Source organism: Gobio gobio (genome assembly GCF_949357685.1).
Source record: "Gobio gobio genome assembly, chromosome: 7".
NCBI lineage: Eukaryota > Metazoa > Chordata > Actinopteri > Cypriniformes > Gobionidae > Gobio > Gobio gobio.
The window spans coordinates 6,501,877-6,625,501 of NC_137103.1; the positions used below are offsets into that span (position 1 = coordinate 6,501,877).

Genomic DNA, 123,625 nt, shown 5'->3' on the forward strand with positions numbered 1-123,625 from the left:
TGTATTAAACACTATTTCTGAAGCTAGAGCCCCCGCGACCAGGCGGCTCTATTCAGGCAAATGGTTAGTCTTTTCGGACTGATGTAAAGCACGAAGCTTGACCCCACATAATTGTGAAGTGTCAGAAGTGCTCACTTTTTTACAAGAGCTACTGGACGCGGGTCGTTCCCCCTCCACGCCCAAAGTTTATGTGGCTGCTATAGCAGCGTATCACATTCAAGTGAACGGACTGTCACTGGGAAAGAACGATCTTATCGTGCGCTTCCTCAAAGGGGCTAGAAGGCTTCACCCACCTTGCCCCCCTTCAGCCCCTATATGGGACCTGTCCACGGTCCTGGATGCTATGAAAGGCTCAACATTCGAGCCTCTGCATTCGGTGAGCTTAAAGCTCCTATCAGTCAAGACCGCTTTTCTGCTAGCGATCGCATCAGTTAAGCGAGTGGATGATCTGCACACGCTCTCAGTGAGCGCCTCGTCTTGAATTTGGGCCAAACGACTCTAAAGTTGTCCTCAAACCAAGACATGGATATGTACCTAAGGTGCTTTCAACTCCATTCAGAGCACAGGTCATTTCACTTTCAGCACTCTCATCATCATTAGATGAAGCTTGAATCATTAGATGAAACATCATGAAGCTTTGAAGCGTTATGAATCACTGAGCCGAATGATGATTCGGATCGCGTATCGAACCGCCAAACTGCTGAAATTTGGCGATTCAAACCGCTGAATCGACTCAGTGATTCATAACGCTTCGAAGCTTCATGATGCTTTGTTTTGAAATCGTCAATACTATGTAAGTCGTTATTTAGGGGTTTTTTGCGCACAAAAACTATTGTCGCCAATTCATAAAGTTATTTTAGAACCACTGTAGTGAGATGGACTTTGTAACGACGTCTTTAGTACCTTTTAAGGGTCTTGAGAGTGAACGGTGCCATTGAGCCAATGGAGGACTTTCAGAGCGATCGGATTTCAACTAAAATATCTTAATTTCTGTTCCGAAGATGAACGGAGGTCTGACGGGTGTCGAACGACATGAGGGTAAGTAATTAATGACAGAATTTTCATTTTTGGGTGAACTAACCCTTTAAGGCCCGACAGTCTGGTCTGTGTTAAGTATTTGTATAAGTCATAAGCACATTCCTTATATGACTCGAATTGTCTGGTCATTCAATATTCTTTGGCCAGACAATGTCTGGTCTATACATATACATATATATATATATATATATATATATATATATATACAGTCAGATCCATAAATATTGGGACATCGACACAATTCTAATCTTTTTGGCTCTATACACCACCACAATGGATTTGAAAAGAAACAAACAAGATGTGCTTTAACGGCAGACTTTTAGCTTTAATTTGAGCTTATTTACATCCAAATCAGGTGAACGGTGTAGGAATTACAACAGTTTGTATATGTGCCTCCCACTTTTTAAGGGACCAAAAGTAATGGGACAGATTAACAATCATAAATCAAACTTTCACTTTTTAATACTTGGTTGCAAATCCTTTGCAGTCAATTACAGCCTGAAGTCTGGAACGCATAGACATCACCAGACGCTGGGTTTCATCCCTGGTGATGCTCTGCCAGGCCTCTACTGCAACTGTCTTCAGTTCCTGCTTGTTCTTGGGGCATTTTCCCTTCAGTCTTGTCTTCAGCAAGTGAAATGCATGCTTAATTGGATTCAGGTCAGGTGATTGACTTGGCCATTGCATAACATTCCACTTCTTTCCCTTAAAAAACTCTTTGGTTGCTTTCGCAGTATGCTTCGGGTCATTGTCCATCTGCACTGTGAAGCGCCTTCCAATTGGTTCTGAAGCATTTGGCTGAATATGAGCAGATAATATTGCCCGAAACACTTCAGAATTCATCCTGCTGCTTTTGTCAGCAGTCACATCATCAATAAATACAAGAGAACCAGTTCCATTGGCAGCCATACATGCCCGCGCCATGACATTACCACCACCATGCTTCACTGATGAAGTGGTATGCTTTGGATCATGAGCAGTTCCTTTCCTTCTCCATACTCTTCTCTTCCCATCACTCTGGTACAAGTTGATCTTGGTCTCATCGGCCCATAGGATGTTGTTCCAGAACTGTGAAGGCTTTTTTAGATGCCGTTTGGCAAACTCTAATCTGGCCTTCCTGTTTTTGAGGCTCACCAATGGTTTACATCTTGTGGTGAACCCTCTGTATTCACTCTGGTGAAGTCTTCTCTTGATTGTTGACTTTGACACACATACACCTACCTCCTGGAGAGTGTTCTTGATCTGGTCAACTGTTGTGAAGGGTGTTTTCTTCACCAGGGAAAGAATTCTTCGGTTATCCACCACAGGTGTTTTCCGTGGTCTTCCGGGTCTTTTGGTGTTGCTGAGCTCACCGGTGTGTTCTTTCTTTTTAAGGATGTTCCAAACAGTTGATTTGGCCACACCTAAAGTTTTTCCTGTCTCTCTGATGGGTTTGTTTTGTTTTTTCAGCCTAATGATGGCTTGCTTCACTGATAGTGACAGCTCTTTGGATTTCATATTGAGAGTTGACAGCAACAGTTTCCAAATGCAAATAGCACACTTGAAATGAACTCTGAACCTTTTATCTGCTACTTGTAAATGGGATAATGAGGGAATAACACACACCTGGCCATGGAAGAGCTGAGCAGCCAATTGTCCCATTACTTTTGGTCCCTTAAAAAGTGGGAGGCACATATACAAACTATTGTAATTCCTACACCGTTCACCTGATTTGGATGTAAATACCCTCAAATTAAAGCTAAAAGTCTGCAGTTAAAGCACATCTTGTTCGTTCAATTTCAAATACATTGTGGTGGTGTATAGAGCCAAAAAGGTTAGAATTGTGTCGATTTCCCAATATTTATGGACCTGACAGTATATATATATATATATATATATACTACACGTATCTTTGCGTGTTATTCTCATTAAATGGCCCGACTCAGGTCTGGCTCATATTGAGGACTTCTATGAATATCATATTTACGGGCCCACTTAGGTCAACCTGGGTATGGTGTCTCCAGGCTTTCAGAGCCGTTAAGCAAGCACGGCGTTTTGCATTGGTCCCCCATAGCGTTTAGCAAATGCAATACGAGAGTACTCTCGAAAGGGAACGCTTCGGTTACTAACGTAACCTCGGTTCCCTGAGAAGAGGGAACGAGTATTGCGTTTGCTTGCCGTGCTTCGCTTGCTCAGGGAGTCGCTTCAGTCGATTAACCTGACGAGACAGGGTCTTTTATACCCTTGGCTATGCAAATTCTGCTGCCCCTTGTGGCGGGAATATTAGAGGCCCCTGATTGGTCCTTCCCGCCCAGCGGGCTCGCCATAGGTTCCTGCAGTTGCAGCGGCACAGCCAATCAGCACGCAGCTGCTTCCTGCTGACAGCTGTGCAGCTGCACTGCGTTTTACATGGTATTTTTAGGATAAGAAATTCCGCCTTCGCCACGGAGGTGAAGTGAATGCCTCTGAACTTGTGGGGACGCGGGGCGAACTGAATCGCATAGCCGAGTCTGATGGTAAGGATGAGCTAGCGAGGCAGGCTGGGGAGCGCTAGCGTGCAAGCGGGACCAACGACACCACCGGGACCCACCCCGAGAAACCAATCATCCGGCCTAGAAGGCTCGGGACGTGGTGGAGGGTTCCACTCAAGCCCGACCTTTTCGGCAGCCCGGGAAAGCATAGCCGTCAACTCCGGGTCCGACTCGACCGTTGCCATCTGATCGTCTGCTGGAGCCCCGAAAGTCACCGCTGGACGCCCATGGGAGGGGCCAGCGGCTTCTTCCGGAAGCTCTACCGGTTGCGGCGCTTGTGAGGGATCAGGGCGGCGGGTTTGCCTTGAACATAATCCTTTAGGTCACCCCAGCCATCCGTCGAAGTAGGTCTATTCTGCGGTGCAGGAATAGCAAGAGATCGAGGTATGGGGAGGGGGACTCCGCCTTCCCGAAGGTAGGTGAGTTTTGACCTAAGCGCCGATATAGTCATGTTCCCGCAGTGGGAACATGAACTATCCAAAACGCTGCTTCAGCGTGCAGGATGCCCAGACATGTGATGTAGCGATTGTGACCGTCAGCAGGCGATAGGGAACGGCCGCATCCAGAAACGCAAGGGTAGAATGAAAAAGAAAAAAGACGCAGTGTCACACCCGTGTACTCTTTTGTGAGGAAACACTCTTTTTTTGTGCTGAAGCACCCAGGGACAACCGCGGCATATTCCGCGGGTGTATTCCTGAAAGCAAGTTTAACTTACCGTCACACATACCCAGAACTCTCAATTAATTAACCCAGTCCTTGCTTAATCAGGGTGGACTGGTTACAAAAACACAACCAGGGGTAAGTTCATGTAATGTTCACAGTGAAAACACAAAGATATTCTTAACAGAGTGACAAAACCACGAGTCTCTGTGGGAACGGACACAAAAAGCGGCACACTCTTCCTTAGTGTCCATTTCCATAGTGACTCATGGATTCGTTTTTGTGTTTTCAATGTGAACATATTTTGGGTTTACTGAACTTGCTCCCAGTCACGTTTGTGGAACTGGCATACCAGAGTTAAAGGGTAACTTCAGTGATTTAGCATTAGGCTTTGTATCAGTAGAAACCCCATAGTATATTCAAATGATGGTACTTTGCCCCCTCATATCCCCCTGAGAAAAGAGAATTATGCATTTTATTTCTGGAAAAAAATTCTCCAATGACGCAAATATCGTCATTTTGCGTCATCTGAGGATTTTTTGGCCAGAGGCTAAAGACTACAGCCACTAGATGGAGCTGTTCCGCATGTTATGAACCCGCCCATAGGAAGAGATCTAATGCACAGAATGTAGACACAGACGGCCGCACGGACAATCATAATAACGGAGCGGTGCAGAGCAAAGTGAGTGTTTCAACTTTTCAATGAATTCCTGTGATAGTTTAGCTTCCATATGCGATCAGAAAACTTGCCAGACTGGCGCTTAACGTTACCTCAGTTCTGCTCAGCTCTTCGTGATGAATGAAATCTGACTCCGGCTGCATCTGTTTCATGACTTTCGTTCAGCTCACTCACACTTTATTTAAAAGACACGTTCAGTTTTTAATTGTAGTGTTTATTCTCTAACTGAACGAAATGATTGTTTTACTATGAAGATCAAACAACGGTGTACGGAGTGGCCTCGTAGGGCAGCGAAGCAAGTGCAGTTGTTGTCTTTCATCCACATGAGACAAAAATAAATTTTCTGTCTTTTCTCAGTCTAGAAGGCACCAAATTCAAAAATAATTTCACATTTCTACTGCATAAATGACCCAGTTTAAATACAAAGCTAAATGCTAAATCACTGAAGTAACCCTTTAATTAACCGAGTGACCTATCGAAGAGAGAATGTAAAATAATGTTGTTTTGTAAAACAATTAGGGCTGCAACTAACAATTATTTTGATAATCCATTAGTTGGCTGATTATTTTTCAGATTAATCAGATAAAAAGCCCATTTTTCTTTTTTTCTTGATTTGACAAAACACACTATTCCACATCCTTTCCAACACTGTCCTTCAAACATGTGCCAATGGAATGCTATAAAAACATTCAGTGAATATGCTATACATGCAGTTGCTATACTTAGTTAAAAAGGCAAAAGGACAGTTTAAATCTCTATATTAAAATGAAGATAATAAAGGAAAACACAAAATCAGTGTTAACAGATTAGGGGATGTTCTGCTGGAAAACACATTCAATCTTACTTTAATCTTACAATCTTACTTTACATAAAATATTTAAATAAAAGAATGCAGAATTATTTGAAAGGGTGTTTTTTATTATTGTATAAAATATACAAGTAAATCTACTGAGGGTTCAGTGTACAATATTTTGAAAAAAATTATCTTGTTAATGATTTTAGTTAAAGGGTAACTAAACCCTAAACCAACTTTTTTTAGTTAATGATCTGTAATACTGGGGCTTTATTAAAGGGGTGGTAAACCACGATTTCACTATTCTAACTTTAGCTAACGTGTAATGTTGCTGCTTGAGCATAAAAAACATCTGCAAAGTTACAACGTTCAAAGTTTAAAGCAAAGGGAGATATTTGGTTTTAAAGAAATCAGTTTCTAAGGACTACAGCAAACGGCCGCTAGGGACTACTACACATTCACCCAGGTTTTGCTGACATCACCAGGCCAATATTTACATAAACCCCTCCTCCGAGAATATGAAATAAGGGGGGGTGAGGCCATTTTGTATCGCGGCGCTGTTGTGGTATAGTAGGCTGGAGTGTTGTTGCCGCGATGCCAAGGAAACGCTGTTATTTTCATCCGGATTGCAGGTCTGGGGTACTTGCTCTGTTCAGCCTTCATTGGGACAGGGGTGCGTTGCAGAGCGTTTAACATACAGCATGTTATATGCACGTGTGTTTGAGTCAGCGGGGAATCAGGCGCGCGCAGGGCTCCCTGCATCCACCGTCTTCGCGATTTCAATGCCAGATTTGCACAACGTCAGCTGCGTGAAAAAAAACACTGCCGGTGCGTGGATGCACGACGCGCGCTGCACATTTCACGGAGGACAACACAAACTTCCACAAACTTCGCGAGTTCAATACAGGATATGCACAACGGCTTGTCCTGAAAACTGGATTTACAAACAGAAGCTGTTTACGGGCCACAACCTGTAAGTCTGATTTATTTTTCATCGATGTGTTTTCCTGTAATAGGTTAATTGTACGTTGTAGCAAGGAAGTAAACAGATGACAACGCTGTTCTGCAAACCAGTCTGTTAAATGCTCATTCATACTTAACGTTATCCGACGAACACCTAACGTTACAAACACTAACGTTAAAATCTCAACAGCGAACCTGGCATTAGTGTAAATGATTCTTTGATTAGAGCTTTTATGTATTGTTTATCTACAGGCTTGCTAAACATGCTTCTGTGTGTGATTTGGCTAACTTACTAGTTAAAGCCAGTGCTTAGTGTTTGTTTTGGGTTAGTTCTTGCGACAGATATTTGGCTATAATCGTTCTAAAAATACAAAAGTTACAGTGCCATTCAGTAGCGATCATTATAGATCCGCAGTCTTTACTCTTGAGGACTGAGCAGGTTCTGCTCGATCATCTTCACTCAAATGTTCTGGGTCTGATTCGGGCTCAGATTGGTGTGGTTTTATTGACGCCGTTGTTTCTAACACTGACCAAAGCACAGACTCCGGTAAGGGGCGTGACGTTTCCGACATACGTGCACTAGGCGTTTAGCGAATCACAACACACTGGGCCAGCTAACCAATCTGAGCCCATCGCGTATTTTTGAGGGACTGGCTTCATACAACCCGGAAAGCATCAGACCGTTTTACAAGGAGGGACAGAGCAGTGTAGAATAAAGGTCAAATATATGAAAAATAAGGCAATTTTTTTTAAAACGAAGCATGAACACATGTTACAGTGCACCCCACAAACACAGTCAAGCCTTCAAAAGAATGTGTTTTACCACCCCTTTAATGCTGTTCATTGATTCGAGTAAATGTTTTGACATTTGAGTATAAAGTGTTTTAATTCTATAAAATATGGTGTAAAACCGCCAAAGTGCTGCCCTCTTAAGGTTGAACGGTGGCTACTGCAGTTGAGTTTTCCTATTGGACGTTGTGGGTCATCGTGACGTATGATGGTACCTCCAACGGCTCACTATCCGCGCCCCTGACACGAGCTCACCACGCCCTCAGAAATGTTTCCCCCAATCACACGATGAGAACGGCTTCACTCCAGTATGAACTGTCATATTACATGAAGTGGAAACATTATGAATGAAACTCACTTGACACTTGCTTTAACATTGTATTGAAGAAAATACGGTTAAATAATGCAGTTGTCAGTACACGTCAGGCTTTTCTTGCGATATTATTGCCGCCCGTCATGTGTACAGATAATTTTCATACATGAGACGCGCTTTCAAACCCTGACACGCAAGCGGTTGCCACGGACGCAGATAGATTAGGTCGGTTCTCTTGCGCGGCTGCTTCACTAGCATCGTCTGCATCGGGAGTTAACGCAGTTTGAGCAGCGGCTCGCATTGATAAGGCTCTGGGTTTGTGTCTGTTACAGACAATCCACCCTCCTCCACTTCAGGTGAAGGTAGGAGAATGACCGCTCTGTTGCAAAGCTGGCGTTACTCCAGTCATTCTCCATCTCTGCGCCTCGCGAGTCAGACAGCTGTCAATCAATCCGTTACTGCGGGTCTCAGCTGCACGCCCTCCACTCAGCCCCGCCCTCGGTTCATCCCCTCTGTGTCCGCCGGGCTCTGCCCACTTTTCCAGCATTTTTTGAAAATTGCCAGTGGGTGGAGTTAAGCTCTGAGCAGGGGTTTAGTTACCCTTTAAAAGAAAACACTGCAAATTAAGTTTCTGTTTGGCAGACGTTTCAGCAGAGAATTAAGAAATATTTAAAAGATTTTGCTGTACATCGACTAACAAATAGATTTAAAGAACTTCAGTCCAAAAAAAAAAAAACTGAGCAACACTCGACAAACAGCTTTTGAGATTTGTTTTCACAGTTATTTAAAGTCTATGGGAAAATTGATTGCAGCACATTTGATATTTTAATTTTAAGTCTGCAATATGGCCATCAATGGCTATCAAAACCTCTTCCTGTAGTTCCTGGCTGAGATCAACATTAGGTTGTTGGACATTAACAGCAGGGATCTGGTCGATCATTTCAGCTGGGAAGTTGTTAATGCCATGGTGTGCCAGAAGTGCCTCTGAATTGTGCTCCGTGAATGGATCATCACCTGTTAATACACATGCTATTTAACCCCATGTTGGTCAGCATGCCATCAGTCCAGATCTGAGAAGGTGTTTGGTTGTTTTCCATTCTTAAATGGTGATGATTCCAGGCTTCATGAAACCGGCTCAATCTACTTTTGAAATTCAGGTAAATACACAAGATGAAGAAAAAGCTTGTGGATGCCATTAGCAAGATCTAGGGTGTCATTGTCCTCAAAGCTGTAGAATTAACTGTAGAAACTGCAAAACATCCCTCCAAAGGCGCTCAATCCTGTGTACAGACTCCTCTATGATGTGGCTTCTGTGCTCTACACCACAATGCCACTTATGTGTTTTCTCCACCATGATCTGACTGCACTCTAGATGAAAGTCCATAAACACATGTGGCCTTTCACAGCTGTGTGAGCACTGTGGCAGCTCTGTTTGTATTACAGTTCAAGTACGTTATCAGGCGAGAGTATCCATCTATAGCTTCATGAATGTTGAAGACTCATCTGGAAAAAAAACAAAAACAAAAAAACCTTTTACAGCTCTAGCATTACGCTATTATTCACTAAAAATCAATAAGCAGAAATTAAAATGATTGGTGATTATTTTATTGTAACCTAGTCTATGCCATTATTTTACAAATTCATACTTTCATATTCTTAATGAATAGTACCATCCATCCATCCACCTGCAGGAGGGAGCATAAGGGGCCGGTGCTTTGTGAATCGGGCAGCAGTCGACGGCGAGGCCCCCAACGACCCGATCTCTGGAATGAATAGTACATTTAACTAAACTATCTGATCAGTCAAAACAGACATTACAATTTTTTCATGGAAGTGTATCCATATCATTTGTCTATTTAGATTTGTTCTACTGGTTTTCACAATTATTTATATTTTTGAAGTTGAAGTAGTGGACATGGAGGGTTCAGCTAAACAGGTCAATCTAGGTCAGTCACACCAGAAAATTTGTGTTTAACTAACAAGTTATTCCATTGTTTTAGGAGACAGCATACCTTCAATTCTTCTTAAATTCAGTAAAGTCAAATCAAGGCCATTCAGATGTGCGCTTCCTAAGACTCCGTGTCCATGTGCTCTTTCTACATAACTGCATTTTCTGCAAGTTTGTTCAACAACCTCCAACATGTTGCAACTTAACTCTTTCTACTCTCTTCTTCCTTTTCCTGTGTCATCTCTCTTTTATATTATGTTGGTTCATTAATATTCAACATATAATTTTATACTGATTATTGAAATAATACTAGTATCTATTAAAGCTGCTGTCCGTAACTTTGTGTTCAAGATTTACAGAAATTATATAATGAGAATGTACAACATGAATCCATTTTCCAAACCGTGTTTTTGTCTTACTATGAATCATTATGGTACTCTTATAATAAGTGTTTATATTGGGTGGTGAATGGGTGTCCCTTATTTTGCCACACTGAAGGTGGCAACCCTACTTGTAACTAAAGAATGAGCTCTAGTAATTAATGGAATAGATACTAGTATCTAAAAAATAAGTACTTGTAGCATGAAAATAAATACTAGTATGTTTTAAGGATAGACATGTGCCGGTAAACGGTAATACGATATACCGCAATAATGAACATGCACAATATTGTTATCGTGGGCACTTCAAAATACCGTGAATAATTATTTATTACGAATTATTCAGATTTTTAGAATGCATTTTAAGAATACTTTACCCATCAACCGTTTAAAATGAACAACACGTCAAAGAGGATGCGCACTGATGTAAACAAAACCCAACGAGCCGAGCAGGGGCGCAACTACCCAGTGCCAGAGGGGTATGCAGCAACAATTTTGGCGCACATTAACATTATGATCTGATTCCAATAAAGAAATGAAAAGAAAGAAAAGAATCTGAATTTTTTTAACGATTCCAAGTAGGAACCGGTTCTCGATGCCCAACACTAGTAACAATGTTACTAGCAATGTTACCACCAAACAACCAAATAATAAAAATTATTTAATAATTGGCTGAATGAAGAAATATAGGCTAATGTTTTTCGCATTCCATTATTAGAGTCCTACTATATTTGTCACAGGGTGTTTTGGTGTTGGTTCATGTTCATTGTTCTTGGTTATGTTTTTAGTTTATCATGTTTGTTATGTTTGAGTATCATGTTCACAGTGTTGTCATGCACTTCCTGGGGCCTGTTTCAGAAAGGAGGCTAAGTGAAAACTCTGAGTATGTTAACCCTGAAATAAGGGAAACTCTGGGTTTTCTGTTTCAGAATGTGAGGTATGTCAAACCCGAGAAAGCAGGGTAAGCCAAGCCCGTTTCTAAAAGAGAGGTAACTTATACTCAGAGTCAGTTACCAGGGTCACTTACTCTGTGAACCTAACCTGGGGCCCGTTTCAATAAGGAGGTTCAACCAACTCTGAGTTCAAACCTGAACTCTGAGTTGACTTACTCTGAGATGGGAAACTCTGAGTTTTGGGTTTCAGAACAGCTGAATTGAGGTAGTTCAGTCAACTCTGAGTAGACTGACTCTGAGTTAAGCACATGCACTCCAACTATGAAAAGCCACGGTCAATGGAGCTCAGGAATTACGTTTCACCATACTTTGTATTATATTACTTTTGTATCATATTACAAAAATCAAGTTACCGCTGCTGTGAGAGTGTTTCTAATACAGTGTCTATGGGAGTGATGGTGAAAATTAACATCTCTCTCTTTCCATTTCCGTTATCAAACTCACTCTATTTTTTCCCTCTTTTTGAAAGTTGTTAAATCACTATTGTGGAGTTTTTCTTTTGCTATTTGAGCAAATGGGGACACAAAATATATATTTAATTTATTCTTTCATTCACCGCTATAAAAGTTAACCCTATGACGACTTCAGCTTCGGAAACCCAGAAATGTGAAAAGGCTCTATGCTCTTTCACATAATGAAATGTTCTCTGATCCCACCTGTTACATTTATTAATCAGGGTAATGACATTAACATTTGACTTCTACTCAGACCAGCCAAACTCCAGCACCACTGACAGATGAAGAGGAGATGGAGGAAGAATATTAACATCCAACAGGAAAAAGAATAAAGTATTTGTAGGAAATAAAGATGACCATAAAAATTGTAAATAAATGTATTTAACGGCTGTGGTGGTGGTTATGGCATATATCTCGTACTACCATCTGGCAGCATCCTTCCATTCCATACAGTAATCCTTTTTCAGAAAGTGTGATGATGGGAATATGAGTGTCATAAATGCATCCAACCACTGGAAATCCTAAAGGAAATTCTAATTATCAGGTTACTTCTAGAGGATTATCAAGTGAACGTCAGGATCCTGTATAAAAGGACATGCCATTTTTGTCAGTTTGACAGTGTCCTCATGATGAAAATATAAGCAATGAATGAATGAACCTCCACTGCAAAGAATGCTTTTCTCACTATGTATTTTTGTCAAGTGGCAGATAATTTAATTTGTTTTAAGTAAACTTCGCTTACTTTAGATTTACATTCAATTTATAATTTGTTGATATTTGTACTTGAAATACGACCAAAATACTCAGTAAAAAAAGCATTTGTGCAGTTTGAATGAATGAATAAACTATTTAAACACTGCTGGTGCTTTAAAAAGGGGAGGAGACTGAAAGAAACTCTGGGTTTACCAAATGAAACCTGCTCCAGACCAGGTTAGGTTCACAGAGTAAGTGACCCTGGTAACTGACTCTGAGTATAAGTTACCTCTCTTTTAGAAACGGGCTTGGCTTACCCTGCTTTCTCAGGTTTGACATACCTCACATTCTGAAACAGAAAACCCAGAGTTTCCCTTATTTCAGGGTTAACATACTCAGAGTTTTCACTTAGAGCCTGGAAAACCTGGAGCAGGTTTTCTTTGGTAAACCCAGAGTTTCTTTCAGTCTCCTCCCCTTTTTAAAGCGTCAGCGGTATTTAAATACTTAATTCATTCATTCAAACGCCACAAATGCTTTTCATACTGAGTATTTTGATCGTATTTCAAGTACAAATATCAAACAATTATACATTTAATCTAAATCTAAAGTAAGCAAAGTTTACTTAATACAAATTTAATTATCTGCCACTTGACAAAAATACATAGTGAGAAAAGCATTCTTTGCAGTGGAGGAACATTCATTCATTGCTTATATTTTCATCATAAGGACACTGTCAAACTGACAAAAATGGCATGTCCAGGATCCTGACATTCACTTGATAAACCTCTAGAAGTATCCTAATAATTAGAGTTTCCTTTAGGATTTCCAGTGGTTGGACGCATAGATAACACTCATATTCCCATCATCACACGTTCTGAAAACGGATTACTGTATGGGATGGAAGGATGCTGCCAGATGATACAGTCTAAAAAAAAAAAAGGTTCTATATGGCACCAAAAATGGTTCTTGGCTCGTAATCATAGGTGAACCTTTTTTAGTGCTATATTGCACCATTTTTGGTGCTTCAGTGGTTCTTCAGCGGTTCTTCAGATGTGCTATATAGCACCTTAGTCAAAGAACCGGTGAAGAACCACTGAAGAACCACCAAAGAACCACTGAAGTACCAAAACTGGTGCTATATAGCACTAAAAAAGGTTCCCCTATGATTACGAGCCAAGAACCATTTTTGGTGCCATATAGAACCTTTTTTTTTAGAGTGTAGTACGAGAAATATGTCATAACCACCACCACAGCTGTTAAATACATTTATTTACAATTTTTATGGTCATCTTTATTTCCTACAAATACTTAATGTCATTACCCTAATTAATAAATGTTACAGGTGGAGAACATTTCATTATGTGTAAAGAGCAGTCTGTGAAAAGGGTCTATGTGGGAAAAGCTGCTGCACATTGGACACAATGATATTTATTTAATATGTCAAATGTTTGTAAAGTCATTAAGCCAACACCCATGAACATTTAATGCTTAAAGCTTTACCTGATTGCATTAAGTTTCTATTTTTAAATTTTAGCTGCTGCCACAATCTTTTTTTGCCTTTTGGATACCATGAAAATTAAACTTAATTAAAATAATTAAGAATTGAACTTACGTATTGACCCGGAAGTATGCAAACATCTTTTTTCAGGGTGCTGTTGCCATGGTGAAACGTAATTCCTGAGCTTCGTTGCTTTTCATAAGGCTTGTTTGAGATGCGCCTCGCCTGCAGTTCAGCCGAGACTAGGCGACTGCAGTGAGGGGAGGAGTGAAAAAAGTGCAGGCAAGCCGGACAGTTCTATCTTCTCATAGTGGATCAGACACCTGCGAGATCAAAGACGGATATCGCGGGATTCACACTCGTGCGCTTTGTTGCTGATAAACTGGATGTAATTTAAGTTCTGTTACTTTTATATGAAAATAAATATTATGAACAAGACACCCAAAGTTGTTGTTATTTATTTCCATTCGAAAGACGTGTTTATCAATCATTTTTACTTTAATTAGGCCTACATACATGTATATATATATATATTTTTATAAATATGACAACAATCACATAACCCACAGAGAGATCGCCTTTGTTAGAGAGTTTGGGAATATTCACACATAAAAACATGATCTCAGAGTTTTAAAATCAAACATTTTAAAAAAAGAACCATACATCACGGTTGTTTAAACCAATAAGCATTAAGCTGTGTCGTCAGCAAGTCGTTTCCCATCATGCTTTTGATCAGCGCAGTCGGTGGAGAGCAACTGCGCTCGACTGCAGAATTCGACACATCCGCCTTTCGCTCGCGAGAGTTTTTTGACATACGTCAGCATGACATCTGAGCAAGGCGGACCGCCCTAGGACACTTTTCTAACCGGCATGCATCTCGCGCTGATCACCGGTGATCGGTTCTGCGCAGATTTTGCTCATCTCAAACAAGCCTATAGTTGGAGTGCATGTGATTAACTCAGAGTCAGTCTACTCAGAGTTGACTGAACTACCTCAATTCAGCTGTTCTGAAACCCAAAACTCAGAGTTTCCCATCTCAGAGTAAGTCAACTCAGAGTTCAGGTTTGAACTCAGAGTTGGTTGAACCTCCTTATTGAAACGGGCCCCAGGTTTTGTCATGTTTCATTGTCATGTGATTCCCATGCCCTCATGTGTTGTGTCCTGTCATTGGTTCATTGTCTCATCACTGTTCACAGGTGCCCCTTGTCTTGTCATTAGTCTGTGTGTTTTTAAGCCCTCATGTTTGTCATGTGTCTTGGTCGAGTATTGATGTTGTAACCTGCTGTTTAGGTGAGATTTATGCCAAGCCAAGTCTTTCTTTTGCCATGTCTTTGTTCCATGTTTTGATTTAAGATTCACATTGAATAAAACTGCACTTGGGTCTACAACTTGCCTCCAGTGGATAAACCGTTACAATATTACACTTTGTAAATAAATATATTATTTGAATTTACATGAAGTAACGGAAAAAAACACATAGGCTATACATCAGTCCTCCTCACTAGGCTAATTGTTAATGCACAGAGCTTACTGTAGTCACGTCAACTTCGAACATTGATGGGTTATTTTTTGTGTCAGCTTTTACTTTTGATGATGTAAGAATTGTACTTTACACAGCTGACCATACAATGGGTGATACACTAGTTCACAATGTTGATGTTGGGATGTTGAAGGATATATTTTACTATACCTCTTTACATAACAAAATTAGTTTTTAAGTAGAAAATAATATTTATTTTAATAACCCAACTAATGACTTGTCCGCACTTTCCGGTTGCACATGAGGGGGAAATACGTTGCTTTAAAATAAAAAGCAATTTTTATTTTACTATATCTCTTTACATAAATATTTGTTTCTACTTAAAAACTATAATTTCATTATTTTACTAACCCAACTAATGACATCTGCACTTTCCAATAGGTTGCAAGTGAAGGGGAAATACGTAGCTTTCTTCCACTTAAGAAGAGTTGTGCACTTTTAAGCAATTTTTATTTTACTAGATCTCTTTACATAAATATATTTTTTTCTACTTAACTATCGCAATCCATTACGGAGCTATTCAATTTTGATTTTGCATATTGTTTTTCGTGTTCATGTGACCACTTTACAATATTTCAGTAACATAATTTTTCTTCACCCCTTCATCATTTTGGCTTGGATTTTCGTTTGTTGGAAATATTAACTGAATTTAGAAATGCTTTTGAAATTAAAACCTTTGCGTTTAATAAACAATACATTTTTTAAATAAAGACGGTGCTTGGAGTGGGGTGCATGCAAAATAATCTGTTCCGGAATCCACGGCCTAATAGGCGACGAAAGGTAGACACATATGGTCATACAAATAAGAGTATTTTTCATTCTTGTTTTGTGTTGAATATCGTTACATTTAAAGGATTTGTGGTGGAAATATATATAACCCAACCCTGCCCACATCGCAAGCGGGAGAAGAAGTGACTTCGCAGGATATTGCGATACAAATGAAATGCGCTTGTTTAAGGTTTGAACGTTACACATCATTCACGCTCTATCGCTTACTGACCATCATATAGAAATATAATAGGCCTATATAGCCTATATCAGAGCAGTGAGTGAGCTCAATATTCCGCTCTGTGTCAACGTGCACCACAATTCCCTCTAAAATATGAATCGTTTTATTTAAAAGTAGTAATTTCAAGCTTTCTTTAGACTTGTTTGCGTGATAAGTAGCTATTCGTTTCAGTTTCAGAAAGATTCTTATTTTATTTATTTATTCTTATTACATTTTTATTTATTTTACAAAAGCACAAAGTTTTGTTGTTATTGTGAGTGTACACAAATAAAAGTAGACCATTTATGGTTTATAACTATGTCTTGCACTTATCTGTATATGGCAAAAATGACAGATTATTATGAGTTGTTTCCGCTGTGAGGAAAAAAACCCATCAGAACCACTGATCTATAATGATCTATATCAGATTACAGTGTATATGATAAGAACGCGCCAGCACCTTAGTCAGAGGGTTAAAGAAAACGTAGTTTCATAGGCTATGTTTACTCCATAATGTTATTTTTTTTATTTCTTCTATGTTAATTATGAAAACAGAATTAACTATGCAGACATGATTTTGACCACTTCATTCAGGGCCGGCCCTGACCAATTTGCTGCCCTAGGCAAGATTTTACTTGGTGCCCCTTGTATCAAGGTTTAGCACTACACGTTATCAGTCTAAGTTGTGGAAACACTCTTACTGTTTTATTTTTGTAATGCATTGATGTTTTATTTTTATTGTTGTTGTTGTTTTAAATGATGTCCAGTCCATTCTACCCCGTCATTATGTTCATGATATTATTATTTTTTATTTTTTAAAGGCTGATGATAGTAAAACTGTACAAAAATTGCACCTATGCCACATTACAGCCTAAACACAAAGAGCAAGAGTGCATCTAACATTCATGCACAAACTATTCATTGAGAACTAGCAAAAGTGTTTGTTTTCCAGTAGATGGCAGCAATCTTCCACTAAACTATGAGCATTCATGTTTTCACCAGGAATTCAACTGAGAAATTTTGATATTTAATGTGAATTTTACATAAAATGAATATTGACTGTATACACAATTATATTCACTGATTCATTACACTTCGAAGCTTCATGATGCCTTGTTTTGAAATCGGTCATCATGATATAAGTCGTTATTTAGGGTTTTTTTGCGCACAGAAACTAATTCTCATCGCTTCATAAAGTTATTTTAGAACCACTGTAGTGAGATGGACTTTGTAGCGACGTCTTTAGTGTCTTTTAAGGGTCTTGAGAGTGTAAAGTGCCATTGAGCCAATGGAGGCCTTTCAGAGCCATCAGATTTACACTAAAATATCTTAATTTGTGTCTGAAGATGAACGGAGGTCTGACGGGTGTCCAACTACATGAGGGGAAGTAATTAATGACATAATTTTCATTTTTGGGTGAACTAACCCTTTAATTCATGTCAGTTATCAAACATTTAGTAGTTGTCAGTTAATCCCCAGGAAACACGAGGACTATTAATTTCTCATAAAGCTTTTACAAAAGAGATTGAAAGGCTTTGATAAACAGAAAAAGGAAACAAACACCAATAATCCTAACAACTAATCTTGAGTCTCAAGTCTATAGGCTATATCATCTAATCATTGAAGTCACCAAAGATTTCTGATCATTTCAGTTTGAGCCTTATGCTGCGTTCACTCCAAACGGGAATAGAGTGTCAAAATCGCGTCTATCGCGTCTAGTTTGACGCGAGAACATTTTGAATCAATTTGCGCGTCCGTGGCGAATTGGACACGCGTAGAAATCGAGCGTTTGAAGCGAATAGTAGGCGCGTTCAAGGTGCTCCTGGAGAAATATGTCATAAAACACCACTCTGCCTCTTTTCATTTTCATTAAAAATATACATTAAACATTAATAGCCACACAAATGTGGTCCAGGCAACTCCTACATTATCTTCACTGCATGTATATTTAAATATCCAAAAAAAATAAAAGTTATGAAACTTTTCTTTGCCCTCAGTCAAAACGATTTGGCAGACAACAAATGATAGATTCATGAGAGCAAAGATCGGCCGTTAGATCCACACAAGACGAGCCACTACAGGCCATCAGAGCAGCGGCAGACGGCAGAAGAACTGGCGGAGGAAAGGCTGCTCTCGCTGGGGTTAATGAGCGCTGAGCGCCGCTGATCGCCTGGATCTCACAACTCCAAAAACACAAGACTATTTTTTTTAAATTAGGCGCTCTCTTTATAAATAAACCACAGATTTGAGCTTTAAACAACTACATTCTCACCTGAAAAAGTCTTAAAACTACATTTTGTGACACATTAACAGTAGTATTTTTAAATTATGCAGGGTTTCTCATCACGTCACTTTACCACGTGACAGCAGTGAGCAGGCTCCTGATTGGTTAACGCGGCGTGAATTGACGGCAAAGTTCCGATTTTTCAACTCAGGCGTCAGACGCGAATTCGCTTCAAACGCGTGAATGCACAAAAGCACCACTCGCGTGTATCGCGCAAGATGCTCAATTCGCGTCATTCATGCCGCGCGCAACGCGCCTTTCCATTGACTTAACATTGAAATCACTCGCACCAGACACTCTATTCGCATTTGGTGTGAACGTAGCATAACAGTTTAACAGCACATTTCAGATTGTTTTATGAATCAGTCACGATACACACCAATCAGGCATAACATTATGACCATTGTCCTAATATTGTGTTGGTCCCCCTTTTGATGCCAAAACAGCCCTGACCCGTCGAGGCATGGACTCCACTAGACCACTGAAGGTGTGCTGTGGTATCTGGCACCAAGATGTTAGCAGCAGATCCTTTAAGTCCTGTAAGTTGTGAGGTGGGGCCTCCATGGATCGGACTTGTTTGTTCAGCAACTAACTTGGCCTTCAGTTGTTTGGAGGCCAAGTCAACACCTCAAACTCGTTGTTGTGCTCCTCAAACCATTCCTGAAGCATTTGTGCTTTGTGGCGGCGCATTATCTGCTGAAAGAGCCACAGACACCAGGGAATACCGTTGGAAAGGCTGGACATGGTCTCAACAATGCCAACGTGTCAAAGTAACATCCCAGCAGAACATTGCCCAAAGCATCACTGCCTCCGCCGGCTCGCCTTCTTCCCATAGTGCACCTGTGCCATGTGTTCCCCAGGTAAGCCACACACACACGGCCATCCACGTGATGTAAAAGAACACGTGACATCAGACCAGGCCACCTTCTTCCATTGCTCCGTGGTCCAGTTCTGATGCTCACGGGCCACTGTTGGTGCTTTGGGCGGGGTCAGGGGTCAGCATGGGCACTGGTCAGCGGCTGTGCCGCCCCATACACAACAAACTGAGATGCTCTGTGTATACTGACACCTTTCTATCAGAACCAGCATTAACTTCTTGAGCAGTTTGAGCTCCAGTAGCTCGTCTGTTTGATCCACACGGGCCAGCCTTCACTCCCCACGTGCATCAATGAGCCTCGGCCGCCCATGACCCTGTGGCCGGTTCTCCACTGGTCCTCCATGACCCTGTGGCCGGTTCTCCACTGGTCCTCCATGACCCTGTGGCCGGTTCTCCACTGGTCCTCCATGAACCTGTGGCCGGTTCTCCACTGGTCCTCCATGACCCTGTGGCCGGTTCTCCACTGGTCCTCCATGACCCTGTGGCCGGTTCTCCACTGGTCCTCCATGACCCTGTGGCCGGTTCTCCACTGGTCCTCCATGACCCTGTGGCCGGTTCTCCACTGGTCCTCCATGAACCTGTGGCCGGTTCTCCACTGGTCCTCCATGACCCTGTGGCCGGTTCTCCACTGCTCCACTGGTCCTCCATGACCCTGTGGCCGGTTCTCCACTGGTCCTCCATGACCCTGTGGCCGGTTCTCCACTGCTCCACTGGTCCTCCATGACCCTGTGGCCGGTTCTCCACTGGTCCTCCATGACCCTGTGGCCGGTTCTCCACTGGTCCTCCATGACCCTGTGGCCGCTTCTCCACTGGTCCTCCATGACCCTGTGGCCGCTTCTCCACTGGTCCTCCATGACCCTGTGGCCGCTTCTCCACTGGTCCTCCATGACCCTGTGGCCGCTTCTCCACTGGTCCTCCATGACCCTGTGGCCGCTTCTCCACTGGTCCTCCATGACCCTGTGGCCGGTTCTCCACTGCTCCACTGGTCCTCCATGACCCTGTGGCCGGTTCTCCACTGGTCCTCCATGACCCTGTGGCCGGTTCTCCACTGGTCCTTCATGACCCTGTGGCCGGTTCTCCACTGGTCCTTCATGACCCTGTGGTCGGTTCTCCACTGGTCCTCCATGACCCTGTGGCCGGTTCTCCACTGGTCCTCCATGACCCTGTGGCCGGTTCTCCACTGGTCCTCCATGACCCTGTGGCCGGTTCTCCACTGGTCCTCCATGACCCTGTGGCCGGTTCTCCACTGGTCCTCCATGACCCTGTGGCCGGTTCTCCACTGGTCCTCCATGACCCTGTGGCCGGTTCTCCACTGGTCCTCCATGACCCTGTGGCCGGTTCTCCACTGGTCCTCCATGACCCTGTGGCCGGTTCTCCACTGGTCCTCCATGACCCTGTGGCCGGTTCTCCACTGGTCCTCCATGACCCTGTGGCCGGTTCTCCACTGGTCCTCCATGACCCTGTGGCCGGTTCTCCACTGGTCCTCCATGACCCTGTGGCCGGTTCTCCACTGGTCCTCCATGACCCTGTGGCCGGTTCTCCACTGGTCCTCCATGACCCTGTGGCCGGTTCTCCACTGGTCCTCCATGACCCTGTGGCCGGTTCTCCACTGGTCCTCCATGACCCTGTGGCCGGTTCTCCACTGGTCCTCCATGACCCTGTGGCCGGTTCTCCACTGGTCCTCCATGACCCTGTGGCCGGTTCTCCACTGGTCCTCCATGACCCTGTGGCCGGTTCTCCACTGGTCCTCCATGACCCTGTGGCCGGTTCTCCACTGGTCCTCCATGACCCTGTGGCCGGTTCTCCACTGGTCCTTCATGACCCTGTGGCCGGTTCTCCACTGGTCCTCCATGACCCTGTGGCCGGTTCTCCACTGGTCCTCCATGACCCTGTGGCCGGTTCTCCACTGGTCCTCCATGACCCTGTGGCCGGTTCTCCACTGGTCCTCCATGACCCTGTGGCCGCTTCTCCACTGGTCCTCCATGACCCTGTGGCCGCTTCTCCACTGCTCCACTGGTCCTCCATGACCCTGTGGCCGGTTCTCCACTGGTCCTCCATGACCCTGTGGCCGGTTCTCCACTGGTCCTTCATGACCCTGTGGCCGGTTCTCCACTGGTCCTTCATGACCCTGTGGTCGGTTCTCCACTGGTCCTCCATGACCCTGTGGCCGGTTCTCCACTGGTCCTCCATGACCCTGTGGCCGGTTCTCCACTGGTCCTCCATGACCCTGTGGCCGGTTCTCCACTGGTCCTCCATGACCCTGTGGCCGGTTCTCCACTGGTCCTCCATGACCCTGTGGCCGGTTCTCCACTGGTCCTCCATGACCCTGTGGCCGGTTCTCCACTGGTCCTCCATGACCCTGTGGCCGGTTCTCCACTGGTCCTCCATGACCCTGTGGCCGGTTCTCCACTGGTCCTCCATGACCCTGTGGCCGGTTCTCCACTGGTCCTCCATGACCCTGTGGCCGGTTCTCCACTGGTCCTCCATGACCCTGTGGCCGGTTCTCCACTGGTCCTCCATGACCCTGTGGCCGGTTCTCCACTGGTCCTCCATGACCCTGTGGCCGGTTCTCCACTGGTCCTCCATGACCCTGTGGCCGGTTCTCCACTGGTCCTCCATGACCCTGTGGCCGGTTCTCCACTGGTCCTCCATGACCCTGTGGCCGGTTCTCCACTGGTCCTCCATGACCCTGTGGCCGGTTCTCCACTGGTCCTCCATGACCCTGTGGCCGGTTCTCCACTGGTCCTCCATGACCCTGTGGCCGGTTCTCCACTGGTCCTCCATGACCCTGTGGCCGGTTCTCCACTGGTCCTCCATGACCCTGTGGCCGGTTCTCCACTGGTCCTCCATGACCCTGTGGCCGGTTCTCCACTGGTCCTCCATGACCCTGTGGCCGGTTCTCCACTGGTCCTCCATGACCCTGTGGCCGGTTCTCCACTGGTCCTTCATGACCCTGTGGCCGGTTCTCCACTGGTCCTCCATGACCCTGTGGCCGGTTCTCCACTGGTCCTCCATGACCCTGTGGCCGGTTCTCCACTGGTCCTCCATGACCCTGTGGCCGGTTCTCCACTGGTCCTCCATGACCCTGTGGCCGGTTCTCCACTGGTCCTTCATGACCCTGTGGCCGGTTCTCCACTGGTCCTCCATGACCCTGTGGCCGGTTCTCCACTGGTCCTCCATGACCCTGTGGCCGGTTCTCCACTGGTCCTCCATGACCCTGTGGCCGGTTCTCCACTGGTCCTTCATGACCCTGTGGCCGGTTCTCCACTGGTCCTTCATGACCCTGTGGCCGGTTCTCCACTGGTCCTCCATGACCCTGTGGCCGGTTCTCCACTGGTCCTCCATGACCCTGTGGCCGGTTCTCCACTGGTCCTTCATGACCCTGTGGCCGGTTCTCCACTGGTCCTTCCTTGGAGGACTTTTGATAGAGACTGACCACTGCAGGCCGGGAACACCCCACAAGAGCTGCAGTTCTGGAGATGCTCTGATCCAGTCGTCTAGCCGTCACAATCTGGCCTTTGTCAAACTCGCTCAAATCCTTACGCTTGCCCATTTTTCCTGCTTCTAACACATCAACTCTGAGGACAAAATGTTCACTTGCTGCCTAATATATCCCACCCACTAACAGGTGATGAAGAGATGATCAGTGTTATTCACTTCCCCAGTCATAATGTTATGCCTGATCGGTGTATATTTCACTATGTTGTAGCTGATGATGATTTACACTTACAGCCCTTGTGCATGCCATGTATATTTAATCTAAAACTCCAGACTGATCAACCATAGAGATGTTTATGAATCTAATACTCGACGTTGTTACAACTTTGTACTTACCAGATTCATAATCACTATCAGTCCTGCCTGCTTCACCGCTGTCCACAAACCCGAGTCCCCTGTCATTATTGTCCTGCTCTCTGCCGTCCCTTGCACCATCACTGTTCCAAAGGGCCTGGTTAACATCATCATCTTTAAAAAATTAATAAAAGAACAAAATTAAACGGCTAATACTGTACATATAGAGACAGGCAGAGGTGTCAGCTGCTTACTGAGTTAGGAAGGCTGTGCATTATCTGTGTACTTGTGTACCTCAGAGAAGAAATACATGCACGTTTTTATTTACATTTTTAAATGTGCTGTCAGAACACGATCATGACATGCATGGGATTTTTTATTTATTTGATACTTATATATATGGTCACCAGGCACTGTCATTAAATGGACAAGTGGAAGCAGCACATGTTTTTTTTTTTCCGTTTCTCCTTTTGTGTTCAGAAAATTTGGCAAATAATTCATAAATTGTCATTTTGAGTGAAATCTCCTTTTAAAAAGACAGAAAAACAAGTCGTGTAAGAATAAATAACCTTTGAGTGGACGAAAGCCATCGTTTGATGAATGTAATGCACCGTGTTTGACAGAGATATTCCTTTATTTTACGGTTTTTAAATCAACTGCTCAGAGGTTGCCACAAAATGTTGAATTATTGTCCCATCTGAACTTTAATTTTAGTGAACTGACACCCCTGACTGTACGGTCAAATTATGAATATAGACACAATCATAATCAGAGATGACAAACAAAATTGCCACACAAATGAGCTGTCAACCAGCGATACAAATAATAAATAATCTTAGACTTACTTGGCTCTTTTGTCGATGATGATTCAGGTGTGTTTGTCAAATTTTTTAGTGGTATGACATAATCCCCTAAACAACTCAAAAAAGATACATAGTATTTGTTGTATAAATGGGAAACTAAACGGCATATCACATTCATATCTTGATGGTTATGAGCATCTAGATATCTCACCTTTGTTTCTTCTTTGTTGAACATAACAAATGGCAACAACAGCCACGATTACCACAAAAACAGCAACGGCGACAGATATTGCACCTAGTAGAATGATATCCTGATATGACTGTGGTTCATCTAATTATATAAAAGGAACACAACAATAATCATAAGCTTCACCATGACCACTGTTCTTCAGCATTACTGTAATGAGCATGAAGTGGACCTGTTCCGCAGTCTCTCAGAGCGAAGCGGACGCTCTTCCGGCTCACTTCATTCTTCACAGTACAGGTGTAGACTGAATCAGACGTCTCCTCGCTGCTGATGAGAAGCTCTTGCCCAGACTGACGGGACGAACTCGATCCAGTCCATTCATACGAGACAGGAAACGGAGATGACACTGAGCAGAACAGCGTTCTTGACTCTGAACTGTTGTTCAGTTTACAGGTCACGTTCGGCTGCTGCACAGCATCTGAGGGAAACAGTGGAGGATGGATACGTGAATGAGAAATACTTTTACGACAAAACTCATCTCATGGCTATAGAAGCGTGTTTCTGCCACAAACCAAAAAATAATGTAAAAGATAATTGTGACTGAACTTATGTCTGACTTTATAGCTCACAATTCTGTCTTTATATCACGCAATTCTGAGAAAAAAACGTCAGAATTACTAGATAAAAAGTCGTAATTACCTTTTTTATTCCATGGTGGAAACAAGCTTCCATACATGGATGTTTGAAACATATACTTACAGATAGACTTGCCTAGTTTAATATATGAGGATATTGTATGATGATGGCTTAAAATTCACAAAAATGCATTAAAAATAGGGTAAACGTACCTATAAAGCTCAAGAACCCATTAAGCACACAACTATCTTTGAGCTCAGATTATAAAAATATATTTTTTTTATCATCCTACTTGATGTCTTAAGCAATTGATGTGTGTTTTACTATATACCTCCTGTAATTTCAAGCTAATCAGTCCATTGCACACTGAGATATGTGTATTCATGTGTTCACGCCATAGACTGTAATAAAATATGGACACAGTGTCCGTGACGTCACCCATAGGATTATGAAGAGCAGTTTTGAAGCGTAAAGTCGGGTCGAGCTGGCCGTCGCCATCTTAGCAGCGCGTCATCGCACGCCACTCCCGGATAATAGAAAATGGGCAAAGAGGCGGGACGTGGGCGGAGCTGAGGTGACGTGATGACTAACAGACAGCAGACAAACGGCAATCCACCTGTCAGTCAAAGTGGCCTCGCCCTTAATTATGCAGAACTTTAAGGCTTTATATAATGTAAACGATTGAGTCATAAAATAATTCACCTCCTTACAGTCGTCATGAAGGGCAAAATTAGCCGTAGAGACCAAAACCACAATGTGTCCCAGACTGTAAACATGTGTTCTTCTGCTGTAAAGTTGGCCATTTTAACATGAGCTCAATGAGATTCTGCTCAATCTGGAGTCTGTCTCTAGTGGCCAGTTCATGAACTGCAGTTTAACTCACTTCCGTATTGGCCTCAAGAGAAATTGTGGGAGGTGCCGCTTGGTTCATACTGTTTGGCGGCCATTTTGAAAGCTGTCTGAAAACGTTCATTAAAAGCATGGGGGTAATCCAGCCTCCGGAAAGCGTACCATCCATAGGGGCGGCCATCAGTGATGCGCGGGTTGATCCAAAATGAGCGGGTGCCCGCGGCCACCCGCGGTTACCCGCGGTTACGAGTCATCCAAAAATATTTTTAATGATATTCGGGTCACGGTCGGTCGGATCGTCAATAAATCCTTATTTACCTTTTGAATGTTGAGCGTTATTAACTTTTGAATAAATGCTGACGCGGGACAAAATGCCCGATTTCCCAAAACGTTGAACTGAGCAATGCCATTGTACCATTTTAATAGGCTACTTTTAAACGCATTTAAAGTCAGTTTTATGTATTTTCTGAGAGGGGGCGGGATTTTTGTTGGGAAAGTCGGGGGAGAGACGCACACTTCGATTAGACTGGATAAACACATGCAGCATCTTAATTGTTAAGAAAATTAAACGAAATAAATGAATAAATCAAGCCTGTATTAGGCTACATAACACTAGGCTATATCATACAGCATTCAGAAAAATAACAGTTTGCGCTCCTAAGGGCTTTCACACTTTTCCAAATGTTTTCCAAATGTGGGCTGATGAATTCTTCAAGCCGAGTCGAAACATAAACATCGCGTTCATCAATAATATGCATCTGGAGCTGAAATGGAAAATGATGGGCCGCCGCAAGAACTTCCTGCTCTCGCTGCTGCACCTCTGAGCGCACCACGTCAGGGCCTGAAACATTTTCTCAATGGCCCAATGAGCTACGATGAGCATTTACTACTTTTAAAAAATGCGGGTCAGGAAGCGGGTCGGGTACAATATTTTCTTCTTTTTTTTTTGCGGTCCGAGTTGCGGGCGGGTTAGTTGAAAACGTCGGTCGGGTGCGGGTTGTTTATACATTGACCCGCGCATCACTGGCGGCCATTGCTAACCAAGCCATCACCTGCTGTTAGCATCCCATTGACTCCCATTCATTTTGGCCTCACTTTGACAGCGAATAACTTTACATCTGAGGCGTTTAAAGACTCCATTTGTCCATTGTTTATTTCTAAACAAACACAACAGCGTATAAAAGGCTCCATTACCTTGTATCTGACACTATCGCCCCATAGAAGCCGTTTTTGTAAAACATAGGCTAACGATTGCGTCATAACCACGCGACTGTGTCGCGCTGTTGAGCAAATTAGCGTATAGACCCGAGGAGAAGCTCGCAGGCAATCTTTTACTGTCTATGAGGCAATCGGGGGGACGTGGAGGCATAAACGCAGATAGAGATGTTGCAGATCCTGCTTCATTCATCAAAAGTTGCTCCTGCTCACTCTCTCTGTCTCTACAAGATTCGGTGATTCAGATTTTATGTTGCACAACTACTAGAAGACTTACAACTGTCTGCCAGGCTGATCACGTTACATCTACATCCTTAAGCTCAGTCTGAGGCTGCAGGACATCAGCCATCAGGAAGTGAGTGCCTCTGTCCGACTTCAATTATCTCCGTTGAAGTCTATGGGGTCGCTGTGTCCATTTCTTTTACTGTCTATAGTTAAATGTGCATTTCTTAGATGTTTAAGCCTTTATTTCCGATAAGTATAACTTCTTACTGCAAAATTAAGAGATTAATGTTTAGACTTTTGCGTATTATAACCTGGAACCTGGATGTGGGAAATTATTAGTTAGATCTAAAAGATTTAGCAACATAGCGCAGATGCTACAGAACATTGTTAGCTTACTAGCTGTATAAGACTGTGTGCTACACTAATATATTACTTCACAGGCATTACTGGCTTGTACTTTTAAATTCATTATATTATAAATTTACAGTTTATTGATGTTCTGTGGTTTTATACTGCTGTAATTTTTAAAGACTTCATATTATTGTAAGGTGAGCTTAAAGGGTGCACTACTATGACAATCACAGCTTCAGTGTGATATCAATAAGAAAAAGTATAATTTCATAGATATTTTCAATAATAGCTGTTCATGTTAAAATATGTATGAACTTAATACATTACCTAGATTCTTTATTTAGCAAAATAGTCCCTTTAAATTTTATTTAATAATATTTATTAATTAAAAATGTTTACAATAAAGCTCAGTGTGCTCCTATAAGTTGTTTAAAGTAAACAAGAAGGGTACAAACAAACATGTCACCATTTAGCACAGCCAGACTTTTTGCATTTAATGATGTATATCTTAATTTAAATGCTTTTGTCATTTAAAATAAAATATATTTTTTTTTAGATATTAATATTTTATTTTACCATAACTTCTTGTACTCAAACCAATACCCTGTGCACTAAAATGTCTCAATGTAGATTTTGGAAAAGCTTAATATGTACGTTTACCCTATATTACAATTAAAAATGCATTATTCTGTAGCTTAATTCAACTTAAGTTACAGTGGTTTTCCCCCTGTGTCACATCCATTAGCAGTTTCCAGGACTTTTTAAATAAAGTAAAAATAAATGACAGGAAACAATTACTTCCTGGAAAGTCCATGTTCATACCATCACTTCAGACTGAATCATCCATTACATTCATCAACAGAATATGGCAGCGTCTCTGCTTGAAAAACCAGCATTGTTTGTACAGTAAGATGTGTTTTGTGTGCTGTTCTTGGTCACCCAAGCCAACATTAAATCAGTACTAACCAACAATACTGGTGTCTTCATTCATTCTCACTTACCAATAACTTGAACTTCTTTTCCAGAAAATCGCAGCTTTCCATTGATCTGTATTACAGACCTATAAATACCGCCGTCATTTCTGGTCATTTGACGGACCGTGAGCTGCCCAGTGGAGATGTCAATCTCTGATCTTCCTTTGAACAGACCATAGTCATGAAACTCAATCAGATCATGTTCAGCCACCTTGTTGCCATTGAACGTCCACAAAATGTCCTCAGCCTTTCCTTGAATGTTTGGATTTAAAGTGAGACTCGTCCCATTTTCGACATAGATGACAGACGTTACAGCATCTGATTAATATTTAGACAAGGGGTTAATAAGATGGTGTCCAATGTGAGAAAGTTGAGTTTTACAAAGAAAATTCCTATGTAAGATGTCCTAAATCAATTCTGCTACTTGAACGCTAACATTGTTACGTCCATTACAACAGCTTATTGAAAACAACCACAACTTTCAATATTATTTACAGCATATGATGCAAACCAACATGACAAGTAATAAACAAAATCACTTACTGAACATTGATAGAATTAAACAGGTGAAAAGATTTGACACTTCCCGAGGCGCTCTCATTGAGTTATTTTCGCTTTCATTCAGCTGTTTCTGGATCAGCTGTTCCAGGTAAACCTGTCCGTCAGGTGCTCGCGGGGCGTGCTGTGCGCTTCCAGTGCGCGGCGTTACTGTGCATTTGTACGAGATTTGACAAATATGAATGCGACAGTTTAGCCGGTTACTGTATTATTGTAAGCTGCCATACGGAGTGATGTTACGTCTGACACCGACGCTCCGAAGCTTGCTTCAAACTCGAACGGTCTTCGCAATGAATCACTAGGCTTGTTCGACTTCACCCAGCGATGCTCAGACCGATCGGCGGCTGACTTGAAGCACTGCATGCCGGTTAGAAATTATGTCCGACTTGAGGCAGCGCCGACGCCACGTGACAGTGACGTATGTCAACAAAGTGCCGCGAGAGCGATTCGAGAGCAGCCGCTAATACAGCCGGTGCAGTTTCTCCAAAGCAGCTGCTCGAGGCTGCAGGGGCTCTGATGACGACACAGCTGTTCTACGATTGGCCAGATTCTCCACATGACAGCGAGCACGTGTGTTTCGTGTTTATTTTAAAACCTTCAGCTCCACTAATGCGCACAAATCTGTTTTTTTATAACAGTAAAACCTCCTTTCATGTAGTCGCGATGTTATATTGTCATGTTTATCAAAATAGAACTGATTAAAGACATAGACCCCACTTCATTGATATAGTGTAGGCTTATATGTTGAACTTTATTCTTGTACAAACACACGCTGTATTAAGCAGTACATGAAGTATTACATGACAACAATGTCTCCGAAACATCTGTGTATTGCCAAATATTGCATTTATTTCACTTCAGCTGATAAAGTATGCAAACACAGCGCGAGCGTCACTGCGGGAAGCAGAAAGTGTCCGACTTCACGTCTCCGTTTGCAGCTCCTCCCCGCCTGCACGCGGCTACTCTCGCCGATCAGTTGCATCCAGCCGCAGCCGATGTCGAACACACTAACTGCTTCGGAGCTTGTATCATTACGTCACTAGTCACGTGAAAATAGGCTTGTTTGAGATGAGCAAAATCTGCGCAGAACCGATCACCGGTGATCAGCGCGAGATGCATGCCGGTTAGAAATGTGTCCTAGGGCGGTCCGCCTTGCTCAGATGTCATGCTGACGTATGTCAAAAAACTCTCGCGAGCGAAAGGCGGATGTGTCGGATTCTGCAGTCGAGCGCAGTTGCTCTCCACCGACTGCGCTGATCAAAAGCATGATGGGAAACGACTTGCTGACGACACAGCTTAATGCTTATTGGTTTAAACAACCGTGATGTATGATTCTTTTTTTAAAATGTTTGATTTTAAAACTCTGAGATCATGTTTTTATGTGTGAATATTCCCAAACTCTCTAGCAAAGGCGATCTCTCTGTGGGTTATGTGATTGTTGTCATATTTATAAATATATATATATATATATACATGTATGTAGGCCTAATTAAAGTAAAAATGATTGATAAACACGTCTTTCGAATGGAAATAAATAACAAAATCTTTGGGTGTCTTGTTCATAATATTTATTTTCATATAAAAGTAACAGAACTTAAATTACATCCAGTTTATCAGCAACAAAGCGCACGAGTGTGAATCCCGCGATATCCGTCTTGGATCTCGCAGGTGTCTGATCCACTACGAGAAGAGAGAACTGTCCGGCTTGCCTGCACTTTTTCCACTCCTCCCCTCACTGCAGCCGCCTAGTCTCGGCTGAACTGCAGGCGAGGCGAGGCGCATCTCAAACAAGCCTTATGACTCCTGTAGTGAACCACCTGACTGCTTTGACAGCCCAATCCAGTGTTGACAGGTTTGAAACCTGGCGGCTGAATTTCTTATAAAAGTGAAGCCAAACCATGGCAACACCGTGGGTTGTAGTAGTCGGCGTTATTGTTGAGGAGAGTGGATTGAGTTTATTTCAGTGTCACCCTCTGCCACATTGTTTTTATTTTATTTTATTATTATTAATTAGAGAACATATGATTATGAACATTGTTACATAAAAACATGCATCAAATACAGAAACTTCAAAAACCCTCTGCTACATTATACAAGTACAAAGCTAAACAAGATAAAGCTTTCACACATGATACTACCCTGCTAAAAAAAAACTATAGAAACCATTACAGGAATTTTATTGGATTAAATGGTTTTCATGGGAATTTTATTGGTTGTAATGGGAATTATAGTGGTATCTGTGGGTCTCTACTGATTTGTGTTGGGTTCTATTGGTGGTGGCATTAAATCCTAATGGAATATGTCCCAAACACACTACAAAAAATAATTCTGTAGTTTAGTAAAAGCCAATGGTTACTATTGGTATTTTAATAGAAACCATTAGAATTTCTGTGATGGTTTCCAACTTTTTTTAAGCTGTTCTGATCTTCTGTCCTTGTCTAAATAAATAATTACACACACACACACACACACACACACACACACACACACACACACACACACACACACACACACACACACACACACACACACACACACACACACATCATGCTTAATGTTTTATTATCAAGGTGAACACATTAAATTCATCAGTATCTGTAAAATGCACCTACATAAATGAGTTTAACAGCACTAACACTGCTTCAGCTTTGATCGCCTCGATAAACACGTAATAAACGGGGCGTTAACATATAACTTGCATTTTATGATTGTCAGCTTTGTTGCATTCCATTTACTTCACCAGGAGATGGTTCTGCAATTTCTATCTGAATGAAGCTTCGAGTAATGAACCATTTTCGACACAATTGTATCAGAAAGCAATAATGCTTCGAAACGCTTCATTTGGCCATCACTAGCCATACCTGTTATAACAATTCCTGAACACCATGAAAAGGTATGACACACCTTTAAATGGCTCTGTTTGTGCTCTCACTCAAGCTCCACCCCCTGGATACAGCAGCTGATACAGACAACCATTACAAAACGTCCTGTAGACAGACTTATGCTGCCTTCACGTGCTCTCCGAGTTATCGTAAATACGAGTTTCCTAGGTAAAAATGGCACATGAACGCCCTCACATTTTGCAACTTGAATGCAATGAGCTCGTAATCACTTCAGACGTCTGAGTAATAAACATGTCCCCTAGCACGTGAAGGCAGCTACACCAGACATTTTCCAAACATTCACGCCCGTTTCACACATACTCCGTCTGCAGTGCGGTGCGTGTTGCGTTGCGTATGCGGTGCAGGAGCAGCACGCGCTGTTGTGCTTTCATATATGCTGCGTTTGCAGCGCGCAACTGATCCGCGGTTGTACCACAAACACAGCATTTATTCATTATTATTTTCATTTCAAATCCAAAAGTTGTTACTGAACATGGCTTGTCAGAATTGCAATTCTCTTTGTTTACACTTTCATAGCTGTCACGTTTTAACGTAGTACATTTAAACAACGTTTTATTCAATTCATTACTTTATATTTATATAGCCTATATAACTTTATATAGCCTATAGCCTACTTTAGCTCACACAAGTGGCAAAACATTGAAATATAACTTATAGCCTATAAACATTTTAAATTAGAAACTTACAATAGAAACAGCCGACTCTCGTCTTCTCTTTCGTTTTTAAACCCTTTTAAAAGCAGGTCATAAAGACCTTTTTGTTTTTCCACCTCCAGGAACGTACGTGCTCTTCATTATTTCAATTTTTTTAACCTAAATGCCAGGTAAGGTGTCGTTTCCTTGCTTTACCCGAGAAAAAAAAGCCATGTGTTGACTTTGAAACAGAGTATATTTTAAATGACATACATCTGTGGTAAAATTACTAGATTTTCGTGTCAGTACATGTTTATTTTAAAGCGAACATTGTGCTGTCACTTTAATTCCGCAGTGCAGCACAGCAAAAAATAGACTCGGTACGGAAACGATCGCCGGACTGCTGCAGACGCAACGCACCTGGAACGGACTGACGGACAGCATCCGCGCGCAGTGTGAAAGCTGTAATCCGTTAACATGGGTACGGAAAAAAATACGCACCGCATACGCACTGCAGACGGAGTATGTGTGAAACGGGCGTCAGTCTGTTTAAACCCGCCTCGTTTCTTACAATCAACTGCAGACTTGTCAATCAACAGCTGATATATAGACCAAGTCCGCACATTTCATACAATTTTTGCTTCATTCAAATGTGCGTCGCAATATGGAAAAGATCTATTGCTCCTTCGGTTACATTACATGAACAAACATTCATAAACAGGAAAACAGCACGAACAATACAGCCAAAGTGACTTTGCAAATGTATTTAAATGTTGTGCAAATACCAGAGGTTTCCATAGTGATGCTGAACGTCTATGCCCTATGTTAGTCACAGTATCAAATATATTTGCATTTTGGGGGAATTTCTAGAATATGAACAGGCAATAATGACATTACAAAGGTGTGGTAGCAGATCAGACAAGTTATATTTCTAAATCAAATTCTTAAAAATGTCTTTGTGTACATTTTGAAGCAGAGTAAAAAAAAATAATTAAAAAAACAATTCACAAACCTAAAACTAATATTTTATTGCTTTAAACACATAGGCTACATGCCGAATATGTGTATGACATGATTTTGTGCATTTTAATGTGTTTAGACAAAAGCCTTTTCAAAGACATAGCCTATTGTAATAGACCTTAGTCAGGGCAGCACCATATTTAACATTTGACTGTTGGATTGTTCAACAAAAACATATTTACAAAATATTTTCAGTTGAGAAAAACCCTATAAAACAGTTTTGAGTAATGAAAATTACACATGATCTATACCTTCATAGAGTGCATGCCATTGTAAAGACTGTAAGCCTCTCTCTCTCACAGCCGTGTTTTCATCCTCATAAAATGATCTGCTATAGAAACAGTCAGTCACCTGAGACGCGCACTTAGTTCTGCACTTGCACACAGGCTTGTCGAGCCTGAAATATAAGCCTTTTTAACACTATTTGAACATAAGAAACAACATTTATGGGAGCCGGGGTGCCTGAGGACTGAGGCGGAGCTGCAGGTAAGGAGGAGCTCGACAGAGCTGAAGGGGTGGAGGAATGAGATACACCTGAAGGCCCGGAAGTCCACGGCAGAGGTAGAGCGATGATTGACCTGGAGTCTGGTGAAGCCGGAAGGACGACAGTCCCAGGTGGAGCCGAGCCGAGGGAGGGAGGAGCCGAGGTGGAGTAATGGGCTTGGAGGCCCAAGCCAGAGCCAGGGGATCATCACTCCAAGGCGTGCTGCAGACTGGGAGGCTTAAGGCTTTGCAGTCTTGTTAGGCAGAATCAATGGAGTAGGAGACGTCGAGGAGCTTAACGGAACCAGCAGAGCGGACACAGAGGAACTGGGCAGCTTACTTGGAGGAGGAGGGAATGGGAGGCTGGGTGGCACCATCAGCGATGATGAAGACTTGGAGCAGGAAGGGCCTCATCATCCTTCATTAGTACTCCCACTGACATGGTTGTATAAACCAGCCTGCACACCGGGTGAGACTGGACGGAAGGCTTTGGTTCCAGGATAAATGAGACTGAAGTCTCTGTTGGCTCTGGCACTAGGTGGGCATGAGCTCTGACTCTGGGTCTGCGGTGGGGGTGGGCTCGATGAAGGGCTGGACGGTCTCAGAAGTGTGGATGGGGTGAACTGCTGGCGCGATGAAATCCTCTTCCCACTAACCGATAGCATTGGGGGATCCACATTGACGAATTACCCAGTCCACATACTCGATACATGTCCTTTTTTGGTGGGCATTTAGTCCTGCCCGGAAAACACACAAAGGCTGTCAGTCAGATCTAATGAGATGGACCAGACCTATAAAGCTCTCTGTGTGCTCCTCAAGAGAGCGATACCCCTGTGAAAGGAGGAGGAGCTGTACCGCTGCTAGATCCATTCTATAATAAAGCGGCTGAGTGGAGGATGAAGATGTCAATGGATCTAAAATGCAGCATAATCTAAAAACGTGTAAACCAAAACAGGAAGGACACGCAACAGAGTGCACAAGCACTGACAACACCAGACGAAGAGCGACAGAGCTGAAGGCATTAAATACACTGAGAACTAATGAGGAACAGGTGTGAGTAATCAATGACCAAATCATTAACCATGACATAACTGGAACAAAAGAAACAGGAAACAATGATCTACAAATTAAAAGTCCATGAAAAAGAAACTGAAAACACACAAATTGTGACAGTAACAAAAGTTTGTGTAAGTCACAGGTCCGTATGATTAATACTGTAACTGGTGGACAGGTCACCGGGCAGAAGTCACCTTCGGCACAGGGTTAAGGGGGTGGATTTCAGCCCACAGACAGGCTTTCTTTTCCCTCTTGTGCTTCCTTTTCAACAACAATATTATGATTAATACAAGCAAACTAATCAGAGGAATAGTGATTGCCAGTGTTATTCCTAACCAGTCTATCGGTTTTACAGGATCACCTGAAAGAAACAAATCAAATGTTAGATTGTTGTTTTTTGGAAAAGATAAAGATTTGCTGTTTTGTATATACATTAGATTTATGGTTGAATGCTGTATGTTTTTTTCTTCTTCTTCTGAGTAACATAAAATGTCCCTTCTAAATGACATATGTCACTGAAACAGACTCTGGAAACATCCCTTTAGACAACCCAATCTCTCCACTTTTTTTATTTGGGTTTGCCACGGGGTCAATGTTTGGTTGGTTAGCATTGTGCAGACATTACCCCTAACCCTAAAGTCATAATGGTTGATAGGGATGCTGTTCCAGAAACATGTCTCACTTGAAGGGATGTGAGCAGGGTCATTTAGTGACTCAATCAAGTGCAAATGAGTAAACTGGATCAAATTGCTTAGTATAAAGACATGCTACTTTCTAGATAGTTACCTTCAGTGTGCACATGGACAGAGAGCTCTCCAGATTTATCTAAGGCAAATATCTTCCAGTTGTTAGCCGTTGGAAGCCACTCCTCTACCTGACAGTAGTATCGCCCCACATCAGTGGGGTTGATCTGTGGCACAGTCAGTTCGTAGTGTGTGGCAAGTGGTCGTCCAAACACCAGAGATTTATCGAGATTTATTGTGCTGTGTAAGGTACCGTCACGTTTGGCAGTGAATATAACGACTGGTGGTCCTTCCTCCTGAATCTTGAACCAGGTAACCTCAAAGGCAGATTCATCACTGGACTGTGAGTCAATGACACAGTCAACAGTGAACCCAGCCTCATGATTGGTGATGTTGAGCATTTTGTTCTCATTCTTAACATGCAGGTTAATTTCTGTTTAAATAAACATAAAAACAAAGATCAGACAGCAAGAATATTTTTGGTCTGAATGTCTTAATTTATTCAAATATATTGAAAAATAGTTACGTTTACTCACTATATTTCGGGTTGCCCGAATCTCATTATATCATAAGATTTAAAAAGGTCTCATTAAAAAGATATCTTGTATTGTAATTTCTTTTTTTAAAGCAGTAAAGTAGTTGTTACACTTTTGAAACCAACATAGATAAAAAAAAAAAACATTCCTAAGAACTTGACGCATGCATTTTAAACTAGACTTTTATTTGACCCAAGTAAAGAGTTTTTTTGGACCCTGAAACATAATCATTAAAAACTTATTTGTGTTAAAAATATTGCAGTTTAGTGAAAAGGCCATTGCAGTGAAGTAAATGTGTGTTTTTCTCACCTCTCTCTTTGACAACAAGCTCAGTGGAAACAGACATTTTCTTTAGGGAATACCAGTCACCGAGAGGATCCTGAAGCCACTCTTCCACCTCACAACGATACTGTCCACTGTCAGTTGTTCGGACCTGATGGACAGTCAGCTGGAAGGTCTGTTTCTGTATTACTTCCATGCGGATTCTCGGGTCCATCTCTAGTTCAGCTGCGGGGCCAAACTTGAGAACAGCATCTAGGTCCATAGTTAAGAGCATCTGGGACCCAATCATCCATGTTATCATGAAACGAGAGGTGTCTGTGGTTGTGGCCAGGACTGAGCATTCAATCTTAGCATCAGTGTTGACATTGGTTTCCAGACGAGACTTGAGTTTGGACAGGCTCATCTTGCTGACTGTTGGTCATTACAAAGTGAGGAGAAGAGAAAAAAACAAGATAAAATCAACAAACTGCTGAATCTACAGTTATCTGAATGCTTTCTAAAAACAGTGGGTAATATTTTTTCACAGCATGTGCAAAGAGAAAATCGGAATATGCTCTAAAGAAATAAAGGAAAGTGTTCAAAGTAATACAAGAGCTCCAGGAAAGGACATTTACAAATGCGTACAAATGCGTCTATTTTTAAATGAATTTCATTTAGTTTGCTTAATTCTGTTTAGTAGTAGTCTCTTAAATATGTATGTTGGCATTGTGTGTTTCACATTTGTTTTTGTGCTGCCTGAGCCGTGCTTTGATAGACCTGGGGCCTCATTTATAAACGTCGCGTACGCACAAAAGAAGGCGTACGCCGCTCTCTACGCAATAATTGGTATTTATAAAAAGCAAACTTGACGGGAAAATGTGCGGTCCATCACGCAAGCTCTGACCCAGGCGTACGCACAAAAACGGGTGAAATGAGAAATGGCGACACCATCGGCAGATGGAAGAAACACGTGAAAGTGTGTGAAACTGTAGACCGTTGTGTAAAAGAAATGGCAATACTGCCTCTCATAAATAACATGAAGACTTCACAAAGCAAGTCTTACAATTAACAGCCTACACGAGCACCCGTTTGATCGATCAGCAGTGTAAAACAAACGAAAATTACAAAAGGAATGCAAATTAACACAAATTTGAAAAAAGAAAAGTGAAATATGTTCTGCAATAATATTGCCATGTTATGCAATTCATCCTCATAAATAATATGGTAAACAGAACGAAATAATGTAGCCTACAAAACTGATATTCTTGTCAATGTGTCCGTCTGGCAGAGCAGATATAGATGCAATTAGATAGACAGATAGATAATTAGGAAGATAGATAGATAGATAGATAGATAGATAGATAGATAGATAGATAGATAGATAGATAGATAGATAGATAGATAGATAGATAGATAGATAGATAGATAGATAGATAGATAGATAGATAGATAGATAGATAGATAGATTGTCCGCTGGGGAAAGTTGTTTTCATAGTAAAAATGTATTCATCAGCTACGGAATCATATGCATATGCCTTTAGTTTGTTTTATTTTTGATAAAATAACGTATGACGTATGTCTCAACCATTCAGAAAACTGCAAGAAATTACATTTGCACTGAACTATTTCCCATTTCCACGTAGATAATAGGGATAGGGATTAATAGGGATTCCCCAATAATTGCCGCCAGTCCCTCATCAAGAGGGGTCAGCTCCAGTGTCCCCTTTCCCCCACCCGTGGCAGACACACTCTGGCGATGGAGCGCTAGACGCTTTTTTGCCTCGACTTTGATGTCCGACCATTTCTTTTTTATTTCGGCCATGGTCCGAGGTTGTGAGGCTACAGCATTTACGCCGTCTGCAACCTTTTGCCACTCAAGAGCCTTTTTGGCATTAGTAATGCCCACACTGTGCCCTCCAAACAAAATTGTTCTCCTCTTTTCCACCTCGCCAACGATAACTTCTACTTCACATTGAGTGAAGTTACGTTTTTTTTATTTCCTCTCTGTGTTTGCCATGATTTCGCAAATTATGAATATTAACTTGTGGGCGTTTCACGGACTATTTATGGGCAACTATGGGCGTGACATGAAGCCGCAAAAGCTGCGCTACATTTAGAATTGATTGTGATTTATTAAGGGAAAACTGCGTAGGATGTGCGTGCGCACGGTTTTATAAATCCGAATATTTCTGTGCGTACGCACATCCTGTTTCAACCGTACGCCACTTCTGACGCAAATCATACGCAAAGTTTTATAAATGAGGCCCCAGGTGTCTATATTGTTAATAATAGTAAAAAATGACCTACTCATTTTCTACTGTTTTACTGTACTTCTATTTAATAATAATAATAACAAATAGAAAAAAGAAGCATGAAACTCTTGATGGCGCAGGCTGATAGGTCCTTAATATGCGATCGCATCGTTATCTACAAAGCGCAGCTGGTTGGTTGCTTTGGCCTCAGGAGCCAATGAGCTGCGGCTTAACACTCAAACAAATACCGATAGTGTTGCTGTTAGCAGTCTGCAGCCCTCCACCATCCCCAGCTCCACCTCTACAGATCTGCTTCAGGGGTTATTTCATGTATGTTTAATGTGCAGCAGCAGCATGTCTGTGAATGTATTGACAGTAGCAAGTCCTGTAGTTGTTCTGAAGCAGCAGCAGCGTAGCAAATCTATTCAGCCAAGACCAAAAAACTTTGCCATATCCATTACCATGCCAAGCTCTCTGAGAGTAGTCAAAAACAAATCAAAACTCTCTGTCCCACTTCATATTAGGTGTCTGTAACTATATGCACTTTCAATGCAAAATTTAACATGTGATACATGTGCTTATCGTGTACATACTGTCACATGTATGCTCGGTTTCGTTTAGTTTCTGTGTCCCCGCTTGCCATAGTTCCCCAGTTGGTCTCATAAGTTCTTAATTAGTTAACACCTGTTCCGTTTTTACCTTTATCACTCTTTATTACCCTGTGTATATAAGCCCCTAGTTTCCTCATTTCTTTGTTTGGTCATGGTAAGATAACATTGTGTTCGCTATTCTCCTGAGATTTAGTTTGTGTATTGTAATAAATACTGTGTTTTTGCTCTTAATCCTTTGTTGTGTGTGTATTCTCAACACCCACACCTAACACGTACTTCTTGTTCTGCAAAGTTTTTGCTAGATTTGCATTTGCTGCTATTGTGGTTGGAGCCAACACTTTATTTTACCCAAATCATAGTAAATACTATGTTACATGTTGGCTACATGTTGTTCATTAATATTACTCAGTACTTATTTGTGTAATTACACAATAACAAGGGCACATTAAAAATAGGACCAGGTTGGAATATGGCTAGGGTCAGGGGAAGGGTTGAGGTTCAAGAATATAAAGACAAGAGTATGTCCAAACGTTTGACATAGAATATACTTAAATGGGTAATTCACAACTGGCAAAGTGGGCTTTCAATAAAACTCCAACTAGAAAGGCGAAAGAAAATTAAATCTGTGCTACCTGTCTAGAGAAAACCTGTTGTCAAGAGAAAAAGATCTGTTTTCTTCCCTTTTGCCAAATAGGTAGGAAAACATCGACACCCATAGTGCACTGAGCATATTGCAGTCCAAGGTCACTCCCAGTCCGCTCCTATTGGATAGACTTGACCTGAGTCAAATAACTCCTTGCTTTAGTAGGAAATACTGCTTAGCAAACTTTTAGTCAAAATGGTGTCGAAATTGTATTGTTCCCAGGTGCAAGTATTAAAAGAGTAAACGTTTAGCGGGAGAGAGTTTTTAGCGGTTTTCAGCGAAGGATCCAGCGCGTTGTAGAATCATAAATACAGAGGGACAAAGGAAAATCTGAAAAACCTCGGTGTAGTCACCATTTCAAACTGGATTTCACAGTGTTTTAGGCCAAACAGAGGGGAAAAACTGAAAGAAACTGATGTTCTGTCAGTTCCGCCCGAAGCAAAATGTTGTTGCATATAGAATAGAAAGCTGTAGCCATAATATTCCATTATACCGTTATGCTGTTTAAAGAGAACACCAGGGGTGTCCAGACCTCCTGGAGGGACACTGTCCTGCAGAGTTGACCTCTAATTTGCCTTAACACAACCGCATGGAAGTTTCTCGAATGCCTAGTAAGACCCCGACTAACTGGTTCAGGGGTGTTTGATTGAGGTTGGAGCTAAACTCTGCATGACAATGGCCCTCCAGGAGCAGGAAGTAGACACAGTCCTATACAATTTTCAGTGACAAACCAACTCTTGCATTAACTTGTTAATAACCCTCCGTCAATGTGACTGTCCGTGAAAAGTACATTCTGTAGTTTTCACAAAAGCACACATTACATGACATTGTAACAATACAAAGTGGCATGAAAATTGCCGAATGTACACTTTTATATATATATATATATATATATATATATAATATATATATATATATATATATATATATATATATATATATATATATATATATATATATATATATATATATATATATATATATATATATATTATTATTATTTTTTTTTTAATAAATAGCTGTATTTACCAGGTTTTTTCACAGTCACAGCCAACGGGTTGGAGTTCTTCCTGGCTTTCTGTACATTCTTTTGATAGGCATCAACTTGGCACTGGTACTGCCCTTCTTGTTGCTTGCTGGCTTGTGGCACTATGAGCAAAAGATTTGTGGCTGACGGCTGTGTCTGAATGGCTAGCTGATAGTTTCTCTGATCTGCTCCCCAGATGATTTCTCCAGTGTGGCGTATGGATAAAATATTCCTCTGTACAGTTGAATTGTGGGGCCGAAACATCCAGCGTACAGCCAAAGACACTTTAGGCCCTTTGACTGTACATAGTAATTCTACTGACGAATTTATAGGCACAGTTGCTGTACGACTTTTCAAGGTCACCGTCATTAGAGATTCTGAAAAGAAACGTCTTCAGTGATTATTCATTCTCTGGTATCATGCACTAGAAATATGAGCAAAGTAATGACAAAGATGTCTGCATATCTAGATTTTTTCTCTGTTCCTTACCAACAGAACGAACTGAAATGGCTTTTTGCTGAGTCTGGGTGTTGGCTTTCTTCATCTCGCCATTGCTCTGTACGGTCCATTCAGACACAATGCACCTGTACTCGCCGCTGTCAGATGTTGCAGATGCACCGATCTCCAGGGTAAAGTTTCCAGCTGGAGAATGGAGCGTTTGAACATGTCTGCTCTGATACTTTGTCCCAACATCTTTCATCACTCCCTCATTGGTCAGGCTAATGACATCACTGAAGGAATCGCCCGAGTCTTTCTTGTGTTGCCATGAGACTGATAAAGGCCCTTTGAATCCCGACACCGAGCAGGTGACCTGTAGTGCATCTCCCTCAGTCACCGCTTCCTTCATCTCCATGACCACCCTCAGGTCACTCTCTGACCAGACAGGCAAATAAACAGGCAATGTCAGTGTCTTGTGATGCTATAACATATTTAATTATAAATTGTATAATTGTTAATTATAAATTGTATTTTTTTCTTTACAAAAAGAATATGTAGAAAATTTGATCTTGGCAATGGCCTAAGCAACACAATAAAGTCCACTTGACTATAGAGGAGAAGCACTGTAGCATTAGTTACCTTTGGCCGTGATGCTCACAGTCTCTGGACTAGACAGTTGTTTCTGTATTTTTTTGAAGGTGCCATCATCATTCATGTTTTCCTGCCATACTTCACACTGGTATTGGCCCTGGTCTTCAGTCCTAGAAGAACGGATGGTCAGCAGGTAGTCCGTGAGACTGATTTTCACTGCTCTCATCTCCGCTTCATTCTCTCTCTCTTTGTAACTGTCAAACACGGTGAGCATCCCAGAAGATCCGATCTGAGCCACGTTCTTCTGGTTCTTCAGCCAAGTCACCGAAAATAAATGACCAGGAAGATTCTGTGCCTTCACACTGCAGTGGATGTCCAGTGCATCTCCCACCTGTAGTGACGCCTTTGAGGGCTTCATATAGACACTGAAAGAACCTGCATCAGGGGCCACTTCTGAAACACAGGAAATAGCATGAGATGCACAAGGTTCACTTACACAATTTTGTACTCACACAGTCATTACACCGGATCTGACCTATATCATATATATCAGTGGTTCTCAGCTGGTACATTTACATTTACATTTATGCATTTAGCAGACGCTTTTATCCAAAGCGACTTACAACTTGGGGGTACAATAAGCGATTGGTCGTGAAGAGTCGAGTGAGCGCAACAAGTGCCTGAAATACTTAGTCCGTGTACATTTATCAGTGTAGCACAGGCTAGAGTAGGGAGGGAAAGAGGAGTAGAAAGAGGAAAGGAAAGATTTTTTTTTTTAAGAGGTTAAGTGCTCATGGAAGTGATGAGTTTTTAGTTGACTTTTGAATGTTGTCAACGAATCAGCATTTCGGATGGCGGTGGGCAGATCATTCCACCAGCTGGGAACATTGAATGAAAATGTTCTGGAAAGGGATTTTTTGCCTCTCTGTGATGGTACCTCAAGCCTTCGCTCCTTGGCTGAACGAAGGCTTCTGGTGGGGGTGTGGAGTCGTAGAATCGAGTCAAAGTATGCAGGAGCTGAGCGCGTGGTGGCTCTGTAGGCAAGCGTCAGTGCCTTAAACTTGATGCGAGCAGCGAGTGGTAGCCAGTGCAGAGATGAAGAGTGGTGTGACGTGGGTCCTTTTGGGCTTGTTGAAGACCAGACGTGCCGCTGCATTCTGGATCATTCGAAGTGTTTGGATCGCACAAGAGGGGAGTCCAGCCAGAAGCGCATTGCAGTAGTCAAGTCTAGAAATAACCAGGGCCTGGACAAGAAGCTGTGTTGCGTGTTCTGTTAGGAACGGTCTGATCTTCCTGTTGTAGAGCGCAAACCTGCATGAGCGAGCTGTCTTAGCAATGTCTTCTCTGAAGGGCAACTGGTCATCAAATGTAACTAATGGTACAGTAGATTACAGGTCTATTCTGGGGGATCTACAGACAACAGGGAAAATCATCTGTCATTTGGTATAAGCTAATACGGGAAGGCTGTGTGACATGCCCTCATCCCCAAAAACCATGTACAAACTGCTCCATGTAACATAAATTGACCCAGAATACATTAAATACAGGTTCACCTAAAAACAGAAAGTGTTTTTTGTTTGTACTCTTAAATTATTGACAGCAGAGAGCATGAAACTTTTGAAATGTAAGAGACTTTTAGATAAATGTGAAAAAGTAGCAACATTTTAAGGGCATTTCTTTGTTAATTTTGTACTCTAAACTCTGTTGGGTCACTAGGTGTGAAGTCTGGGTCCTGAAGCAAAACTAGTTGAGAACCTCTGGTTTAAATAACAAAATATAAATCTTACCAATTTTTTTGACCTCCACATTACATGCTGTGCTGGTTTTGTGGGCAATCTGTGTCCAGGACCGGTCTGGGTCTTGGATCCACTCCATGGCTTTGCAGTAGATTTTCCCCTGGTCTGACAGCTGCACTTGAGACATCTTCAGTCTGTAGGTTGTGTCCTCCACCTTATCCATGCTGATAAGACCTGCGTGGTAGCGATCCTCAAATCCAGCTCCTGTCTTCACAGTCAGATCTTTGTCCAGAGTGATGATCGGTCGGGGGTTCTCATGCTCTTCACTGTGGATGAACCAGGTGACCGACAGATGGGTGTGCTGATAAGTCTGGCTGGAGACCTGGCACTCAAGCTGAAGAGGATCACCTTCAGACAAGCTCTGAGAGGAAGAGCCAAAGTATGATGCCACCAGGGTGTCCTCGATCACTGCGGATTTATTAGTAATATTAGTAACGAGTGGTCGACCAATATGTGTTTTTCAATAGCAATATCTCTAGAGAGTAACTGATGGCTGATAATAGTGATTTAAATAAATATATGTACAACTTCAGCTTATAGCTGATCATCTTCTGTTGGGATGAATGGAAAAGTCAATGGATGGATTTCTCTAGATATAGTTCTGCCAATGAAATGTCAATAATCTCAGGAAAAATCATCTGATTAATCACCAAAACACTCAAGATAAAGAAAATCTTACCGTTAAGTGTTACTCCCGCTTCATAACTTCCTAAATATTCGCCATCTGTGTTTGGGGTTTGGCAGAACACATCACCCGCATCTCCTTCCAGCAAAGTGTTGATCCTCAAGAGAACTGAAGATCCTGACAACCTCTCAATCTCAACATCTTTTTCACTTATTCTACTGGAGAATATCGCATAGGCAAAGTTTTGCCTTTTAGTACTAATCATATTTATTACCCTGTTTGGTGTCCTGAGAACAAATTCAAAATCCTGCTCAGATGGGCCTTTAAACCCAGTAACATTACAGAATATGGAGATGGGATATCCTTTCACTCTATACAGAGGACCTTCCTGGATCTGGACCAGACGCTGACCGCAGCACAGATCTGTGTGAAGAGATGCAACAGACAGGCAAACTGTTAAGAAGACTTGTTAAGTAGTATAAATGTTTAAAAAAAAAACTGAAATGTGGAGTGACATTAACTGTGACAAGATGGTCGTGTCTAGGCGCAGGCCCACCATCATTGTGGAACGGCTGGAGTTTGTTTATTAAGCATGCAGGGCAACCACCCAGTACAGCATTACAATAATCTATTAACATCCATCAAGTGTTAGATAGCATTCTAGGTTATTATGTGCAGAGATTTTTGGTCCAATAATTAAAAACTCTTTTTTTTTTTAGAATTAAGCAGTAGGAAATTACTAGTCATCCCATTTTTTTTATATCAGCTATGCATTCCGTTAATCTTGTGAATTGGTAAATTTCGTCAGGGTGTGAAGAAATATAGAGTTGAGCATCATCAGCATAACAATGAAAACTAACGCCATGCTTCCTAATGATATCTCCCAGTGGTAGCATGTACAGGGTGAAGAGCAGCGGTCCTAGCACTGAGCCCTGCGGTACTCCATACTGAACTTGTGATCGGTGTGACATCTCTTCATTTACTGCTACAAACTGATAACGGTCAGATAAGTTTAATGATGATTTAAACCATGCCAATACAATTCCACTAATACCTACATAATTTTTGAGTCGATAGTATCATGGTAAAGTGTCACTGAACAATAACAAATCAGAACATTTGCACTTATTATCTAGGGCATGAAGTCCAGATTAAAATGTAAAAATGTTTAAGTTTTAAAAATAATTTGTTTTATTAATGCCTTCAGATTTCTTCCTCACTGCTGAAGAGATTCTGTCAGTGATGGAACATTTTTCCGTTAACGCGACCTCTGGGCGGAAAGGCACAATAATTACCATGAACAGCTGGCTGACTTTTCTATTTGTTGACATGACATGGTCAGATTCAGATGGTAAATAGGGGAGAGCAGGACACACCGCTTTTTGACCTTCTCAGTGTGTGTAAATCCACTTGGTGTTCAGAGTATTTACTTTTTAATTGTAAATTAATTGTATAGGACAATTATGTGGTTTTGTTTCATTAATACAGTATATACTTTTTTTCTTGATTTACCCCAAAAGAATGGAAGTGAAATGTGACAACATGCCCCATAGGTGGAGTACATTATAACATGAGCATATGACAGATTAAAATGTCATCTGATACAATCAAAAATATGCAAGACAAACTAAAATATTATGTCAATTATAATACAATTATTAGCTTTTTCAAATATAATAATGACTTTTTTTAATCATTAAAATTAAAAATAAACACATTTTTGACAACAAACACACCGCAAAACACATCTATAGCCTACATTATAGATAAACATAATAATAGTTAATCATTTTTGAACGTTGACACTCAGTCTTTATTCACCTTTTTCTCATGGTAGAAATCTTAAAAGAATAGAATAGAATATCATAGATCTAATAGGGGCTCATTACGCAGTGTTACAACATGACCCACCGGCGCAAAATTACCATCAAAATCAACAGAAAATAGTTCAAACTTTGCTAAAGTGGTTGTTTTGAACAAGTATTAACTTAGACATGATTAAAAACATTATTTTAGCTGAAGTATTTGTCTTTTGCCCCCCTCGCCACCTCATATAGCTATTTATAAGATTTATAAACAAAATAAACCACTTTTATGATTTATTCTTTTGCTCCATCAATGTTACAAACACATTTGTCTGCAGTTTCTGTATACCGGTACACTATAAGTTGTGAAAAGCACACTCTAGAATCTACAAGTTTTAAACATAAACAAAACGGGAAAGAAATGGTCAACGATAGTGACCTAGCGCATGTCAACACAACAGCAGAAACTGTGGGGGTCACTCTGCCAGCTTGACTGAAACCAGTTCTGATGTTTCAGTGAGAGAGAGATCCGAGGGGGCGACACGGACCTCCCTCAGCGCTGATCTCACATTCGGCTCTGTTTGTTCATATCCTGCTCTGACTATGACTTTCCGTCATTTCCTGCTGTTTCTTGTCCTTTGGCAAAGACATGATGTCATTGATTGTGTTATCTGGATAAAACCCGTTTGGCCAAATCAATGAAAAGAGAGATTAATTTGCCGAGTGACTGGCGTCGCCGCGGGACGCGGATATTCGCAGGTAAAGCGAGCGCTCATGCGCACAGCTGACATACACACACCAAAAGCATCGATTCAGGCTTTATATTTGTACATTTGAATACAGAATGAGCTTGTGTTGAGTCTTACCTCCCTGCAGGAGTCCTGTGAGACACAGAAACAGCGGCAGGTGCCACAGTCGGCACCAAAAGCCCTCCATCCTTAATCTGAGCGATCCTTTCTCTTTCTCTCTCATCTCCTCAGGTGAACACAGGTGAGGTCCGGCTCTACAGGTGTGCTGCTGCAGAACTCAAACACACCCTCGGTTACTTCATACTGTACTATATTGACGATACAAATTCGGCAAACGCTCCCGATTATGTTGCGTTTGCGCTCCGCAGAAAGTCAAAAGTACACCGCGTTTCTGCAACGGTGAGCTGTGTAACTAATCACACACAGAGTAGCTGCTCTGTTGCGCACAGTGGCCAATCAGAGGAGTTTCAGTGGCTGGGAAAGGTGCGGTCTTGGCAGCCTAATCCAGTGAATAAAACTCGTTTCTCATGCCTCTGAGGACCGACGCCCAATTGTGCAAAGTGTCGGAAGTGACATGCTGGATTCACTCAGCACAGACAGAAATATGACACGTTTATAACTCATCATAGCAATGTAAAGGTAGACTAATAGATTCATAGATAAAATAAAGTTGTAGCAAAATATTTGTGAAATTCTATTCCAGTTATTGATTACTTATTGATGGAAAAATGTAGGCTAGTATTTTTTCATGTTATTACATTGTTTAGAGCCTAAGAAACAAATGGGATTTTTTTTGGAAAAATAATATTATATTAATGTTATCCTCATAAGTGGACACAGTTGTAAAAATATATAAATACATGTACAGGCAAAAACAATGGGATTTTTTTCCCGTTCACTGAAAAGAACTGATATGCCATTTTACTTTATGCAATATGTGGGTAAAATGGTCATACATGGGGTTTCCCCGTTCAATACAATGTGTCTATGCATATTCATGTGTTCTTGGATCAACATGTAATGAAAAGAAGTGTAATAATGGGATATCTAATTATTTCATAATAATATCTAATATTTCATATGAATATTGAAAGATAATTTCCTTCCCTATTCACTTGTTGTGACTCCTAAAATGTCTGATAATTAGTCAAATTTAAATGATAATTACAAAATACTTGAGTGCTAAATTTGACCAATCTGTCATTTTTAAAGAGCAAGCAGAAGTTGTTCCAAACATGTGGTATCTCTGAAAAGCCCTGAATGTGCTCTTTACAGGACACCCAGGCTCAAACTGTGACGTGTGGAGTCAGAGACATTCACTGAAATATGACAGTGACACCCATGAGGTTAAATGTCTCACGTGTGCACTGCTATGATGGAGCTGGTGCTTAGCCTACACTCTTAAAAATAACGCTTCTTTATTGCCATCGATGGTTACCTTTAACATCCATCTTTAGATCTTTAGAATGTTCTTCCCCTGTTCACTGAAAGGTTCTCGGGGAACCAGAAACGGTTCTTCTGTGGTGAAACCCCCTGTATGTTTATGATCTGAGCTTTACTGCACCCTCAGTGATCTGACTCTGGAGCCGGGCCTGAGGCAGGTTTCAACAAGTACACCAAAACCTGATGCTCTCTGACGCAACACACTGGGACATTTCACACGGAACGAACAAATCAGATCTTACTAATCATCGGTTACATTTTACAGATGTTATGACACCAATTTTGTTAGTTTCATTATCAAAAATTATAATACTTTTGGAACCACAGGTTGACATTCTTGCTTTTCATTTTTTTATTCCTAAGTAATTATATTATTTACAGACCAGACCAGTAATTTCAAGTTGTTCACATTTTGTTTTAAATGTAATATTAAGTCAATGAAAAACCATTTAAATAATAACCATTCACACTTTTTAAAGGATAGCTCACCCTAAATGAATAGTGTCTGACTTTCTTAACACAAAAGAAGGTATTGTGAAGAGTGTGTGTAGCATCACGTCTATAAGCATAAGATCAATCACATCTGGACATACACAACATAAAGAACAACGATTTATACAAGTTCCAGCCCTCTATTTTTAAAGGGAAAATCAGCCAAAAAGATTTCATATTTAGAATATTTTTAACTAAACAAAACAATCACAAACATTTTGATTTGTTAAATTTGTGAAAGAAAACGTAAAGGAAGTTTAAATAAATAAAAAAAAGCTTCATTCAAAGCAGAGCTGAGGACAAATGCTTCTGAATTACAGCATTACCACTCAATACAATATTTCTTAAAGCTGCACTATGTAACTTTTCCGTCCGCTAGAGGTCGCCGATTCCAAACAAAGGCGTAGTTTGATGATGGCACGTTTGAGCGCAGGGACATGTGGTCTTCAGCTCACAGCCGGTGGGAGAGAATTGGGCAGAAATCATGTTGATGTGATTATTAACGTTACTGTAGTGAAGCAGAGCAGGACCGAGTGTTGTGGAGCTGAGGAACCGCTGGAGCGATTGTTAATAAGATGAACGCAACACACGCCTCGCGAGCAGCGGGACTTTTATTATGCCACAGTTCACAGTCGCCACTTCCGCTCCTCCGCTCATGAGTGTGAGGTAATGCAGCTCTGCTGATCATATTAGACTCATCTGAGTGTGTTGATGGTGTGATGACGATGGCGTTCTCTCAGCGGCTGCTATGACACTTGTTCACACTGCAGTGAGAGTACAGCGTTTCTGCAGAATAAAACCGCAAACCGAGGGTAACGCGGATATGATGTCATCGACAGGCCACGCCCTCACACGTCCCGGTTCCTCGGTTAAAATAGCAATTTCTCACGATTTACAAATAGTTGGAAACATTTGGGATATTGTAAGTACTCGACTGAACACAATACATAACAATGGAAAGGCGCGTTGACGCACGTCTGGATGTCCTGCGGTGCGGAAGGCACGTTTCCGCCTCATTCGCGTGTTCAGTTCGCGCGAATGACGCAAATTGAGCGTCTTGCACGATACGCGGGTTTTGCGCGAGTGGTGCTTTTGTGCATTCACGCGTTTGAAGCGAATTCGCGTCTGACGCCCGAGTTGAAAAATTTTAACTTTGCCGTCAATTCGCGCCACGTTAACCAATCAGGAGCCTGCTTGATGCTGTCACGTGGTAAAGTGACGTGATGAGAAACCCTGCATAATTAAAAAATACTACTATTGTGTCACAAAATGAGATTTTAAGACTTTTTCCGGTGAGAATGTAGTAGTTTAAAGCTCAAATCTGTGGTTTATTTATAAAGAGAGCGTCTATTTAAAAAAAAATTGTCTTGTGTTTTTGGAGTTGTGAGATCCAGGCGATCACCGGGGCACTCAGCGCTCATTAACCCCGGCGAGAGCAGCCTTTCCTCGTCCAGTCCTTCTGCCGTCTGCCGCTGCTCTGATGGCTTGTAATTGTTCGTGTGGATCTAACGGGCGATATTTGGTGTCATGAATCTATAATTTGTTGTCTGCCAAATCGTTTTGACTGAGGGCAAAGAGAAGTTTCATAATTTATGTATACTTATGTTAACTATATTTTAGGATATGTAAATACACATGCAGTGAAGATAATGAAGGCGTTGCCTGGACCACATTTGTGTGGCTATTAATGTTTAATATATATTTTTAATGTAAATGAAAAGAGGCAGAGTGGTGTTTGGACGCGGTGGACGCGGACGTGGTGGACGCGGGAATGGATTCAAAAGGTTCACGCGTCAAACTAGACGCAATTTTGACGCTCGATTCGCGTTTGGTGTGAACGCAACATTCGGCAATGTATATACTGTATATATATTTCCTGTGTTTGGCAGTTTTTTTATTTAAGTGGCATATACAATATTTACAACCATTTAAAATATCTTTCCACTTTTCTCTGTCAATCACAGGCATACAGAGCATTTACTGGTCCTAAAAAAATATGTTTGCATGGCAAAAACTGCATTGATTACTCATAAAATGATATAAAAGGTTTGATCATCCTCTAAGGCACAGTTATTGATGAACATAATCTGACCAAACTAATGTCCAGGTCTCTGGACTGTTACTTCTCCTCTACACTGTGTTCAAGCACACGTTTACTCTCCGCTGAAGGGTGTGTTCATCATGTCCTTCATTATCTTTTATTATTCCTGACACTCCTTCAGTGTCTCCTTCTCACTTCTGCCTCCACGGGGCTGTAGTTCACCAGTGTTGTTCTGTTGATCTGTCACCGCTGATGAATCTCCACCTCCCTCAGTGCTGATCTCATTTCCTGCTCTGACTGTGATTTTCCTTCATTGCCTGTTGTTTCTTGTCCTCTGGCAAAGACATGTCTTTGTTTGTGTTGTCTGGATCGGAGTTATTTACACCACATTCTTGTGTTCATTTTTGACTCGTTTCTGGAGGATTTGTCTCCTCCGTGTCTTGTTCTGGCTCACTGCTCATGTCTCTCTGTCCACCATCTTCTTGTGGAGTTTGCGCTTCAGTTTCTCCTTCAACAACCTTTGCATGATCATCACTCAGGTTACAGCTTTGGTCTTTATCAGTCGTATCAGATTTCACTGCTTCATCTCGCTGAGACGCACTGTGTTTTGTACAGTCTGGATTGGCTTGTTCGTCGAAGTCTTGCTTTTCCACAGATTTCTCTGGGTCATGATCTTTTTCTTCTGGAATTTGTTCCTGGCCATCTTTCTGTTCCTGGTTTATTACAACCTTTTCTTCCTCTCTTTCTTCTTCTTTGTCTTGGTCTGTGTGATTACTTAGGTCAGTTTGATTGGAGGATGAGGCACTACTGTTTATAGGTTCCTTCTCCAGATTAGCTGGTAAATCTATAACAAAATTGATCAAGATAAGAAACCTCATTCAAAATATTTTGTTCAAATGACTAATGACAATATCAAACTTCTGAGTCTGAACTGGTACAGTTGAAGTCAGAAACGAACCCGCTGGAGCACTGGGAGCTTCCCCATCAAACGACTGATCCTTAGCTGGTCCTTGGCAAGGTTCAGCTAAAATGAGAATCAAAACAGATGTTTATTTCAGATTTTCCTGCAGGGGTTTATTTTTTTAGACAAACCCATCTTCTGTATTTTACCTGTGTTTGCTCTGACCATCCCATCATGGTTTTCCTCTTCACTTCTCTCATTCTCCTCCTCACCACCTGCATCTTCTGTTTTCTGTTTGTTCTCGTTCTGCTGCTCAGGTGATTGATCACCATCGTCACTTTGGCTCTTCTTCTCGTTTTCGTGCCCTTCTTCGTTTTCTTTATCCATGTTGTTTCTTTCTGTCACAGCAGATTGTGGACTCACAGTCTCTGTGTCTATGATTTCAAAATTGAACACAATATGAATTAGTAATTGTGGGTCCCAGTCTTCATAGTAGCAACTGAGGGTGTGAAGATTGAAATTTTATTGTTTAATGTTATTTTTATTTAGTATTATTATGTTTTACTATTTTTCATAATTATTTGTATAATGTACAATGTAAAGTCAGACTGTGTTGTACATGTGTCCCAAGGAAAGACATGGATGAGCTATATTTGTTACAGGAATGTGCATACTTATAGAACATGTTTCCACTGATGCATACAGTAGCATGCATCTGTTCCTGATGTATTGTCAACTGATTCTTTATAAGGAAAGTGGATTGTGCAACATATGTAAGCATGAAGTATACGCTCTATTTTAAACATGGGACGCATGTTTCTCTTCCTTCTAAGGAAGTCTCTTCCTAGTGAGATCCTCTGTTAAGTAGTATATAACATCCAAATTGAGTGTCCTGCCTCAGATGGGAGATGGACGATGAGAGATGAGATGGGAGACGGGAGAGAGAGACGGGAGACAGGACAAGGGATGATGAAGAAGGGAGAGGGGAGAGAAACGGAGGAATGGAGAAACATACAGCTGAGACAAATAACTTTTCAATGTCTCTACTATGTCTGACATATACAAATTATAAAAAGAGATCTCTTGGCAAATTACTGGTATCCGGTCCTGTAATTCAATCATAACGGGGACAAAAGCTGAATTTTCAGATCAACAGGGTGCTTTCAAACTGGCGGTGTAGTTCTGAACGGGGCACGGTTCACATGATAAATTGCTAATGTGAAAGCTGTCATGCGTTCACACCGCCGCCGGCGAGAGCGTCAAAGTGGCCGGAAGTCATTCATTCTCAATGGGAGCCCGGCGGCGAGCTCCGGCGAGAGCGGCGCGGCGCGTCTTGGACGATTTGGGCGTCAAGGAGAGTTGAAGTCAGGTCAACTTTATGGTAATGAGCTATGACGCGGTTCGGCGGCAGCCGGCGGCAACCAATGGGAATGTAGTAGTGCTCCGCTTGAGATGATTCTAGAGAACGCAGCGCTGTAAACTTCGGTTCCTACCACAATGATTTCATGAGGTTATATTATACGGTTATACCCTACTTGTGGTTAGTCTGCACAAACGCAGATCAACATGAGTGTTTGCTTTGCAGCCCCTTTAAATGCCGTTTCAAAAAAGACCAAGCATTCGATCTACGTCAGAGCGGCAGCGCGTCCACGAATCTTCTACAGCGTCGATGGCAGGGCGGCCAGAGCGAAGTTTGACGCTCTCGCCGGCGGCGGTGTGAACGCACAGTTAATCGTTGCACGCACAGATTCTGACCAACACTAATACAAAATCGCATTCACAATTATGTCTCTATTTGTACAAAATGCTGCACATTCATGTAATTTTGTATTTAGCACACACAAGTTGAAAGGAATTTGTTTGTGGATAATTGTGCATTAATCATTTTATTAGTAAAATCATCCCATATTCGTCCAGTGTTCAGGGAGAAGCGAGAGGCGATCGGACGGTCGGATGAATTTCTGGCATGTCAGTTCTTCTGGTCGGCCCTCGTGCAGGTATCGGACAGCTGAAGCGGATCTAGAACTGATTGCCCTGTTGGCGTGGTGAGGGGAAATAGGACAATCAGTCCGTAGCCCTGCTTCAGCTGTGCCTGTGCGATAAGCTCACGAGGGGCGGCCACAATTACATAATTCCAATTTAATCTTTAATGCAGCAAGAAAGAAAACGAAAGAAGAGTGAGATCTTTAAGTTCTGTAGACAACTATATCAAACTGCAGAAATTTAGCAAACTGCTGCGCCTCCAGTTCGTGTTGTAAAATGGATAATCTCTTCCAAACCATAGTGTGGCCTATCCAGCTCCTCTTTTATTAATTTAGCTATTTGATTATTAATTTAGCTATTTGATTATTAATTTACTTGTTTCACTTTCACACTTTGTTTATTTACTATTAAATACAGTATTAATATTAGATAAAATAAGATAGATATTTTCACCTTGCTTTTCCATTAATTCCTCCTATGTGTCTGCAGGTGCTTTAAAAGGAAAAGTCTATACTAAAATTCATTAAATAGTCTTGAATTTAAAATCAACGTGTTTTAACTGGAATGTAAAGATTTTGATCACATTTCCATTTTAACTTCATTTTGTAGTACATTTGTAATGTATAATTAGTCACATTTCCAAATATTTACTAACATCCTGTTGTTTTAGGTGCATTACAAGTGAATGCTGATAAAAAGGAGGCACCGGAGTGTATCTTTGCTGGGACGGTGCAAAAATGGCTCCGTTACGCCCCTGAAAGGCTTGGGGGCACTGGTCGTGGTGGAAACCCCTGAGTTTAGAGTATTTCATTCTTTCTTCTACCTTTTTTCTTTCAGTAGTACTGTCCCATTTCTGTCTTTATTGGCGAGTTTCCATTTGTATTTCCATTTTGCAGATGCAGGTGGTCATGTTTTTCACTTGTGTTATAAATTCTGATGTAATTGTTTTAAGTCAATGTGAGATTTCCTGTTGAAACTGTGGGGGCATAAATAAATACATTTGCATGTAAACTGAAGGATGTTGTTTACTTTAAGTGACTTTTTGATACAAAATCATATCAATTGTAGCCTAACATGAAAATTAACTGGCATATAATCCTGCTGTACATAAAGCAAGATTGATTTTATAGTGTTTCTATGTTGATTCAGTGTTAAATAAGAGATTTAATTAAAGTTGAATAAATACAGTTTTTATGGCCATCTTGATCTATTTTTCATCGTTGAAGTAACATTATTTCAAGGTGCAAACCTGATGAAAAATCAATGTTAAATATCAACATTGTTTCAATGATAATTTGATTAATGCATTAACATTGATTCAATGTTGATTCAGTGTTAAATAAGTGATTTAATTGTAGTTGAAAAAATATTGATTTTAAGCCCATCTTCATCTATTTTTCATCATTGAAATAACATTATTTCAGGGTGCAAACCTGACGACTAATCAATGTTAGATTTCAACATTGATTCAATGATATTTTAGTTGATGCATTAACATTGATTCAACGATGATTCAGTGTTGGTCTGCTATCTGGATTGGGTCACTTTTTTTCTGTTATACACTTATAAACTTGCATATATTGTTATGTATTGTGTTTTATGTTTCTCTCTCTAATCTCCAACTGCTGTGAGAAGCAACTTCAGAATAATGACTCTTTCTGCAGTCAAGGTCGGTTAGGAAGTTTAGAGAGTCAGATATGTTTCCAATTTAAAATATTTACACACGTCAAGTGGGCACAACTATTATGGGACGTCAATGAACAGGAATGTACTTATATGATAGAAGGAAGTAGGAGATCTTATGATAATCTGCTCATTTGTTTATCTAATTCATTTTGCCTGTCTTTGTTTGCTGAAAAATTAGATTTGTCTGAATAAATAATCTGTTTCGATTTTCAGAAATAAATTTGGCTTGATCATTTTACTATTGAGTGGCCTGACTTTAATCTGATGGGTGAATTTCCACCACAAAGTACATTTGTATTTAGCAAGACAATGATATCAGATGAATTATTCTGTAAAGTTTCCAGCAAGAATTTTCTGCCAGTTCCTGTTCTCTTTATTGTAAATCAATTGAGCCAGATTACAGAGAATCTCAATGGCTCTTGGAGCCCCTGTCCCATTTTTGAAACTCTATGCTGATTGGATTAGGACTGGTGACACTCTAGAGTCTGGGGTAGGTCTCTTTATCTGGATACCTCATTTGCATGCTTTGTTTAAGGATGTAACCCGTTTTCTTTGTCTCCCCTGCCCCCTAAAATCTATATAAACTACAATGAAGATATATCTTAAGTCTCCTGGTCGTCACATCTTAGTTTCCAACACTTGTCAAATCAATCTTTCCGGAAAAGTCAGCTCTAGCTGGTAAACACCTTGAACTCCCATTGGTCTGTTGCGATTATGTAATAGGTAGGTGTGCGCTTTTTGATTTTAAGCAATCTATTGCATAAAGTACTATATAAATAAATGTGACGTGACTTTACTAGAGTAAAGAGCTTGAATTGCAGAGCTTGTGCAAACATTTTTCGCCGCAAGAGGTCTCTTATTCAAAACAAAGACGTAGCTTGATGACGGCTTGATTTGGTGGAGCTACTTCCGCTTTTTCCGCTCATGTGTGTGTGTAACGCAGCGCTGTTTATCATATTACTCACATGAGTGTGTTAAAGTGATGTTATAATGCAACTCTGTGTGTTGGCTATGAGACACTTGTTCACACTGCAGTGAGAGAGATCATATTAGGCGGTAAAACATGGGACTCACGGTAACTCAACAACACCAGATTTACACAATACTAACTGTGTTGAGCTGGAAAACAATGATCAGTTTCAGTCCATCAATGACCCAAACAGTGTCTAATAAAACACATCAGATATTAAAGCGTCTTTGGGGTTTCCATGGTTTCTACAAAAATCTGGAAATTGAGGGTATTTCCTGGTTAAACGGTCCTGTCCTGGTTAAAAGTGCTTGGAAACATTGGGATAATGTACGCGTACACAAGTCAACAAAATATGTAACACTGTTCTAGTGATTTTACATATTGTTCCTTTAACAGAAAATGACTCCTCAAATCGGGTGAACAAACCCTTAAAGCTCCTTCAGTGTAAATTTAAATACATTACAAAAGTAATAAAAAATGTTGTTATATCCAGATGAGAATCAAGTAATGTGTATTTTACCTGTGTCTCGTCTGTCTATCATTGCCTCTCCTGTCTGATTATTATCTTCAGTTTTCTGCTCTTCTTGTCTCTCGTTCTGATGTCCAGGTGACTTCTCTCCATCTCCGCTCTCTTGTTTCGGTTTCTGAATTCCCTCTTTCTCCTCTTCTTCTTCATGGCTTTGTAAGGATGTTTGGCTCCCCTTCTCAGTTTCATCAGGTTTGCTGTAAGTGTTTTCTTCTGCTTCATCTGCAGATTTGCTGTTCTTCTCAGTTTTGTCTAGTTCTCCTTCATGTCCTTGTTCTTTGTCCTCTTGGTTTGTTTCTGACACAGATTGTGGACTCTTGCCGTACAGGAATGTTTCCTTCAAAAGTTTTTGTTTTTCCTCTGAATTCTCTGATCCATTGCCCTGTTCCCCTTTTTTTTTAGCAATAGACTCTTTTTGAGGGGGAAGTCTGTTGTGACTAGGGAGTGTGGCGTCAGACGAACCTGAGACAAAAATAACAAATAATATTAGCCGATTCAAGCATCATTCATTCTCATTGAGAGCTGAGAGTGAGTTTATAGTGCTGTCCATATGACGTCAGCATGTCTAGTGATAATAATAATAAATCATTTGTTACCTGCCATAACTTCCGATGGATCCTTTTTCAGCAGGTTGTGGTCTTCACCTTCATTAACAGAACACATTTTTTCATATTATATAAATTTCTCATGCAAGGGCTACTCGATTACAGCAAAAAATCCTAAGCTACTAAAATGATTCAGTCAAGAGCAGTGAGAGATTTTCTCTTTGTCTTTTGTTGTTTGATCAACATTAAGGACACAGAACGCAGCAGGTTTATTAGGCTGCTGTTACTTTAAGACCGAAGGCACAGATCCAGTACACCGATACACATTATATGTTTGTGTGAATTCTCATTAAAGGGCTGATGAACTGAGAAATCAACTTTCCCTTGAGCTTTTAATATATAAAAGTTCATCATGATATAAGAATATCCTGTAAGTTTCAGAGCTGAAAACTTCCTTGTTAGTCAAAGAAAAGCTTCTATTGACACCAGGCCCAGAAAACGAGAGCTCTCAGAAATATGTCGACCACTGACGTAATTGGATGCAGAAACGCCGCCTCGACAGATAAATATGTACGTCTGATTCTGTAGCCCCGCCCACTGACTCGTGGAGCTAAAAGGACGGATCGCGCTAGCGAGCAATAAACATGCCGAAGATAGCCAGATATTGCGCTGTGCCTGGTTGTGGAAGAACACAGTTGCTGCATAAGCTTCCTTCAGATTCTAATATTAGGAATGAGTGGTTGAACTTTATTTTTAATGAAGATCCAGCTCACGTGCTTAAGACATTGCGTGTTTGTTCGCTTCATTTAACCGCTGATTCGTTTGTAAACAAGACACAGGTCGAGACTGGATTTGCAGACATATTGAGATTAAAACACAATGCTGTGCCTTCTATATTGGATCCGACAGGAACGGTGCAACACACTTATGCGAGTAAAACATGTTTTTATATGTGTTAGTATTGCATTGTTACAGATGGTTTGATATCTATTGATTACATACCTTAGCACGCTGTCAGGCTGGAGAAGCTGTTATTGGTTCATTCGTGATCAGACTCGGACTTGTAACGGCAGGGCTTGTGAAGTGTGTGTGGGAGTGTGTACGGTTCGCGGTTATATTCACTGATCGGCCGACCAAGCGTGTGTGTGTGTGTGTGTGTGTGTGTGTATACGGTTCGCGGTTATATTCACATCGGGCCGACCAAGTAATACAAAAATAACATTCCTTTCTTGTGCGCACGTGTGTGTGTATGGGTCACGGTTATTCACTGATCGGGTCGACCAAGTCTGTGTGTGTGTACGGTTCGCGGTTATATTCACATCGGGCCGGCCAATACAAAAATAACATTCCAATCAATCACGGGTGGATGAGAGATGAATCTTTGTGTTTGTTTGATGAGCCCTGTGAGCGTTTCCCCAGACGATTCCCACATGTACTGAGGGGAGCTGAAGCTCATTAAATATGCAAATCTTATCCAATCCTAGCCATGGGCGTTTACTTCCAAGTGTTCAGTGCAGCACACCCATAGAAACCGAGCGTTTCTTCAGAGAGCCTCAAAACCAAGGCAGAAAATAGCCTATTACTTATTCATTATGATGTTTCTGCATGTAAAAACCACGCGAACGTCATAAGTTGACAGAAAATAAAAAAGCCAGTTCATGACACCTTTAACCTCTTAAGCTCTGGGACCATTTTTGGGGATTTCCGTCTGGATTTGGCCGACCCAAATTGAAAGGCTTCCCATACCCACATACAGTGTCTCTAAATACACAATTTTGGTGTCATTTTACAGGAAACCCTTTGAAGTTACATAAACCACTGCTAAAAGTGAAACATGTAAGTATAAGTTGTCTGAGCTGTAATAACACCCCCCCCCCCCCCCCCTAAAAAAAAAGAGGCCCTTTTTGATTTGTAATAAATTCTTGTTTGAAAGTGTGTAACTCAGGCCCTGTGAGCTCTAGCACCCTGCAGACAGTTTGGGCTGTTTCCACAAGATTCCAGAAAATACTGGAAAAAATTATTTTGTCTGTAACATGTATGCAAGATTTATACAAATTAATCTGAAGGGAAATTCTTTTTCCCAGGGTTTGCTGACATATGCTGGAAACAACCAAAACTGTCTGTAGGGTGCTAGAACACACAGGGCCTGAGATATACCCTTTCAAACATGAATTTATAACCAAACAATCAAAAAGTGCTGTTGTTTGTCTGTTTTTTTTAATATTTTATATGTTTATTATATCACACACAACATATACTATCATATGTATCACTTTCAGCAGTGTTTTATGTAATTGCAGGGTTTTCTGTAAAATGACATTGGGATATTGCATTTATACCACTGTATATGGGTATGGGGTCAGGGGGGGGATTACATACATTTAATATTCCTCCCTACAGATCTATTTGAATAAATCTTGCATATATGATACAGACAAAAATCTTTTTTCCAGTATTTTCTGGAATCTAGTGGAAACAGCCCAAACTGTCTGCAGGGTGCTAGAACACACAGGGCCTGAGGTACACACTTTCAAATCTGAATTTATAACCCAAAAATCTAAAAGCGTCTCCTTTTAAAACATGTTCATCACTTTTAGCAGTGTTTTATGAAACTTAAAAGGGTTTCCTGTAAAATTCCACCAAAATCTTGTATTTAGAGACCACTGTATATGCATAGAGCTCCTCCACAGACATTTAACATTTTAATACTTGATGAGCTAATTCCGGTCTGCAGAGAAATCAGACATTTGACATATTTGTTGACAGTTTAGGCGTGAACCCAGAGGTCAAAGTTTACATTATAGTTAAAAAATGTTTTTTTGTCTTGTATTTTATCTCAAAATAAAGGATGTCATTTTATTCCACATGGAAATGAGCGGAAATAAGTGAATACAGCCTCTTATTCGCTTACGAGGCAATCATAATGCTGCCGTTATTTTAACATATATAACTGCTGCCGTTATAACGGCACATTTCAAATGTGTATGTGCTTTTCTTTCTTTCTTTTTTTTTTTTTTGAGCGGTGATGAAATATCTTGCTCTTGTAAATACTTGCCAATATTTCAGTAATACAAGTCTAGATCTTTAAAATGCATCCAAATAACAGCGAAGCACAGCCGCACGGTGCTCTGCAGTGGCCAAAAAGGAAATAAACAGTGAATTCTGAAGTGATATATTATTGAAAACTCAGAGATGTGGATTCAGACGGAACCACACGACCCTGGTGTTTGTCAAACAGTAATTAAGTTAGGAAATTCGGCTGGAGATTTTTACACGGGTGGTGGGAGAAAAACACTGATATTCTGGATTAAGACGACAATAAAATCACTGACTAGCCCCTGTAAATGATGAAAACACCGTACGACCGCAGGACAAACAATTACCGTCCGAATAGAGCTTACAAACCCCGACTGGACGCCCATCGGTCCCATTCCATTCTTCTAAAATGCCGCCGCGCGAGTGGGGTTTGAAGAGATTGATGTCGCCTGCGTCTGCGCAGTGCGCCCTGATGCAACCTGAATGAGACGCACAGAAATACTGCAAAATAATAATAAAAACGCGACTTTTTCATTTTCATCAACATTTTCGTCAACGAAAATGAAGAGATATTTTAGCATAATTTTTATTTTGTGAACCACATGTAGTCTCGTTTTTATTCGTCATCGTCACATGACCAGCATTTACGTTGCGTCTCGTCTCGTTTTCGTCATGTGATAAAGGTTCGTTGACGACGATATTTAGTCATACTTTTCGTTGACGAAAGCAACACTAGATGCAAGGACGTGTTGCGCAGTGTTTGCTTTGAAATTACCAGTTGACGATGCATTAAAAGAGCAATGGTTATCCAGTTTATTTATTCTTTATTCATGCAATTTTTAAAACAAGTTGTGTTGAAAAAAAAGTTATGTACAAAGAATGTTATCACTCTTCTGAAAAGAATTAGGCATATAGAGGGCCACTTTCCACTCCATTAAAACAGGTCAATATTTGTCCCGCTGTTTATGCTTTGTAATTAATGCATGTATTTCTGTTGTGGTTTTAAAAATGTTATGAAATAAATATTCAAGTTTAATTATCATGCGTTACATTATTATTGAGTAAAAATAAGTCTTAATTTATACATATTTGTTTAAAGTATAGGCTATAGGCTAAATTAAAATAACGTTATTAACCGTTATTTTTTCAAATCAAACCGTTTTCGGAACAGTAATGTTTAATGAGGAACGCAAAAACGGAAACATTAAAATATCGATTCTGCTCGGAGTAAACCGATTGATATTTTTTTCCATTTTTAAGCCCTGCTGCAAATATTATGTTGATTCTGTTCTGTTTACCCTTAGAGGGGTTATCGCTTTCCTTGGTGCCGTGACCCGGATGGGAGTGAGGTTTAGGGGGGTAAGTGTAACTGAGGCCAGCTTGTAGTCGCTGTGTGAGTAAACCTCACTCCTCTGATCTCAAGAGACGCTCTAGCGACTGATGCTAGAGGTTAGAGCGTCTGACTCTCATGCCGATGGACCCGGGTTCGAGTCCCGCTTGGAGCGGGGTGGTTTGAACAGGAGGGGTTACAGCTGCATGGATGCGCAGGAAATTCTTGCCCAGAACAGAACCATACCACCAGTCCAAACTATGCTAATAGTTAATCAATCATCTTTGACGATAGTGGTCCTGACAGAATTACAGAGGAAGGCGCGCCTCGCATCCTCTGTCCCCATTGATTTAAAATAGACTTGCTAAAGCATGTGCTCAGTTTTATGCGGGATAATTGAAATGAATGGGGAAAAGTCACAGGAGAGGAGACAATGGCTCCATCGCGCTATGATTGGTTTGTGCGATAAATCCCGCCTCTTGTTTTCGTGTGCATTCTGGTATCGGCCTGAATGAAGACGAGGATGGTGTTAATGGGAAGACTAATTAATAAGTAAATAAACAACTCAGCCACTTAAATAACACCGCTTTATGTCACGTCAAAATCAAAGAACCTCAAGTAAATTATGTGTTTTGTTTAGTTGTCTAATGTTTTTTCTTCAGAATCGTGGGAGAAAAAAATCGTGATTCTAAGTTTATCCAGAATCGTGCAGCTCTACAAGGAGGATATTCAAAATTCAAGCACAATTCAACCCTAGAAAGCATAAAAGTTCAAGCATTTTCCAAACTCTGTCCAAAGCTGGATCTTACCATTCTCAGGGTCCATTGTTTCTGACAGCCTTGCTTCTAACCCATGAACATGAAAAAAGAAAAAGAAAGGATAATTGTTCATCTTTGTGAGACATGGTGTACACAATGACAGATGTATTTGGAAAGTGAACTGTTGAAAATGATTTTCATGGCACTTACGCTTTTGTTTTTTTCGTCTGTATAGGAATATTGCCAGTAGAAGGAGCAGAATGAGGAGTATTGTTACTATTAAGACCGGAACAAGCACAATAGACCCTGCCCTGCCTGCACACAAAACCATTCAAGACACACTGTAAAGCATCTGCTTCAAAGTCTCAATGCATGTAAAAAAAAAAACAGTGTTGAAGCAAAGCGCTAGCAAACCTATGGGACAGTCCTTCAGAGTAAACTCTGCACTCTTGCTGTTCGCTTGATTCTTCACAGTGCAGGTATAAACGGAGTCACGGTTTTCCTCCTGTTCGTTGACAAGAAGCTCTGGTCCCGACTGAACATTGATATTCGGTCCACTCCATTCATAGCTGGGCTGAGGCCGGGATTCCACCGAACACAACAGTTTTTTTGAAGCATTTGAACTCTCATATGGTTCACAGGTCACCTGAGGCTCTGGCAGAGCATCTAGACCCAAAAGCAGAGAGGTATTAGTGATAATCTGTTGATATTTGGTCATTTTGAGATTAGTAATCAATAACTAAAATTGACCAACAATTTACCTTGTGAGTGGGTAATGCATTTTCTCGGTTTTAAATATTTTTAGTGAATTTATGAGTAAGTACTGTATTATTTATGAGTAAATATTGTACTTTAAACAGGTATATTATTTCATAACATTTTCATCCGTACTTTATGAATGGTTGCATACAGGATTAGGTGTGCTATGCATTACATTAGCTGTTCATGTCCTCTCCACCTTGTACTGATGGTCAATTTGATCGGTTTTGCCAGTTAATCAGCACCGATGATAACCAATTGCTGGAACAATCGGTTATCTGCAAAAATCTGTCCGATCGTTTTTCCGGGTTGCATCCGTAGCTGAAGCGGCTGATAAGGGTGCACTGTGATTATACAGTACGAGAGTGGCCTCTAGAGGCCATATAAAAACCATCACTGGAGTTTGTTTTGACACGTGAGGCTGTGCTGCACAGAGCGGGACACTTCAGATCAGGGCCGTAACCACCATAGACATTGAGGGGGGCAAGTCCCACCCAATAGTTACAACCCCAAATCAGAAAAAGTTGGGACAGTATGGAAAACACAAATAAATAAAAAAGAAGTGATTTCTAAATTTACTTTGACCTGTATTTCATTGCAGACAATATGAACAAAAAATATTTCATGTTTTGTCTAGTCAACTTCATGTCATTTGTAAATATGCATCCTTTGCTGTCATTCAGACCTGCAACACATTTCAAAAAAAGTTGGGACAGGAGCAATTTAGGGCTAGTAATGAGGTAAAATGGTTAAATAATGATGTGATTTGAAACAGGTGATGTCAACAGGTGATTGTAATTATGATTTGGTACAAAAGCAGCATCCAAGAAAGGTCTAATCCTTTAGGAGCAAAGATGGGCCGAGGATCGCCAGTTTGCCAACAAATACGTGAGAAAATTATTGAAATGTTTAAAAACAATGTTCCTCAAAGAAAGATAGGAAGAGATTTGGATATTTCACATTCAACAGTGCATAACATAATTAAAAGATTCAAGGAATCTGGAGGAATTTCAGTGCGTAAAGGACAAGGGCGCAAGCCTCAGCTGAACAACCGTGATCTCCGATCCCTCAGGCGGCACTGCATCAAGAATCGTCATTCATCTATAAGCGATATCACCACATGGGCTCAGGACAACTTTGGCAAACCTTTGTCAAGTCCCACAATACGTAGTTACATCCACAAATGCCAGTTAAAACTGTACAGTGTCAAAAGGAAGCCCTATGTTAACAGTGTCCAGAAGCGCCGTCGACTTCTCTGGGCTCGGAGGCATCTGGGATGGACCATCACACAGTGGAAACGTGTACTGTGGTCAGATGAATCAGTATTTCAGGTATTTTTTGGGAGGAATGGACGCCGTGTGCTCCGGACCAAAGAAGAAAAGGATCATCCAGACTGTTACCAGCAACAAGTCCAAAAGCCAGGGTCTGTCATGGTATGGGGTTGTGTCAGTGCCCTTGGCAAAGGTAACTTGCACTTCTGTGAAGGCACCATTAATGCTGAAAAGTACATAGAGATTTTGGAGCATAATATGCTGCCTTCAAGAAGACATCTTTTCCAGGGACGTCCATGCATATTTCAACAAGACAATGCAAAACCACATTCTGCACACATTACAAAGTCCTGGCTGCGGAGGAAGAGGGTTCGGGTACTTGACTGGCCTGCCTCAGTCCCGACCTGTCTCCAATAGAGAATGTGTGGCGCATTTTGAAGCACAAAATGCGACAACGAAGACCCCGTACTGTTGCCCACCTTAAGACTTGTTTGCAGGAAGAATGGGACAAAATTACACCTGAAACACTTCATCACTTGGTGTCTTCAGTCCCTAAACTTCTTTTAAGTGTTGTGAAAAGGAATTGCAACATTACAAAGTGGTAAATGCTTTACTGTCCCAAATTTTTTTTAAATGTGTTGCAGGTCTGATTGACAGGAAAGGATGCATATTTACAAATGACATGAAGTTGACCAGACAAAACATGAAATATTTTGTGTTCATATTGTCTGCAATGAAATACAAGTCAAATTAAATTTAGAAATCACTTCTTTTTTTTTTTTTTGCGTTTTCCATACTGTCCCAACTTTTTCTGATTTGGGGTTGTAGAAATGGCCAAATTGTCCTCCCCAATATTTGAAATTCTTGCACTGCTCTCCTGCACTCCATCATGCAGTGCTCTGTATGTTAGATGTTTTATGACAACCGTTTTATGACAAAAAGGTTTAAAAGGTTAAATTTTTTGTCTGTTCTGCCTCAGGTCTACCGGCGTTTGTCAATGTCAAAATGATTGACATGGCCAATCAAATCAAAGTAGGCGGGGTTTACGTTCTCTTTTTGGCTCATTTACACCGTGTCCTAACAACACACGACGTCTTTTCCATGTTAATTCGAGTTTTTGTCCAAACCAGCGGCTGGAACAACAACACTATACATAATCTCAGGGAATGTTTATGTGCTTTATTTAATGTTAAAAGCGTGTAATGTGACTTTGAATATCATTTAGTGCTCAGCTTTGTAACGTAGTCGTACTAAAAGCAACAATGGATAAATCACCTCAGATCTTGAAATATTAAACAAATGGAAACAAGAACGCTCAAAGTGTGAACAAACAAGTATATTCTATGAACAAAGATTGTTTTAGTGTTTTCAGTATGTATTTTTAGTAATGTTTAAATGGTGTAATATTTGTGAATTTGATTATGTACTTATCCATTTCTTTGCGAGTGCTGTCAAGATTACTCTCTGGGGCCGTGCACTTGCTGCCCGCCCACACGCTGTTCTGATTGGCTGTGGTTTTTGATTGATTTGTCGCATATCGTAGTCGCGTTGCTTCTAGCGTGGACAGACAAGTTGCTTGTCGCTGGAATCTTATCGCGTCGTGTGTAGTTAGGACACCGTGTTACAGTCTTCACAGCGCATCGATCTATCGTGCACATCGATCTATTAATGCCATTGCGGAGACTCTATTCTTTCCGGTGAAATCACAAAACAAAATGCACACAAACGTGTCCATGCTCTTAATATACAGTCATTGAACAGCTTTGATTTTAATGAAGAAGAAAAAACTATATGAGGGCGGATTAGAGCCTATAACCTTCGACACGGTTTACAAAAATTCTCCCACCAGACCACTAAGAAAATCGAATGTGACCTGCGGATCTATGCATTTATTCACTAACGGGAAGAATCTCAAGACTAACGATATATTTGATGCAAATATTATTCGCAAATTGTCCAAAAATTATTATTTCCCAACTAGAATTAGACTTAGAATTGCGTTCACTGCCATCAATTTACACGACTTTATATCCAGCTGGTCGCTTTTATGCATTCGTTATCCAGCGAAGTTGCATTTTTAAAGGGGTGATGAATTGAGAAATAAACTTTCCCTTGACCTTTTGATATATAAAAGGTAATGGTAATATAAGAATATCATGGTGATATTGAATTTCAACCAGCAGTTTCACCCGGACGGACGGACGGACGGACGGACGGACGGACGGACGGACGGACGGACGGACGGACGGACGGACGGACGGACAGACAGACAGACAGACAGACAGACAGACAGACAGACAGACAGACAGACAGACAGATAGACAGATAGATAGATAGATAGATAGATAGATAGATAGATAGATAGATAGATAGATAGATAGATAGATAGATAGATTGACTGATTACCCAAAACTGTCAGAGTATGGCTGGAGGTCTGGATTCTCCCATTGATCACAATGTCACACTGATATTGGCCACTGTCTTGGCTGTTCAGATTGCTTATTGTGAGCTGTCCCGTTTCAAAATCCACCACCACACGATTTCTGAACGAGCCGTACGCCACCGCCTCGCTCCCGTCGTACTCCAGAACCTTGTTCTCATTGTGTTTCCACAGTATTTCTTCAGGGTGTCCACGAATGCTTGGAGTAAGTGTGATGTCTTTTCCAGTTTCTTCATAGTCATCACAGGAAACTAAATCTACAGGAGATGAAGGAGAGACACCGATAGTGAAGGTTCAGCGGCTCCATCTCAAAAATAAACTCGGGTCATGTTTTACACCACAATCAAAAGACACATATAAGACTTGGGAGAAAATTAAGCATATTTTATTATTTGCATCGTACCATATTTTAAATTTTTACAATTTTAATCAAATGTTTAAATGCATCAACAAGACATTTCCCCCAGCATTCTCATTGCCATAATGTGTCTGTGTTTCACTATTTAATGTCAGATTGAGATTACTGTAAAACACTCTTAATAATAATAGAGTACAAAATTGTACCTTTTATGGTACAAGTGGCCGTCACTGGGGTGGTGCCCTTAAGGGTATATTTTTGTATCTCTAAGTCAGGGGTAGGCAAGTTCGGTCCTAGAGAGCTGATGTCCTGCAGAGTTTAGCTCCAACCCTACAAAGCCACCACAGTATAAAACTCATGGCTCCCAGCATGCATTGCAGCATTTAGTATGTCACCATTGTTGAGATTCATCTGCTGATTCTTGATATGTGTGTGCATCTAAACTTCTTCCCCCCTAGAATGTGTTTAAAAATCAGAATTCAGACCTTCTGATCTGTGGCGAGAAAGTATTGTTGGTGAATATTATTTATTAACATTTTTAGTCAGTGATGAGTTTAGTCAAACATTTTTCTTCATGATAATTTTTGTTTATGGCTTTTGATCTTAACACACACTCTATCATGAACACCAGATTCAAGGACTTTCAATTACTTTTTAAAGCACCTTTTATTTTATATCAAGCACAATACATATGATAAACATATGTTTGTTGCCATTCTGGACAGTATCAAAGACCTACCGAACCTGTATTTATCACTGCAGTAACGCTAAGGTATATACTAACAACAAAAATAACATTTTAGGGGCATGTGACTTTTAAAATCCAATGAGGAAAAAGGCTGGTAGAGTGTACAAGAGAGGGGGCGAGTTTTAACAAGAGATGCAGTTTGCAGCTCTTATTCCTGCTTTTACATACTGGTTTTAGTTATTTTTTTTACAATTCATTACTTAAAATTTGAAAAGATATGGACAAGTTAATTGCTAAATTATTATTAAAATCACCTGTTGGACATGGTACCTTTTTAAAAATCAATTTGAAGGCTTTTAAGATCTTTTTAAGACCTGCACAGGGTGAGATCAGTGTTTATCGAAACATCCTAAACCATAAAATGACTGTAAAAAAAAAAAACACTTAAACAACTTTACAGTTGAGATGATAAGTTGACAAAAACAAGTTTTATTTAAAAAAAAACACATCATATTTCAGCCTTTAAGCCATTTTTAAAGAAAAGGCAAGAATCAAAATTATAAGTGATTATACGTATTCATCTAAAATATGATTATACTTAATATTCTAGATACCTTAATTATTCTACATTTTTGACAAGCAGATTAGCTCCTTGTCGATCCACCAGTTAACATTTACAACTCTGTGTGTAAGCGGTGTAAAAATATGGGTTAATAAGCATTAGTCTGAACAAACCAACTGATGCACTGTAAATGCAATTTCACTTTTTGACAGTAGATGGCGCTTATGGAACAACAGAAATAAAATGGTTTCCCCGGTAACCTCTGTAAACAAAGGAGCTGCGCTGATAAACACTACTTTATTTAACCGTTATTCGTTGCAACTTTGATAAACCAATTTTTATGTAGCTCAACACTGACCCAGCATCACTGAATTTGCACTTCCCTGGCACTAAGCTAGTTAAAAAGCTGCCCATTGTGTGCTCATTATGCAGAGCTGCCTGCACGTGATCACGATCCATCCGCTCACGCAGAATATTTTCAGGTTTTTCCCGCTTCCTCCCCAATCAGTAGCGCTGTTCTGTTCTGGCTTTGGCAGTGCATAAAGGCCAATTTTTGTAATAGCACCATGTTACTCTCAGGGTACCTGCGTGATCTTAAAAAGTCTGAAAGGTCTTTAAATTCAATATCAAAATTTTAAGGTCTTAAAAAGTCTTAAATCCGCTGAAGTATTGAGTTCTAGGTCTTAAATAATTTTAAACGGGTCTTAATTTTCCTACGTCCATGTAACGCTACCTCTTGCTCATTGAAATGATCCCGCAGCATTTTAGAGAGAGTGTGTGTGTGTTGTAGTTAGTTTTTTCGCTAGTGAGAGACTAACATGCATCTTATATAGCAGCCAATCAGCTTTCGTGTTATTGGCGCGGGTCTCTTTCGGATTGTACCACAGACACATCAAACAGATTTTATTCTTCAGTTCTCCATTTCTTCCAGCTCAGGCGAATCTTTCTTACCTGCCATCTCGCATAATGACCAAATAAAAGTATGATATGCCCGATAGCACTAAAAAAAGAGTTTAAAAGCGATGTAAACCCCGAACTCATTCGCTACTGACACACGGACCGATGTCAGACTGGCCGCGGATTCTGTGCAGGTGTTTGCCGCCTGTCAGCGCTCGCGCGAGTGAACCGAATCTAGGCTCATTACTGTAGGTCTTAAAGTGAAAGCAACCCAATATAGCCTAGCCTATACCCGCTCCTGTCTGTGTCGTTAGTATTAATCAAACAACAACAACGGGGAAAAACAAACAGTAGCTACCTAAACTTAAAGCACTGTTTGTATCTGTATATTTAAGTTGTATTTATTTTTCCTATTGTCAAACAAGATTCATGCATTGTGTTTGTTTTATTGCCATGTGTGACTATTGTGCATCTAACATAATGATATGGTAAATGTGGCATCCTAATTATGAAAAAAAAAACATGCATATTTCTGAAAATGACCACCACAAAATCAGTAATTTTGATCTCACAAAAAATTTATATACATACACACACACTACCGGTCAAAAGTTTGAGAACGGTAAGATTTTTAAAAGGTTTTTAAAGAAGTCTCTCCTGCTCACCGAGGCTGCATTTATTTGATCCAAAATACAGCAACTGTTTTATTGTGATTTTTTTTATTTATTTTTTTACAATTTAAAGGTCCCCTTCTTCTCGATTCCATTGTTCAAACTTTAGTTAGTGTGTAATGTTGCTGTTAGAGCATAAATAATACCTGTAAAATTATAAAGCTCAAAGTTCAATGCCAAGCGAGATATTTTATTTAACAGAAGTTCCCTTTCAAAGCCTACAGCGAACGGCTGGCTTGGACTACATCCTGGTACTTCCTTCTTTAATTACGTCAGTAGAGCAGTAGAACAGACTAACCTCCGCCCACAAAGAAACGCGAAAAAGGGGGCGCGGTCTTGTTGCTGTCCCACGTGGAGAAGCGGACGGTCGCGTGGAGAAAAGGAACTGTTACGTTGAGTGTGTTTATCGCCATGTCATCGAGACGCTGTTATTTTCATCCAGGAGTCAAATCACCTTTGTTTGGCTTTCCCAGGGACGCTGTAGAGATTATTGAACGCATACATCTCTCCGTTAAGAGGCGTGACCTTTCCAACGTGCGCTAAGCTGCTGTCGAATCACAACACAGGAACCGCTTTCACGTGCGCTAAGCTGTGGTCGAATCACAGCACAGGAACCGCTTGCAAAATCAGAACTCGTTACGTATTTCTGAAGGAGGGACTTCATAGCACAAGGAAATCACCAGCCGTTTTTAGGACGGTGAGAACAGCGGTATACAGATAAGTAAATAGTGTGAAAAATACTGTGTTTTTTTACACGCGAAACATGAACACATGTTATATTGCACACTGTAAACACAATCAAAGCTTCAAAAAAACACGAAGAACGGGACCTTTAAAATAACTATTTTATATTTCAATATATTTTAAAACGCAATTTATTTCTGTGATTCAAAGCTGAATTTTCAGCATCATTGCTCCAGACTTTAGAGTCACATAATCCTTCAGAAATCATTTTTTTTACTTTCTATTTCAAATAAATGCTGTTCTTTAGAACTTTCTATCCCTCAAAGACTCCTAAAAAAATGTTTTACACAACTGTGTTCAACACTGATAATAATCATAAATGTTTGTTGATCATCAGATCCTCATATGAGAGTGATTTGTGAAGGATCATGTGACACTGAAGACTGGAGTAATGATGATAAATTCAGCTTTGATCACAGGAATACATCACACTTTACTATATATTCACAGAGAGAACAGTCACAACAGAACTGTCACAATATTACAGCATTTTTGTATTTTTAATAACATAAATGCAGCATTGGTGAGTAGAGCTCAAACTTTTGACCGGTAGTGTGTTTGTGTATTAATCCTGGTGGGATTGAGCTGAGGAAGTGCAGGTTTACTAATACTTTGTTCAATTTGAATAAATTATTATTTTTTGAATAAAAGTAATTTTGTCATTCTGCATTTCCTTTTGTACTTTTTTTTAATTGCGTGATATCAATATGTCTTAAATTTAATTCATAATGGTCTTGAAAAGGTCTTAAAAAGTCTTAAATTTGACTTGAAACCTGCAGATACCCTGACTCTAACAAAATGTATTTCATGCTTAATTCAAGCACTTTCAAGGACCTATGTTTGTTTTCAAGTACTTTCCAGTCCTTGAATCCATGTCTCTGAAAGACTTTCAAGGATTTTCAAGAAGCATGGGAACCCTGTAAACAGATTATGTGTTTTGGTAACACTGTATCAAAAACCACAAACTAAACATAAAAAGCCAAGAGTCAATCTGTCCAACTAAATGAAACACTGATCACCATAATGATGACCATTTTCAATAAAACATCAACATCTAAACCCCTGTTAATTCTCAATAAGGGCTTCTATAGATGTCTTTCAGGGTTGGAGCCAAACTCTGCGGGACAGCGGCTCTCTAGGACCGAACGTGCCTACCCCTGCTCTAAGTAGAGGAAAACAATGGTACAATTGTACCCTGAGGACCAGTTGTGTACCTTTAAGGGTACAGTTATACGTTTTGTTCCCCAAGGGGAAAAAAAATCCCCAAATTGTACCTCTACTGTACCTTTTTTTCTGAGAGTGCAGTAATCTTTACTATACAATTAAAGATACTGTAATACAACATTTGTAATGTTAAATAAGACAAAATCTATTGTTGACAAACAACAAATCACATTTTGATATAAATCTTTATAATTAATTAAATATTAATTATTGTATTAAATAAAGGTTTTGTGCTTCAGTTATCTGTGTTTATCTGTCGCACAATAGCTCAAGTACAAAGTTCAGAGGAAGTTCAAAGAGGCTTCACCAGAGTTTACACGCCTTTAACTTTAATATTTCAGTCTGGCTTCAACTTCGCCTCAAATACTACCATAAGCTTGAGTTCAGTGCTTGACCTGCTCACGGGAACAGTGTGTCTGTCTTCATCTCCAGTGTGAGAAACTGTGGACTTACCTCGAGCCAAACACAGACATGTCATGTAAACCAGAGTCTGCGTAACGTCCATCTTCCCTCTCGCCTCGAGAGTTAGTTTCTGTTTGACCCGGCGCAGAGATCATTAAAACACATTTACTGCACCAATCTCGAGGAAATGCTAAAAGCCGAAATAAATAAAACCATTCTAAAGTCGCCACACTGTTTTGAGGCAATGAGTAAGAAAGTTTGGGGACATCCGATTAAAAGGTATCGAGTGACACTGAAACTGTGGGCGGAGAGTGAAGGTGTAACGCACCTTTAGTGACGACCTGCCTGATGTTATATAACACATTAATGTCTCTCTCATGATCATCTTCACAATAAAAGCGATCGCAACACATCACACGAATAATATATTATTGCCGAAGCATTTTTATTTTATTTTTTAGAATTCGTCAGCATGAAAACCTGCTGTTTGTTGACAGTGATTCGAGAAGAATCTCCTCATTAAAAAATATAATTATGTTATAAAATATTAATAAAAAATATTATTATAACATATTTAATGAACGCAACTTTAATGTCTGATGTTCCCGTGTTTTTTCTCCTGGCCTCTTCTGGTCATGGATGGGTGTCACTGTTTTACTCATACACTGTCAAAACTTTTGAGTCATTTTTAACATAGTTTTTAAATATATTTTATATATTAAAATACTGTCATGAATAAAAATAAACAGTAAACTCAACCCACAGCGTTTTATTATTATTCAACTTTATTTTTAACAAAAGAGCAGAAGCCGCCATTTAAAACTTGAAACTCTCGGTGTCAGCCTCCATTATTTATCTGTGCAAAAACAGTTCACTGAGCTGCTGGATGATGTAAACTGGTATTTGTTTTTTTTTTATAATTTTAATTTATTAGGGTAATAAACACACTATAGTTTTAGGCGCAATTATTTTACCGTTTGGGTCATTCCTGTTATACAGTGACTTTTCTGTCCCTATGATTTAGGCCTACTTACTCATATATTTTATAAAATGAGTCACATATTTATAAGAAATGGCTTAAATTATAAATGTAGGTCTTCTTTATCACTTAAACAGATATAATAGACATTAAAAATACTATTTTGTATTTTACACACAATTTTCACTTTTTATTGATATATGCATTCAATTTTATTATGTCCTCAGTGCAAAGTAATCAACTTTCACAAGAACTATAAACCATGAAATGATCAAAATCTCAAAATATTTTTAGATTATGTTATAGAATAGGCTAAACTGCCTCTAATCATAAACATCAATAATCATGTTAAACTTTAGTTATTTTTTCTACAATTTTCTTAATTAACCGTGTCCCTGAAGTCATCTTCCACCCTGTTAGGATGTATTTCTCGACTTCCAAAAAAACATTTATTTTTCCTGCTGGAATTCAACCGTACAAAATGAAATAAGCTTCAACTCTCACTCACTTTTTTTATTTATTTTTTATGTAATCCTGCTTGTCCCACTCTTAAAGTTCCACCCTGTTAGGCTGTCTAATATAATAAATTGTATTTAGTGTATATTGCAAATTCTATATACATATACACTCTAAAAAAAAAAGGTTCTATATGGCACCAAAAATGGTTCTTGGCTCGTAATCATAGGGGAACCTTTTTTAGTTCTATATAGCACCAATTTTGACTAAGGTGCTATATAGAACCACTGAAGCACCAAAATTGGTGCTATATAGAACTAAAAAAGGTTCCCCTATGATTACGAGCCAAGAATCATTTTTGGTGCCATATAGAACCTTTTTTTTTTCAGAGTGTATGTGTATATATAAATATTATATATATAATGCAGGACAATGACGGAAAACTCATCCACTGTTATACTTGGTTCCACCCTGTTAGGCGGGTCATTTTTAAATAATAATTTGACAGCAACATTAAATGTTTTGCATACTTATGTCTTATTTTGAGAGGTGAGGAGCATTAACAGCATATACAGTATATGTTTTTGAATACATTTTTAAAAATTATTTACCATCCTGTTGGCAAAAATGGGTACAAAAAGTACCTGTTCTTAATAATCAAGACATTCTATTCATCAATAATAGTTGTGTTACTATTTCAAGAATAAAAAACAATACCATGATGGCACAAGGGACATATACTATCCAAGAAAAGCTCATTATTGTTTAACATTTACATTATTAACATTTTGTGATAACTATCTGTATGTCCCTAACAGGGTGAAACACATTCACTGCCAGTGTCTGAATAATGAATCTACCCAGAATTATTATTTTTTTAAGTCCCTGAGCTTGACCAATGTGTATTCCTGATAGTTAAACGTGTCACTATTTTGGTACACTCTAAAAAAAAAAAGGTTCTATATTGCACCAAAAATGGTTCTTGGCTCGTAATCATAGGGGAACCTTTTTTAGTGCTATATAGCACCAATTTTGGTGCTTCAGTGGTTCTTCAGCGGTTCTTCAGAGGTTCTTCACCGGTTCTTTGACTAAGGTGCTATATAGCACCTCTGAAGAACCGCTGAAGAACCACTGAAGCACCAAAATTGGTGCTATATAGCACTAAAAAAGGTTCCCCTATGATTACGAGCCTTTTTTTTTAGAGTGTAGAATGCTAAAAACATGTACTTTTTCCCCCAACATTTATGAAGGCAGAATGTTACCGCATACCAGGAATGACCCATTTACCTCACTTTGTGTCAGTCACACATCAGATGTGAAGTCTCGCACAGCTACACAGAAAGTCTCTTTCCAAGAAAACTGAATAAATGCGGCCTGAAGCTCTATTGGTTTGGCATGTTTCCTCTCTGTCACTTCACATCTCCTCCAGATGGCAGCATTGCACTGAGAGAATGACAGACATTCAGAGTGACGAATGTATTAGAGAGAAATAACCGGGCCAGAAATTGCAAAGTAAAAGTAATTTTCACTTTTTTCACAGTAATTGACTTTTTAAAATAAGATATTGAAATGATTGTGATCTATTGCAAAACAAATACAGAGATGAGCATGCATAAATGAAGTGCTTTAAACCAATCTTTATTGGATATTAATTGCATTCATATTGTGTTTGTTAAAATGATTACAAACACATTAAGAACACCATCAAGAACACAATGGACCAATTATCCATTTTTCTTTTATGCCAAAAATCATTAGGATATTAAGATCATGTTCATTTGAAGATATTTAGTAAATTTCCTACCATAAGTATATCAACAAATATGAGTAGTAATATGCATAGCTAAGGACTTCATTTGGACGACTTTAAAGGAGATTTTCTCAATATTTCGATTTTTTTGCACCCTCAGATTCCAGATTTTCAAATAGTTGTATCTCGACCAAATATTGTCCATAAATCAATGGAAAGATTATTTATTCAACTTTCAGATGATGTATACATCTCAATAAAAAAAATGTTTGATGACCCATATGGTTTTGTGGCCCAGGATCACATTTGTTCCCCATAACATATATAAGGCACACACACACACACACACACACACACACACACACACACACACACACACACACACACACACACACACACACACACACACACACACACACACACACACACACACACACACACACACACACACACACACACACGATTGCAAATTATTTGCAAGTACTTTATTACCGTATACTTATTATAAAGTGTTACTAAATGCATTGATATATACACTCACCTAAAGGATTATTAGGAACACCTGTTCAATTTCTCATTAATGCAATTATCTAATCCACCAATCACATGGCAGTAGCTTCAATGCATTTAGGGGTGTGGTCCTGGTCAAGACAATCTCCTGAACTCCACACTGAATGTCAGAATGGGAAAGAAAGGTGATTTAAGCAATTTTGAGCGTGGCATGGTTGTTGGTGCCAGACGGGCCGGTCTGAGTATTTCACAATCTGCTCAGTTACTGGGATTTTCACACACAACCATTTCTAGGGTTTACAAAGAATGGTGTGAAAAGGGAAAAACATCCAGTATGCGGCAGTCCTGTGGGAGAAAATGCCTTGTTGATGCTCGAGGTCAGAGGAGAATGGGCCGACTGATTCAAGCTGATAGAAGAGCAACTTTGACTGAAATAACCACTCGTTACAACCGAGGTCTGCAGCAAAGCATTTGTGAAGCCACAACACACACAACCTTGAGGCGGATGGGCTACAACAGCAGAAGATCCCACCTGGTACCACTCATCTCCACTACAAAGAGGAAAAAGAGGCGACAATTTGCACCAGCTCACCAAAATTGGACAGTTGAAGACTGTAAAAATGTTTCCTGGTCTGATGAGTCTGGATTTCTGTTGAGACATTCAGATGGTAGAGTCAGAATTTGGCGTAAACAGAATGAGAACATGGATCCATCATGCCTTGTTTCCACTGTGCAGGCTGGTGGTGGTGGTGTAATGGTGTGGGGGATGTTTTCTTGGCACACTTTAGGCCCCTTAGTGCCAATTGGGCATGGTTTAAATGCCACGGCCTACCTGAGCATTGTTTCTGACCATGTCCATCCCTTTATGACCACCATGTCCCAATCCTCTGATGGCTACTTCCAGCAGGATAATGCACCGTCACAAAGCTCAAATCATTTCAAATTGGTTTCTTGAACATGACAATGAGTTCACTGAACTAAAATGGCCCCCACAGTCTCCAGATCTCAACCCAATAGAGCATCTTTGGGATGTGGTGGAACGGGAGCTTCGTGCCCTGGATGTGCATCCCACAAATCTCCATCAACTGCAAGATGCTCTCCTATCAATATGGCCAACATTTCTAAAGAATGCTTTCAGCACCTTGTGGAATTAATGCCACGTAGAATTAAGGCAGTACTGAAGGTGAAAGGCGGTCAAACACAGTATTAGTGTGTGTTCCTAATAATCCTTTAGGTGAGTGTAAATGGATTCTACCACAAGGAAGTTTCCAAACAATAACAAAAGCTAAATTAATTTTTTCCTTTAGATGTTTTTCATGTTAATTTTCTATATCTTTTATTTCTCAACATACACAATAAGAATGATATTCAGACCTCATAATCTCCTCTGAATTACTGTCTGGAACGCAGCGTCAGCCGCACACACTCCCAGACACACACAAACACACAGGAAACTACACCACTGAGAGCTTGACATCTAACAACACACCAGCTCAATCAGACCGGCGTGAAAATGCTTTTAAACCTCACATTAACGCTCCTCTTCAGTCTAATCTTCATCTTCTGCTCTGGTAAGTTGGTGACCAGTTATATATGTTTTCTCATGATAGATGTTCTTGGATGTTTTCTGATGTGACGATAGATGTTCTTCTTAAAATTGTTTGTACAGCAAATAAGAAATTATTCGCGTGGTTTTTGGTTTGGGATTGAATTTTAGATTTTATTTATCAGCCCTTAAAGTTTTGGAGCAGAAACTAAAACTTCTTTTTACAGCCTTTTCTGTTACTTGCAATTAAAAACCAATCACATTTCATAGCATATGGTTTCATATGAATAATTATTCACATGTTTCTCATGTAAGACCCATTCCTTTGAGTAAATGTGTTTTATTTCCTCTCATTTTAAATCAGGTCAGCAATAATGAAAGGTCATTGTGTTTGTGTGTGTGTGTGTGTGTGTGTGTGTGTGTGTGTGTGTGTGTGTGTGTGTGTGTGTGTGTGTGTGTGTGTGTGTGTGTGTGTGTGTGTGTGTGTGTGTGTGTGTGTGTGTGTGTGTGTGCTTGATACGCAATACACCGCAAAAATGCTTTTCTTACTTAGTATTTATGTCTTGTTTCCAGTCCATATTTCTAAAACTTCTTAAATCAAGATGCATTTACTAGATGAGTAAAATATAGAATGTCTTGTTTTCTGGGAAATGAAATCTTTTTCTGTAAAAACGATGTGTTGGATTTACTTAAAATATATGCATCATTTTTGCATCACACTTTTTAAGTAAACCCAACTTGGAATAATTTTACTTAAAATTAACAAGAAAACCTTTGTTAATTGTACTTAAATATTTGAGTTCACTCAACATTCTTTACTTAAAAATATATGTAACAAGATAGAATCTACTAAGTAATGTTAAGTTAACACAACTTGCACATACTTGCTACATATATTTTTAAGAAAAGAATGTTGAGTAAACTGTTTACTTAAAAAGTGTGGTGCAAAAATGGTGCATATATATTTTAAGTAAATCCAACACATCCTTTTTACCAGTGTAAATGAAGCGAGGTTTTGCTTAAAACCATCAAAATGATCTGCCAATGGGGTGAGAAAAATAATCATGTTTCTGATTGAAATCATGTTTCTTGTTTATGTCCCAAACAGAAATAAGATTATTTTTCTCACCCCATTGGCAGATAATTTTGCTTGTTTTAATCAAAAAAATGCTTTTCTTACTTAGTATTTCTGTCTTGCTTCCAGTCCAAATTTCTAAAACTTCTTAATTCAAGATGCATTTACTAGATGAGTAAAATATATAATGTCTTGTTTTCTGGGAAACAAAATCTAAATGAAGGGAGTTTTTGCTTAAAACAAGCTAAATTATCTGCCAATGGGGTGAGAAAAATAATCTTCAATTCAAACAAGACAAGATTATTTTAGTAAATGCATCTTGATTTAAGAATTTTGAGATATTTGGACTGGAAACAAGACATAAAAACTAAGTAAGAAAACCATGTGTTTTCTGAGGCATTTCACTCAAACGTGTTGTACCACTTCATTTTCAGGTTCATTTGTGTCTCCGTGTATCTACAAAGCAGTGGGTGAACGTGTTGTGATCCAGCTGGGCACTGGAGGATTACCAGCAGACAGCCACCTGACCTGGACACATAATCAAATGAAGGTTTATGAAAAAAGAGGCTCAAATTTTAAAACACAAGATCTCCCCGTTGACCACGATGGATCCCTGATACTGGAGAACATACAGAAAAAACAAACTGGGAACTACACAGGCCAAGTGTATAACCAGGACGGGAAATTAATCAAGGAAACCGAAGAGCAGATCTGTGTACAAGGTACGTACTGGCTTGTGGTGTGCTGCGATTGAAACCTGCACTGAAGGCAAATCTTATTTCTTTCCTCTCTTTAAAGTGTGTGTCAGCATTAAGACTCGCTGCTGCTGTGTGTGTGTTTCAGAGCCAGTGCCTGAACCCACAGTCATGGTCGAGTGTGTAGAAAAAGGAGCCGATCTGACTTGTAGTCCAGTGAACATCAGTGATGTGGCTGTGTCCTGGATGAAGAACGGAGATAGGTCAGACATCACGCGTGCTGTTTTACATGTCAGCTGGTCGGAGCTCAAATCTGGAGATGCATTCTCATGCACACTCAGCAACAGGATCAGCACAAAGTCAACAAGACATGTTCAGCCCGTGTGCCCCAACACAGGTTCAGTACATCAAAATAAATCATTCTCATGTACATTATATGATCAATACTTCACATTGCTTTAACTCATCAAAATAAATGTAAGATATACAAGATTCAACTCATTTTTTAAAGTCAGTTTAATGTCATTTAAAGTTGAAAATTTAAGGCAGCAACTTTTTTTTTACAACATTGGTAACATTTTTATAATCCATTTAAAGGTCTACGTGCCAATGAAGACGAGGGAAAAAAAGAAAAAGAAGAGACGAGCAAGGACACAAATAAAAAACATGGTTATTGTCTATTTCTGTCACATCATGTTTCCTGCCATTGAGGAATTCCAGTCATGAAGCTGCTTTGAATGTTCTTTAAATCTAATTATATACATATATTACATTAAATTATATCATTATAGTTCAAATGTCATTTAGCAAAAATGAAAAAGATCAAATGTGACCCTGGAGCTCAACACCAGTCCTGCGTCTCACGGGTGTATCTGTGGCAATAGCCAACAATACATTGTGCGGGTCAAAATGATCCATTTTTCTTTTATGCCAAAAATCATTAGGATATTAAGATCATGTTCCATGAATATATTTCAGTAAATTTCCTACCGTAAATATATCAGAAATGTATTGTTATTAGTAATATGCGTTATTAAGGACTTCATTTGGACGACTTTAAAGGAGATTTTCTCAATATTTCGATTTTTTCGCACCCCAGATTTTCAAATAGTTGTATCTCGGCCAAATATTGTCCTAACAAACAATACATCAATGGAAAGCTTATTGATTCAACTTTCAGATGATGAAATATGAATATGTATGAATATTTATACATATGATGTATCAATTTAAAAAAATACCCTTATGACTGATTTTGTGGTCCTGGGTCACATATATTTCATGAGTATTTTAAAATGCTAGATTCACTGCAAAAAAATGCTCTTCTTATTTAGTATTTTTTTCTTGTTTCCAGTCCAAATATCTAAAAATTCTTAAATCAAGATGCATTTACTAGATAAGTAAAATGACATAATATATTTTTTCTTGTTTTCTTGAAAATTCAATCAAAATGAAGTGAGTTTTTGCTTAAAACCAGCAAAATTATCTGCCAATGAGGTAACAAAAATAATCTTGTTTCTGATTGAAATCTTGTTTCTGTCCCAAACAGAAATAAGATTATTTTTAATCAGTTTTAATCAAACCTCACTTCATTTTTCTCCCCCGAAAACAAGAAAAAATATGTTATGTTATTTTACTTGTCTAGTAAATGCATCTTGATTTAAGAATTTTTAGATATTTGGACTGGAAACAAGAAAAAAATACTAAATAAGAAGAGCATTTTTCTGATTGGTCAATCACAAAATTCTGTGAATAAAGTTTTTTTTTTATAATGATGCTAAATTGTATAGTTGAATGTTCTCACAAATCAATTGATTTTATTTTTGCTAGTTTTATGTGTCTCAAATCACTCCATCATCTCAATCTTCTCACATATTAACTTCAGCTCAGATGTCCATTTATTGGATGCAGCTGTGTCAACGTACAGCCAGACGATCATTAAAATCAAATCTTTCTGTCGTGATGTAGACCTGCTTACTGTTATAGTTTGTGCAGAAAGGTAGATTGTGTTTTTGCATTATTTTGCAGTTGCTGAATATATAAATGGTGCTGATTCAAATGTTTTTTATTCCGTTATTAGGAATGCCTGAGAAGAAATTACTATTTGGCTTTGATATGTGGTGGATGCTGGTGATCCTGATCGGAGGAGCAAGTCTCCTTCTTATACTCCTCGTCATCTGTGTAGTCTGTGTCTGCCGATGCTGGAGACGAAACAAGAGGAAGGCGAAAGGTATAAGATTCTGTTTTCAGAAACATCTGTCACACTGTCTCTGTATTCTGAGAGCATCCATTTGTAGGTCTGATTGAGCTAATAATGTCATTCAGTGTGGGTGAGTCTATAGATGAAGAAAAACTTCTGAAAAGCAGTCGTTTCAAGTTGTGATGTATCTGTGTGTTCGCAGAGGAAGCAGAGTTTCGACTTGTCTCTCTAATGCCAGACCACACAGATCAGCCCGATGTGCCGTACATGCAGAAAAGCGAATCTCAGAGGACTTCCAAAAGCCAGCGTCCTCTTCCGCCCCTGCCCAGCCCTCGAGGTCCACCGGCCGTTCAGCCCCAATAACAGAACCACCCGAGACTCTGAGACCAACACAACACCAGTGCTGAATCAAATATTGTTTATACGTTTTAGAATTGATGATAATTCACCAGTCAAAGATTTGGACACATTTACTCATTCTTTATTGATACAATTTTAACTATTTTTTTTTTTTAGAATAACTGTAAAGTCATCAAAACATTGAAGTAGCACAAAAGTGGAAGCCCGAAAAGCTTCTTTGTCAAGTGTGTGTGTGTGTGTGTGTGTGATGGGCAGGGGTAGTGTAGGGGGATAGAATGTACAGTTTGTACAGTATAAAAACCATTACGCCTATGTGGTGTCCTCACTTAAACCTGTGTGTGTGTGTGTGTGTGTGTGTGTGTGTGTGTGTGTGTGAGATTTTAGTTTACTCTGTAAGTTTGGGTATGTTTGATTTTATATGACTTTGTTTTACATATCGCAAACTTTTATTCTTAACAGCATTTCTAGTTCCATAATACGTTGTAAATATACTGTATGTATCTGACTGAATCTAGGTCATTTCCGTCAATTATATGAGGATCTGTTTGAAGAGACCACCTTTGTACATGCAAGCACAACAGACTGTTTGCACTTTTCCTGTTTTAACTGATTTCACTGAATTGTGGTTGTGAGATCTGCCATCTCTCGCACACATTCACTCAGTTCAGACTCATGAAACCTCATTTACTGCACACTTACTGTTTAATAACCTCAAGCAACACACATCTGAACAAAAACAAATGACAAGTTAGCAAAGTTTCTTAAAAGGTAGATTTTATTTTCATGAAACCGAGATAGGTTTCACATTGTGAGCTTAAGTCTTTTATCTCTAATTTAGACAACAGCGTTTAACATTTAACCAAAGTGTGAGTTACACTGAGGTTTCCCACATGTGGTAAGTGTAAATGTGATTCTGACAGTTGGTTTGAATGTGTGAATATGTGGGTATTTGAGCATTCATCTGTCTAACTTCTTGATCTCTTGTGAAAATGTATTTGAATTTTCCATTGTGAGCTCCGCATGACATGTGAACAATCATATGAATAAACACAGTATTGCGTAAGTCTCGCATCCAGCTGAAAAGTGAGTGGGATGTGGGTTTTTAGCAGTCACGAGGTTAACCTGGTTATGGTAAATGGAACATGCTTTTCTTTTCTAAATGAGTCAAATGATCTCATAAATATGCATATGCAAATGTTTTTGCACGTTTCTTTTTCTTATCTATGTAGCTAATAGTATAGCTAATAAGAATAACTTCGCACACTTTGAAAGGCGTGCATGTGTTTCTGAGTTACAAACATCCTAGACAGTGAAAGTATGGCTTGATGCAAAGGTGCGTTGACCTTTTTTCATTTGGGTTTCCTCGCTCTTGATCTCTGAAGTGAAACTTGCTCACACTAGTACCCAGTGTTCAAAAACAAAAACATTGATTATGTATTTTCATCTCTGTGATAAACAGCCACATGCCGGGAAGCAAGAACAAGATCTGCTGTGTGTCATCCATTGTTGTTTCCTGTGTCGTTTCTTCTTACGCCCAGCTCAGAATCGTCTTCATCTCCATTGGTTCTGCCCAGCTCAAAGTCTCGTTCATCGCCATTGGTTCTGCCCAGCACAAAATCGTCTTCATCACCATTGGTTCTGCCCAGCTCAAAGTCTTGTTCATTGCCACTGGTTCTGCGCAGCTCAAAGTTTCGTTCATTGCCACTGGTTCTGCCCAGCACAAAGTCGTCTTCATCACCATTGGTTCTGCCCAGCTCAAAATCGCCTTCGTCGCCATTGGTTCTGCCCAGCTCAAAATCGCCTTCGTCGCCATTGGTTCTGCCCAGCTCAAAATCGTCTTCGACGCCATTGGTTCTGCCCAGCTCAAAATCGCCTTCGTCGCCATTGGTTCTGCCCAGCTCAAAATCGCCTTCATCGCCATTGCTTCTACCCAGCTCAAAATCATCTTCGTCACCATTGCTTCTGCCCAGCTCAAAATCGTCTTCATTGCCACTGGTTCTACCCAGCTCAAAGTCGTCTTCGTCGCCATTGGTTCTGCCCAGCTCAAAATCGTCTTCATCGCCATTGGTTCTACCCAGCTCAAAATCGTCTTCGTCGCCATTGGTTCTGCCCAGCTCAAAATCGCCTTCGTCGCCATTGGTTCTGCCCAGCTCAAAATCGTCTTCGACGCCATTGGTTCTGCCCAGCTCAAAATCGCCTTCGTCGCCATTGGTTCTGCCCAGCTCAAAATCGCCTTCATCGCCATTGCTTCTACCCAGCTCAAAATCATCTTCGTCACCATTGCTTCTGCCCAGCTCAAAATCGTCTTCATTGCCACTGGTTCTACCCAGCTCAAAGTCGTCTTCGTCGCCATTGGTTCTGCCCAGCTCAAAATCGTCTTCATCGCCATTGGTTCTACCCAGCTCAAAATCGTCTTCATTGCCACTGGTTCTACCCAGCTCAAAGTCGTCTTCGTCGCCATTGGTTCTGCCCAGCTCAAAATCGTCTTCATCGCCATTGGTTCTACCCAGCTCAAAATCGTCTTCGTCGCCATTGGTTCTACCCAGCTCAAAATCGTCTTTGTCGCCATTGCTTCTACCCAGCTCAAAACCGTCTTCGTCACCATTGCTTCTACCCAGCTCAAAATCGTCTTCATCGCCATTGGTTCTGCCCAGCTCAAAATCGTCTTCATCGCCATTGGTTCTGCCCAGCTCAAAATCGTCTTCGTCGCCATTGGTTCTACCCAGCTCAAAACCGTCTTCGTCACCATTGCTTCTACCCAGCTCAAAACCGTCTTCGTCACCATTGCTTCTACCCAGCTCAAAATCGTCTTCATCGCCATTGCTTCTACCCAGCTCAAAACCGTCTTCGTCACCATTGCTTCTACCCAGCTCAAAACCGTCTTCGTCACCATTGCTTCTACCCAGCTCAAAACCGTCTTCGTCACCATTGCTTCTACCCAGCTCAAAATCGTCTTCGTCGCCATTGCTTCTGCCCAGCTCAAAATCGTCTTTGTCGCCATTGCTTCTACCCAGCTCAAAACCGTCTTCGTCACCATTGCTTCTACCCAGCTCAAAATCGTCTTCATCGCCATTGGTTCTGCCCAGCTCAAAATCGTCTTCATCGCCATTGGTTCTGCCCAGCTCAAAATCGTCTTCATCGCCATTGCTTCTACCCAGCTCAAAACCGTCTTCGTCACCATTGCTTCTACACAGCTCAAAACCATCTTCGTCACCATTGCTTCTACCCAGCTCAAAATCGTCTTCTTTGCCATTGGTTCTACCCAGCTCAAAATCGTCTTCGTCGCCATTGGTTCTTTCCCAGCTCAAAATCGTCTTTGTCACCATTGGTTCTGCCCAGCTCAAAATCGCCTTCATCGCCATTGCTTCTACCCAGCTCAAAATCATCTTCGTCACCATTGCTTCTGCCCAGCTCAAAATCGTCTTCATTGCCACTGGTTCTACCCAGCTCAAAGTCGTCTTCGTCGCCATTGGTTCTGCCCAGCTCAAAATCGTCTTCGTCGCCATTGGTTCTACCCAGCTCAAAATCGTCTTCGTCGCCATTGGTTCTGCCCAGCTCAAAATCGTCTTTGTCGCCATTGCTTCTACCCAGCTCAAAACCGTCTTCGTCACCATTGCTTCTACCCAGCTCAAAATCGTCTTCATCGCCATTGGTTCTGCCCAGCTCAAAATCGTCTTTGTCACCATTGGTTATGCCCAGCTCAAAATCGCCTTCATCGCCATTGCTTCTACCCAGCTCAAAATCATCTTCGTCACCATTGCTTCTGCCCAGCTCAAAATCGTCTTCATTGCCACTGGTTCTACCCAGCTCAAAGTCGTCTTCGTCGCCATTGGTTCTGCCCAGCTCAAAATCGTCTTCGTCGCCATTGGTTCTACCCAGCTCAAAATCGTCTTCGTCGCCATTGGTTCTGCCCAGCTCAAAATCGTCTTTGTCGCCATTGCTTCTACCCAGCTCAAAACCGTCTTCGTCACCATTGCTTCTACCCAGCTCAAAATCGTCTTCATCGCCATTGGTTCTGCCCAGCTCAAAATCGTCTTCATCGCCATTGGTTCTGCCCAGCTCAAAATCGTCTTCGTCGCCATTGGTTCTACCCAGCTCAAAACCGTCTTCGTCACCATTGCTTCTACCCAGCTCAAAACCGTCTTCGTCACCATTGCTTCTACCCAGCTCAAAATCGTCTTCGTCACCATTGCTTCTGCCCAGCTCAAAATCGTCTTTGTCGCCATTGCTTCTACCCAGCTCAAAACCGTCTTCGTCACCATTGCTTCTACCCAGCTCAAAATCGTCTTCATCGCCATTGGTTCTGCCCAGCTCAAAATCGTCTTCATCGCCATTGGTTCTGCCCAGCTCAAAATCGTCTTCATCGCCATTGCTTCTACCCAGCTCAAAACCGTCTTCGTCACCATTGCTTCTACCCAGCTCAAAACCGTCTTCGTCACCATTGCTTCTACCCAGCTCAAAATCGTCTTCTTTGCCATTGGTTCTACCCAGCTCAAAATCGTCTTCGTCGCCATTGGTTCTTTCCCAGCTCAAAATCGTCTTTGTCACCATTGGTTCTACCCAGCTCAAAATCGTCTTCGTTGCTTATTAAATATCATGTCCACTGTACTTCGACCAGCTCTGAATCCACTTTGGGATTCTGGCAGCAGATTTTCAGAAATAGTATTGACAAGTCGATGGAGCATGACCTTTGCCAGAACTTTGCCTGCAGCTGAAAGAAGTGAGATCCCCCTACTATTTACACAGATGGACCTGTCTTCCTTGTTTTATATATTGTGACAATATTTGCATCCTTCCATTGTTGGGGGAAAATGTTCTTGCTGCCACACTAGGGTGATGAATTGATGGATTTCCCTTGTGCAGAGATACTCTCCTTCCTTCAGGAGCTCAGCAGGAATACAATCAGGTCCAGGGGACTTGCTGTTTTTCAATTCCTTGATTGCAGCATACACTTCAGAAAAAGAAGGTGGAACATAAAGACTCTGAATGCTTGGTAAAGCTGGTAGTCCCTCCAGCACTTTAAGATCAACTGATGCCTTTTGGTTTAATAAGGCTTGAAAATGTTTCCCCCATCTTTGAACAATGCCTATTTGGTCCTTAATGAGGGGGGCAGACAGAATAAGATCTTGGGCCGTAAATTACCTTCACTGCATTGTAAAAAATGATGCATATCATGCTTCACTGCAAAAGATTGAATCTGCTGAGACTTAGACATCCACCACTGGTTCTGTAGTTGCCACAAGGTCCACTGCATTGCTTTTCTTAGTTTGTGCCAGATTAAGGTATTATTAAGATAGGCTTCATGGGCATTGTGCATTTTTTCAAGGAGGATGGAAATATAACAGAATTTTCATCAAACCAATCCTGATTTTTTTTCTTGCGCTTACCAATAGATTCAACTGCTGCATCGTAAAGTGATGCACATAAAAGGCTCCATTTGCTGTCAATTGCCTCTTCATTGCTTCTTAGCAACAGAGCATCAATGGTTGTTTCGCGCTTCAGAGTCTTGGAACCGTGCACAGTTCAGCTTCCCCGTCGCTGCCTTTCTAAGATGTACAGCCTGCCGAATCCTCAGGTTAAGCTTGGCAAATTAATCTGATGATCAGACCAGCACTCAGCTCCTCTCATAGCTCGAGTTATGAGCACATCCCTCATATCATTTTGCCTGACAGTTTAGAAGATTCCAGTGCTTGGATCATGGCTGTAACCAAGAGGTCTTGTATTTTTAGTTGAAACATGGTATTAGTGATGGTAAGACTGTGTTCAGCACAAAGACTCAAGAGTCTTAATCCATTGGCGTTTACATTCCTAATGCCATGACGTCCAATTATTCCATCCTAGATATCACTATATCTTCCCACTCTTGCATTGAAATCACCCAGCAGCAAGGGTTTTTAATGTCGTGGAGCTGTCCTAAGGGCCTCGTCCAGTGTCTCGAAACAGTAGAGTTGGAAGAGTAGGCGCATAAGCACTGAAAATAGTGGTATATTGCTTTCCAGCAAGGGGAAAGCGAAGTGACATTAACCTTTCACCGATGCCAATTGGGGCCTCAGTGAGGTTTGGGAGGATGATATTTTTAATGGCCAAACCAACACTATGCAGATGTGGTCCTCCTGTAGGGTACCCTCTCCAGAAAAATGTCCTCCTTTAGTGTTCCTTCACCCAGAAGTCTGATCTCACTTAGTACAGCTTTTGCGACCGCTGAAACGGAATGACCCGATAGGTGTGGCATCCTATCCAGGTTTGGTCTGAGTGGGCAATGTTTAGATCACCTTTTCTAGATTCTTCCCCAATTGAGATGAGCAGTGCGATTCCTTAATAGGACTGCTTGGACACACAGGGGTCTGCCAGGAGCAGTTGCCACACATTCCAGCTGCTGAAGGCCATATACCATATACCCTGTGCCACCACTGTGCCCCCGTTGGCAAGCACTCCATCGCCAGTAGACTTGAAACAGAGGCTCTTGAAGACACACCGCAAGATAATAGCAGATACCTGCACACACAAGAGATTTAAGTGATGAGAGAAATGTGCCAACACTTTGCTATAGGGGAGAGTTATGTGTCATATGTAAAAGAGTCTTACCAGATCTACCTAAAAAACCTGGTTGATCATAAAATGACCTCTGGGGAACCCCCACAGCTCCAAGTTAGCCTGAGGCACCCAGTTAATGTGTGTAGACACGTGGAGGTCTGCCAGGAGTCTTGGTGAAGGAGAGGCTTTGTACTGGCATGGGGAGACTTACACAATGGCTGTTTCCCTGTTCACTACCAAGGGCTAGCCAGCGGCAGTGAGCTGTAAGCAAGAGGCTGGCAAGCAAGTAACAGACAAACATCTTCCCTCTCTTTCTACAGTACTACATTAGACGCATCACAACACACTGTTTTACAACACCTACACACAATAAGACACACACACACAGAGAGGAAATATGGGTTTTAATAGATAAAAAAAAAAAAATTATTCATGTGATGTCAAATCTGCATTTATTTGATCAAAAACACAGTAAAGATGGTAACATAAGTTAACATAAACTAACATTGAAAAATACTTCTAAAGCATTTATTAATCTTTGTTAATGTTCACTTCTATATTTAATAATACATTATTAAAATCAAAAGAAATTATTCTAATACGCTGATCTGCTCAAGAAACATTTATGTTCATTATGTTGAAAACAGTTCATATTTGTGTGGAAACATCATACATTTTATTTTTCAGGATTCTTTGATGAATAGAAAGTTCAAAAGAACAGCATTTATTTGAAATATAATCTTGTGTAACATTATAAATTACTTTATTTTCTTAATCTTATAAAAAAATACGATATATATATATATATATATATATATAGGTGACGTTTAGTGGCTTTTGCATCTGAAATCTTCATATATATATATATATATATATATATACCTCCGTCAAAAATGAGATAATGATATTGAGCGAATGCTCTCCGCACATAGTATACGTTTATCAAATACTTTCATTTCAAATCCGCTAAATCCCAGCGTCAGCCCATTCAGAAATACCAGTTTGTTGGCAGAAACCTCAAAGCGCCACTTCCCTTTGTCAGCAAAATCCACAGAAACCATGAATCGATTCATATGATTGATGCTTACCCATCTTTACAGTTTCAATGACAGGATTTTGCGAGTAGCAAGTAAACACAACAGCGTTCCTTGTGCTTCTGTAAAACTCTGACAGAAACGGTGTGGCAGTCACTTTGCACCACAGCTCCCCCTACTGTGTGGATCAGTTTCTTTATTGTTACATTTTGAATTCTGCTTTCATAATTTGCAATGTTTCCAGTTGCATCTTTTGTGACTTTGCATCTATTTACTGTCTGTTTGTCCAAACACATGGACTTAGCTGGTTTTGCAGCAAAACACAGTATTTGCCCCTTAGGCACCAGGAAAAAAATCCATTGATCCTCTTCTTGCTTGCCATAAAAAATTGGATGGCGAAATTGTTTTAAATGTTAAATGAGGACAAAAGTGATGTCATTGTTTTTGGTCAGCTAAATGACTCTACGAAGGCCTGTTTAGATTCAACCCCACTGGCAGCATATTGTAAAACATCAGGACGAAATCTAGGCATCCTAATTGATGAGAACTTAAATATGGGGAAGCAAATTAATTCGGTGGTCCAGGCTTGTTTCTATAATTTGCACCTCTTAGTAAAAACAAAACCTTTTTTATCAATTGCTGACTTTGAAAGAGTTATACATACTTTTATTTTATCGCGTCTCGATTTTTTGTAGCTCTCTCTTTGGTGGCATCTCCTCCTCATCCCTGGCGCGACTACAATCAGTGCAAAATGCTGCAGCAAGGCTTCTAAAAAGGGTCAGGAAACACGAATCCATCACACCGGTTTTAGCAAACCCCGTTCAATCTAGCATCAAACAAAATATTTACATTTTTGTCTACAAACCCATGAATAATCAGGCACCCACATATCTTGCAAATCTGCTGACCCCTTATGATCCCCCAAGGGCACTACGTTCAGGAAATCAAAAACTTCTGGTACTACCAAGGACAAAGCACCGAAAAAAGGTGATAGCGCCTTTGCAGTTTGGGACCGAGATTATGGAATGAGCTGCTATTAGATCTCTGCCAGCATTTAGGACCCTGCTGAAAGCTCATTTAGCGTTGACAGCATATAACAGTTAAAACGATGTGATATACGTTGTGTCAGCGATGTTTGAATAGAGAGAGAGAGAACATTTAGACCACGCCCACACCGGGGGGGAAACAATCCAACGCTCTCATTGACTTTGTATTGCGTGAGCCGCCTCCTTGTCATTTTTGGCTTACAACAAAAGACAGAACAATGTCTAAAAGCTGCTATGTGACAGGGTGTACTGCATGTGCACAATCCTAAAACTCATCTGCCCCATATATCAGTAATTCTCTCTCTGCAAAGTCTGCATTACATTACGAAAATTACTCAAAACAATTCATGAAGATCGTCCTGAAGTGATCAGGCACATTTTGTGTAAGGTGTGTGAAAATATCCTATGTAGACATTACACATTGAAAGTCTGGATTAATGATCTGCTTTAAAATGTTCAAACAGCAGAGGGTATCAGAGCCTTCACAAAGCAATCATCAATTATCTTTTAACAGCCAGTTTGTTTCCCAGGTGAATGATGTTTCATGTGATTAGTTATTTGCACTAATTGGACTGATGAAGGCCTATAAAATACACTTATCTCCAACTACATGTATGTTTGTATTTGTAGTTTCTGTGTGGTGGTTTGAGAAAGTAAATTTTGGGGTTTTGGAGTACTCCGGGTTTTTTTTTGTCCACCATGGATCAAGGGTGGAAACTGAGTTTATTCATTCAATCTGTGTTTGTGAATGATTCCCCATATAATTAATTTACATTGTTTAACATTTTTATATTTTTACTTGTAGGTTACCCTTGTTTGCAATCATCCTGCTTTTGAGTAATGCTTATGGATTTAAAGGTAAGATTTGTTTGACTTTCCTTGTCTTGGCTAGTGATGGGCAGACCGAGGCTTCGTGAACCACTGAAGCAGTTGAAGCAAATGTGTCATATTGTTTCGAAGCTTCGAATCAATCTGACACCCGTCTCTACGGCGCCATCTAGTGGTCATTTCCATGTGTTGATCTGAAATACCTTGACAATGATCCATGTAAAAAATGTTTTTAACATCTGTCTGACAACTACATGATCTTGGTTTTGTAACCTGTAGCCTCGTCATTGTAAAGAACTAAATATATTTTGTTTGTTATACAAAATGAACATTAATAAAATAAATAAAGCCACAATGTGTCACATTTGTCACAACATTTTTATTCAAAAATATGAATTGCTCTGCTGTTGAAGGACTCAGCTGACTTCTTTTTTTACATATAATTTCTCCAGCCTTTGAAAAAATCCTCTCACAAGGGACAGCTGTTGCTGGCATACACAAATATTTTTGGATGATGTAAATACATGGATGATGTATTGTTGCAGAAGGCTAGCTGCCTATTACAATACACACATCTCACTTTATTTGGTGCTTCCAAATGGAAATGCTCCCACACCACAGTTGTACGGCATCTCTTGCGTGCAGCCTCCATTTTTATATATTCTATTAATATATCTATATATCACCTATGAATCTATATCTATATAATTCTATATATCTAACTTATGCTGTGCTATCTATCTGTCTCTATCTAACTTAGCCTATATGAATGTGTCACTATATCTATACTATATGTCACTGTCTATACCTATCAGTCAATATTAGGGGTGTAACGATTCGTTTTAACAACGATTCGATTCGTATCACGATTTGAGGTTGTCGATACGATTCAAGGACGATTTTGGTTCATTTAGAACGATACGATCCGAAACGATTCAGTGACTTGAAATCGATTCAGTAACTTTTTAGCCAAAAATTGTGTGACTGAAATAAATATCTGGATACTGGTCAGTGCAGGTGAAGTTTCCTAGATTCCTGTTGTTTCTTGTAAGGGAATCAGGTATCCATATCCATATATTATGGATATAAACAAACAAGTAAACAACAATTAATGGCAAATGCTTTCAAATTTTATTTGAATAAAGTGCAACCAACAGTTTAGGTTGAATTAACAGGAAGTTAACCTTTTCTGCTCTCATTTTCAATATTCAATACATTTTCAATAAAAGCACAGTAAGTGCAACCAAAATTTCAACAGTAGGTTAACCTGCTACTTCTGCTTTTGTTATCCAACATATTAATATTACAATATTAATATCAAAAATAAAGTGCAACTAACTTCTCTTCAGGTTTAATTAATAGTAGGTGTACCTGTTACTTTTGCTGTTGTTTTTCAACATTAAAATAATACAAATACAATATTAATATCAAAAATAAAGTGCAACCAACATTTCTTCAGTTTGAATAAACTGGCTGAACCTGCTACTACTCTCAGTTTAATAAACAAACAATATTTAACAAAAGATAAAATGTAACCAACTACTCTTCAATGACTCTACATATTTCTTTTTCAAAAATATCAACATGATCTGACCGCAGAACACTTCTCTGTGCGTTCACTATGTTGGCAGCAGTCCTAAAAACTCGCTCTGCTGGCACACTGGTCCCAGGAATGCACAGGTAACATTTAGCAAGGGTTGAAAGTACAGGTAACACGTTACTAACTTAGCTCTTTCTCTTGGTGGCTTGATAATTTCTCGCTCGTTGGCTTCTCCTCTGCCATCCGCTATGTTTTGTTTTCTTAGCGCTGGTGCGTGCGTTGCGATGATGTCACAGATAGGCAGACTGAATCGAGTAACGTTTAACGCCTTTATCATTAAAAGTGCTAAGAAAAAACATCCATTTAAAGTCTGACGTGCTTAAATCCAATGCGTTATTTCCTATGATCGATACAATCGATTGATTACCTTTTAAAACGATGTTAGATCGATATATGTCGTCCGGAAGGCCAACTTGCCGAGCACAGATCGATGTAGTTAGATCGTAGGAAAATAAATCGATACATCGATGTAGTAGATGAATCGTTACACCCCTAGTCAATATATCTAATTTAAATCTAGCCTAAATATAACTAACCAAAGCGCACTATAAATCTCACTGCTATCACAAAATCACTCTCCTCTCACAAAAACCCACGAGGTGAAGATGGATTAACTTCACTTTTAAACTGTGGTGAATTAGGTTATACAGATGTGTGACTGTGTGGCTTGTTCCCGCCCCCTTTAATCAACGCAGTTTCGGCAGGCGCCACCTGATGAAACACTTTGAAGCTTCATTTAGCCATAGTCACGTGACATGGGTGTTTCGAATCACAGTTCGGAGCAGTGTTTCGAAACATCTGCGCTTCGGGATCTCGGCAAAGCCCCGAAACGTCTGTTTCGCGTCTGCCATCCCTACTTGTAGGTTACCCTTGTTTGTAATCATCCTGCTTTTGAGTAATGCTTATGGATTTAAAGGTAAGATTTGTTTGACTTTTCCTGTCTTGTCAAGGATCTAAGACAGGTTTGTTTGTCTACAAAGCCTTCTATTTTGTCTAATTCACAGGTGGTGCTTCTTCAAATGCCCACCACCGGTAGGGACAACCTTCTGACTATGCTTTCTCACCTCGTCCAGTCCTCTGTCTCAGAGGTCCCTGTGACTGGGATTTTGCCTGAAGAAATGGGACCCCTGAAAAGGCTGAACTTACTCCAGTTTGTTAAGGGTAGTGCTTCCTCATATCCAAGTGTAGCACTATCCTCAGCCCAAGGTGCTGTCCAGAGGTGTCAAAAGTATTCGCATTCATTACTCAGGTAGAAGTATAGATACTGGGGTTTAAAAAGACTTCTGTAGAAGTTGAAGTATCAACTCAAGCTTTTTACTCAAGTAAAAGTGTAAAAGTAACTGGTTTCAAAACTACTTAAAGTATAAAAGTAAAAGTAATGTAAGTGGAAAAAATGCCATTAAAGGGATAGTTCACCCAAAAATGAAAATTCTGTCATAATTTACTCAAATTGTTCCAAACCTGTATGAGTTTCTTTGTTCTGAAGATTGAAGAATTTTTGTAACCAAGCAGATTATATGCAACCATTGAATGCCATAGCATTTTCCCCCTACTATGGCAGTCAATGGTTGCTCTATCTGCTTGGTTACAAACATTCTTCAAAATATCTTCAGAACAAAAACTCATACTGGTTTGGAACAACTTGAGGGTGAGTAAATGATGACAGAAGTTTCATTTTTGGGTGAATTATCCCTTTAAGGACAAAAGATTAGGCCGCGCCACAGTGCATACCCCACCTCCTCAAAAAAACATTTTTCTGAAGGCCATAATGACTATAATGTTATATTAAAAAGTTAATGTTGAACATTTTTAGATGCACTTGGCTACGCGTTTCAGCCGCATATATTCCCATTGAAAATGAACGCATTTTAGGACAATGCAAATACATTAAAGAACCATATTGTGTACTACTGAGCATTAACGTGTTTCATGGAGTGGAAGATTTGATGACTAGTTGCCTATAAATATTGTAAAGGTGCAAAAAGTCAAAATTCAGAGGCATGTTATCAATAACCATTTTTTTATGTGTGATCAGTGTGGCCAGATTGGGTCAACAATTTCCAGCCCAAAAACCTCACCAAATGTACATTTATATATTTTTTTTAAAATGGTTATTGATAACATGCCTGGTTATTGATAACAAGTTTGCAGCTCTTACAATACTTATAGGCAACTAGTCACTCCAAGAAAAAAACCCAAAACTTTAACTGCCAAAATAATGTGATATTATTTTATTGCCATACCAATCAATGTTGATAAGTAAGTTACCATTTTATCTCCTTAAAGCATAAAAAAAATCCCAGTAAAACGGTTCAAATATGACTATATGTCCAGGTAGAAACTGTCAAAACAGCAATCCCTTAGAAAAACACAAGATTTTCAATGTCAACAGTAAGAAGCCAATTTACGTGCAAAAAGTGCCCAATATAGAGATTGGAAAAACGCTATGTAATTAACAGGCATTTCACACGTTAATGCACACACCACTGTCAAAATGCGTAATTCATTTATACTGTACAATAATCCGTCAACAAATACATAACAACAATGCGCTTACCCTTGTGTTGCACTTTGCTTTGACAAAACTACAGTATGTCTTTCGTGAAGTACATTGCACATGCACTTAGCAGTCAAAACGGATTAATCGTTGATTTAAACCTCTTTCAGCAGCTGTCGGGGTTGCTAGTTGCAGATGTCCTAAGTGTGTGTATGATGATGGACGGGAGTCACGGTTATATTTAAAGAGTCTTCGAGTCACAGGTTTAATTCACGTTTGAGAGTTGAGTCACTCTCCCACTCTTTGCTGTAGATACAACTTACTGTGTATTTATGCCACTGGCATAGCGATCACTGGAATATACAGCTATGAGTTATCGCGCTAAAAACCCGGCTAAAGTCATGAATGAGGCTGAGCACGTCTGCCTGCTGATTGCTGATTGGCTGAAAGTGTGTGCTCGTCGCGAGAACCCGCCCTATCTGGCCACATGGTGTGTGATTTGTGCAGGTGCAGGCGTGATTGATAGCCTACAACCCAATAGGGTGTCGGAATGGTTTGTGTTTATCCTTCTCATCCAACCACAATCAAATTCACTCTGTCCGGATGGCGCGATTTATCTGGATAGTTGTTTTTTTATGACAAGCCGGAATGAAAACATGCCGAAATGGAATAGGAGTAACGAGGCTATTTTTAAAATGTAAGGAGTAGAAAGTACAGATAATTGCTTGAAAATGTAAGGAGTAGAAGTAAAAAGTAGGCTGAAAAATAATTACTCCAGTAAAGTATAGATACTCAAAATTTGTACTTAAGTAAGGTAACGAAGTATTTGTACTTCGTTACTTGACACCTCTGGTGCTGTCAGCCAGTCTGCTAAAGTCCAGAGTTCACAGAAGCAGTTTACCTCTAGCTATGACACCCAGTCAGGGTCCTCTACTCCCTTCAACTTGCAAGGCAGCACCACTTATGAAATTAAAATTTAAAATAGTGGCTGACACAGTGACTTGAACACCAGTGTAAATCAGCGGCTTCACCAAAAGGTGCTCTGACCTTTGAGCCTGAACCCTCGCTCCCCTCACCAGCTGACCTCTGCACAGTCACACAAACAAACCAATGGCAAAGTTTGTCTGTCTGTATGTACACAAGCTTTTAAGATGTGTGGGTATAACCTAACCTGATCTGACAGGGAAACTGTAACTAGCCCACGAGCAGTGTTAGCTGTAGTTAACGTCTGACTTTAAAATGCATGTTGTTATGAATCCTTCTCACATTTGAAATACTCGGGTCAGTTAATAAAAATAATTTATGTCGTTGTATCATTGAATCTGTTGACTAGTCAAGGTTTTTTTTTTTTTTTTTTTACAAATTATATAATTTACATTTAATAATTTGCAGATTCCTTTAAGGGATAGTTCGCCCAAAAGTGAAAATGAGCCCATGATTTCCTCTCCCTCATGTATGACGCAGGTGTAGCGGACGCTCCGTGATGAGGATAGAGCAAAACAACACTTTCAGCATATTCTCACCGGAGCGTCAGACGTCATGCGCTGGAACGCCAGTCTCTCGTGAACACGTGTACAACAGTCAGCGGAAGTTAGAGATTACAGTTTTATTTTTCTTACACAAACGCATGGCTTTGCTTCTGAAGGCCTTTATTAATCCCCGGAGCTGTGTGGAGCAGTTATATGATGGATGGATGAACTTTTATGATGGATAGATGCTCTTTTGATGGATAGATACACTTTTATAATGGATAGATGCTCTTTTATGATGGATAGATGCTCTTTTATGATGGATAGATACACTTTTATGATGGACAGATGCTCTTTTATGATGGATAGATGCACTTTTATGATGGACAGATGCTCTTTTATAATGGATAGATGCACTTTTATGATGGACAGATGCTCTTTTATAATGGATAGATACACTTTTATGATGTATAGATGCTCTTTTATGATGGACAGATGCTCTTTTATGATGGACAGATGCACTTTTATGATGGACAGATGCTCTTTTATGATGGATAGATGCACTTTTATGATGGACAGATGCTCTTTTATGATGGATAGATACACTTTTATGATGGATAGATACACTTTTATGATGGACAGATGCTCTTTTATGATGGATAGATGCACTTTTATGATGGACAGATGCTCTTTTATGATGGACAGATGCACTTTTATGATGGACAGATGCTCTTTTATAATGGACAGATGCACTTTTATGATGGACAGATGCTCTTTTATAATGGATAGATGCACTTTTATGATGGACAGATGCTCTTTTATGATGGACAGATGCACTTTTATGATGGACAGATGCTCTTTTATAATGGACAGATGCACTTTTATGATGGACAGATGCTCTTTTATAATGGATAGATGCACTTTTATGATGGACAGATGCACTTTTATGATGGACAGATGCTCTTTTATGATGGATAGATGCTCTTTTATGATGGACAGATGCACTTTTATGATGGACAGATGCACTTTTATGATGGACAGATGCTCTTTTATGATGGACAGATGCTCTTTTATGATGGATAGATGCTCTTTTATGATGGATAGATGCACTTTTATGATGGATAGATGCTCTTTTATGATGGATAGATGCTCTTTTATGATGGACAGATGCACTTTTATGATGGACAGATGCTCTTTTATGATGGATAGATGCTCTTTTATGATGGACAGATGCACTTTTATGATGGACAGATGCACTTTTATGATGGACAGATGCTCTTTTATGATGGACAGATGCTCTTTTATGATGGATGGATGCACTTTTATGATGGACAGATGCTCTTTTATGATGGACAGATGCTCTTTTATGATGGATGGATGCACTTTTATGATGGACAGATGCTCTTTTATAATGGATAGATACACTTTTATGATGGACAGATGCTCTTTTATGATGGACAGATGCTCTTTTATGATGGATAGATGCTCTTTTGATGGATAGATACACTTTTATAATGGATAGATACACTTTTATAATGGATAGATACACTTTTATAATGGATAGATACACTTTTATGATGGACAGATGCTCTTTTATGATGGATAGATGCTCTTTTATGATGGACAGATGCTCTTTTATGATGGACAGATGCTCTTTTATGATGGATAGATGCACTTTTATGATGGACAGATGCTCTTTTATAATGGATAGATGCTCTTTTATAATGGATAGATGCACTTTTATGATGGACAGATGCTCTTTTATAATGGACAGATGCACTTTTATGATGGACAGATGCTCTTTTATGATGGATAGATGCTCTTTTATGATGGACAGATGCACTTTTATGATGGACAGATGCACTTTTATGATGGATAGATACACTTTTATGATGGACAGATGCTCTTTTATGATGGATAGATACACTTTTATGATGGACAGATGCTCTTTTATAATGGATAGATACACTTTTATGATGGACAGATGCTCTTTTATGATGGACAGATGCTCTTTTATAATGGATAGATACACTTTTATGATGGACAGATGCTCTTTTATGATGGATAGATACACTTTTATGATGGACAGATGCTCTTTTATGATGGATAGATACACTTTTATGATGGATAGATGCTCTTTTATAATGGATAGATACACTTTTATGATGGACAGATGCTCTTTTATGATGGATAGATACACTTTTATGATGGACAGATGCTCTTTTATGATGGATAGATACACTTTTATGATGGATAGATGCTCTTTTATAATGGATAGATACACTTTTATGATGGACAGATGCTCTTTTATGATGGATAGATACACTTTTATGATGGACAGATGCTCTTTTATAATGGATAGATACACTTTTATGATGGACAGATGCTCTTTTATAATGGATAGATACACTTTTATGATGGACAGATGCTCTTTTATAATGGATAGATACACTTTTATGATGGACAGATGCTCTTTTATAATGGATAGATACTCTTTTATGATGGACAGATGCTCTTTTATGATGGATAGATGCTCTTTTATGATGGATGTATGCACTTTTATGATGGATAGATGCACTTTTATGATGGATAGATGCTCTTTTATGATGGACAGATGCTCTTTTGTGATGGATAGATGCTCTTTTATGATGGACAGATGCTCTTTTATGATGGATAGATGCACTTTTATGATGGATAGATGCTCTTTTATGATGGATGGATGCACTTTTATGATGGATAGATGCACTTTTATGATGGATAGATGCTCTTTTATGATGGACAGATGCTCTTTTATGATGGATAGATGCTCTTTTATGATGGACAGATGCTCTTTTGTGATGGATAGATGCACTTTTATGATGGATAGATGCACTTTTATGATGGATAGATGCACTTTTATGATGGACAGATGCTCTTTTATGATGGATAGATGCTCTTTTATGATGGACAGATGCTCTTTTGTGATGGATAGATGCACTTTTATGATGGACAGATGCTCTTTTGTGATGGATAGATGCACTTTTATGATGGATAGATGCACTTTTATGATGGATAGATGCACTTTTATGATGGACAGATGCTCTTTTATGATGGATAGATGCTCTTTTATGATGGACAGATGCTCTTTTGTGATGGATAGATGCACTTTTATGATGGACAGATGCTCTTTTATGATGGATAGATGCTCTTTTATGATGGACAGATGCTCTTTTATGATGGATAGATACACTTTTATGATGGACAGATGCTCTTTTATGATGGATAGATGCACTTTTATGATGGACAGATGCTCTTTTATGATGGACAGATGCTCTTTTATAATGGATAGATACACTTTTATGATGTATAGATGCTCTTTTATGATGGACAGATGCTCTTTTATGATGGATAGATGCTCTTTTATGATGGATGGATGCACTTTTATGATGGACAGATGCTCTTTTATGATGGACAGATGCTCTTTTATGATGGATAGATACACTTTTATGATGGACAGATGCTCTTTTATGATGGACAGATGCTCTTTTATGATGGATAGATGCTCTTTTGATGGATAGATACACTTTTATAATGGATAGATACACTTTTATGATGGATAGATACACTTTTATAATGGATAGATACACTTTTATGATGGACAGATGCTCTTTTATGATGGACAGATGCTCTTTTATGATGGATAGATGCTCTTTTATAATGGATAGATGCTCTTTTATAATGGATAGATGCACTTTTATGATGGACAGATGCTCTTATGATGGATAGATGCTCTTTTATGATGGACAGATGCTCTTTTATAATGGATAGATGCACTTTTATGATGGACAGATGCTCTTTTATGATGGACAGATGCTCTTTTATGATGGACAGATGCACTTTTATGATGGACAGATGCTCTTTTATGATGGATAGATGCTCTTTTATAATGGATAGATACACTTTTATGATGGACAGATGCTCTTTTATAATGGATAGATACACTTTTATGATGGACAGATGCTCTTTTATGATGGACAGATGCTCTTTTATAATGGATAGATACACTTTTATGATGGACAGATGCTCTTTTATAATGGATAGATACACTTTTATGATGGACAGATGCTCTTTTATGATGGACAGATGCTCTTTTATGATGGATGGATGCACTTTTATGATGGATAGATGCACTTTTATGATGGATAGATGCTCTTTTATGATGGATAGATGCTCTTTTATGATGGACAGATGCTCTTTTATGATGGACAGATGCTCTTTTATGATGGATAGATGCTCTTTTGATGGATAGATACACTTTTATAATGGATAGATACACTTTTATGATGGACAGATGCTCTTTTATGATGGATAGATACACTTTTATGATGGACAGATGCTCTTTTATGATGGATAGATACACTTTTATGATGGACAGATGCTCTTTTATGATGGATAGATGCTCTTTTATGATGGATAGATGTTCTTTTATGATGGATGGATGCACTTTTATGATGGATAGATGCACTTTTATGATGGATAGATGCTCTTTTATGATGGATAGATGCTCTTTTATGATGGACAGATGCTCTTTTGTGATGGATAGATGCTCTTTTATGATGGACAGATGCTCTTTTATGATGGATAGATGCACTTTTATGATGGATAGATGCTCTTTTATGATGGATGGATGCACTTTTATGATGGATAGATGCACTTTTATGATGGATAGATGCTCTTTTATGATGGATAGATGCTCTTTTATGATGGATAGATGCTCTTTTATGATGGATAGATGCACTTTTATGATGGACAGATGCTCTTTTATGATGGATGGATGCACTTTTATGATGGACAGATGCTCTTTTATGATGGATAGATGCACTTTTATGATGGACAGATGCTCTTTTATGATGGATAGATGCACTTTTATGATGGACAGATGCACTTTTATGATGGATAGATGCACTTTTATGATGGATAGATGCACTTTTATGATGTATAGATGCACTTTTATGATGGATAGATGCACTTTTATGATGGACAGATGCTCTTTTGTGATGGATAGATGCACTTTTATGATGGATAGATGCTCTTTTATGATGGACAGATGCCCTTTTGTGATGGATAGATGCACTTTTATGATGGACAGATGCACTTTTAGGATGGATAGATGCACTTTTATGATGGATAGATGCACTTTTATGATGGACAGATGCTCTTTTGTGATGGATAGATGCACTTTTATGATGGATAGATGCTCTTTTATGATGGACAGATGCCCTTTTGTGATGGATAGATGCACTTTTATGATGGACAGATGCACTTTTATGATGGATAGATGCACTTTTATGATGGACAGATGCTCTTTTGTGATGTATAGATGCACTTTTATGATGGATAGATGCTCTTTTATGATGGATAGATGCACTTTTATGATGGACAGATGCTCTTTTGTGATGGATAGATGCACTTTTATGATGGACAGATGCACTTTTATGATGGATAGATGCACTTTTATGATGGATAGATGCACTTTTATGATGTATAGATGCACTTTTATGATGGATAGATGCACTTTTATGATGGACAGATGCTCTTTTGTGATGGATAGATGCTCTTTTATGATGGATAGATGCACTTTTATGATGGATAGATGCACTTTTATGATGGACAGATGCCCTTTTATGATGTATAGATGCACTTTTATGATGTATAGATGCTCTTTTATGATGGATAGATGCACTTTTATGATGTATAGATGCACTTTTATGATGTATAGATGCACTTTTATGATGGATAGATGCACTTTTATGATGGACAGATGCTCTTTTATGATGGATAGATGCTCTTTTATGATGGACAGATGCACTTTTATGATGGATAGATGCACTTTTATGATGGATAGATGCACTTTTATGATGGATAGATGCACTTTTATGATGTATAGATGCACTTTTATGATGTATAGATGCACTTTTATGATGGACAGATGCCCTTTTATGATGTATAGATGCTCTTTTATGATGGATAGATGCACTTTTATGATGTATAGATGCACTTTTATGATGGACAGATGCTCTTTTATGATGGATAGATGCACTTTTATGATGTATAGATGCTCTTTTATGATGGATAGATGCACTTTTATGATGTATAGATGCACTTTTATGATGGACAGATGCACTTTTATGATGTATAGATGCACTTTTATGATGGACAGATGCTCTTTTATGATGGATAGATGCACTTTTATGATGTATAGATGCACTTTTATGATGTATAGATGCACTTTTATGATGGACAGATGCACTTTTATGATGTATAGATGCACTTTTATGATGGATAGATGCACTTTTATTATGTATAGATGCTCTTTTATGATGGATAGATGCTCTTTTATGATGGACAGATGCACTTTTATGATGGACAGATGCACTTTTATGATGGACAGATGCTCTTTTATGATGGACAGATGCTCTTTTATGATGGATGGATGCACTTTTATGATGGACAGATGCTCTTTTATGATGGACAGATGCTCTTTTATGATGGATGGATGCACTTTTATGATGGACAGATGCTCTTTTATAATGGATAGATACACTTTTATGATGGACAGATGCTCTTTTATGATGGACAGATGCTCTTTTATGATGGATAGATGCTCTTTTGATGGATAGATACACTTTTATAATGGATAGATACACTTTTATAATGGATAGATACACTTTTATAATGGATAGATACACTTTTATGATGGACAGATGCTCTTTTATGATGGATAGATGCTCTTTTATGATGGACAGATGCTCTTTTATGATGGACAGATGCTCTTTTATGATGGATAGATGCACTTTTATGATGGACAGATGCTCTTTTATAATGGATAGATGCTCTTTTATGATGGACAGATGCTCTTTTATAATGGATAGATGCACTTTTATGATGGACAGATGCTCTTTTATAATGGACAGATGCACTTTTATGATGGACAGATGCTCTTTTATGATGGATAGATGCTCTTTTATGATGGACAGATGCACTTTTATGATGGACAGATGCACTTTTATGATGGATAGATACACTTTTATGATGGACAGATGCTCTTTTATGATGGATAGATACACTTTTATGATGGACAGATGCTCTTTTATAATGGATAGATACACTTTTATGATGGACAGATGCTCTTTTATGATGGACAGATGCTCTTTTATAATGGATAGATACACTTTTATGATGGACAGATGCTCTTTTATGATGGATAGATACACTTTTATGATGGACAGATGCTCTTTTATGATGGATAGATACACTTTTATGATGGATAGATGCTCTTTTATAATGGATAGATACACTTTTATGATGGACAGATGCTCTTTTATGATGGATAGATACACTTTTATGATGGACAGATGCTCTTTTATGATGGATAGATACACTTTTATGATGGATAGATGCTCTTTTATAATGGATAGATACACTTTTATGATGGACAGATGCTCTTTTATGATGGATAGATACACTTTTATGATGGACAGATGCTCTTTTATAATGGATAGATACACTTTTATGATGGACAGATGCTCTTTTATAATGGATAGATACACTTTTATGATGGACAGATGCTCTTTTATAATGGATAGATACACTTTTATGATGGACAGATGCTCTTTTATAATGGATAGATACTCTTTTATGATGGACAGATGCTCTTTTATGATGGATAGATGCTCTTTTATGATGGATAGATGCACTTTTATGATGGATAGATGCTCTTTTATGATGGACAGATGCTCTTTTGTGATGGATAGATGCTCTTTTATGATGGACAGATGCTCTTTTATGATGGATAGATGCACTTTTATGATGGATAGATGCTCTTTTATGATGGATGGATGCACTTTTATGATGGATAGATGCACTTTTATGATGGATAGATGCTCTTTTATGATGGACAGATGCTCTTTTATGATGGATAGATGCTCTTTTATGATGGACAGATGCTCTTTTGTGATGGATAGATGCACTTTTATGATGGATAGATGCACTTTTATGATGGATAGATGCACTTTTATGATGGACAGATGCTCTTTTATGATGGATAGATGCTCTTTTATGATGGACAGATGCTCTTTTGTGATGGATAGATGCACTTTTATGATGGACAGATGCTCTTTTGTGATGGATAGATGCACTTTTATGATGGACAGATGCTCTTTTGTGATGGATAGATGCACTTTTATGATGGATAGATGCACTTTTATGATGGATAGATGCACTTTTATGATGGACAGATGCTCTTTTATGATGGATAGATGCTCTTTTATGATGGACAGATGCTCTTTTGTGATGGATAGATGCACTTTTATGATGGACAGATGCTCTTTTATGATGGATAGATGCTCTTTTATGATGGACAGATGCTCTTTTATGATGGATAGATACACTTTTATGATGGACAGATGCTCTTTTATGATGGATAGATGCACTTTTATGATGGACAGATGCTCTTTTATGATGGACAGATGCTCTTTTATAATGGATAGATACACTTTTATGATGTATAGATGCTCTTTTATGATGGACAGATGCTCTTTTATGATGGATAGATGCTCTTTTATGATGGATGGATGCACTTTTATGATGGACAGATGCTCTTTTATGATGGACAGATGCTCTTTTATGATGGATAGATACACTTTTATGATGGACAGATGCTCTTTTATGATGGACAGATGCTCTTTTATGATGGATAGATGCTCTTTTGATGGATAGATACACTTTTATAATGGATAGATACACTTTTATGATGGATAGATACACTTTTATAATGGATAGATACACTTTTATGATGGACAGATGCTCTTTTATGATGGACAGATGCTCTTTTATGATGGATAGATGCTCTTTTATAATGGATAGATGCTCTTTTATAATGGATAGATGCACTTTTATGATGGACAGATGCTCTTATGATGGATAGATGCTCTTTTATGATGGACAGATGCTCTTTTATAATGGATAGATGCACTTTTATGATGGACAGATGCTCTTTTATGATGGACAGATGCTCTTTTATGATGGACAGATGCACTTTTATGATGGACAGATGCTCTTTTATGATGGATAGATGCTCTTTTATAATGGATAGATACACTTTTATGATGGACAGATGCTCTTTTATAATGGATAGATACACTTTTATGATGGACAGATGCTCTTTTATGATGGACAGATGCTCTTTTATAATGGATAGATACACTTTTATGATGGACAGATGCTCTTTTATAATGGATAGATACACTTTTATGATGGACAGATGCTCTTTTATGATGGACAGATGCTCTTTTATGATGGATGGATGCACTTTTATGATGGATAGATGCACTTTTATGATGGATAGATGCTCTTTTATGATGGATAGATGCTCTTTTATGATGGACAGATGCTCTTTTATGATGGACAGATGCTCTTTTATGATGGATAGATGCTCTTTTGATGGATAGATACACTTTTATAATGGATAGATACACTTTTATGATGGACAGATGCTCTTTTATGATGGATAGATACACTTTTATGATGGACAGATGCTCTTTTATGATGGATAGATACACTTTTATGATGGACAGATGCTCTTTTATGATGGATAGATGCTCTTTTATGATGGATAGATGTTCTTTTATGATGGATGGATGCACTTTTATGATGGACAGATGCTCTTTTGTGATGGATAGATGCTCTTTTATGATGGACAGATGCTCTTTTGTGATGGATAGATGCTCTTTTATGATGGATAGATGTTCTTTTATGATGGATGGATGCACTTTTATGATGGATAGATGCACTTTTATGATGGATAGATGCTCTTTTATGATGGATAGATGCTCTTTTATGATGGACAGATGCTCTTTTGTGATGGATAGATGCTCTTTTATGATGGACAGATGCTCTTTTATGATGGATAGATGCTCTTTTATGATGGATAGATGTTCTTTTATGATGGATGGATGCACTTTTATGATGGATAGATGCACTTTTATGATGGATAGATGCTCTTTTATGATGGATAGATGCTCTTTTATGATGGACAGATGCTCTTTTGTGATGGATAGATGCTCTTTTATGATGGACAGATGCTCTTTTATGATGGATAGATGCACTTTTATGATGGATAGATGCTCTTTTATGATGGATGGATGCACTTTTATGATGGATAGATGCACTTTTATGATGGATAGATGCACTTTTATGATGGATAGATGCACTTTTATGATGTATAGATGCACTTTTATGATGGATAGATGCACTTTTATGATGGACAGATGCTCTTTTGTGATGGATAGATGCACTTTTATGATGGATAGATGTTCTTTTATGATGGATAGATGCTCTTTTATGATGGATAGATGCTCTTTTATGATGGATAGATGCTCTTTTATGATGGATAGATGCACTTTTATGATGGACAGATGCTCTTTTATGATGGATGGATGCACTTTTATGATGGACAGATGCTCTTTTATGATGGATAGATGCACTTTTATGATGGACAGATGCTCTTTTATGATGGATAGATGCACTTTTATGATGGACAGATGCACTTTTATGATGGATAGATGCACTTTTATGATGGATAGATGCACTTTTATGATGTATAGATGCACTTTTATGATGGATAGATGCACTTTTATGATGGACAGATGCTCTTTTGTGATGGATAGATGCACTTTTATGATGGATAGATGCTCTTTTATGATGGACAGATGCCCTTTTGTGATGGATAGATGCACTTTTATGATGGACAGATGCACTTTTAGGATGGATAGATGCACTTTTATGATGGATAGATGCACTTTTATGATGGACAGATGCTCTTTTGTGATGGATAGATGCACTTTTATGATGGATAGATGCTCTTTTATGATGGACAGATGCCCTTTTGTGATGGATAGATGCACTTTTATGATGGACAGATGCACTTTTATGATGGATAGATGCACTTTTATGATGGACAGATGCTCTTTTGTGATGGATAGATGCACTTTTATGATGGATAGATGCTCTTTTATGATGGATAGATGCACTTTTATGATGGACAGATGCTCTTTTGTGATGGATAGATGCACTTTTATGATGGACAGATGCACTTTTATGATGGATAGATGCACTTTTATGATGGATAGATGCACTTTTATGATGTATAGATGCACTTTTATGATGGATAGATGCACTTTTATGATGGACAGATGCTCTTTTGTGATGGATAGATGCTCTTTTATGATGGATAGATGCACTTTTATGATGGATAGATGCACTTTTATGATGGACAGATGCCCTTTTATGATGTATAGATGCACTTTTATGATGTATAGATGCTCTTTTATGATGGATAGATGCACTTTTATGATGTATAGATGCACTTTTATGATGTATAGATGCACTTTTATGATGGATAGATGCACTTTTATGATGGACAGATGCTCTTTTATGATGGATAGATGCTCTTTTATGATGGACAGATGCACTTTTATGATGGATAGATGCACTTTTATGATGGATAGATGCACTTTTATGATGGATAGATGCACTTTTATGATGTATAGATGCACTTTTATGATGTATAGATGCACTTTTATGATGGACAGATGCCCTTTTATGATGTATAGATGCTCTTTTATGATGGATAGATGCACTTTTATGATGTATAGATGCACTTTTATGATGGACAGATGCTCTTTTATGATGGATAGATGCACTTTTATGATGTATAGATGCTCTTTTATGATGGATAGATGCACTTTTATGATGTATAGATGCACTTTTATGATGGACAGATGCACTTTTATGATGTATAGATGCACTTTTATGATGGACAGATGCTCTTTTATGATGGATAGATGCACTTTTATGATGTATAGATGCACTTTTATGATGTATAGATGCACTTTTATGATGGACAGATGCACTTTTATGATGTATAGATGCACTTTTATGATGGATAGATGCACTTTTATGATGTATAGATGCTCTTTTATGATGGACAGATGCACTTTTATGATGTATAGATGCTCTTTTATGATGGACAGATGCACTTTTATGATGGATAGATGCTCTTTTATGATGGACAGATGCACTTTTATGATGGATAGATGCACTTTTATGATGTATAGATGCACTTTTATGATGTATAGATGCACTTTTATGATGGACAGATGCACTTTTATGATGTATAGATGCACTTTTATGATGGATAGATGCACTTTTATGATGTATAGATGCTCTTTTATGATGGACAGATGCACTTTTATGATGTATAGATGCTCTTTTATGATGGACAGATGCACTTTTATGATGGATAGATGCTCTTTTATGATGGACAGATGCACTTTTATGATGGATAGATGCACTTTTATGATGGATAGATGCACTTTTATGATGGACAGATGCACTTTTATGATGGATAGATGCACTTTTATGATGGACAGATGCACTTTTATGATGGACAGATGCACTTTTATGATGGACAGATGCTCTTTTATGATGGATAGATGCACTTTTATGATGATAGATGCACTTTTATGATGGACAGATGCACTTTTATGATGGATAGATGCTCTTTTATGATGGACAGATGCTCTTTTATGATGGACAGATGCTCTTTTATGATGGACAGATGCTCTTTTATGATGGACAGATGCTCTTTTATGATGGATAGATGCTCTTTTATGATGGACAGATGCTCTTTTATGATGGACAGATGCACTTTTATGATGATAGATGCTCTTTTTTGATGGATAGATGCTCTTTTATGATGGACAGATGCTCTTTTATGATGGACAGATGCTCTTTTATGATGGATAGATGCTCTTTTATGATGGATAGATGCACTTTTATGATGGATAGATGCACTTTTATGATGGATAGATGCTCTTTTATGATGGATAGATGCTCTTTTATGATGGACAGATGCTCTTTTATGATGGACAGATGCACTTTTATGATGGATAGATGCTCTTTTATGATGGATAGATGCTCTTTTATGATGGACAGATGCTCTTTTATGATGGACAGATGCACTTTTATGATGGATAGATGCTCTTTTATGATGGATAGATGCACTTTTATGATGGATAGATGCACTTTTATGATGGATAGATGCTCTTTTATGATGGACAGATGCACTTTTATGATGGACAGATGCTCTTTTATGATGGACAGATGCACTTTTATGATGTATAGATGCTCTTTTATGATGGACAGATGCACTTTTATGATGGATAGATGCTCTTTTATGATGGACAGATGCACTTTTATGATGGATAGATGCTCTTTTATGATGGACAGATGCACTTTTATGATGGACAGATGCTCTTTTATGATGGACAGATGCACTTTTATGATGTATAGATGCTCTTTTATGATGGACAGATGCACTTTTATGATGGATAGATGCACTTTTATGATGGATGGATGCACTTTTATGATGATAGATGCTCTTTTATGATGGACAGATGCACTTTTATGATGATAGATGCTCTTTTATGATGGATGGATGCACTTTTATGATGGACAGATGCACTTTTATGATGGACAGATGCTCTTTTGATGGATAGATGCTCTTTTATGATGGATAGATGCACTTTTATGATGGATAGATGCACTTTTGATGGATAGATGCACTTTTATGATGGATAGATGCACTTTTATGATGGATTGATGCACTTATGATGGATAGATGCACTTTTGATGGATAGATGCTCTTATGATGGATAAATGCACTTTTATGATAGATAGATGCTCTTATGATGGATAGATGCACTTTTATGATGGATAGATGCTCTTATGATGGATAGATGCACTTTTATGATAGATAGATGCACTTTTATGATGGATAGATGCTCTTATGATGGATAGATGCACTTTTATGATAGATAGATGCACTTTTATGATGGATAGATGCTCTTATGATGGATAAATGCACTATTATGATGGATGGATGCACTTTTATGATGATAGATGCACTTTTATGATGATAGATGCTCTTATGATAGACAGATGCTCTTTTATGATGGATAGATGCTCTTTTATGATGGATAGATGCTCTTTTATGATGGATAGATGCTCTTTTATGATGGATGGATGCACTTTTATGATGGACAGATGCTCTTTTATGATGGACAGATGCACTTTTATGATGATAGATGCTCTTTTATGATGGATAGATGCTCTTTTATGATGGATAGATGCTCTTTTATGATGGATGGATGCACTTTTATGATGGACAGATGCTCTTTTATGATGGACAGATGCACTTTTATGATGATAGATGCTCTTTTATGATGGATAGATGCTCTTTTATGATGGACAGATGCACTTTTATGATGATAGATGCTCTTTTATGATGGATAGATGCTCTTTTATGATGGATAGATGCTCTTTTATGATGGATGGATGCACTTTTATGATGGACAGATGCTCTTTTGTGATGGATAGATGCACTTTTATGATGGACAGATGCTCTTTTGTGATGGATAGATGCACTTTTATGATAGACAGATGCTCTTTTGTGATGGATAGATGCTCTTTTATGATGGACAGATGCACTTTTATGATGGATAGATGCTCTTTTATGATGGACAGATGCACTTTTATGATGGACAGATGCTCTTTTATGATGGACAGATGCACTTTTATGATGGATAGATGCACTTTTATGATGGATAGATGCACTTTTATGATGGATAGATGCACTTTTATGATGGATAGATGCACTTATGATGGATAGATGCACTTTTGATGGATAGATGCACTTTTATGATAGATAGATGCACTTTTATGATGATAGATGCACTTTTATGATGGACAGATGCTCTTATGATGGATAGATGCACTTTTATGATGGATAGATGCACTTTTATGATGGATAGATGCTCTTTTATGATGGATAGATGCTCTTTTATGATGGATAGATGCACTTTTATGATGGATAGATGCACTTTTATGATGGACAGATGCACTTTTATGATGGACAGATGCACTTTTATGATGGACAGATGCACTTTTATGATGATAGATGCTCTTTTATGATGGACAGATGCTCTTTTATGATGGACAGATGCACTTTTATGATGGACAGATGCACTTTTATGATGGACAGATGCACTTTTATGATGATAGATGCTCTTTTATGATGGATAGATGCTCTTTTATGATGGATAGATGCACTTTTATGATGGATAGATGCACTTTTATGATGGACAGATGCACTTTTATGATGGACAGATGCACTTTTATGATGGACAGATGCACTTTTATGATGATAGATGCACTTTTATGATGATAGATGCACTTTTATGATGGATAGATGCACTTTTATGATGATAGATGCACTTTTATGATGTATAGATGCACTTTTATGATGGATAGATGCACTTTTATGATGGATAGATGCACTTTTATGATGATAGATGCACTTTTATGATGATAGATGCTCTTATGATGGATAGATGCACTTTTATGATGGATAGATGCACTTTTATGATGGATAGATGCTCTTTTATGATGGATAGATGCTCTTTTATGATGGATAGATGCACTTTTATGATGGATAGATGCACTTTTATGATGGACAGATGCACTTTTATGATGGACAGATGCACTTTTATGATGGACAGATGCACTTTTATGATGGATAGATGCTCTTTTATGATGGACAGATGCACTTTTATGATGATAGATGCTCTTTTATGATGGACAGATGCACTTTTATGATGATAGATGCTCTTTTATGATGGATAGATGCTCTTTTATGATGGACAGATGCACTTTTATGATGATAGATGCTCTTTTATGATGGATAGATGCTCTTTTATGATGGATGGATGCACTTTTATGATGGACAGATGCTCTTTTGTGATGGATAGATGCACTTTTATGATGGACAGATGCTCTTTTGTGATGGATAGATGCACTTTTATGATGGACAGATGCTCTTTTGTGATGGATAGATGCTCTTTTATGATGGACAGATGCTCTTTTGTGATGGATAGATGCTCTTTTATGATGGACAGATGCACTTTTATGATGGATAGATGCACTTTTATGATGGACAGATGCTCTTTTGTGATGGATAGATGCTCTTTTATGATGGACAGATGCTCTTTTGTGATGGATAGATGCTCTTTTATGATAGACAGATGCTCTTTTGTGATGGATAGATGCTCTTTTATGATGGACAGATGCACTTTTATGATGGATAGATGCACTTTTATGATGGACAGATGCTCTTTTATGATGGACAGATGCACTTTTATGATGGATAGATGCTCTTTTGTGATGGACAGATGCTCTTTTATGATGGACAGATGCACTTTTATGATGGATAGATGCACTTTTATGATGGATAGATGCACTTTTATGATGGACAGATGCACTTTTATGATGGATGGATGCTCTTTTATGATGGATAGATGCTCTTTTATGATGTATAGATGCACTTTTATGATGGATAGATGCACTTTTATGATGGATAGATGCACTTTTATGATGTATAGATGCACTTTTATGATGGACAGATGCACTTTTATGATGGATGGATGCTCTTTTATGATGGATAGATGCTCTTTTATGATGTATAGATGCACTTTTATGATGGATAGATGCACTTTTATGATGGAAAGATGCTCTTTTGTGATGGATAGATGCACTTTTATGATGGATAGATGCACTTTTATGATGTATAGATGCACTTTTATGATGTATAGATGCACTTTTATGATGGACAGATGCACTTTTATGATGGATAGATGCACTTTTATGATGGACAGATGCCCTTTTATGATGTATAGATGCACTTTTATGATGTATAGATGCTCTTTTTTGATGGATAGATGCACTTTTATGATGTATAGATGCACTTTTATGATGTGTATGATGTATAGATGCACTTTTATGATGTATAGATGCACTTTTATGATGGATAGATGCACTTTTATGATGGACAGATGCACTTTTATGATGGATAGATGCACTTTTATGATGGATAGATGCACTTTTATGATGATAGATGCACTTTTATGATGATAGATGCACTTTTATGATGGACAGATGCACTTTTATGATGGACAGATGCTCTTTTATGATGGACAGATGCTCTTTTATGATGGACAGATGCACTTTTATGATGGATAGATGCTCTTTTATGATGGATAGATGCACTTTTATGATGGATAGATGCTCTTTTATGATGGACAGATGCACTTTTATGATGGATAGATGCTCTTTTATGATGGACAGATGCTCTTTTATGATGGACAGATGCTCTTTTATGATGGACAGATGCTCTTTTATGATGGACAGATGCTCATTTATGATGGACAGATGCACTTTTATGATGGATAGATGCACTTTTATGATGGATAGATGCACTTTTATGATGATAGATGCACTTTTATGATGGACAGATGCACTTTTATGATGGACAGATGCTCTTTTATGATGGACAGATGCTCTTTTATGATGGACAGATGCACTTTTATGATGGACAGATGCTCTTTTATGATGGACAGATGCTCTTTTATGATGGACAGATGCTCTTTTATGATGGACAGATGCTCTTTTATGATGGATAGATGCTCTTTTATGATGGACAGATGCTCTTTTATGATGGACAGATGCACTTTTATGATGATAGATGCTCTTTTTTGATGGATAGATGCTCTTTTGATGGATAGATGCTCTTTTATGATGGACAGATGCACTTTTATGATGGATAGATGCTCTTTTATGATGGATAGATGCTCTTTTATGATGGACAGATGCTCTTTTATGATGGACAGATGCTCTTTTATGATGGACAGATGCTCTTTTATGATGGACAGATGCACTTTTATGATGTATAGATGCTCTTTTATGATGGACAGATGCACTTTTATGATGGATGGATGCACTTTTATGATGATAGATGCTCTTTTATGATGGACAGATGCACTTTTATGATGGATAGATGCTCTTTTATGATGGACAGATGCACTTTTATGATGGATAGATGCTCTTTTATGATGGACAGATGCTCTTTTATGATGGATAGATGCTCTTTTATGATGGACAGATGCTCTTTTATGATGGACAGATGCTCTTTTATGATGGACAGATGCACTTTTATGATGTATAGATGCTCTTTTATGATGGACAGATGCACTTTTATGATGGATAGATGCACTTTTATGATGGACAGATGCTCTTTTATGATGGACAGATGCTCTTTTATGATGGACAGATGCACTTTTATGATGTATAGATGCTCTTTTATGATGGACAGATGCTCTTTTATGATGGACAGATGCACTTTTATGATGATAGATGCTCTTTTATGATGGACAGATGCACTTTTATGATGATAGATGCTCTTTTATGATGGATGGATGCACTTTTATGATGGACAGATGCACTTTTATGATGGACAGATGCACTTTTATGATGGACAGATGCACTTTTATGATGGATAGATGCTCTTTTATGATGGATAGATGCTCTTTTGATGATGATAGATGCTCTTTTATGATGGATGGATGCACTTTTATGATGATAGATGCTCTTTTATGATGGATGGATGCACTTTTATGATGGACAGATGCACTTTTATGATGGACAGATGCTCTTTTGATGATAGATGCTCTTTTATGATGGATGGATGCACTTTTATGATGGACAGATGCACTTTTATGATGGACAGATGCTCTTTTGATGGACAGATGCTCTTTTATGATGGATAGATGCACTTTTGATGGATAGATGCACTTTTATGATGGATAGATGCACTTTTATGATGGATAGATGCACTTTTGATGGATAGATGCACTTTTATGATGGATAGATGCACTTATGATGGATAGATGCTCTTTTATGATGGATAGATGCACTTTTATGATGGATAGATGCACTTTTGATGGATAGATGCACTTTTATGATAGATAGATGCACTTTTATGATGGATAGATGCTCTTATGATGGATAGATGCACTTTTGATGGATAGATGCACTTTTATGATGGACAGATGCTCTTTTATGATGGATAGATGCTCTTTTATGATGGACAGATGCACTTTTATGATGATAGATGCTCTTTTATGATGGATAGATGCTCTTTTATGATGGACAGATGCACTTTTATGATGATAGATGCTCTTTTATGATGGATAGATGCTCTTTTATGATGGATAGATGCTCTTTTATGATGGATGGATGCACTTTTATGATGGACAGATGCTCTTTTGTGATGGATAGATGCACTTTTATGATGGACAGATGCTCTTTTGTGATGGATAGATGCACTTTTATGATGGACAGATGCTCTTTTGTGATGGATAGATGCACTTTTATGATAGACAGATGCTCTTTTGTGATGGATAGATGCTCTTTTATGATGGATAGATGCTCTTTTATGATGGACAGATGCTCTTTTATGATGGACAGACGCACTTTTATGATGGATAGATGCACTTTTATGATGGATAGATGCACTTTTATGATGGATAGATGCACTTTTATGATGTATAGATGCACTTTTATGATGGACAGATGCCCTTTTATGATGTATAGATGCACTTTTATGATGTATAGATGCACTTTTATGATGGATAGATGCACTTTTATGATGGACAGATGCTCTTTTATGATGGATAGATGCACTTTTATGATGTATAGATGCACTTTTATGATGTATAGATGCACTTTTATGATGGATAGATGCACTTTTATGATGGAAAGATGCTCTTTTGTGATGGATAGATGCTCTTTTATGATGGACAGATGCACTTTTATGATGGATAGATGCACTTTTATGATGGACAGATGCCCTTTTATGATGTATAGATGCACTTTTATGATGTATAGATGCTCTTTTATGATGGATAGATGCACTTTTATGATGTATAGATGCACTTTTATGATGTATATGATGTATAGATGCACTTTTATGATGTATAGATGCACTTTTATGATGGATAGATGCACTTTTATGATGGACAGATGCTCTTTTGTGATGGATAGATGCTCTTTTATGATGGACAGATGCACTTTTATGATGGATAGATGCACTTTTATGATGGATAGATGCACTTTTATGATGTATAGATGCACTTTTATGATGGACAGATGCCCTTTTATGATGTATAGATGCACTTTTATGATGTATAGATGCTCTTTTATGATGGATAGATGCACTTTTATGATGTATAGATGCACTTTTATGATGGATAGATGCACTTTTATGATGTATAGATGCACTTTTATGATGGACAGATGCACTTTTATGATGTATAGATGCACTTTTATGATGGATAGATGCACTTTTATGATGTATAGATGCTCTTTTATGATGGACAGATGCACTTTTATGATGTATAGATGCTCTTTTATGATGGACAGATGCACTTTTATGATGGATAGATGCACTTTTATGATGGATAGATGCACTTTTATGATGGACAGATGCACTTTTATGATGGACAGATGCACTTTTATGATGGACAGATGCACTTTTATGATGGATAGATGCACTTTTATGATGGATAGATGCACTTTTATGATGGATAGATGCACTTTTATGATGGATAGATGCACTTTTATGATGGACAGATGCACTTTTATGATGGATAGATGCACTTTTATGATGGACAGATGCACTTTTATGATGGACAGATGCTCTTTTATGATGGATAGATGCACTTTTATGATGGATAGATGCTCTTTTATGATGGATAGATGCTCTTTTATGATGGATAGATGCTCTTTTGATGGACAGATACACTTTTATGATGGATAGATACACTTTTATGATGGATAGATGCTCTTATGATGGATAGATGCACTTTTATGATGGATAGATGCACTTTTATGATGGATAGATACACTTTTATGATGGATAGATGCACTGATGCACTTTTATGATGGATAGATGCTCTTTTATGATGGACAGATGCTCTTTTATGATGGATAGATGCACTTTTATGATGGACAGATGCTCTTTTGATGGACAGATACACTTTTATGATGGATAGATACACTTTTATGATGGATAGATGCACTGATGCACTTTTATGATGGATAGATGCACTTTTATGATGGACAGATGCTCTTTTGATGGACAGATACACTTTTATGATGGATAGATACACTTTTATGATGGATAGATGCACTGATGCACTTTTATGATGGACAGATGCACTTTTATGATGTATAGATGCACTTTTATGATGGATAGATGCACTTTTATGATGGACAGATGCTCTTATGATGGATAGATGCTCTTATGATGGATAGATGCACTTTTATGATGGACAGATGCTCTTTTATGATGGACAGATGCACTTTTATGATGGATAGATACACTTTTATGATGGATAGATGCACTTTTATGATGGACAGATGCTCTTTTATGATGGATAGATGCTCTTTTATGATGGATAGATGCTCTTTTATGATGGATAGATGCTCTTTTGATGGACAGATACACTTTTATGATGGATAGATACACTTTTATGATGGATAGATACACTTTTATGATGGATAGATGCACTTTTATGATGGACAGATGCTCTTTTATGATGGATAGATGCACTTTTATGATGATAGATACACTTTTATGATGGATAGATGCTCTTTTGATGGATAGATGCTCTTTTATGATGATAGATGCTCTTTTATGATGGATAGATGCTCTTTTATGATGGATAGATGCTCTTTTGATGGACAGATACACTTTTATGATAGATAGATACACTTTTATGATGGATAGATGCTCTTATGATGGATAGATGCACTTTTATAATGGATAGATGCACTGATGCACTTTTATGATGAATAGATGCTCTTATGATGGATAGATGCACTTTTATGATGGATAGATGCACTTTTATGATGGATAGATGCACTGATGCACTTTTATGATGGATAGATGCACTTTTATGATGGACAGATGCTCTTTTGATGGACAGATACACTTTTATGATGGATAGATGCACTGATGCACTTTTATGATGGATAGATACACTTTTATGATGGATAGATGCTCTTATGATGGATAGATGCTCTTATGATGGATAGATGCACTTTTATGATGGATAGATGCTCTTATGATGGATAGATGCTCTTATGATGGATAGATGCACTTTTATGATGGATAGATGCACTTTTATGATGGATAGATACACTTTTATGATGGATAGATGCTCTTTTATGATGGATAGATACACTTTTATGATGGATAGATACACTTTTATGATGGACAGATGCTCTTTTATGATGATAGATGCTCTTTTATGATGGATAGATGCTCTTTTATGATGGATAGATGCTCTTTTATGATGGATGGATGCACTTTTATGATGGACAGATGCTCTTTTATGATGGACAGATGCACTTTTATGATGATAGATGCTCTTTTATGATGGATAGATGCTCTTTTATGATGGACAGATGCACTTTTATGATGATAGATGCTCTTTTATGATGGATAGATGCTCTTTTATGATGGATAGATGCTCTTTTATGATGGATGGATGCACTTTTATGATGGACAGATGCTCTTTTGTGATGGATAGATGCACTTTTATGATGGACAGATGCTCTTTTGTGATGGATAGATGCACTTTTATGATGGACAGATGCTCTTTTGTGATGGATAGATGCACTTTTATGATAGACAGATGCTCTTTTGTGATGGATAGATGCTCTTTTATGATGGATAGATGCTCTTTTATGATGGACAGATGCTCTTTTATGATGGATAGATGCACTTTTATGATGGATGGATGCACTTTTATGATGGACAGATGCTCTTTTGTGATGGATAGATGCACTTTTATGATGGACAGATGCTCTTTTGTGATGGATGGATGCACTTTTATGATGTATAGATGCACTTTTATGATGTATAGATGCACTTTTATGATGGATAGATGCACTTTTATGATGGAAAGATGCTCTTTTGTGATGGATAGATGCTCTTTTATGATGGACAGATGCACTTTTATGATGGATAGATGCACTTTTATGATGGACAGATGCCCTTTTATGATGTATAGATGCACTTTTATGATGTATAGATGCTCTTTTATGATGGATAGATGCACTTTTATGATGTATAGATGCACTTTTATGATGTATATGATGTATAGATGCACTTTTATGATGTATAGATGCACTTTTATGATGGATAGATGCACTTTTATGATGGACAGATGCTCTTTTGTGATGGATAGATGCTCTTTTATGATGGACAGATGCACTTTTATGATGGATAGATGCACTTTTATGATGGATAGATGCACTTTTATGATGGATAGATGCACTTTTATGATGTATAGATGCACTTTTATGATGGACAGATGCCCTTTTATGATGTATAGATGCACTTTTATGATGTATAGATGCTCTTTTATGATGGATAGATGCACTTTTATGATGTATAGATGCACTTTTATGATGGATAGATGCACTTTTATGATGTATAGATGCACTTTTATGATGGATAGATGCACTTTTATGATGGATAGATGCACTTTTATGATGGACAGATGCCCTTTTATGATGTATAGATGCACTTTTATGATGTATAGATGCTCTTTTATGATGGATAGATGCACTTTTATGATGTATAGATGCACTTTTATGATGTATATGATGTATAGATGCACTTTTATGATGTATAGATGCACTTTTATGATGGATAGATGCACTTTTATGATGGACAGATGCTCTTTTGTGATGGATAGATGCTCTTTTATGATGGACAGATGCACTTTTATGATGGATAGATGCACTTTTATGATGGATAGATGCACTTTTATGATGGATAGATGCACTTTTATGATGTATAGATGCACTTTTATGATGGACAGATGCCCTTTTATGATGTATAGATGCACTTTTATGATGTATAGATGCTCTTTTATGATGGATAGATGCACTTTTATGATGTATAGATGCACTTTTATGATGGATAGATGCACTTTTATGATGTATAGATGCACTTTTATGATGGATAGATGCACTTTTATGATGTATAGATGCACTTTTATGATGTATAGATGCACTTTTATGATGTATAGATGCTCTTTTATGATGGACAGATGCACTTTTATGATGTATAGATGCTCTTTTATGATGGACAGATGCACTTTTATGATGGATAGATGCACTTTTATGATGGATAGATGCACTTTTATGATGGACAGATGCACTTTTATGATGGATAGATGCACTTTTATGATGGACAGATGCACTTTTATGATGGATAGATGCACTTTTATGATGGATTGATGCACTTTTATGATGGATAGATGCACTTTTATGATGGATAGATGCACTTTTATGATGGATAGATGCACTTTTATGATGGACAGATGCACTTTTATGATGGATAGATGCACTTTTATGATGGACAGATGCACTTTTATGATGGACAGATGCTCTTTTATGATGGATAGATGCACTTTTATGATGGATAGATGCTCTTTTATGATGGATAGATGCTCTTTTATGATGGATAGATGCTCTTTTATGATGGATAGATGCTCTTTTGATGGACAGATACACTTTTATGATGGATAGATACACTTTTATGATGGATAGATGCTCTTATGATGGATAGATGCACTTTTATGATGGATGGATGCACTTTTATGATGGATAGATGCTCTTTTATGATGGATAGATGCACTTTTATGATGGACAGATGCTCTTTTGATGGACAGATACACTTTTATGATGGATAGATACACTTTTATGATGGATAGATGCACTGATGCACTTTTATGATGGATAGATACACTTTTATGATGGATAGATGCTCTTATGATGGATAGATGCTCTTATGATGGATAGATGCTCTTTTATGATGGATAGATGCTCTTTTATGATGGATAGATGCTCTTTTATGATGGATAGATGCTCTTTTATGATGGATAGATGCTCTTTTATGATGGATAGATGCTCTTTTATGATGGATAGATGCTCTTTTATGATGGATAGATGCTCTTATGATGGATAGATGCTCTTATGATGGATAGATGCTCTTATGATGGATAGATGCACTTTTATGATGGATAGATGCTCTTATGATGGATAGATGCTCTTATGATGGATAGATACACTTTTATGATGGATAGATACACTTTTATGATGGATAGATACACTTTTATGATGGATAGATGCACTGATGCACTTTTATGATGGATAGATGCACTTTTATGATGGATAGATACACTTTTATGATGGATAGATGCTCTTATGATGGATAGATGCTCTTATGATGGATAGATACACTTTTATGATGGATAGATGCTCTTATGATGGATAGATGCTCTTATGATGGATAGATGCTCTTATGATGGATAGATGCACTTTTATGATGGATAGATACACTTTTATGATGGATAGATGCTCTTATGATGGATAGATGCTCTTATGATGGATAGATGCACTTTTATGATGGATAGATGCACTTTTATGATGGATAGATACACTTTTATGATGGACAGATGCACTTTTATGATGGACTGATGCACTTTTATGATGGATAGATGCACTTTTATGATGGACAGATGCACTTTTATGATGGACAGATGCTCTTTTATGATGGATAGATGCACTTTTATGATGGACAGATGCTCTTTTATGATGGACAGATGCTCTTTTATGATGGACAGATGCACTTTTATGATGATAGATGCTCTTTTTTGATGGATAGATGCTCTTTTATGATGGACAGATGCTCTTTTATGATGGACAGATGCTCTTTTATGATGGATAGATGCACTTTTATGATGGATAGATGCTCTTTTATGATGGACAGATGCACTTTTATGATGGATAGATGCTCTTTTATGATGGATAGATGCACTTTTATGATGGATAGATGCTCTTTTATGATGGATAGATGCACTTTTATGATGGACAGATGCTCTTTTATGATGGACAGATGCACTTTTATGATGGATAGATGCTCTTTTATGATGGATAGATGCACTTTTATGATGGATAGATGCTCTTTTATGATGGATAGATGCACTTTTATGATGGACAGATGCTCTTTTATGATGGACAGATGCACTTTTATGATGGATAGATGCTCTTTTATGATGGATAGATGCACTTTTATGATGGATAGATGCTCTTTTATGATGGATAGATGCTCTTTTATGATGGACAG

The 123,625-nt window shown here is 39.1% G+C and overlaps 4 protein-coding genes across 5 annotated transcripts; 1 reads left to right on the forward strand and 3 right to left on the reverse strand.

The window, feature by feature from the left end:
• Nucleotides 1–5,790: 5,790 nt before the first annotated feature.
• Nucleotides 5,791–29,344, reverse strand: LOC307129828 (uncharacterized protein). Its single transcript, XM_079822593.1, has 8 exons — nt 28,937–29,344; nt 28,421–28,711; nt 24,376–24,621; nt 24,168–24,287; nt 23,999–24,064; nt 23,196–23,327; nt 9,392–9,508; nt 5,791–9,248 (listed from the first exon to the last, which is right to left on the reverse strand). Exons 1-7 carry the CDS (start codon nt 28,992–28,994, stop codon nt 9,402–9,404), a joined length of 1,020 nt encoding a protein of 339 aa, XP_079678719.1. The 5' UTR covers nt 28,995–29,344; the 3' UTR covers nt 5,791–9,248; nt 9,392–9,401.
• Nucleotides 29,345–33,236: 3,892 nt separating this feature from the next.
• Nucleotides 33,237–47,567, reverse strand: LOC307129827 (immunoglobulin superfamily member 2-like). Its single transcript, XM_079822592.1, has 9 exons — nt 47,240–47,567; nt 44,623–44,991; nt 43,935–44,351; nt 42,196–42,600; nt 41,608–41,991; nt 41,121–41,495; nt 36,634–37,017; nt 35,832–36,221; nt 33,237–35,406 (listed from the first exon to the last, which is right to left on the reverse strand). The coding sequence occupies exons 1-9, from the start codon at nt 47,343–47,345 to the stop codon at nt 35,222–35,224; spliced, it is 3,015 nt and encodes a 1,004-aa protein (XP_079678718.1). The 5' UTR covers nt 47,346–47,567; the 3' UTR covers nt 33,237–35,221.
• A 1,361-nt stretch (nt 47,568–48,928) lies between these two features.
• Nucleotides 48,929–73,206, reverse strand: LOC307129031 (uncharacterized protein). The gene is made up of 10 exons (XM_079821150.1): nt 72,901–73,206; nt 67,270–67,560; nt 63,248–63,499; nt 63,044–63,148; nt 62,885–62,920; nt 57,761–57,808; nt 57,159–57,626; nt 52,209–52,433; nt 52,057–52,122; nt 48,929–51,942 (listed from the first exon to the last, which is right to left on the reverse strand). The coding sequence occupies exons 1-10, from the start codon at nt 72,950–72,952 to the stop codon at nt 51,497–51,499; spliced, it is 1,989 nt and encodes a 662-aa protein (XP_079677276.1). The 5' UTR covers nt 72,953–73,206; the 3' UTR covers nt 48,929–51,496.
• Nucleotides 73,207–77,974: 4,768 nt separating this feature from the next.
• On the forward strand, nt 77,975–83,612 carry LOC307129265 (T-cell surface antigen CD2). 2 transcript variants are annotated; one of them, XM_079821521.1, is made up of 6 exons: nt 77,975–78,115; nt 79,600–79,887; nt 80,009–80,257; nt 80,458–80,529; nt 81,941–82,090; nt 82,263–83,612. In XM_079821521.1, the coding sequence occupies exons 1-6, from the start codon at nt 78,058–78,060 to the stop codon at nt 82,421–82,423; spliced, it is 978 nt and encodes a 325-aa protein (XP_079677647.1). In that variant the 5' UTR covers nt 77,975–78,057; the 3' UTR covers nt 82,424–83,612. The 2 variants fall into 2 exon arrangements, with proteins under 2 accessions (XP_079677647.1, XP_079677648.1); XM_079821522.1 differs by lacking the exon at nt 80,458–80,529 and having other exon boundaries at nt 82,263–83,606.
• Nucleotides 83,613–123,625: the final 40,013 nt, after the last annotated feature.

Bases quoted from the DNA above. Each gene is read 5' to 3' on its own strand.
- LOC307129827 (XM_079822592.1), bottom strand. From the start codon at position 47,345: ATGAGAGAGAAAGAGAAAGGATCGCTCAGATTAAGGATGGAGGGCTTT. The intron at 44,992-47,239 runs GTAAGACTCAAC...CTCTTCACACAG, and splicing joins CACAGGACTCCTGCAGGGAG to ATCTGTGCTGCGGTCAGCGT. The intron at 42,601-43,934 runs GTAAGATTTATA...CCTGTGTTTCAG, and splicing joins TGTGGAGGTCAAAAAAATTG to AAGTGGCCCCTGATGCAGGT.
- LOC307129828 (XM_079822593.1), bottom strand. From the start codon at position 28,994: ATGAGAGCGCCTCGGGAAGTGTCAAATCTTTTCACCTGTTTAATTCTA. The intron at 24,288-24,375 runs GTCCACTTCATG...TTATATAATTAG, and splicing joins TCTGAGAGACTGCGGAACAG to ATGAACCACAGTCATATCAG. The intron at 24,065-24,167 runs GTGAGATATCTA...TGAGTTGTTTAG, and splicing joins TCAACAAAGAAGAAACAAAG to GGGATTATGTCATACCACTA.
- LOC307129031 (XM_079821150.1), bottom strand. From the start codon at position 72,952: ATGGACGTTACGCAGACTCTGGTTTACATGACATGTCTGTGTTTGGCT. The intron at 63,500-67,269 runs GTAATCAGTCAA...TTTTGGGTCTAG, and splicing joins CCATACTCTGACAGTTTTGG to ATGCTCTGCCAGAGCCTCAG. The intron at 52,434-57,158 runs GTAAAATACACA...TTGAAATCATAG, and splicing joins GATAGACAGACGAGACACAG to ACACAGAGACTGTGAGTCCA.
- LOC307129265 (XM_079821521.1), top strand. From the start codon at position 78,058: ATGCTTTTAAACCTCACATTAACGCTCCTCTTCAGTCTAATCTTCATC. The intron at 78,116-79,599 runs GTAAGTTGGTGA...CTTCATTTTCAG, and splicing joins AATCTTCATCTTCTGCTCTG to GTTCATTTGTGTCTCCGTGT. The intron at 82,091-82,262 runs GTATAAGATTCT...GTGTGTTCGCAG, and splicing joins AAACAAGAGGAAGGCGAAAG to AGGAAGCAGAGTTTCGACTT.